Raw genomic sequence first — 144179 nt, 5'->3', positions numbered from 1 at the left:
GAGGATATGAAATGGAATGATCACATAGTTTCATTCGTGGGTAAATCAGGTGGTAGACTTCGGTTTGTTTCTGGAATACTAGGGACGTGCAACAAATGTACAAAGGAGGTTGCTTACAAATCACTCCTGCGACTGGTTTTAGAATATTGCTCAAGTGTGTGGGTCCTATACGAGACAGGACTAACAGGGGATATTGAACGTATACAGAGAAGGGCGGCACGAATGGTCACATGTTTGTATAATCCGTGGGAGAGTGTCACACAGATACTGAAGGAACTGAACTGGAGTACTCTTGAAGATAGACGTAAACTATCCCGAGAAAGTCTATTAACAAAGTTTCAAGAACCTGATTTAAATGATTGCTCTTGGAATTTACTGTAACCCACTACGTAACGCTCCCATAAGGATCGTGGAGATGAGATTAAAATAATTACTCCACGCACAGAGGCATTCAAACCATCATTCTTCCCGCGCTCACTGCATGAATGGAAATGGAAGAAACCCTAATAACTGGTACAATGGAACGTACACTCCGCCATTCAGTTCAGAGTGGTTTGCGGAGTATAAATATGAATGTAGCTGCATTGCGTAGTGTCCCCAGGATGCCCCTCAATCGCGTCATGTTACACTTTTCAGCTCTGAGAGCACAGTGAGCGTGTAAAGATGCCTGCAACAAAAGTCGCCCCACCAAGTGTGATACGCGTGCTGTCATTCAGTGTCTGCAGGCTGAGGGGTTCCGTCTGATTTCATGAACCCATCAAAAGTAATCGTCAGCTGCAATAAAGATGCTCCTGCAGTGTTTGATCACCCGTCATAAGGCCCAGAGTTGGTTATAAGGACAGCATTTTGGCACAGTCAGTGAGTAGCAAACCAGCATAGAGAATTGCCAGAAACCTCAGGCGGCTGCATTCTATGACGAGGATATTGGGAAATTGGTGCAACGCTATCACAAATCTCGTAAGTCGTAGCGGCAACTATGTACAGAAGGTGCTGGAAGATTTAAATGTTGGAAGTATGCATTTTTGATCTTCAATGAAGTTTCAATTTCGCGACCGATCAGAAGAAAGAACAATAGCCCTAGTACACCTAGAGAAATACTGTGCAAGCCACAGTACAGTGCATGGCCAAGGGCAACGCTTACCCATATTAGAGCCTCCCTGTTCCATTCCATTCACACATTGAGTGAAGGAAAAATGACTGTTTAGATGCCTCTGTAGGCGTTGAAAACCCTCTTATTTTTTTCTCGTGATTCGTACACAACATATTCGATGGTGACATCGGAATGATGGCACAGTCTTCTTCGAATACAGGTTCTCTAAATTTACCCAACAGGATTTTGTGATAATTATGTTGTCTTTCTTCCAACGATTCCCATTTCAGACCCTGACTGTGTCTGTTACTCATGAGCGCTATCCACCCCTGTTGAGATACAGCAGCTCATCTCTGAACTAGTTTGATAACTATTATCATGGATGCTCGAACAATACTCCAGAATAAATTGGCCACATTAGCGTCTCCCATCCAATTTCCTTTACAAATTCACTGTATTTTTCCAGCAGCCTTCCAACAAATCTGCTTTTCGTTCGCCTAGTGTAATACGTATACAGGTCAAACGGTGGCAGGAGGAAACACATACAGAAGTTAAGGAAATGTTTGTAGGGACTCGACCAAAGTAACTCCCCAGCACAATATCGCTGACTATCGAGTAGCGTTGAGTAGATACTCTCTGCCAGTTCAGTATGGACCCAACCTGTGGTATGTCAGGACGTTCGGTGTACATATGTTATGTAGTGTATGGATTCGTGATGTATCTCATCGCATCTATCTGTACCCTGATTGGTGACCCACGACAACCGCGTTATGTCGGAGACGGCTACCGAGCAACAAAAATTTCGCGCCAGCTGCCAGTGATTTCCTGCATTCTTGTTTTACGTGCCACGCTGCGACATAGAACATTTGAGTGCAACGCATAAAATTGTGTTCAAACCTGAAACCTGCACAGCAATCTTACTGCATTGAGGAAGATGTTCCATCAGGACACCACGGTTCCACTGACATCTAGTGGGAAGGATGTTACACAAGAGAAACCATCTCCACAACATCTTTTCCCACCTGAACGACTGCCCAAGCAGTGTGACCAGGTCACGACATACAATTTGCTGCTTTCAAACACCCTCCCTCAAAAAAAATGACAACTACACTGCAGGGCACGCGACCTGGCGCCCCTGTCACAGTTACGAATTCTCATCTCGACGAATCATACCCAACGATCTGAGCAAAAACGGACCGGTTATGCATCAGTGCTTAGGGCACGGATGGTCATGCACAACTGTGCCTCCAATCCACGAGAAATGGTCCATCCATCCCTTGTCTTGCAGCCAGACACGACATGGGTAGCCACACACACCTGCTCAAAGATGACCACGCTCACATTCCATCACCTTCTCTCCTCATCTCGTGCTCCGCGCTTAAAGGGGGAGGGTGGCTCTGAGGCGACTTGACCAGCGAGACTCCACATCTCTGACTATCGAGCGGCACTGAGTAGACACTCTCTGCCATTTCAGTCTGGACCCAAGCTGTGTCCACAACAGTGAACATATATAATGTAAATAATTTAGTGAACTCTTAATGTATGCATCTGTGTTATATCTTATCACACCCATCCGTACCAGAGTTCCGAAACGTTTAAGCTTTCACAGCCAGTGGAAGAAGGACTGAAGGGATAGAAAGAAGGATGAAGGAAATGGGCTGGCGAGATTTCGGAAATGGGAAAAGTGACAAAAAATCGCCCAGAACTCAAGATCAGGGGACACGTACAGGTCAGCAAAGACTGATTGTTGGGCTCTACATCGCATGAGAAGCTGAAAGCCTAAAGGTGAAGATAGCATGATAAACAAAGCAGAGGGTACTGAGAAAACATCGTACAAGAGTTAATAAAAGCGAAAAACTAAGTGTATTATATGTGATAGAAGTGGGGTTAGGGGAAAATAAACAGGACAGAAAATAAATGATATGCACACATCAAAAAAGGTTTTGCGTCATCTCGGTTCCAAGAGTTCCGGAACCTGTACAGAAAACTGGAATAGAGACCAACATAAACATCATATCCGCCCTTTTTATTGCTCATGAGAACGTCACATTGCATGTTGTACCACCATACAGCGAGACCCTCAGAGGTGGTGGTCCAGACTGCTGTACATACTGGTACCTCTAATACGCAGAAGCACGTCCTCTTGCATTGATGCATGCCCCTATTCGTCATGGAATACTATCCACAACTTCATCAAGGCACTGTTGGTCCAAATTTACCCACGCCTCAACTTAGATTCGGCCTAGTTTCCTTGGAGTTGTTGGTGGGTCACGTCGTTCATAAACAGCCCTTTTCAATCTACCCCAGGCATGTTAGGGTTCATGTCTGGAGAACATGCTGGCCACTCTAGACGAGCGATGTCGTTATCCTGAAGGGTCATTCACAAGATGTACACGATGGGGGCGGGAATTGCCTTCAATTAAGACGAATGCCTCGCCAATGCACTACCAATATGGTTGCACTATTGGTCGGAGAATGACATTCGTGTATCGTACAGCGTTTACGGCACCTTCCATGACGACCAGCGGTGTACGTCGGCTCCACATAATGCCACCCCGAAACAGCAGGGAACTTCCCCTCTACCTTGCTGCTCTCGCTGGACAGTGCGTCTAAGGCGTTCAGCCTGACTGGGTTGCCTCCAAACACGTCTCCGACGATTGTCTGGTTGAAGGCATATGCGACACTCACTGGTGAAGAGCAATCGTGATGCCAATCCTGAGCGGTCTATTCTGAATGTCGATCGGCCCATCTGTACTGCGCTGCGTGGTTGCAAAGATGGACCTCTCACCAAGGACGTTGGCAATGAAGTTGAACATTACGCAACCTATTGTGCACCGTTTAAGTCGTAACACGACGTCCTGCGGCTGTACGAAAAGCATTATTCAACAGGGTGGCGTTGTTGTCAGCGTTGCTCCGAGCCATAATCTATAGGTAGCGGTCATCCACTGCTACAGTAGCCCTTGGGCGACCTCAGCAAGACATTCCATCGACACTTCCTATCTTCTGGATCTCCACCATTTCCGAACAACATTGCTTTGGTTCACTCCGGGAAGCCTAGACACTCCCCTTGTTGAGAGCCCTTCCTGGCACAAATAAATAATGCCGACTCGATCGAACCACGGTATTGATCGTCTAGGCATGGTTGAACTACAGACAACACAAGCTGTGTACCTCCTTCCTGGTGGAATGACTGGAACTGAACGGCTGTCGGACCCACTCCGTCTAATATAGGCTGCTCATGCATGCCTGTTCTATGGACGGGTTTAGTGACAACTCTGAACAGTTAGAGGGACTGTGATGCAATATCCACAATCAACGTTTATCTCAGAAGTTCTGGGAACCGGGGTGATGCAAAACTTTTTTGGTGTGTGTAGAAAACTAAAGAAGAGTGAAGAAAGAACATGTTGTAACACATGTTTCCACCTGCAGAGTACTGAGAAACTGGTGTCAGGGAGAAGAATCCAGATGGTACGTGTGGTGAAACAAGCACTAGTGTCACGGCTGCCATTTTGAAGAGCATTCTCTACAACAGTGCATTCTGGGTTGGAATTATACACACCTGACAACTTAGTTATTACCTCTCAGGTTTTCAAATCTCATTCAATGCTGTCCCCAACAATCAGTCTTTCCTTCTCACCCCATCCGGCAAGTCTCCCCTGACCTTGGATTCTGGTCAATTTTTCCGTATCTCTCCCCTTTTCCTAAATCTCACCAGTCCTTTTCCCTCAGTCCTCTTCCCCCCCCCCCCCCCTTTAATCCTTCTTGCCGAAAGTAGGAACCACTGGCTTCAAAAGCTTGCACAATTTCTTACCATTTATATTTGTTTTTTTCTTACCACCGCTTGGCGAGTAGGTTTCTCATCTATCGAACAAAATTGTATTTTCAAAACGTGATTATTTTCGTTGGTATGTAATTATGTGCACGTCGCCAGTACAGCATAGAACTCTACAGTAACTTGCTGAAAATATATGTGGTAAATTCAGATATAATTTTTAAAATTGATTCTGTTTTCCATGCTCCATTCACAAATCGGTACTTATAATCATTTACCATTATTTTTCTGTCAGTGCTCCAGTCGATTTATATGCCTCGCAAATTTGCAGACTCTGAAGTACCATCAATTTTTCAGGATCCACTAAAGCGACTCTTGCTTAAACTCTAAAACAACATCAAAGTTTCCGCAATCGTTGCAAATATTTGGGAGAGACAAATTAAAGTATTTTGTTTGTTTTCGTTTAATAATAGACTATGGAACAATGTTCTGACGTGATCCATTGTTGGGAAAAGAGGTTTTCATTGCCCCAAAACATGCTCTCCCACGATCATCTTGTAGACATCTGTTAATTGAGCCTTTGGACTACTGCTTCAAGGTATACTTATACTTATTTCCACTCGAGGCTTGTTGTAAATAACCCACAACAGTTCAAAAGAAACTGTGATCTACACAATTACAGAAGCATAAGAAAAAATGACTTTCATTATCCCACATTAAAGTAGACTGTAGCCCAAAAAACGGTGTGCACTCCTGCCATCAAAATTTTTGACCATCTATCCAATGACATAACATGTATGGCAAACACCAACTTGAAATAAAAAAAAAGAAAAAAAGACGTGAGAAGTTTCTTCTATAGCACTCCTACCTCTCCAGCTCTGCAGATGACGAAGAAATTGAAGAAATGTATGATGAAATAAAAGAAATTATTCAGATAGTGAAGGGAGACGAAAATTTAATAGTCATGGGTGACTAGAATTCGAGTGTAGGAAAAGGGAGAGAAGAAAACGTAGTAAGTGGATATGGTTTACGGCTAAGAAATGAAAGAGGAATCCGCCTGGTGGAATTTTGCACAGAGCACAACTTAATCATAGTTAACACTTGGTTTAAGAATCATGAAAGAATGTTGTATACATGGAAGAATCCTGGAGATACTAAAAGGTATCAGATAGATTATATAATGGTAAGACAGAGATTTAGGAACCAGGTTTTAAGTTGTAAGACATTTCCAGGGCCAGACGTGGACTCTGACCACAATCTATTGGTTATGACCTGTAGATTAAAACTGAAGAAACTGCAAAAAAGGTGGAAATTTAAGGAAATGGGACCTGAATAAACTGAAAGAACCAGAGGTTGTACAGTGTTTCAGGGAGAGCATAAGGGAAAAATTGACAGGGATGGGGGAAAAAAATACAGTAGAAGAAGAATGGGTAGCTTTGAGGGATGAAAAAGTGAAGGCAGCAGAGGTTCAAATAGGTAAAAAGACGAGGGCTCGTAGAAATCGTTGGGTAACAGAAGAAATATTGAATTTAATTGATGAAAGGAGAAAATATAAAAATGCAGTAAATGAATCAGGCAAAAAGGAATACAAATGTCTCAAAAATGAGATCGACAGGAAATGCAAAATGGCCAAGCAGGTATGGCTAGAGGACAAATGTAAGGATGTAGAGGCTTATCTCACTAGGGGTAAGATAGATACTGCCTACAGGAAAATTAAAGAGACCTTTGGAGAAAAGAGAACCACTTGTATGAACATCAAGAGCTCAGATGGAAATCCAGTTCTAAGCAAAGAAGGGAAAGCAGAAAGGTGGAAGGAGTATATAGAGGGTCTATACAAGGGAGATGAACTTGAGGACAATATTATGGAAATGGAAGAGGGTGTAGATGAAGATGAAATGGGAGATACGATACTGCATGAAGAATTTGACAGAGCACTGAAAGACCTGAGTCGAAACAAGCCCACGGAGTAGACAACATTCCATTGGAACTACTGACGGCATTGGGAGAGCCAGTCCTGACAAAACTCTACCATCTGGTGAGCAAGATGTATGAGGCAGGCGAAATACCCTCAGACTTCAAGAAGAATATAATAATTCCAATCCCAAAGAAAGCAGGTGTTGACAGATGTGAAAATTACCGAACTATCAGTTTAATAAGTCACAGCTGCAAAATACTAACACGAATTCTTTACAGACGAATGGAAAAAGTAGTAGAAGCCGACCTCGGGAAAGATCAGTTTGGATTCCGTTGAAATACTGGAACACGTGAGGCAATACTGACCATACGACTTACCTTAGAAGAAAGATTAAGACAAGGCAAACCTACGTTTCTAGCATTTGTAGACTTAGAGAAAGCTTTTGATAATGTTGACCGGAATACTCTCTTTCAAATTCTAAAGGTGGCAGGGGTAAAATACAGGGAGCGAAAGGCTATTTACAATTTGTGCAGAAACCAGATGTCAGTCATAAGAGTCGAGGGGCATGAAAGGGAGGCACTGGTTGGGAAGGGAGTGAGACAGGGTTGTAGCCTCTCCCCGATGTTATTCAATCTGTATAGTGAGCAAGCAGTAAAGGAAACAAAAGAAAATTTCGGAGTAGGTATTAAAGTCCACGGAGAAGAAATAAAAACTTTGAGGTTCGCCGATGACATTGTAATTCTGTCAGAGACAGCAAAGGACTTGGAAGAGCAGATAAATGGAATGGACAGTGTCTTGAAAGGTGGATATAAGATGAACATCAACAAAAGCAAAACGAGGATAATAGAATGTAGTCGAATTAAGTCTGGTGATGATGAGGGAATTAGATTACGAAATGAGACACTTAAAGTAGTAGCAAAATAACTGATGATGGTCGAAGTAGAATATATAAAATGTAGACTGGCAATGGCAAGGAAAGCGTTTGTTAACATCGAGTATAGTTTTAAGTGTCAGGAAATCATTTATGAAAATATTTGTATGGAGTGTAGCCATGTATGGAAGTGAAACATGGACGATAAATAGTTTGTACAAGAAGAGAATAGAAGCTTTCGAAATGTGGTGCTACAGAAGAATGCTGAAGATTAGATGGGTAGATCACATAACTAATGAGGAGGTATTGAATAGGATTGGGGAGAAGAGAAGTTTGTGGCACAACTTGACCAGAAGAAGGGATCGGTTGGTAAGACATGTTCTGAGGCATCAAGGGATCACCAATTTAGTATTGGAGGGCAGCGTGGAGGGTAGAGAGAGACCAAGAGATGAATACACTAAGCAGATTCAGAAGGATGTAGTGTGCAGTAGGTACTGGGAGATGAAGAAGCTTGCACAGGATAGAGTAGCATGGAAAGCTGCATCAAACCAGTCTCAGGACTGAGGACCACAACAACTACAAGAACCACTCCAGAAAAGAAATTCTATTTGTGTGATGTGTAAAAGATGGTGTGTAGGAATCACTCACTTACTTCCGAAAAAAACTTGTAAATGATCAGTATGTCGTCATATTTTCACACTGTATTACACTCCTGGAAATTGAAATAAGAACACCGTGAATTCATTGTCCCAGGAAGGGGAAACTTTATTGACACATTCCTGGGGTCAGATACATCACATGATCACACTGACAGAACCGCAGGCACATAGACACAGGCAACAGAGCATGCACAATGTCGGCACTAGTACAGTGTATATCCACCTTTCGCAGCAATGCAGGCTGCTATTCTCCCATGGAGTCGATCGTAGAGATGCTGGATGTAGTCCTGTGGAACGGCTTGCCATGCCATTTCCACATGGCGCCTCAGTTGGACCAGCGTTCGTGCTGGACGTGCAGACCGCGTGAGACGACGCTTCATCCAGTCCTAAACATGCTCAATGGGGGACAGATCCGGAGACCTTGCTGGCCAGGGTAGTTGACTTACACCTTCTAGAGCACGTTGGGTGGCATAGGATACATGCGGACGTGCATTGTCCTGTTGGAACAGCAAGTTCCCTTGCCGGTCTAGGAATGGTAGAACGATGGGTTCGATGACGGTTTGGATGTACCGTGCACTATTCAGTGTCCCCTCGACGATTACCAGAGGTGTACGGCCAGTGTAGGAGATCGCTCCCCACACCATGATGCCGAGTGTTGGCCCTGTGTGCCTCGGTCGTATGCAGTCCTGATTGTGGCGCTCACCTGCACGGTGCCGAACACCCATACGACCATCATTGGCACCAAGGCAGAAGCGACCTCATCGCTGAAGACGACACGTCTCCATTCGTCCCTCCATTCACGCCTGTCGCGACACCACTGGAGGCGGGCTGCACGATGTTGGGGCGTGAGCGGAAGACGGCCTAACGGTGTGCGGGACCGTAGCCCAGCTTCATGGAGACGGTTGCGAATGGTCCTCGCCGATACCCCAGGAGCAACAGTGTCCCTAATTTGCTGGGAAGTGGCGGTGCGGTCCCCTACGGCACTGCGTAGGATCCTACGGTCTTGGCGTACATCCGTGCGTCGCTGCGGTCCGGTCCCAGGGCGACGGGCATGTGCACCTTCCGCCGACCACTGGCGACAACATCGATGTACTGTGGAGACCTCACGCCCCACGTGTTGAGCAATTCGGCGGTACGTCCACCCGGCCTCCCGCATACCCACTATACGCCCTCGCTCAAAGTTCGTCAACTGCACATACGGTTCACGTCCACGCTGTCGCGGCATGCTACCAGTGTTAAAGACTGCGATGGAGCTCCGTATGCCACGGCAAACTGACTGACACTGACGGCGGCGGTGCACAAATGCTGCACAGCTAGCGCCATTCGACGGCCAACACCGCGGTTCCTGGTGTGTCCGCTGTGCCGTGCGTGTGATCATTGCTTGTACAGCCCTCTCGCAGTGTCCGGAGCAAGTATGGTGGGTCTGACACACCGGTGTCAATGTGTTCTGTTTTCCATTTCCAGGAGTGTATTAGGGTGACCAGACGTCCAGATTAATCCGGACATGTCCTCATTTTTAGCTCTTTGTCCGGGGTCCGGGTGGATTTTTACAGTGTCCTGCTTTTTCGGAATGTTGAGCGTAATACAGTTAAATTTACAATTCGTCCCGTTTTACTGCTCTTTTCTTAAATACTTTAACTATTGGCACAGCCTTCGTGATAAACACGCACGAAGGCGATGTTAGTAGGTGGCACCAGGATCGTCGATGTAATCATTGATCGACCTATAAGCGAATGCAAATAGCGATTGTTTAAAATTTTCGTTTCGTATCTTCGCTTGGCTTCCTGTAGTGCACTTGTGATTTGTGAGTGTAATTTTTAACCGAGTGAGTTACGTAAAATATTTGGTTATGCCTGAACGAAAGTGTACATTTTCTGATGTCCTTTCCTGCAAATATCCGGCTTTCAAGAAAGGGAGAAATGAATTTGAAGCGGAATGTAAGACACGTGGAGCTGGAACGTACGTCTCAGTGGCCAATAAAGGTAAGAAGTAACTCGACATATTAACTTTCATGGTTTTATTTCGTTGTTTCCTAGTCATTCAATTTATTTGTATTCGGAAGGTTAAAGTGCAGTTTACATGTCGTCAGCTTCTGCTTGAATTGCAGATGTTGGTAGTGGTGTGTCGAATGAAGGGAGGTGAATGGTCTTACGGTTTTCGGTTTGTAAACGATTCCGTGTTGTTGACATAACAAAACAATTGGTGCCACACAGTCTCCAGATTCAATGTTTTTAATTTTTTTTATATTTCTCAGTTAACCACCATCTGACTATCAGCAACAATTAACTACTAGTTATACCGGTAATTCCCTGCAGTCACGTGACTTGTCCAAGGCTGACGAGTGGTATCCTCATCTGCAGTTGACCCCTTTGATGTGTCCTCTTTTTTCTTCCTTTGTCCTCCTTTTGAAGCTGTTTGTCCTCCTTTTTAAACAATTGCATCTGGTCACCCTATGAATGATGTAAAATTACTCATTCCACATGATCATTATTAAATGTGCCAATGATTCACAGAACATTAAAATATGTATATGAACTGTGTCGTTTCATGGCTTACTGATATTTGCAGTGGCGAATTTACCAGCTGGCCGAGTAGGATGGAACTTAGGGCAGCAAATTTGGGGCCACTTTTTTGTCATACAAAAGATTCATATTTATCCACATAAATTTTATTGGGTCCACACAAACAATTCAGCATGTAAAATGTTTCACCACTTAGATTTGCGTAGTTTGCGTTTGGTTGCGGCCCGGGAACGAGTGTCGTGACCGTTAACTAAATGTGTCTGTCTGAATTGGCCGCACGAGTGCTCGCGGCCGCAGCGGGGGCCGGAGGGGGGTCGTGCTGTTGTAGGCGTATGCCTCGTGGTGGCATTGATGTAGAGAGAGAAAGAGAGACAGAGACAGATATAGAGCGGCGAGGCAAACGGTTAAGTTCCGTCCCGTATTATATTCAAAAGAAAAGACGCCCAGTTGATTGCATATTACTACACCGAAGAGCCAAAGAAACTGATACAACTGCGTAATACCGTATAGGGCCCCCACGAAAATACAGAAGGGCTGAAACACGACATGGCGTGTACTCGACAAATGTCTGATGTAGTGCTAGAGGGATTTAACAACATGAATATGCAGGGCTGTCCATAAATCCGTAAGAGTATGAGGGGATGGAGGTCTCTTTGAACAGCACGTTGCAAGGCATCCCAGATATGCTCAATAATCTTCATATATAGCGAGTTTGGTGGCCAGCAGAAATGTTTAAACTCAGGTCAGTGCTCCTGGAGCCACCATGTAGCAATTATGGACGTGCAGAGTGTCGCATTGTCCTGCTGGAATTTTCGCAGTCCGTTGAAATGCACAATGGTCATGAATGGAAGCAGGTGATCAAACAAGATGCTTAAGTACTTGTAACCTGTCAGAGTCGTATCTAGACATATCAGGGGTCCCATATCACTCCAACTGCACACGTCCCATACCAATACAGACCTTCCACCAGCTTAGACAGTCTCTTGCTGATATGCAGGCTCCATGGATTCATGAGGCTGTCTCCATGAACATATATGTCCATCCGCTCGATACAATCTGAAATGAGTCTCTTCTAGCTAGGCAACGTGTTTCCAGTCATTAACAGTCCAATGTCGGTGTTGTCGGGCCCAGACGAGGCAGAAAGCTTTGTGTCGTGCAGTCTTCAAGTCTACACGAGTCGGCCTTTAACTCCAAAAGCCCATACCGATAATGTTTCACTGAATGATTCACACGCTAACCCTTGTTGATGGCCCAGCACTGAAATCGCAGCAATTTGCAGGGGGTTGCACTTTTGTCCCGTTGAACGATTATTTTCTGTCTTCGTTGGTCCCGTTCTAGCAGGATCTTTTTCCGGCCGCAGCGATGTTGGAGATTTTATGTTTTACAAGGTACCTGGTATTCACGGTACACTTGTGAAACGGTCACACGGGAAAATCTCCACTTCATCGCTATTTCGGAAATGCTGTGTCCCATCGCTCGCGCGCCGACTATAGGACCACGTTCAAACTCACTTAAATCTTGATAACCTGCCATTGTAACAGCAATAACCGATCTAACAACTGCGCCAGACAGTTGTCTTATATAGGCGTTGCCCACCACAGCGCCGTATTCTACCTGTTTACATATCTCTGGATTTGAATACGTATGCCTGTAGCAGTTCCTTTGGCGTTTCAGTGTATTTGGCCACAATAACTTGACGATTCTCACGGTGGCTGCTTCTAACGGCCTTGCCTCCACATTAAAGTTGTCGAGGGAGAGGAGTTTTAAGAGGAAGGCAGCGTCTGCTGCTTGCAACTGAGCTAGCACAATGACCCTTAACAATGAGTATAGTACTACTTCGCATCTATGGACAGCTTATCGTCGGCAGCCCTCGGAGATAAATGAATGTCTTTCAGCTAGAGTCGATTTTCTCCCTCAAGTTATCGTGGTCAAATAACAACATATGAATATTTCTCTGCTACACTTTTCTGGCTGTGTGCTGTAATTTTTCAGTGTTTCGTGAATTGTATGAATAATTTCAGTACATAACATCAACAGTGCGTACAAACTTATAGTAGGTAAGTAATCATAATATATTACAATAAATACAGGGAGCGAAAGACTATTTACAATTTGTACAGAAACCAGATGGCAGTTATAAGAATCGAGGGACATGAAAGGGAAGCAGTGGTTGGGAAGGGAGTGAGACAGGGCTGTAGTCTTTCCCTGATGTTATTCAGTCTGTATACTGAGCAAGCAGTAAAGGAAACAAAAGAAAAATTCGGAGTAGGTATTAAAATTCGTGGAGAAGAAATAAAAACTTTGAGGTTCGCCGATGACATCGTAATTCAGTCAGAGACAGCAAAGGAATTGGAAGAGCAGTTGAACGGAATGGATAGTGTCTTGAAAGGAGGATATTAGATGAACATCAACAAAAGCAAAACGAGGATAATGGAATGTAGTCGAATTAAGTCGGATGTTGCTGAGGGAATTAGATTAGTAAATGAGACACTTAAAGTAGTAAAGGAGTTTTGCTATTTGGGGAGCAAAATAACTGATGATAGTCGAAGTAAAGAGGATATGACATGTAGACTGGCAATGGCAAGGAAAGCGTTTCTGAAGAAGAGAAATTTGTTAAAATCGAGTATTGATTTAAGTGTCATGAAGTCATTTCTGAAAGTATTTGTATGGAGTGTAGCCATGTATGGAAGTGAAACATGGACGATAAATAGTTTGGACAAGAAGATAATAGAAGCTTTAGGAATGTGGTGCTGCAGAAGAATGTTGAAGATTAGGTGGGTAGATCACGTAAGTAATGAGGAGGTACTGAATAGGATTGGGGAGAAGAGAAGTTTGTGGCACAACTTGACCAGAAGAAGGGATCGGTTGGTAGGACATGTTCTGAGGCATCAAGGGATCACCAATTTAGTATTGGAGGGCAGCGTGGAGGGTAAAAATCGTAGAGGGAGACCAAGAGATGAATACACTAAGCAGATTCAGAAGGATGTAGGTTGCAGTAGGTACTGGGAGATGAAGAAGCTTGCACAGGATAGAGTAGCATGGAGAGCTGCATCAAACCAGTCTCAGGACTGAAGACCACAACAACAACAACAAATCGTCCGTGACGAATCAGTAAGACGTAATTTAAATTCATAAATAGCTGTTTCGGAAGCTACGCTAGGAAATTTTAATTTTTTGTTAAATCATACTGAAGGAATTTTTTTGTACTTTTGTTTCGTTATTATTCAGTGTGTGAACGAAGGATACTGATAATTATGTACTTGAAATAAAATTCCCAATGTAACTTTATTATTTTAGTTCTTGGACAAAAAATGTTAGAATGGGTGATGAGAGCAAGAGAAATAACGAAGCTGAGTATAAAAAGAATGCCAAAATGAAAAGAGGAAAACATGTAGAAAATTGAATGATCGTGTGGCCCTGTTGGCCCGGAGGCCCCGTCTGCGGAAGTTCCGTAGCCGGCTGCACGTCTTACATTAGGTGACGCCACATTGCGCGACTTGCGCGCCGGTGATGATGAGATGTTGATGAGGACAACACAGTTCCCAGTCCACGGGCGGACTAAATCTCCAACCCTGCCGGGAATCGAACCTAGGCCCATTGCATGATAGGCAGGCAAGTTACCATTCAGCGCCGAGCTGTCTAAGGCGCTACACTCATGGACCGTGCTGCTGGTCCTCGCGGAGGTTCGAGTCCTCCCTGGGGCATGGATGTGTGTGTTTGTCCTTAGGATCAGTGTAAGCTTAGGGACTGATGACCTTAGCAGTTAAGTCCCATAAGATTTCACACACATTTGAACATTTTTTACCATTCAGCTAAGCAGGCGAACAGAACAGAAGAGATTATCAGTAAAATGATAAAAATTGACAGTTTTTTTTTTTTTTTAATGGAAGTGGGAATAGTGTCGAAGACCAGGGACATCAATAACATGCACTGACACAATACATTCTGGAAACGATGAAACGGATTTGCACTCTGACAACAATAGTCATCTGTTGAACAACCTACTTCTGAAAAAAAACGTATATTTGTGTTTCTGACGAAGAGGCGGTACAGAAACCATCAATAAGTATAACAATTGAAGATGCGTCTCAGAATCAGACGTTAAGTAATGACCAAGTGCAAGCAACAGTAAATCTAAACAAAGATCCAGCTTCATGGGAGATCAACGATACCTTAAGGGAGATTATCCCAAGATACGGCTTCGATCAAAACAAGTGTTGTAGCTTCTCTAGAAGTGAAAAAAAAATATATGCCGATCAGAGAGGTTTCTTGCCAGTGAGTATCTTCCGAAGAAAAATGAAAAATAATGAACTGAGTGACCGAAATTAGCTAGTTTATTCTGGAAGTAAAAGATCTGTATATCGCGGGCCCAATTTGACATTCAGTTCATTCGAGAATAAGACTCAATTTGAGAACGAAAGAATTAATGACTGGAAAAATGCAGAACACTGAGTAGCTCAACACGAAAACTTTGCGCGTCATAAATGTAGCAGCCTTAGTTAGAAAGCTAGAAGTGAGATTGATGCCCTACTCGACACTTTACTGCATGTCGAGATCGATGAAGAAATTACTTATTGGAGAAACGTTCTGAAGAGGGCTGTTGCCACAGTGAAGCGACTGTGTTCAGGAGACATTCCCTTTCAGAGGAAAGAAAAGAAAAGTATTATTGTATGATTTTGGAACTGTAAGCTGAATACGATACTTTTTTAGCCAGTCATATTGAACGATTTGGAAATCAAGGTTCTGGAAGGACCAGTTACTTATCAAAGCCGTCTGCGACGAGTTTGTTCTATTGATGAACCATAAAGTCTTAACACAGACTAGAGACGGGATAATAAAGGCGAAATATTTCTCCTTAATATCCATTTAACTCCATATGCAGCATACGCAGGTCACCTTTCTCTCGTCATTAGACACGTTTTGGAAACAGGTGAACCCTGTGAAAGAGTTCTCAAGTTTTTGCGTTCAGCGGGACATAAAGGTGAAGAAATGTTTTCTGCCATTATTTCGGAACTCGAACCACTGGGCATAAAATTGAAGACTATCCTGGACGATCAAAAGACAATGCCGCAAACATATCTAGTGTGTACACTGCCTTACACGCAAAAATTCAAAGCAGTTAAGCACCTTTTGCTTTTTTCGTTTCTTGCTCTGCTTACACACTAAATTTAATGGCAACTATGGCTACTAAATCTTGCTCAAAAGCTTGTCGCTTCTTTATGTTGATTCCTTTTTGTTCTTTCTTTTTTAAGTTCTACACAACGCTGGCAAAAACTAACGACTGAAATCGTGAAAGGGAAAACGCTAAAGAGAATAAATCTGAGACGTTGGTCAGCTAGACACGACGCTTGTACAAGTTTGAACGATTCTTGGCACAAAGTCCTTAAAACTTTGGATCAATCAAGGATGATTGTACGAAAAGCCTGTAACGCGAAACGAAGCGAAGGGAATACTTTTGAATGTAGTAAAACTGGAAACGACTGTGATGATTAATGTGTAGACTGCTTTTTGGAAAGAATAAACAAAGGGAATGTTCAAATTCAGGCTTCTACCGTAGATTTGATCACAGTTGCCGATCATTATGAATATCACTGCAAGTTTTTTTGTAGCTGACCGAGAAAATATTAAACATTTAGAAGAAAAGGTGATGAAATCAAGCGTGTCGAGGCAGTATACAGAAGACTTGAGTAAAAGAAAACCGAAAAGGAAAGAAATTTATGATAAAAACACCCGACGAAGAAATGAGAATTACTGCGAGTGATACTTTCAGGGTTAACAAATTTCTCGTCCTCGTTTATAGATTCGTATCCGAATAAAAAAAAAAAAGAAAAACGGCACGATGCATACAACAAGTTCAACGTAAAGTTTTCATTTCCGATTAAAATGAATTGTCATCATCAGTCCATAGGGAAAAAGCCCTATTCTTGCAAGAAATGTATCCTAATGATTCAGAGACTGATTTAGTTGAAGAATGCGTACGTTTTCAATGCCACCTTTCTTCTGAAAGAATTTTGGTAAAACCAGATTCTGGATCATTGAAAAGTCCTTTTCATTCCTGTGAAAACAGATTTTGCAAAACGTTTATCCAGGCTTGGATATAGCAGTTCGCATGGCTGTATGTATACAAGCGACAGATTGTTTAGGCAAGAGAAGCTTTTCTTTCTTAAGACGGGCGAAAAATTATCTAAGAGCTACCTTCAGCCAAGAAAAGCTAAATGCTCATCTCTTTTGTGCATAGAGTTAGAGCTAACGAACAAGATTTCATACGACAATATAACTGATAATTTAGCTAATAGAAAATCGCGCAAAAATGTACTGTGAAACTTTCATAACTCAGTTAACTGAATTTCATCGTGTCAGCAGCCAGGTTGTCACCAGACAAGGACGCCGAGGGCTCGAGCACCCACAAAATTTTTAGTTTGATGAAAATAAAATACAGTAAATGTTTCTCACTTCTTTATCAAAAAGAAGTGAACTATAAAAACTCTGAGATGGAAGTAAAAAATTGTGACCAAGCAACACACTCTCTGGTCAAGTCAAAGGCACTTCCAGAATAACTGCTACACTATACTGTGAACGGAATCCCGTCTTTTCGGCTTGCTTTCATGTTTCCTCACAAGTGACACTTTACAATACGCCCACTCCACTCGTCAATAATTGTTTTAAAATATCTGCTTGCCAATATTAAGCAAAAATAAAAAATAATTCGAAATACAAGGAAGACGATTGTTACAGACTGCCTCAACATTTTTTTAACATAACAGCGGTGTGGTTTAAGAATTCAGTGAAACTGTTTTCACTTAATCTGGATTGTAATCGTTTTTATATTTTAGACTGAAGGAGTGTTACCGCATTAATAGCTAGCACAAAGAAGGGGATCTACTGACAGTATGTGTGGAATAAAAGCTCTTCGCCAGGCAAAAATTTTCGCAATTTCCAAACGTTGCGCTATTACTGGGCGCGCGTGGAAAGCTGAAACACAATATTGATTATTGCTTCTATACATACTATCGAAGTCGAACAGTTGCCTAGTAGCTACGGGTAAATTCGTTATATGTTTGGCATCATCATCGCAGGTGGATATTTCTAACACCGAACTAGTGAATAGCATGTTGAGCCAAAAAATAAGGAAACTGAGAATTTGTCTACTGTCAGTCAGCGAGAAGTGTCAAGAAATACCATGAAGGATGGAAAAACACATTTCTTTGGATTTATTACGACAAAGAATTGCACGAAACGTTCTTTAGTGTGTAAAAACGCATTTGATTCCAGTATAGTCCATCCGTGGATCATTGCTGCAGGTAGGGATTCGTGTACCGTAAAACGGGACAACTTTGCCAATCAGGGCAACTTCGCCACTTTTTTATTATCTTTGGCGTTCTAGCAAGTTCCTGGATGATCGAATAGAGGCGCCAATGCTTTCACTGCTCAAGGCAACAATTGACAATAGATTTGACGCGTATTTCACTTTTTTTTTTAATTTCAGTTCTTCGTGCCTTGTACTTTCCTTTTCTTCCAGTACGCTTTCATCCGTTCACTATGTTTCTTCTTTCTCTGTTGGTTATATCGTCTGCTTTATATTGTTTCTTTCAGAATCCTTTTTTACTTCGTTGATCCAGCTTGTTGTCGTCTTCTTATCCCACAAATATTTGAAAAACTTATTAGTTAATCCACTATCTTTTATTCGAAATAAATGTCCAAAAAACATGGGTCTTTGTCAGCGCTTTTTCTTTCGCGTTTTCTAGTAGTCTACAAAAGTGTCTCGCCCTGTCGACTCATTCTAAAGCGAAAACTATTTCTTTTGTTCATGTCGTAAATAATTAAGTATCAGAATCACTTTTGGAAATAAAATTTCATGGTGTATTTAATATAATAACATAACTTTGTAATGTTGCACTAGAAAGATAGGTAAAAATGGGACAACTATGACAACCTAGAATTTTGCCTTTTTCTTACTTCTTTCATTTTCTTAATCGAGTATTTTCGGGTCTCTGTAAAGGTCGTTAAAATGCCAAGACTCATTGGAAACAAACTGGGTGCATGCAGGAATCAAAGTTATGATGACACTAAACTACAGCTAGTTGACAATAAGTAAATGAGCAGTGGAAAAGCAGCAGAAGAGTTCAGAATTCCTCGAAAGTGTCTCCGTTTAAAGTGACCAGGGCGTCAGACAGCACTGAGTAGTGAAGAAGAGTCCTCGTGTGTGCCGTTTGGGGAATGCCTCTTGGTACGCTTGATCTACGGCTCATCGTGAAAAATTTCTTGGATTCGATGGGGAAGCAGATTTCACGATTCAAAAATAGCTTACCGTTCTTTTGTGAAAAAACGAAGACTTTCTTCGTGTACGTGACAAAATATTTCCCGTGCTAGAGCTAGCGCTGGAATAGATCAGCTTAAAGCTGGGTTCTCCAAAATACTGTATTAAAGATTTAATACCAATGAGTAAATTGTTAACAACGCTTTACATGTGATTCTTGAGTTTCTCCCGGCGTATTTGATAATCAAAATATCCACGGGTGTACTGCCGGTCTATAGTGTCCAACGGGCACAACATTTCGGCGATCAAACATGTCGCCATCATCAGGTGAACTGACGGACTGAGCTCCTGTGAACATGTTCTCCCTGAGCAGCCATAGCGTACGGATCTCCGTGCCGGCACGTTCACAGGAGCTCAGTCCGTCAGTTCACCTGATGATGGCGACATGTTTGATCGCCGAAATGTTGTGCCCGTTGGACACTATAGACCGGCAGTACACCCGTGGATATTTTGATTAACGCTTTACATGTCTTTTTCGCTAATTTTTTAACGCTTTCCCCTGATTTTCACACAGTTGGCGAAGTTGACCGGTTTGCCAGGTAACTTTGCCAAACGTGTTTTTCATTTTTTTAACATATAAATACATAAGTAAGTTGTCATCTGCCCACAGATTATGAAACTAGAGATAAAGATTCATGTTTTAGGATGATTTGAACAACTTTTTTTTATTTTTAGGCAACAAACCAAGCTGAAGGAAAAAAGTGGCAAAGTTGCTCAAGTTCACGATAGTGCATTTGTTCGAAATGGATTTTCCCAGTGGCAGAAGGCAGTTGAACGTTTCAGAGTTCATGAAAGCTGTAGACTTCACCTTTCGTCCGTGAATTCTCTGGTGTCTACGAAACAAGGATCAATGTGTCAACACGTATATAATTAGAAGATATGAAAAATACGCGCAAAGCGATTTTAAAGATAATACCGTCCCTTTTGTTTTTAAGTCAGTCAAGGAGTAGCAATTCGTGGTCACACCGATGAACCATCAACTAATCAGTTGCTGCTGCTTAGAGCAGAAAGAACTCCTGACCTGAAATTTTGGCTGCAGCGAACTTCATATACGTGGGTTTCTCATGATATATTGAATGAAATTGTCTCATTATTACACAGCGATGTATAGCAAAACATTGCCAAATCTATTAAGAATTACTCTCTTATTGTAGAAGAGACTTCCTATATGTTTCAGATGGGTCGATAAAAATCTTCAAGTTGAAGAAGTTTTTATAGGCTTCTATGAAGTATTTTTAACAAGTTCTAGGACATTGTTTGAAGTCGTCCGGGATGGCATAAGACGTTTATTTCTCGGCATGAAATACTGAGTGGTCAATGTTATGATGACGCGAGCAGTATCAGTCGACATTTAACAGAATTATAAGGTAGGGTCACTCAGTTGGAGCCGCAAGTTGTTCTTGTTTATTGTTCGGTGCATAATTTGAATTTGGTTCATACAAGATGCGATGCAAGACATTAGTTACGTGCTAGGCTATTTGATGGTTTCTTGTGAGTCAATATCATGGACCAAACGTGCTTGCTGTGTTTCAATCTCTACAAGAAGACGACTGATGGTGTAAAAACGTTCACAGAGTGACTTTGCGACAATTCTGTGCTACGGGGTGGTGTGTCATGGTACAATCACTAAACTCGTTGGAATTAATTGTGACGTTTTTTTGAAATTCTTGGAAGATCTGTCAGAAAAATAAGTTAAATCGGAGGGAAGGCTGGTGGACATTTTCCAAACCTGCGTCAGTTCAGATTTCTTATTTCCCCGAAAAGGTTAATTTCAGTTTTCGGCTGGATTACTTCTTTCTTCTTTTCAGAAGAAATAATTGCCGTACCGAGGAAATAAATCATTGGTGAAAACATTGTCTGCAAGTTCAGCTTCACATAAGGATATATTTTTTGAGTTGTGGAATGAACTACTAGGAAAGCAGAGGTTAAATGGTTAACCAGTTTTGCGCAGAAAAATTAAGATGTAGAAACGCTATGGCGAAGACAAATACTTTTTTAGATAATTGATGTGGCTATGGACTCACTAAATCGCAGATTTGACTCAAAGGTTCTGGAACTTATTTCACAATTTCAAGTTTTGCTACCGTATCGGTGAAACTGGTGGTTTCCTGCAATTCCTTGGAACAGACTGATAAAAACAAGCTGACATTGCAAAGAAACATATTTGTAGATGTGTGCAGATAGAAGAGAAAGTGACCAACTTGTCGGGCATTACAAATATTTTATGCAGAGAAAACAGCGGTTCCATGCGTGAAACGCTCACAGAAATTGTAAAGTTTGTTCGGGTGATTTTAACTACACCTGTTACTTCTTGTACCCCTGAGCAGTCTTTTCCACTTAGACGATTGAAAACGTTTTTGTGGTCAATAACGACACAGAAAAGTTGGAATGATTTGGCAATTTTGCATGTACAGTACATAAAGAAATAACTAAAATTATTTATATTACTAAAATTCCAAACAAATTCATATGTGCAATGACCTAAGAAGGAAAGTGTTTCATACTGAAAGTTAATATCTCATTATTATTTGTTACGTAAGGTGAGTTATTTTGTAGTTCTGTTCACAAATAAAACTTTTCATTGTTCTTTCTCAGTAAATTAAAACTACCTGATTTATGACGACTTTTTCGTTTTAATTTGTATGAATGTGTAATTTTTTCACAGTAACGTCACATAGACTGTGGTAACGTGTTGATAACATCGTCGCCTCTTGCAATCACTGTGCATGTGAGTTGCTTAAAGTATACAATACTTGATACAATTCTAACTGGCATTTTGTAGTAAATTTAAAGTTGAAAAACACAAATAATTTCATACAGAAATAATCGATTACTGTTACGATTACATATTTTGAGAATATTTGTTACAGTAACCTATCCTTATAATGCAAACCAACTAGCGCGACAACCCTTGCGGAACAGGGTCTGTCACACACTACGTTTACATGCAACACAACTTCCGGAACGCGAAACCCGAATTTCGGAAATCGTTTTTCGCCGTCGCGTTTACATGTTAAAATAAGTCCTGAAGCGGATTTGCTTCCACACTTAAATATGTTGTTGTTGTTGTGGTCTTCAGTCCTGAGACTGGTTTGATGCAGCTCTCCATGCTAATCTATTCTGTGCAAGGTCCTTCATCTCCCAGTACCTACTGCAACAAACATCCTTCTGAATCTGCTTAGTGTATTCATCTCTTGGTCTCCCTCGACGGTTTTTACCCTCCACACTGCCCTCCAATGCTAAATTGGTGATCCCTTGATGCCTCAGGACATGTCCTACCGACCGATCCCTTCTTCTAGTCAAGTTGTGCCACAAACTTCTCTTCTCCCCAATCCTATTCAGTACCTCCTCATTACTTACGTGATCTACCCACCTAATCTTCAACATTCTTCTGCAGCACCACATTCCTAAAGCTTCTATTATCTTCTTGTCCAAACTATTTATTGTCTATGTTTAACTTCCATACATGGCTACACTCCATACAAAACTTTCAGAAACGACTTCCTGACACTTAAATCTATACTCGATGTTAACAAATTTCTATTCTTCAGAAACGCTTTCCTTCCCATCGCCAGTCTACATGTTATATCCTCTTTACTTCGACTATCATCAGTTATTTTGCTCCCCAAATATCAAAACTCCTTTACTACTTTAAGTGTCTCATTTCCTAATCTAGTTCCCTCAGCATCACCCGATTTAATTCGACTACATTCCATTCTCCTCGTTTTGCTTTTGTTGACGTTCAACTTATATCCTCCTTTCAAGACCCTGTCCATTCCGTTCAACTGCTCTTCCAAGTCCTTTGCTGTCTCTGACAGAATTACAATGTCATCGGCGAACCTCAAAGTTTTTATTTCTTCTCCCTGGATTTTAATACATACTCCGAATTTTTCTTTTGTTTCCTTTACTGCTTGCTCAATATACAGATTGAATAACATCGGGGAGAGGCTACAACACTGTCTCACGTCCTTCCCAACCACTGCTTCCCTTTCATGCCCTTCGACTCTTATGACTGCTATCTGGTTTATGTTCAAATTGTAAATAGCCTTTCGCTCCCTGTATTTTACCCCTGCCACCTTCAGAATTTGAAAGAGAGTATTCCAGTCAACATTGTCAAAAGCTTTCTCTAAGTCAACAAATGCTAGAAACGTAGGTTTGCCTTGCCTTAATCTTCCTCCTAAGATAAGTTTTGTCAGCACTGGCTCTCCCAAGGTCGTCAGTAGTTCTAATGGAATGTTGTCTACTCCCGGGGACTTGTTTCGACTCAGGTCTTTCAGTGCTCTGTCAAACTCTTCACGCAGTATCGTATCTCCCATTTCATCTTCATCTACATCCTCTTCCATTTCCATAATATTGTCCTCAAGTACATCGCCCTTGTATAGACCCTCTGTATACTTCTTCCACCTTTCTGCTTTCCCCTCTTTGCTTAGAACTGGGTTTCCATCTGAGCTCTTGATATTCATACAAGTGGCTCTCTTTTCCCCAAAGGCCTCTTTAATTTTCCTGTAGGCAGTATCTATCTTACCCCTAGTGAGATAAGCCTCTACATCCTTACATTTGTCCTCTAGCCATGCCTGCTTAGCCATTTTGCACTACCTGTCGATCTCATTTTTGAGACGTTTGTATTCCTTTTTGCCTGCTTCATTTACTGCATTTTTATATTTTCTCCTTTCATCAATTAAATTCAACATTTCTTCTGTTACCCAAGGATTTCTACTAACCCTCGGTCTTTTTACCTACTTGATCCTCTGCTGCCTTCACTACTTCATCCCTCAAAGCTACCCATTCTTCTTCTACTGTATTTCTTTCCCCCATTCCTGTCAATTGCTCCCTTATGCTCTCCCTGAAACTCTGTACAACCTCTGGTTCTTTTAGTTTATCCATGTCCCATCTCCTTAAATTCCCACCTTTTTGCAGTTTCTTCAGTTTTGATCTACAGGTCATAACCAATAGATTGTGGTCAGATTCCACATCTGCCCCTGGAAATGTCTTACGATTTAAAACCTGGTTCCTAAATCTCTGTGTTACCATTATATAATCTATCTGATACCTTTTAGTATCTCCAGGCCACTTCCATGTATACAACAGCCTCCTTTTATGATTCTTGAACCAAGTGTTAGCTATGATTAAGTTATGCTCTGTGCAAAATTCTACCATTCATTTCTTAGCCCCAATCCATATTCACCAACTATGTTTCCTTCTCTCCCTTTTCCTACACTCGAATTCCAGTCACCCATGACTATTAAATTTTCGTCTCCCTTCACTCGTCATACATTTCTTCAATTTCTTCGTCATCTGCAGAGCTAGTTGGCATATAAACTTGTACTACTGTAGTAGGCATGGGCTTCGTGTCTATGGTGGCCACTATAATACGTTCACTATGCTGCTTGTAGTATCTTACCCGCACTCCTATTTTTTATTCATTATTAAACCTACTCCTGCATTACCCCTATTTGATTATGTATTTATAACCCTGTATTCACCTGACCAGAAGTCTTGTTCCTCCTGCCAGCGAACTTCACTAATTCCCACTATATCTAACTTAAACCTATCCATTTCCCTTTTTAAATTTTGTAACCTACCTGCCCGATTAAGGGATCTGACATTCCACGCTGGAAAACAGCTGTTAAATGCTTCAAATGGCTCTAAGCACTATGGGACTTAACATCTGAGGTCATCAGTCCACTAGAACTTATAACAAGTTAAACCTAACTAACCTAAGGACATCACACACATCCATGCCCGAGGCAGGGTTCGAACCTGCGACCGCAGCAGCAGCACAGCTGTTACAGTTTATGACTTAGCGAGCACAATAGCTATTTCTCTCCAATTAGACGAGGTGTAAACAGCTTTAGTCTAGTATTTATACTTAACCTGCAATGTACTAAAAGCTATTCCGTCCATATTAGCCCAAAATTTTGAAAAACAATACGAAAATGACTGCCCAAGCGCATTTCAAAACCGGTTGCGTTTACCTGAGAGCGAAAATTGAATGCGGAATTGGGAAACCGGCAACCAGAAGCGGGAGCGGTATTGGGATGCCGGTTAACGGGCTGACGGAGGCCTTTTTGTGGGCGGTCATGTCGTCTGCGAGTAGTTTTGGTTCCAGGTTTGCCCGCCGTACTAATTTCAGTCTGAGTGGACTTTGGAAACGTAGGGCCTGTGCAGGGGCGTAAGTTAGGACCGTGTACGGGTGTAGCGTTAGGGTCTGCAATGGGGGCCGGCCTGGTACTTTAGTGGCCTACAGAAAGTAGAAGATTGTTGTTATTTTATTAAGAATTAAAATAAGAAAAATTAAAATATAAACACAGAAATATAGATACCATAAACAGTAAAGTCAAACCCCAAGAAGTAGTCACATCAGCACTGTTTCGTTGAGTCAGCCAAAATTAAATTGAGTTCCTCACACAGTATGTAAACAATGTTTGTTCTTGCCGTATCTCAAATAAATTAGATTGCAGCGTGTTCTTTGGTGCCGGCCGCGGTGGTCTCGCGGTTCTAGGCGCTCAGTCCGGAACCGCGCGACTGCTACGGTCGCAGGTTCGAATCCTGCCTCGGGCATGGATGTGTGTGATGTCCTTAGGTTAGTTAGGTTTAATTAGTTCTAAGTTCTAGGCGACTGATGACCACAGATGTTAAGTCGCATAGTGCTCAGAGCCATTTGAACCATTTGTTCTTTGGTCCTCACAAAAGTGCGGTGCAGTTTACTTACTACAAAACAATGACAATGTACCCTAACATATCACATTTAGGTAGGAAATTATATGTTCTTGATGTTAATGTTCCGGAGACTGTAAATGCGCATTTTCCTAACACTTGTTTTCTAAACACGTGTCTTATCTTTATTCGGCAACAATGTTAGTTATCCGATAAGAAGTAATGGTTTAATAATGAGTAGTCTGTTCACTTCAGCATAACGGTTACAGAAATTGGCAGTGTCAAGAAATTGGTGCTATTATAAAGTGAAAAGTTATGATAGAAATTAAAAAGGCGAAAAGGAAGATGGTAGCAAAAGAACCATAAATGTAACGAGGCCTATTAATATCGTACACTATTCAAATCATCACGCAGATTATATGTTGGATGTAAATGTTGAAACTAAAAGTTTCATTCAGAATGAGATTTCCACTCTGCAGCGGAGTGTGTGCTGATATGAAACTTCTTGGCAGATTAAAACTGTGTGCTGGACCGAGACCCGAACTCGGGACATTTGCCTTTTGCGGACAAGTGCTCTACCAACTGAGCTACCCAAGCACGACTCATACCCCGTCCTCACAGCTTTACTTCTGCCAGTACCTCGCCTCCTACCTTCCAAACTTTACAGAAGTTCTCCTGCGAACCTTCCAGAATTAACACTCCTGAAAGAAAGGATATTGCGGAGGAATGGCTTAGCCACATCCTGGGGGATGTTTCCAGAATGAGATTTTCACTCTGCAACGGAGTGTGCGCTGATATGAAACTTCCTGGCATATTAAAACTGTGTGCCGGACCGAGATTCGAACGCGGGACCTTTTCCTTTCACGGGAAAGAGCTCTACCAACTTTGTTTCACAAAATCCTTCAGCTTGACGGGAAGTGGTTCGAAATTGGAGATGGCTAACCAAAAATATAGTGTGATACAAAAATATATGCATGTCTGTAGGCATGCATTGTATTCAGTTCGTGGTGTAAGAAAAACACGGTTGACGCCGGTGTGTTTCACAAGTAAGGAATAGTCAGAAAGTCTGAAAATAGCTCATTGAGCTTAGTGTGAATAAATAATAATTCTGGAATCCAGTAATATAGCTATTCGGGGACATAGCGAGACAGTAGGAATATCAAACAATGGAAGCTTCTTAACAATTGTCAAACTTCTCGCAACGTACAATCGGGTATCATGCAATCTAATAAATAAACCAACATAGGCCTACACGCAAAAATTTATTAGCCCTTCAGTTCAAAATGCCCTTTCCGGCGCAGTTGAAAAACAAATTGTTAATGACGTTAACGGTGCCCCTTTATTTTCTATTATTATACATGCAACATAGGACGTTACAAAAAGAGATCACTACATTCAGGCATTTATTATGTTACAGTGGGAAGCCTTGTGACATGAACATAAATGAAAGCGTTTCAAGTTTTCGTGAAAGACCAGAACGTATTACGGACAAGAAAGGAAATACTAAGTGCAATAGATGAAAAGGTACATTTTAACTAAATTCTGTGGTAAGGCATACATTTGACTATTGAAACGAGAATTAAACAAAGACAGAAGATTGCGAAATATGTGCATTGTGCAGTGCACCATTTTAAGTGTACCACTTAAAGGATGCCACCAGTGGAACTCGAGAAGTCAGGTCTTTTGACGACGCAGTAAAAACAGTGTATCTTTTTGTGATAAGAGCTAAAAGATGGGAACTTTTGGTATCTTCTTGTACCTTAAAAAAGCTTTGCCCAACACGTTGGTCTTCGGCATACCAGTATGTAAAAGCTCTTCGTTACGTTTATGTCTATTAGGCTGCTGAAGGCTCTGTAAAAAGTAATATTGACACCTACGTAAAGGGAAAAACAGAATAAGCTGTTGTTTTGAAAAACCAATTACAGAAATCTGAATTCATTTTGCAGATAGCGTTGCAATCAAAGCTTTGCAATTTAGCATGCCTAATTATGCAGTTGGAAACTGTACAGCTTGATAAAGTGGGTATGGATAATGTTAACCAGTTCTTCAAAATTATTTTCCCAAAATTTACAAATCCTTCTTCCGATGAAGAGATTCACAATGTAGTAGTAATTCTTCAGAATAAATAGGGGGAGGATTTATCCAGTAAATTCCCAGACTAAAAAAGCTCTAAAAAAAGAAATAGCCTCATTAACCTCGGTAGTTGATTAACAAAACTATTTCGGCTGAATGCTTGTATTTCAAGCTCATACTTAAAAAGAACTATATGTGGAATTCTATGACCAAAGGAAGAATTAGTGAACTCAGCCCAAACAGTATCCGAAGTGATCTACTGATGCCAGTGAAATAATTAATACCTTCCATCACAGAACGTATGCTGCATGGTCCAGTTTCACTAGAGGTCAAGGTGAGTACAGTGAGGTTTTATAAATACAATTCAATCAAATAAGAGCTAGAACTATACGCCTACGTGTATTGATATTGACGGCCAGTCTCTTGATATGTTTAATTATTAATAAGATTTATCGATAGGTGTATTAATAATTTTTGTTCAGTACTTCGTATATAGTAAACGAATCATCTCTTTGTTTATATTACATGAGATTTTGCAGCACATCCATTAAATTTTTATTTCTATCGGGTGTAATGAAAGTTATAGTTAGTTAATGATAGATTATACATTTTATGTTAGGGAACCAGGATTTTCGTTTTTGCAGACGGGCCCGTATCGCGTATGTTACGCCTCCGGGTTTGTGCGTTCGACCAAGTATATTTGATCCTGAGTTTGATCTCATTTCTTTCGCACTGAAGTCAGCTATGTTAACGATTGAGCTAGGGCAGTCTCAGCGTATGCTTATAGTACCGGTGTATTTTACTTTATCACAGCCCAGATATTTATGACACTGGTAGTGATCCTCAATGAGAGGTAATCATCTTAAAAAAAATTCCCAATAAAACATATACTACGTTCCGCCATTGATATCCACCCACAGAAATTTTGGAAAGTTACCAGATTATCGAATATACTGTTTTTAAACTGCAAGTACACGCAATAAAAATTATTTAATTATGTTTATCGAATGTACATTATTGTGTAAGAAGTATTTAGACATACCTCACCCCGCTTTTCTTTAGTAGTGCATGACTGAGCTTATGTTAGCTCAGAAACATATCCTAAAACTATTTTTTGTGCAATATTAACTAAATCGTCGGGTTGTAAAAATAATCTTGGACGATAGAGTAAAAACCGTAAGTTACAATTTCATTGACAAAAAATTTAATTAATATGATTGTAAGTAGGGTGTCGAGTTGTAGATGTCGACAGGGGCGGCAAAAATCTGCGTAGCCTGCTGGTGGCAAATATATAAATCCCCCACCGGATATTTGGCCTGTCATTAAACCCAGCATTTTTTTTATTTTAATGGTCAATAGATTGCAGTGCAATAAAGCACCTGGGGTGGATGAAATTAAGTCAGAACTCATCAAATACAGTAGATTGTCAGGTCTTAAAGGCTACACAGGATAATTGAAATGGCCTGGGAGTCGGGACAGATTCCATCAGACTGGACAAAGCAGTAATCACACCAATCTTTAAACACGGAAACAGAAAAGATTGTAACAACTACAGAGGTATCCCTTTAATCAGCGTTGTGGGTAAAATCTTCTCAGGTATTGTTGAAAGGAAAGCGCGAGTATTAGTTGAGGACCAATTGAATGAAAATTAGTGTGGGTTTAGACCGCTTAGAGGCTGTCAGGACCAGATCTTTAGCTTACGGCAAGTAATGGAGAAGTGTTATGAGTGGAACAGGAAATTGTATCTATGCTTTATAGATCTAGAAAAGGCATATGACGGGGTTCCTAGGAGGAAGTTATTGTCTGTTCTACGAGGTTATGGAATAGGAGGCAAATTTGTGCAAGCAATTAAAGGTCTTTACATGGATAGTCAGGCAGCACTTAGAGTTGACGGTAAATTGAGTTCATGGTTCAGAGTAGTTTCAGGGGTAAGACAAGGCTGCAACTTGTCTCCACTGTTGTTCATATTATTTATGTATCATATGTTGAAAACAATAGACTGGCTGGGTGAGATTAAGATATGTGAACACAAAATAAGCAGTCTTGCATATGCGGATGACTTAGTTGTGATGGCAGATTCGATTGAAAGTTTGCAAAGTAATATTTCAGTGCTAGATCAGAAATGTAAGGATTATGGTATGAAGATTAGCATCTCCAAAACTAAAATAATGTCAGTGGGAAAGAAATATAAACGGACTGAGTGCCAAATAGGAGGAACAAAGTTAGAACAGGTGGACGGTTTCAAGTACTTAGGATGCATATTCTCACAGGATGGCAACATAGTGAAAGAACTGGAAGCGAGGTGTAGCAAAGCTAATGCAGTGAGCGCTCAGCTAAGATCTACTCTCTTCTGCGAGAAGGAAGTCAGTACCAAGACTAAGTTATCTGTGCACCGTTCAATCTTTCGACCAACCTTGTTGTATGGGAGCGAAAGGTGGGTGGATTCAGGCTACCTTATCAACAAGGTTGAGGTTACGCATATGAAAGTAGCTAGGATGATTGCAGGTACTAGTAGATGGGAACAATGGCAGGAGGGTGTCCATAATGAGGAAATCAAAGAAAAACTGGGAATGAACTCTATAGATGTAGTAGTCAGGGCGAACAGGCTTAGATGGTGGGGTCATGTTACACGCATAGGAGAAGCAAGGTTACCCAAGAGGCTCATGGGTTCAGCAGTAGGGGGTAGGAGGTGTCGGGGCAGACCAAGGAGAAGGTACCTGGATTCGGTTAAGAATGATTTTGAAGTAATAGGTTTAACATCAGAAGAGGCACCAATGTTAGCACTGAATAGGGGATCGTGGAGGAATTTTATAAGGGGGCTATGCTCCAGACTGAACGCTGAAAGGCATAATCAGTCTTAAACGATGATGATGATGATGATGATGATGTGTGGTACAATAGACTCACATTATATATGGTTGAAATATCATTAATAGGCGCGCTTTCCGTGCAACGGTTTAGTAATGCGTACAACATTTGTTTGCAGCAAGGAAGATGACATTAAGAGGCTGCCACTTAAGGACAATGACGTATGCAGACGGCCTTCCTTCAAGTGCCCCCGCATCACCAACGTCTATCGGACGCACGATGGAACGTGCAACAACGTCCACCGGCCTGGCTGTGGACGTTCTAGCTCCGGATTCTTGCGTCTTCTTCCTGCCCACTACCATGACGGTTTGTACCTCTCTCCTGAAACAACGTTCCCTCAAGTAATTGTCTGTGCCTGATGATTATTTTTCTCTAGCAAAAAGAGACATGTAGCGAAATTCTGCTAACTTGTATTATTAATAATTTTATTTATTTTTAATTTCCTACTCACGAGAGTAGGGCGAGATGCTATCTCTTCATCTTCCTAGACAAATCCCAACACGCCGGGAAAGGGGGCACTGACTGACGAATTGGCAATGTGGTGTTAATATAATAAATTTGTACTAAGCAACCAGCTGTATTTAATTCCTGAAACAAAAAGAAAAGTGAAAAATTCAGACAATACGATGATTTCAAGAAAATTCGTGTTGGCCAATGCTGGGACCAGGGCCGACGCAAGGCACGTGCGAAACGTGCTGCGGCCGTACGGGGCGGCACTTTCCGAGGGCGGCAAATCTGCCACCCCGCCCCCCTTATTTTTGATAAACTCAACACTCATGCCCAAGAAGGGATTCGAAACCAAACCTCGGAGAGAGCGGCTTCCGGAACAGTGGCATGGCTCCTAGACTACCGGCCGGCCGTCCCTGTTGAACACGGGGAGGGAGGAGGACTTACTTCTTCCTCGCCACTGTGGCAGCACAGCCGTAGTTGCGCCGGACGAACAGAGAGGGGGAAGCAGTCTGTCGTATTCTTACGACTGGAGCGCTGCCAGCCTGTTACTGGCAGTGTTTACTCACAACTACTTTTGCAGAAGACGAAATCTAAAGCCGGCCGAAGTGGCCCAGCGGTTCTAGGCACTGCAGTCTGGAACCGCGTGACCGCTACGGTCGTAGGTTCGAATCCTACCTCGGGCATGGATGTGTGTAATGTCCTTAGGTTAGTTAGGTTTAAGTAGGTCTATGTTCTAGGGGACTGATGACCTCAGAAGTTAAGTACCATAGTGCTCAGAGCCATTTGAACCATTTTTTGAACGAAATCTAATTTGGATATTCGAATGTAATATTCGATACTGCGGTTACATGTTAAGCCTGAAGCAATTTTGCAAAGTCCTTCATTGGCAGTTTCCGAGTGTTTGATTCTTCCCGCATTATGGACAAAAATGGTTGAACATTACTACAGTCAAAACATATCCAACACCTACAATGGCTAGAAGTATTCCGAATGGGTAAATACGCTGCGAGTAATTACAAGGGACAAAAACATTGCTAATAAGCCTGGCATCAGTTGGGTTTCAACATATTTTTGAAAATTTTTGCTATCCGTTTCTGAGTGATAGTCGGACGTTTTGGTTGGGTTGGGTTGTTTGGGGAAGGTGACCAGACAGCGAGGTCATCGGTCATCGTATTAGGGAAGGATGGGGAAGGAAGTCGGCCGTGCCCTTTCAGAGGATCCATCCCAGCATTTGCCTGGAGTGATTTTAGGGAAATTACGGAAAACCTAAATCAGGATGGCCGGACGCGGGATTGAACCGTCGTCCTCCCGGACGTGTTGGTTTTTGAGCCATAAAACACCTGTCTCCGCCTACATGGACAACAATTAAACTCTGCTCGGCACTTTTGTTTGCAAAACTACTCGCACACTATCACTTTGCCAACATTTATTTACCATATGATGCGTGTGAATCAATGTTTCATCTTAGTGAACTACTGGTCACTTTGATTCTGATGAGAACCTGAGAAAATATGGTCTTTTAGCAACAATATCCTCTCGTCCGCACAAAACAAAACGTTAATTTTGACACCTTCTAAAACGAAAATCCGTAGACAGAACATTGCTTCTAAAGGTTTCTTTGTAAGCTTTGAAGCTCATTTCTGTCTGACAAAAGTTGTGCAGCTTTCGCAAAGTTCGTATTTTTTTCTATAGTTCGTAATGCCATAGAAATTGCTGCCTGATAATACATTTATCCATATCATCGGTCACATACTTATTGTGAGCTTCTTGCTTCTTCGTTTGGGGCCCTAGTTTAACCGTAGCCTCGCTGTACCTCGTCACGTGACCTAGTTCCTGGCGCTGCCGCGTTACCACTTCGCCTTTCCAGGCAATAGGTATTGTTGCGTTCTCTAAACCGAACACCACAGAATTCGTTCCGGTAGTTGGCCGAGGGAGTCAAGATTGGTCAGAAGCGCTGTCATTGCGTTTCGTAAGAAAAATTGCGATTGATTGCTGACATTTCCTACAGATTTGTTTAAATAAAATTCCACAAACATTTTGTAAAAAAAAAAAAAAAACGGCGGACGGGGGGGGGGGGGGGGGGGGGGGGGAGGCAGAGAGAGCGGCAATTTAGCAGCTCGTACGCGGCGAAACAGGGCTTGCGCCGGCCCTGGCTGGGACATAATGCCACCAATATGGTTGTGAATAAAGGCCTACGCCTACACATAGGGCATTCAGAAATGATTGGCACTACAATTTTTTGTGCTCGAATTCAGATTATATTACAAGAATTTCCTGCCAATGTCTCTGCATTCTTGGAATTATTCTGACAGCTGTAGTATTTTTGTAGCAAACCATTGTTGGAAGGTATCCTACCACCACCGTTGGTGCATGAAGTTTGTCATTCACGGTGAACTTCTTAGCTTGCAGGACCTCTTCAGTTGCTTTGAATAGGTAGTAGTTGCGAGGAGTCAGATTCATTGAATATGGAGGCTGTGATAGTGAAGTAAACTCTAGTTCATAGATGATAGCAATGGTCTGGCGACTGGCTTGTGGCCATGGATTGCCGTGTCAGAGCAGAACTCCACGGCACAAATTTCTGTGGTGGAGTTGGTGCAGTGAACTGCAGTGCCATTCACCGGTGAGGACTGTATTGGAAGAGAGCCAATACACCAGCAGTATCCCTTTCTGACCCAGAACACAGTCGTCATTTGTTTCTGCATTTGTTTCCAGCCATGACTTCTTGGGATGACGCCTCCCAGTATGCTAGCCTGGCTACAATCATGGTTCTATAGGACTGTAAATATTTTTCTATGAAGGCATTGACCATCTTGTCTCACCGTGACATAAATGTATTAACAGTTGTGGTGATTACTTTTTTCGATCTGTCTCATTTTTATTTGACTGTTCCTTATATGTATATTGACAATTTGAGAGATACTTCTTAATACAAAAAACGCCAAACTGTGTTCTACAATTAATTTATCAGTGTCCTGACTGTGTTTTAGGTCATTATCTAGTTAGACACCAATTAGTTTTACAGATAGTGTTTCATTCAGTGTGTGACCATTAGTTCATAATTTGTGATAACGGAAGCGTCCGATTCCACCCCTCTGCTTTGACCAATGACGGTCACCAATATGACGGAAACGACCATTCACAACAACTCCCTACAGCTCCTATGACGTCATCACGTAAACATGACAACAAACACGAAAATACATCGAAAAACCACCAAACAGATATTCCTCCAAAAATATAATGAAACTAACGGAACAAATGGGGGAAATTGGCGGTTTTTGGGTGGGGACAAACTAAATATAAACACGCCACTACATCAAACAACAAAAAACACTAAAATAACAAGACCCCAGAACCTCCCCAAATTCCACCACGCAAAAAAAAAAAAAAAAAAAACGAACACTTCCCTTGTCATATATAGGTTAACAGCTACTAATGATGCCAAACCAGCCATAGCCACAACCACACCTTGCAATCACACACTTCCCTTAAGTCATATAAGTCAACAGCAAAGCAAAATACCAAATCAACAATAAAAACAACCAAACAACTCACAAACACCCAACCAACCATTTAACAAACAAAACAAAAACAGAAAAAAACCTCAACTCACCACTAAAAATCTCTGGCACAGCCGTCTAGGACAGACATAACAATTCAATTACACCCAGCCCCCCCCCCCCCCCTCCCACACACCAATACACACATGTAAACTAACAAAAACATACAAACCAACAAAAAAAACTCCCACCCCACTCACAAACCCAAACCCCCCCCCCCCCCAAAAAAAATAAAAGACCCATAAACCATGAAAAGCCAAAAACAAAAAAATCACACTCTACAACTCAACAGCAACTGTAACAAAAATTTCTCTACACAAAATAACCCTCTCCCACACTTCCCCCCCGCCCCCAAACTTCACCAACAACTAACAACCTCCCCCCCCCCCCCCACCAAGCCACAGCCACTATCCCCCATCCAACACCTAACTGACCCACAACCTTCAGCCTATACATCCTACTAACTGCCCTTAAAAATACTCTAAAAATACAATAGCCCTCAGGGCCGCTCTTCTGCCAACAGTACACTTTTAGATGAGACTGAAGGTTAGAAGAGCACCTCTTCCCCCTCCCAACCACTAACTTAACTGCTGCCCAAAACCCCTCTATAGTATTCATACAGTCACCCGTCTCATAATTCTTAAACTCAACACTGTGGTTCACTACTAAATGATTGTACCCCTGCTGACCCAAGCCCCTATAACAAGAAAACACGTCTGAAACTATAGTGGGTACCTGTTCAATAAAATCCTCAATCAATCCCACTAATTCCCTTTTTGTCCAGCCCTCCAAAACCCTAAATACACATTCTGAAACCCCTCCCCTCCCCCTCCCCCCAATAACACAGCCCCCCACACCCATAAACCAATGAGAGACTTACCCCTTCCATATTTTCTCTTCCCAAGCTGCAGCTCATCAATCTCCACAGCAACACCAGGCCCACCCAACCTACCCCTGTACTTAATATATTCAGAACACATCTCACGACAATAAGAATACAAATCAAGCACCGTTCTCTCACTCACACCCACCTCATCTGCACAGAAACTGTGAGAGGATTTATAACAAAAATGATACGTCATTAACACAATTTCTCGCATGGCCAACCTAGACTTCTCGAACCAGGGACCTCACCTAATGGAGCACCATAAGTTATCCTTACGACATCTTAACATATAGCCGTCCCTGGTCTGAGATGCTGGAACATTAGTAAGCCTTATTTCTTCACGACACACTGAAGACTTCACGACTTCAGCCAATGGGCCGAAGAGCTGAAGAAATTTTATTAGAGACAATGCACTGTCCCCCATCATCACCGACAACCGAAAACTGTTGACCTTGTCAGTCATATCCATACCTACCAAAGACATAAACAAAGCAATTTACCAAAATTCACACACAACAAACAGAAAAAAACTACAATAACAAAGCCAAAATCGTTAAATCACTGAAAAATATTCTGCTTAGAGCACAGTCACCACCGATACCACACAAGTGCAATGCTACCATGCAAATGAAGCCCATATGCCATATAACACGCTACCCATAAATACACCACCAGAGAGAACCACCATCCGCAACAATATGCTACCTATAAACATGCCACACATGCAAACTAAACCAAAAACATCACCTAACACAAAACCCATAAACACACCATCAGAGAGCACCAGCAATCACATCAAAACGACACCTACAAACATGCCACTCTCACAAACTAAACTCCATGACGTCACACACCACAACAGCCTTATGTTATGGGTCAAAGCCAATGGGTGGAATCGGACGCTTCTGTTGACCCTGTAATATTAGGTACCAGCATGTTGTTTTCTATGTCATTCCATGATATGACTCTTCCAGGGATTAAGAATTAACTGTTTGCTCGCAATTAGTTGTAGGCATCTTTGACTGTTTCTGATATGGTCCAAATGGGTCCTTGGTTACTATGCTTATGTCATAAGCAATACTTGAAATTAATGTAAAGTGACTGAAATTTCTATTGTATAGCTCAGGAATAAAATAAAAACTTGTAAGGCTCCATATTTTACCAGAATGATAACATTTTGCAACACCGGCTGTCATTAGAGTAGTAAAACATTCATTTATTTTGTTTCTGTTACTGCACAGTTTTGACTGTGAAACCAGTTTCAAATATGTGTGTACATGCAGCCTATCAGAATGTTTACACTCGAGTAACAGTTGAAGAGCTAAGAAAACCAATACATATAAATGTATAAATATGGGTACTGGCCACAACAGACGGTATGGTAATAAGTGTGCCTATAACAGTAGTCATCAAATGTAAAACTTAGCTCTGGTTGGACATACACCCACTGGAAAATATAAAATGATATCTTATGGACAATTGATGAATTTTACTTATGAAAATATTTCAAAATTGCATCACAGCAAAAACTGTCCAGTAATCAAAACAGAGTAAATCTAATAATACCCCTTGTGATAAAATATTATCAAACATATAGTTTTTGGTGATTGCGCATCTTGTTGCAATCAAAACCATTCATATTGTATGTTTCCTCATTCTGAGTTTTGCGTTATTTCTGTAGTCCAGCTAGTTGATTTAGCTCACTGCTTTCTGCTGTGGATCTTTCTGTATGCAGTTAATTGATTTGGCACACTGATTTCTGCTGCGGAGATTCATGCAATTCATGCAAGAGGGATATCTAAAAAAGTTTGTTTCCCATGTACAACAATCAAAGTACCTGATGGGTTCATAGTGTAAACAATTAGGATAGTTTCAAACAATGGAAAAGCCAAGATGGATGAACAATGTTAGTAAAAGGATAGTTGCTACTCACCATATAAAGAAAATGCTGAATCACAGATAGGCACAACAAAAAGGCTTTCAGAAAGTGAGCTTTCAGCCAACAAGGCCTTTGTCGAAAATCGACAACATACACATGATCTGGCTTCAGCTGCCAGAGACTGTGGACATGGATGTGTGTGTGTGTGTTTTGTCTACTTTCAACAAAGTCCTTGTTTTCTGAAAGCTCTCTTTCCAACAGTCTTTTTGTTGTGACTATCTGTGACTCATTATCTCCACTATATGGTGATTAGCAGGATAGTTTTGTTATCTAGCTATGCCAGGAATTATTTTTTAATTCATTAATGGCTTTTCCTATAATGAAACTTTCACAGAAGGCAAATCAGAGGCAATTAATAATTTATGTTGTGAAAAATTAGTTAGAATTTGTATTGTAGGCTACTTCCTCAAAACATTTTAAAAATTATTGAAAGAGGGAAAGATGACTATTATTCGAGGTGATCTGCTTTTACCTTTTTTAATTGACAGGTGCCAGAGATACATACTGCTTGTTTAAGTCTGCCATGCAAAAATTCCTTACACCATTGTCTGATTACAGTGACAGTTCAAAAGCTGTCCCATCAAGCCCACACAAGATTTTAATGCTCTTCTACATTGTATTGGGTTTGCAAAAAGAATTTCAGCTTTTTATATTTATAATGATATTCATTATGTCTCTGCTGTACACTATTTTTTGTGACCTTAACCTATCTGCTCACATGTTTTATTTTCAACATTTTCAGTAAGCGTATACCATGCTGTTTTACGTGTAATTGGCTGAAGGTAGTCTGTTACAACAATAAAAAAGAGGTTGACAGTGGAAGTCTAACATTATTTGAATAGCACTATGAAGTATGAATCCCAATGGGAATTTTACTGTGGATGTAAAGATCTTTAGGTGTTTTCAGTCAAAACTATTAAATAGAAAATCATGTTTAAAGTGTTCACAAACAATCAGTCTTTAGTTATGTGTGCATAATCTCATTAACACTCTCTCCAACCACTTATGGAAACTAAATACACTGTACTTCTTGCTGTTAGACTGCAAACTGTCAGTAGTACATGTTTGTGTGTTTCCTGATCTACTGCTATGGTACAGCCTTTAAACATTTGTTCAACACAGTATTCACTAACTTATTTTTTTAAATTCATGTTTAGTTCTTCCCCTTTTCTTTTGCAAGATCTGCAGTAATACTGTATTATCTTGTATCCATACTGATGTAGTGTTCAGTTTTACTGATGTCACAGAGTTTGTCTGATCCAGGCATGTACCAATCCGCATCTTGCTTTGCTAGCAGCCGTTTGATCTAGTGATAAAGTCTGACATTATTTGAATTCTCTCTCAGTATTTAATATGACAATAATCCCAAAAAGGAAACACTTCCCTGATGTTCCACAATTGTTATTTACTTAATCACTAACCAGTTGTTCACTTTATATGCCATCACATAATTGCACAAATAATATGGTAGTTGAAGAAACTTGTGAAGTGTTTCCTTTTTTATTTCATTTCTCCTTAGCTGTTACATGCCCCAAAAAATTTGCAGTCTATTGATTCTGTTGTTCCAGTGTACACTATAGTTTCATGCCTTTTGTTCACATCATCTGTTTAATTTTCAATACTTAATTTAGTTTTTATAACTACATAGGATTAATTAAAGATGTATGCTATATATTGGGGATCTGCACTCATGACTACAATTTTTCCAAGGTTGATATGCTCTGTCCACTTTGTTTTTTCCCTCTCTCTTCAATCATGAGAGAATGTAAGTCTTCTTTGATTTATCTGTTACTCTTCTTGTAAAGCTAAAGTGAATTTGATTATATTACCAGCAAGTAACTGATATACTGTCTCAGATTATTTATGCAAGCAGTCACAAATAGTGTTCTAAACTCTTAATGGATGCCTATCTAAAACGAAGTAAATAAGGAAAATTTTTTGTATGATTTGTTGATCAGCAGCTGTATAAAATATCATTTCAAAGTATTCACTGAATGTGCATTTTGTGACATCAACTAATATGGGTATAGATATATTACCCATCTGCGACACATATATTACCCATATGCCTTGAACTTGAGTTTCCTGCTTATTGCGAGTGGTTGCTTTAACCATTTTTGCTATCTATGCACACTCCCCAGCCTGATCTAAACCTCCATATGTTAGTGTCCACTTCCTTATATTGTAGTCATATGTACATCTCCCTTTAAGTCTCAACATTACTTGATACCTGTTGAGGGAGGACAACACTACCACAAGGAATCGAGACCATTTTTGTAGTTGTATGTCCTGTCTCAGCTTAAGATATTATACATATGATTTGATGATGAGCACTTGTATGAAATATTATTCCAAATTATTCATGTGAGTTTCATGACATTGGCTACAATGTGTGTGTTTTTTGAGTGGGAATCAAGTAATGTTGTGAGTTTAAAGGGAGGCATATGTTAAGCTACAATATGAAGAAAGTGGACAGTGAAGTGAAGGTTGGGATCAGGCTGAGGAACTGGCATGGATAGCGGAAGTGGTTAAGATGACTGCTCACAATAAATGGGAAATCCAGATTTGAGTCATGGTCCAGGGCAAATTTTCATATGTCAGTTAATAAAACATCTTTATCCGTTGTAGCTGATAACACAAAATTCACATTTGAAATAATTACATAATTTTCTGGACAGCATATTTGATGTATAAGATTTTGGAATTAGTGACATACTGCCATTTAATAATCATCTCTTACATAACATTTGTAATCATTGGATGAGATTTTGACAAGGGAAGAAGAAAGTGTATTGGATAATGCTTATTTCAAATAAAATCAAAAGACATAATGACATCTTTGCCATAATTAATGCTCACTATGAATACATTTTCAGGAGTCTATGAAATTCGACAATCAGTGACTGGACATCCTCTGCCTAGTGCCAGGGAAGTTCAACTGAATGTTTTTGGAGAAAAACGAATTTCTTCTGATGATTTTAATCAATTCTTCATGCAGTGGGGACAGTTTGTCGCACATGATTTGGGTCTTTCCCCCACAAAACAAACAAGTAAGAAATATAGTCTGTAAGTCACACTAAGTCAGAAATTTATGAGTAATGAATGATGCAGTGCCGTTGATATGAAAAAGTAATGTTAAACTGAGATTAAATTATGGTACCTTTCTATCAATTAAAGGAAAACAGTCAACATGGACATAAAGAAAGACAGCAATGAACAGGTTAATATGTTGTGGACTAAACTAAAGAAATGCACTTTCTGAGTTCTAATGTACCATCACTTATCAATTAATTAACATATCAGGTATGTAACAAATAATTAACAGACAAAGATAATGCATAAACATTAACACACTATAATCAGTTGTATTTTTCTCGGCATATGCTGGATGGGATATGTTTTCTCACATTATCTGCTCCATGTAAGTCAGGAGAATATAAATAATTAGACAAGACACTTTTATTTATATAATACGGATCAATGTTTGGTGCTTCTGATTGGTTGTATTATATTCCAAACTATACATGAAGACCATTGCCAGTAAGTTTATTAGACACAGTTGTATATTTGCAAGTAAGATTGAGAAGTCAGAGTATATGAGCATCCCAGAATGTGTGTCATTCAGAATATTGTGTGATTTTAGGTTTTCCTGGTGTAGGAAAATTTGGAATACTCCTCAGTTACTCAATTGCGTGATGTTAAGAATGCATGATATTTTGACAAGCCGATTTCTTGCCATCTTCAGACAATCCTGATGATTGATTGTCTTCTCCAGTTTGCTGCCTTTATAGCCACCCGCCTTTCCCCCGCCACCTGCAGCCATCAGTTGGCTGGCCCTGAACAAAGATCTCGCACAGTGGCATGGAAAGTGTGATACCATTAACACAGGCACAGTGGACAAAGGAGAGAAACAGATTCACTATTGGCTATGTAAAAGGGATTACATAGATGAAATTTAATTTTAGAAATTTGGATTGCAAGAACTTATATTTGTGCCGAGAATAGAACTTTTAAAAAAGATTCAGTCAAATGAAAAAAATGAGTTCTAAAGTGTTGCAGTTGTGTGAGAAGTGTGTAATGTTTTTATTTTTGTCTCTAATGTAGTTAATTTAAGAAATGGAAAGTACCCTGTTTTTTCATTCTAAAATATGGAAAATATTCTCTTTTTTCATTCCAAAATATGGTTACCCTAAACAAGGCTCAGACGCTCTGTAGCTGGTTCTTGATGTGGATTTCTGCCAGTGTGGCGATGAATTGTCCTCCTCCTCTTCAATTTGATGGGAACAGTTTTCCACATAGATTCATGTTGTGCATTAAGCATGCTTAGGCTTTGCTTAATTGAAAGCTGCTGTCCTTATTTATTAGTTTGTGTTATAGTTGGACGTCTACAGTCTCTTTCAGAATATTTTCCCTAAAGGTGTTGGACTGCTGCAACAACTTGGTGCCATCATAATGTATGAGTTGTGTGTGGGAGATGCACTGCTCTGCCCCAGTTGACTTTGTAGGCAGTTCACTGTCTGCATGGTATTTTAAGTGCAATGCATTTCTCCTGTACAATCTGAATAGTCTTGCTTACATACATTCTCCTACACTGGCAAGGGATGTGTAGACTCCCAGTTTCCATAGTCATAGGTCATCCTGGAGTGATCCCAACAAGACTACTTCTTTGGTGGGCAGAAAATGTACTTGATGTTATGTTTGAAGAGTATTCTCTGATTTTTGCTGGTGTGCTCCTGATATATGGGATTAGGACCATCACATCAGGTTTCTCTTTGTCCACTGCAGGCTGTGATCTTGGCTTCTTTGGTCTTAAGGCACTGTTGGTTGCTGTAGCAATTCATATGGGAGCAACTTGGGTGCTAGACTATCGTGATCTGTGATTTTACATAGCCTGTGCTCCAGCAAATTTAGGTCACCTGCTCATTGTGAGGTGGCAGGACAGCTGGAGGCATGCAAATGAAACCAGTAAGTGTCAATTTACAGTGGATGTTATCTCCTTGTGTCCTAGTGTGCCATCTGGTCTTCACTTGAGGAGCATATTCAGAAATGGAAGGTGATTATTTTCTTTTGTATTCATCACCAATCTAATGTTGTAGTGCAGCAGGTTCAGCTGTTGCAGGAAGTCTTGTAGATATTGTCTTTGTGGTCAGATTAGAAATGTACCATCTAAATATAAAAAAACCATGAGAGCTTGTAGACTACCAGCTCCAAGGCTTCTTTCAAATGCCTCCATAAACACATTGGCAACAACTGGTGATAGCAGGCTGCCCATCACTACTCAATGACTATGTCCCTAGTAATGTCAGTTGAATAGAAAGTAGCTAGATATAAGCATGAATTAGTGCTGGCCCAAACTTTTCTCCTATGAGGCTTAGGGACTTTTTGTAGTTATGCTTGTAAATAGGGATACCACATTTCAACTCACCACAACATCTTCATGGTCCAGTCAGAAGCTCTAAAGCTGCTGGTGAAATACATTGAATTTCCTTGCTGACCTTCATCTGCAAAGGGAGTGAGCATCACTGTCAGGTGTTTTGCTAATTCAAATATAGGTGCACCAAATTGCTAATAATTGAGCAGATAACCATTTCTTCTTTGTGGACTTTAGGTAGTCTGTAAAGTGTAGGTGGTGCACCCACTCATGGATGTAATCTCTTCACCATCTGCTTTTCTCAGAAAATTTGTTGGACAAGCTCAGTAGTCTTCCTCTTCACTCTGTTGGTAGGATCATCTTCAGTTCTCCTGGAGGCATTGTCCTCTAATAGCTCATACATGGGACACTAGATCAAGCCACAATGACATCTTCCCACAACACTGTGCCAGGTCTCTGCCCAGAATTGGAACCCAAGGTGAAAGTCTTGTTGGCATTAGTCAAGAATAACCTAGGATTCTGGAAACTATGAGTCTATATCCCTTACCAGCAGGAAAATTTATGTAGGCAATACTGTCCAGACAGTGCAGGAGAGATGATCTGAGCATAAAAGTCACACAGACAACTAACAGCCAACCAAGTCTGCTGTGGCAGAGCACTGCATCTCCCACAGACATGTTGTGAATTACAGTGGCACCACATTGTCATAACAGTCCTTTACCTTCTGAGGTTGAATTCTAAAAGAGGCCGCAGAGTTTTGACTACACACTGAACCAATAAATAAAGACAGTGGCTTTCAGTTTATCAATCCTTGAGACTCAGCCTGAGAATGTTCAAAGCATAGCAGCAATCTGTGTGGAAATCTGATCCCTTCACTGAACAGGATAAGGAAGCTTTATCACCATCCCAACAGAGTCTCACATCTGATAGTGTCCTGCTTGACATAGTCGTGTCATTTAAATATCTGGGCATAATGTGCCTAGCGATATGAAATGGAATGAGCATGTGAGGAGTGTGGTAGAGAAAGTGAATGGTCGACTTTAGTTTACTGAGAGAATTTTGGGAAAGTGTGGTTCATCTGCAAAGGAGACCACATATAGAATGCTAATGTGACTTATTTTTGAGTACTGCTCAAGTGTTTGGGATCAGCACCAGTTTGAATTAAAGGAAGAGATCAAAGCAATTCAGAGGTGGGTTGCCAGATTTGTTACGAGTAGGTTCGAACATCACGCAAGTGTTATGGAAATGCTTTGGGAACTCAAATGCGAAGCTCTGGAGGGAAGAATATGTTCTTTTCAAAGAACACTACTGAGAAAAATTAGAGAACCAGCATTTGAAGATGACTGCTGAATGATCCTACTGCTGCCAACATACATTTTGTGTAAGGATCACAAAGATAAGATACAAGAAATTAGGGCTCATATGGAGGTATATAGGTAGTTGTTTTTCCCTCGCTCTATATGCAAGTGAAACAGGAAGGAAACAAAGCTTGTTTTTAAATGCGAGATATGATGAATTTTATTATTCCTTTGTATTTCATAAGTAATGTTTGCACTCCTTGCAAAAAAAACATCATCATCAACAATTTCTGTTGAAATTTAAGTATTATTTGTAAGTTTTATTTTTCTTATTATTTGTTTTTCCTCAAGACACAAATTCAATATTGTGGTTCTCTGATCCTAATGTATTTAAGATGGGAACATTGTGCCCAAATTGCTGATCATTTCATTTGTTATTCCAGCTTCTGGACCTTTCCAATGTTGTGAGAGTGATGGCTCAGCAGTTCTGCCAGCATCAAAACTTTCTGATGCATGTTATCCAATTCCTGTGTCTCCTCATGATCCTGTCTATAGCAAATATGGTGTGTGCTGTATGGAGTTTGTGCGTGCAATGACAGTTGTCCCTGATGACTGTGTGCTTCAGCCAGCAATCCCGGTAATTCTTACATCAGTATTTGCCCCAAAAATCTAGATGTTATTTAAAGTAACGTAAGTTAGAAAAGCAAATTAGTGGCAAAAATATTTTAATATTGAAACTTTCATATAGTAAGCCACTGACACTATGTCACAATGTGTGAAGTACAGGGCAAGATGGCACCACTTTTGAAGCATTAATAATTAGGTTCTGTAAATATAACTAGTCCTTCCCAGGAATCTCTCAAGATCTTTGAAAACTTCACCATTTATTGTAAGACAAGGTACATAATATTAAGTCCAAAGCAACCAAATGAGCCTACATGAATGTACTGTATTAACAAGTCAAATTTTTGGATGGCACCTTAGTTTTACAAACAGATATGCAAACTGAACATTTTCATCACTATAAATATCAGCCTTTAAATTATTGGTGCATATTTACAGCAAATTAAGTGCAGAAAGAACAGTACAAATAGTAACTTTTATCAAAACATCTGGTGAAATTTTGATTGTTCTAAGGAGTACATAAGCTTAAAATTTGATGCAAAGCCCATGGAAATGATTTGCCATAGTGGTAACAGAAGGCTAAACATAAATTACACAGGAAAAGATAACAACGAAAAACAATCAATTGTTGATGAAATTATATAATTGGATAGATAAAAAAATCTGCTCGCCAAGCTATAGCAGAACACACACATAAAAAAGACTGTTGTGATTGGCAAGCTTTTGGGGTCAGTGGCTCCTTCAGACTGAAGTGTTCAAGTGGAAAAAGAAGGGTGAAGGGAAAGGACTGGAGAGATCAATGAAAAGGGGTAGATTTTGGGAAAGACACCCAAAACTGCGGGTCAGTGGAGACTTACCATACAGGATGAGAAGGAAAGACTGGTGCAATCCCCAAAAATCAGTCTTTCCTTCTCATCCTGTGTGGTAATTCTGCCCTGACCCACATTTCTGGGTGACTTTCCCTTTTCCTAGACCCCTCCAGTCCTCTTCCTTCACCGTTCTTCCTTCCTCTTCAGCCCTTCTGCCTGAAGGAGGAGCCACTGCTTCCAAAAGCATGCAAATCACAATAGTCTTTTTTGTGTGCGTTCTGCTGCTGCCTGGTAAGTAGATTTTTTATCTATCCAATTAAACAGGAAAAGATAAGTAGCATATAAGACCAAATTCCTACTCTTAAATGAAATTGTGTTCAAACAGTGAATTTAAGAACACCAAAATATTGGAAAGTGATATTAGATCACTGTAGCACAAAGAAATAGTTTTAATATCAAGAAATGAACTTCTTCGGTAGACTTGGGAGAAACTATTATAGATAGATGATGCTTAGAAAGTGAAATGTGTAAGGCCTTATGGGCCCACTTTTCCATTATATCATTATGAGGGATAATAAGTAGGCTGAGAACTTAAAGTAGGATCTTGTGGTGACACAATCAGACGGTGCACCACAACACGTTCATAAAGTTCTCTTTTGAGTTAAAAGGATTATCTTTGGTACTGTTGGCATAATAACTCATGTTCACTCTCTTACATTTGTTCTTTGTAGTGTGTGTTTGTGAGGTAGAAATAAGTAGTTATTTGAAGTAACCCTTTGCATTCTTCTGCAACAAATACATATATGTTGAGTTCCCAAAGTTGTGACCCCAGAAGAAAGAAACAGAGAAACATATATTGTTGGAAGCAATGGATTTGCCAAAACAAATATCAGTGGGAGGGTTAAGATGACACAAAGTTTTTCAGTGAACCTGGGATCCTCAACAGTTAATTTGCTACCAACAGAAATGGTAGAGATAATATTCAGGAGAGGAATGTAAATACCTGAAGTGGGAACATTGAGCTTCTGTCTTCTGGATAAAGATCTCGCAACTTTGGTTGTTTTCAACAATGTGAAATGTTTGAAAATGGTGATAAATTCAGTACAGTGGTTGGAAACTTGAGTTTGGAAGTTATAGAATCGATAGAGGATGCCTTGGGACATCAGAACTACATTATGCTCAAGGAGGCACTCATTTAGCAGTATATCATATCTCTGGTGCTACATTTACAAAAAATATTTGCAGAAGATGGTATGGGGGAGAAGAGTCCATCACAAATACTTGAACCCTTTGTACTCTGATGGTGCCAGATTTTCTACTTAAACAATACTTATAGGTGCTATGATTGTGAAAATTTTCAGCCAACATCCATGGCACAGACAAATATACCTTTCTAGGACTTAGCTAAGATGACAGACATCGTTCCAAACAGTTCAGGGCATGCCTCTCTGTGCGCAGTCATCAATGTTAGGCAAAGGAAAGAGCCTGAAGCAAACATGGAAATAAATGAGAGTAGTATGAACTGTGTAACAAACATGAATGATTCATACTTACAAAGCATGTGGACAGAATGCAAGTAGCTACCCATCAGCAAGAGATATGTCTTGACAGTGGGAAGAAGTGCAACAATACTGAATCATAATTATTGATGGGACAATGGTGCTGGTATCACAAATGTTTTAGGAACCTTGATCGCCAATGCACTCAACTCTGCAGTTACCAAAATTGCAAAGACAGGCTCATCAACAACCACAAAAGTGTCCAGTGCAGCACAAAATATGTGTAAATACACTACTGGCCATTAAAATTGCTACACCATGCCGATGACATGCTACAGACACAAAATTTAACCGACAGGAAGAAGATGCTGTGATATGCAAATGATTAGTTTTTCAGAGCATTCACACAAGGTTGGCACTGGTGGCGACACCTACAACATGCTGACATGAGGAAAGTTGCCAACAGATTTCTCATACACAAATAGCAGTTGACCGGCATTCCCTGGTGAAACGTTGTTGTGATGCCTCATGTAAAGAGGAGAAATGCATACCATCACGTTTCCGACTTTCATAAACGTTGGATTTTAGCCTATCGCGATTGCGGTTTATCGTATCATGACATTACTGCTCGCGTTGGTTGAGATCCAATGACTGTTAGCAGAATATGGAATCGGTGGGTTCAGGAGGGTAATACGGAACACCGTGCTGGATCCCAACAGCCTCATATCTCTAGCAGTTGAAATGACAGGCATCTTATCCGCATGGCTGTAACAGATCATGCAGCCACGTCTTGATCCCTGAGTCAACAGATGGGGACGTTTACAAGACAACAACCATTTGCACGAACAGTTCGGCAACGTTTGGAGCACCATGGACTATCAGCTCGGAGGCCGTGGCTGTGGTTACCTTTGACGCTGCATCACAGACAGAAGTGCCTGTGATGGTGTGCTCAACGACGAACAAATGGCAAAACGTCATTTTTTCAGATGAATCCAGATTCTGTTTACAGCATCATGATGGTCGCATCCGTGTTTGGCGACATCGCGGTCAACGCACATTGGAAGCGTGTATTTGTCATTGCCATACTGGCGTATCAACCAGTGTGATGGTATGGGGTGCCATTGGTTACACATCTCCGTCACCTGTTGTTCACATTGACGGCACTTTGAACAGTGGACGTTACATTTCAGATGTCTTACAACCCGTGGCTCTACCCTTCATTCGATCCCTGCGAATCCCTACATTTCAGCAGGATAATGTATGACCGCATGTGGCAGGCCCTGGTCAGGCCTTTCTGGATACAGAAAATGTTCGACTGCTGCCCTGGCCAGCACATTCTCCAGATCTCTCACCAATTGAAAACTTCTGGTCAATGGTGGCCCAGCAACTGACTCGTCAAAACACATTAGTCACTACTCTTGATGAACTGTGGTATCGTGTTGAAGCTGCATGGGCAGCTGTACCTGTACACACATCCAAGCTCTGTTTGACTCAATGTCCAGGCGTATCAAAGCCATTATTACGGCCAGAGGTGGTTGTTCTGGGTACTGATTTCTGAGGATCTGTGCACCCAAATAGAGTGAAAATTTTATCTCATGCCAGTTCTAGTAGAATATATTCGTCCAATGAATACCTGTTTATCATATGCTTTTCTTCTTGGTGTAGCAATTTTAATGGCCAGTAGTGTATAAAATGCAACATTGGTTTCCAATGATTGTTTGCGCATAACTATGCTTGGGGGAAGAAATTTCTGGCGGAGAAAGGATCAGAAGTCAATGTCTATCCAATAAAGCTACAGGCACAATGAGAGCAACATCATAATATTTATTGACACAGTCAACAATTTGAGAATTTTGACATATAGTGAGCGACAACTGGAATTATAACTGAACCAAAATTATTGTGGAGTTTCATCGTTGCAGATGTGCCAGGTTCTATCACAGGTGCAGATTTTCTGTAGTATTATCACCTCATGGTAGATTTAGTCAACTGTCAATTGGTGCCAATTAGCACAGAAGAAACATTGCCTAAAATGCCTTCCAAGTCAGATTTCATACAGTGCAAGGTGCCCACATCTTGCTGTACAGAGGCTACCTCTTTCGCGTCCTCCATGTTGGGAGTCAGTGCTACGATTCTGTATCTGCAATGATCTGGGACACACAAGAAGAAATCTAGAAGTTACTACAATTCAGTTAGGTAGGCAATGTTGCACCACTATCCATGGGTAATCTGTTTCTCAGTTTACTGCACAACTTCTCAGCACTTCTGGAACTTGCAAGTGGCATTAGGAAGTGCAAGCATTGACACAGGATTATGTCTGTATGACTCGAGGGCAGCCTGTCTCCTGTCATCCATGATACGTGGCTCCAGAGAATCTGCTCACAGCACAGGCATAGTTCAACCAGCTGCTAAAAACAGGTATTTTAACTAGTTCTAACAGTACATGGATATCACCAATTCACATGTTTCCAAAGAAAGATAGATCCTGGAGGATATGTGATGATTACAGAGCACAATTCTGGCTTGGTACCCCATTCATAACATGACAGTGTTCAACAATGCCATTAGTGGTGCAACAGTATTTAGTGTGGTAGATTCTGTGAAAATATATTCTCAAATTCCCATGGCTTCAGGGGGGAAAAAAACAAAAAATACAATGAGCACACACTTCAAATTTTTTAATACCATTTCATGGCATTCAGTTTTGTTAGATGGTTACATTTTAATATTCTCTACTTTGGTAGATCAGCATTCAGACTGCCTGTGGCAGCTTTTCTGCCTGGTGCAGGATTATGGAATCATCATTCATGAACTGAAGTGTTTCATGGGAGAGAGTGGAGTTTGTTTTCTGAGATACTTAGTTTCAGCTGCACAATTGGCACCATTACCTGAATGGATCAAAGCAATGCAGCAAATGACTCTTCCCAGTACATTAAGAGGTCTCCACAGAGTTTTGAGCATGTTGAATTAACAGCTGCAACATTATGCATTATGGACAGGGTCTTCCCACCTGCTCAGGATTTAGATGATATAATGCACCAGTTGGACAGAATTTGGCATGATATGCCTCAGGAGGACAGTCAACAACTCTGTCAATCAGTGCAAAGATGAATGACTATCTGCATAATGGCCAGGGGTGGACCTACATATTACTGACTTGCTTAATTTGCAAAGCTCTTTCTCTTGTGAAAATCATCAATTTTTTTCTGAAATTATAGTTATTTGTTTGTCTGCAAATGAACATCACATCTACTGATTCCCACCCTATTTGTATAATTCCTTTGTAGTGCATCACTTTTTTATTTTAACCTGAATGTGATAGTTGCCATTTACTGATTCCTTGGATTATCTTTCAAAAACTCTCTTAACAGATGAATGGTGCCACATGACACTTAGATCTTTCTGTGCTCTATGGTAACAATGATTTGGCTAACAGTGGACTTCGTAAAAATGAGGATGGTCGCCTTGCAGTATCTGTTTTCCATGAAGGACAATTTATGCCCCTGACACCTGACACTCCTCTACCATGTGCTTCTCAACGTCCTTCAGACACTGTCTGCTTCAAGAGTGGTAAGTGAAGTGATTAGCAAATACTAGACTCATAACGATATGTGCAGTTTGAAATATAAATTACATGAATGTTCTTTGAGCTACTGATTTGCATCATATAATTCATTAATTAGTTTACAGAGGTAGCCATATGAATACACAAATCATTAAATACACATAATGTGTAAGTAGAACCATGACTGTGGTGTCAAATTTGCCTGTTGCCTTGGTATCGATCAGTACAGTAAGTGGGCATAAGAATTATGCAGAGAGTGGAGCAGATCGTGTGTCAGAACAGGAAAGTACTTGATAAACCAAAATTATATAGAGATATTGCAATAAAATTCACATGAACTATTACTGCTTGCAAACACATTAAGTAAGTAATAGACTTAAAACAAATGATTTTGTACATAGTTAAATTTACAAAAGTAGCAGTCACAAGTGCAACTTCCTATTAAACAGTTAAGTCAATTTTCAGTCTTTTAATGACAGATTTCTCTATAGTCCTCATCACATTCTTCACAAAGGTTCCTCATTACATATGCAAAACTTCATATAAATGTGTGTCCCACTGTTATCATCTTATTAGGCACTTGTTAGGTCATTTCATCACGATATACCTGAAATAGTACATACAGTCCTTGCTCAAAGGTGTACAACTGGAGCACATACATAGGAAAGGAAAAATTATATAATAGTAGATGCTCAGGTACTCGTCTGTCTGTAATTATAAATAAGAAAAAATGGTTATTCTAGTTAAGTAATCTAAGTCATATTTGTATGCAGTGTCATAAATCAGTATTCAAGGTCTATATTTTCCATAAGTATGGAGTTCTTTCTATGTGTGCATTGTGTATATGATGTTCACAGAATTCACCAAGTGTCAACTTTATTTGCATGTATAGTGATGAAGACAATGTAGAATACTGTAATAATACATTCTTAAAAGTGTAGATAATTAACAGCTGGTAAAGTAGCTGCTTATGTGCTTGCACAAAGAAAGTGTAGGCCAAAGTTTAACATAAAATATAAGATATATAAGCATTGAGGTAATGGTGACAAAATACTCTCACAGATACACACATCAAAGAAATATCCTGTTTTGGATGGCTGATCCTTTTACAGGATTTTCTGCTGACAAGTTTAATCCAGACACTGATGCACTCAAAAAGGAAACTGATCCTAAAACTAAACAAATTACTTACCATTTGCTTTTAAACCAGTGTTGAAATGTAATAAGTTACTCTTAGACGCGTAAATGTACACTTGGGGATGACATGATCAAGTGGGATACTTAAATCGTTTATTTCCTATTCATTCTTATGTCCAACCTTCTTACAGAATTAACAATTAGATCTACAACTTCATTTCCACTTTATTTTCTCAAAGTTTGAGGTTTTATTGTGAAAAAACTTACTAAAACTCTACAATTCCAAATATTGGCCATCATTGGCCACTTCTTTCTTCATCTTTCCAGCAGCATACAAATCCTGTGGTGGAAGAACTGGACATCTCTTAAGGAGATCCAAAAATCGATCTAATTTTGCACATGGCTGGAAGTTCTGATCAGTCAGGCCATGTGCCACTGATCAAAAAAGATGTTGATCAGAGGGACAATGACTGGAGAATATGGTGGATGGGCTAGGATTTCCCATTCCATTGCTTCCAAGTATGTTTTGATGAATTTTGTGACATCAGATCGAACATTGTCATGGTGCAAGAACACCTTTTCATGCCTATCGTTGTTGTATTGTGGCCATTTGATTTTCAGTGCTCAACTGAAAGGTATCAATTGCTTTTGCTAATGATCTCTTGTGATTGTTTCTGTTGACTTTAGTAACTTTGAAAACATTCTCTCTTCCACCACCATTCTGCCTCCAAAGCCAAAATAGGTCCATTTAAGATAACTGCTTGGGCTGTTCCATTTCCTCCAAGTTTATTCTCGAGGCTCATAATATGATTGTAGACAGGCATAAGCTTATTGTATGGCACTTACAACCTGCACCACTACTTGCCTCTTCTGCCATCTGTTGCAAGATGCCACAAACAAAGTTGTAGACCTAATGCATCAATCTACTTACAGTGATGGTTGAGTGTTTAATCATGTAAATCATAGTTAAAGTACTAAATTTGTATCTCAAAAGTGTTTCCTTTCTCATGCATTTCTTTACTGACTGTGAAATGTCTTATAGTCAAGTTTTTTTCTCCAAACTACATATTTAGCCTGGCTAACAAAATGAAGAAGTATATTAGGAGAGAGTGTTGTACCTTGGAATTTGTTTCAGATTATTGCCAATAGCTAGCTCTGTAACATAAATGTAATATGTGTTCTTATTCCAGTTTGAAGTGATAGCATTCAGTTTATGTGTGTTGCAAGCTTTCTTCTGAAATTATAAACATTCTCCTGAAAAGCAAGGTTTTCCCAAATGTGAAAAACTTCCAAGAAATGACATGGTCATCTACCGAGCAACAAATACTCTATTCAGATTTTAAAAATACTGCAAGCAAGGAAATTTTGTCAACACTGCTTTTAATAGTCCATGTGTTACATTGTTGCTCTACTACATACCAATAATCAGAAAGTGAAAGCAAATTAGAAAGGAGTGTTATCAGAAAACAATTACACGTTAAAAATATTGTAAAACAGAAGTTATTGCTAACTGACACAATTCCCATTTTCAAGTCGTGGAAAATTAAGACATTAAAGAAACTCAGTTCATTTGGAAGTACCACATGTTCCACAGTAAAGAGATCCTCAGTTCAAGGTACAAGATAATGCATGATTGACAAAATAGGGCTTAATCATCCACAATTTATGTAACTAGTTTCAAAAACCAGACTTCTACTCATCATAAAACTTGGTAACTGAATACTGAATGGTATACTCAACATTGCTGTAATACATTACATAGGATTTAAATTATGTAGACTTCATAATATTTGCAAATACAGTGGGAAAAAAAAATAACACAACCCTAAGTCTCACAACAACAAAAATGTTATCAAGTATTGGAAACTGGTTATGAGGTCTCTATTGTGCATTTCCTCATGTGATCCTAGATTTGGCCACAAGACTGAAACATCAACCACAAAACATAATGTGTTTTGAGGTACACTAAAGTCCAGATACAGTGCTGTCCCCTATGGTCATAAATATGAAAATATGATTAAATAAAATAGAAAGAAACTTCCACATGGGAAAAATATATTAAAAACAAAGATTCCAAGACTTACCAAGTGGGAAAGCGCCGGTAGATAGGCACAATGAATAAAACACACAAACACACACACACAGAATTTCGAGCTTTCGCAACCGGCGGCTGCTTCGTCAGGAAAGAGGGGAGGAAAATGAAAGATGAAAGGATGTGGGTTTTAAGGGAGAGGGTAAGGAGTCATTCCAATCCCAGGAGCGGAAAGACTTACCTTAGGGGGAAAAAAAGGATAGGTATTACTCGCGAACACACACACATATCCATCCATACATACACAGACACAAGCAGACATATTTAAAGGCAAAGAGTAAGAGCAGAGATGTAAGTCTAGGCGGAAGTGTGGAGGCAAAGATGTTGTTGAAAGACAGGTGAGGTATGAGTGGCGGCAACTTAAAATTAGCGGAGATTGAGGCCTGGTGGATAACAAGAAGAGAGGATATATTGAAGGGCAAGTTCCCATCTCCGAAGTTCGGATAGGTTGGTGTTGGTGGGAAGTATCCAGATAACTTGGACGGTGTAACACTGTGCCAAGATGTGCTGGCCGTGCACCAAGGCAGGGTGATCCTCATTACCAACAAACACTGTCTGCCTGTGTCCATTCATGCGAATGGACATTTTGTTGCTGGTCATTCCCACATAGAAAACATCACAGTGTAGGCAGGTCAGTTTGTAAATCACGTGGGTGCTTTCACACGTAGCTCTGCCTTTGATCGTGTACACCTTCCAGGTTACAGGACTGGAGTAGGTGGTGGTGGGAGGGTGCATAGGACAGGTTTTACACCGGGGGCGGTTGCAAGGGTAGGAGCCAGAGGATAGGGAAGGTGGTTTGGGGATTTCATAGGGATGAACCTAGAGGTTATGAAGGTTAGGTGGACGGCGGAAAGACACTCTTGGTGGAGTGGGGAGGATTTCATGAAGGATGTATCTCATTTCCGGGCAGGATTTTAGGAAGTCGTATCCCTTCTGGAGAGCCACATTCAGAGTCTGATCCAGTCCCGGGAAGTATCCTGTCACAAGTGGGGCACTTTTGGGGTTCTTCTGTGAGAGGTTCTGGTTTCGAGGGGATGAGAAAGTGGCTCTGGTTATCTGCTTCTGTACCAGGTCGGGAGGGTAGTTGCAGGATGCGAAAGCTGTTTTCAGGTTGTTGGTGTAATGGTCGAGGGATTCAGGACTGGAGCAGATTCGTTTGCCACGAAGGCCTAGGCTGTAGGGAAGGGACCGTTTGATATGGAATGGGTGGCAGCTGTCATAATGGAGGTACTGTTGCTTGTTGGTGGGTTTGATGTGGACGGATGTGTGAAGCTGGCCATTGGACAGATGGAGGTCAATGTCAAGGAAAGTGGCATGGGATTTGGAGTAGGACCAGGTGAATCTGATGGAACCAAAGGAGTTGAGGTTGGAGAGGAAATTCTGGAGTTGTTCTTCACTGTGAGTCCAGATCATGAAGATGTCATCAATAAATCTGTACCAAACTTTGGGTTGGCAGGCGTGGGTAACCAAGAAGGTTTCCTCTAAGCGACCCATAAATAGGTTGGCATACGAGGGGGCCATCCTGGTACCCATGGCTGTTCCCTTTAATTGTTGGTATCTCTGGCCTTCAAAAGTGAAGAAACTGTGCGTCAGGATGAAGCTGGCTAAGGTGATGAGGAAAGAGGTTTTAGGTAGGGTGGCTGGTGATCGGCGTGAAAGGAAGTGCTCCATTGCAGCGAGGCCCTGGACGTGCGGGATATTTGTGTATAGGGAAGTGGCATCAACGGTTACAAGGATGGTTTCCGGGGGTAACAGACTGGGTACGGATTCCAGGCATTCGAGAAAGTGGTTGGTGTCTTTGATGAAGGATGGGAGACTGCATGTAACGGGTTGAAGGTGTTGATCTACGTAGGCAGAGATACGTTCTGTGGGGGCTTGGTAACCAGCTACAATGGGGCGGCCAGGATGTTTGGGTTTGTGAATTTTAGGAAGTAGGTAGAAGGTAGGAGTGCGAGGTGTCGGTGGGGTCAGGAGTTTGATGGAGTCAGGTGAAAGGTTTTGTAGGGAGCCTAAGGTTCTGAGGATTCCTTGAAGCTCCGCCTGGACATCAGGAATGGGATTACCTTGGCAAACTTTGTATGTAGAGTCATCTGAAAGCTGCCGCAGTCCCTCAGCCACATACTCCCGATGATCAAGTACCACGGTCATGGAACCCTTGTCAGCCGGAAGAATGATGATGGATCGGTCAGCTTTCAGATCACGGATAGTCTGGGCTTTGGCTGTGGTGATGTTGGGAGTAGGATTAAGGTTTTTCAAGAAAGATTGAGAGGCAAGGCTGGAAGTGAGAAATTCCTGGAAGGTTTGGAGAGGGTGATTTTGAGGAAGAGGAGGTGGGTCCCACTGTGATGGAGGATGGAACTGTTCTAGGCAGGGTTCAATTTGGGTAGTGTCTTGGGGAGTTGGATCATTAGGAGTGGGATCAGGATTATTTTTCTTCGTGGCAAAGTGATGTTTCCAGCAGAGACTACAAGTGTAGGACAGTAAATCTTTGACAAGGGCAGTTTGGTTGAACCTGGGAGTGGGGCTGAAGGTGAGGCCTTTGGATAGGACAGAGGTTTCGGATTGGGAGAGGGGTTTGGAGGAAAGGTTAACTACTGAATTGGGGTGTTGTGGTTCCAGATTGTGTTGACTAGAATTTTGAGGTGTTGGGGGGAGTGGAGCTGGAAGTGGGAGATTGAGTAGATGGGAGAGACTGGGTCTGTCTGCAATGAGAGGAGGTTGAGGTTTGTTGGAAAGGTTGTGGAGGGTGAGTGAGTTGCCTTTCCGGAGGTGGGAAACCAGGAGATTGGATAGTTTTTTGAGGTGGAGGGTGGCATGCTGTTCTAATTTGCAGTTGGCCTGTAGGAGGATGCCATGAACAGCCGGTGTGGATGTGGGAGAGGAAAGATTGAGAACTTTGATTTGGGATAGGAGTTAACGGATGTGTTCATTGGCCGAGTCGATGTATAGGTGAAGGATTAGGCGGGTGAGGGCTATGGATTGTGCTGTTTGGAACTGGTATAAGGACTGATGGAAAGAAGGGTTGCAGCCAGAGATGGGAACTTTAAGTGTGAGGCCTTTGGGGGTAATGCCAAATGTCAGACAAGCCTGAGTAAATAAAATATGGGAGCGTAATCTGGCTAGGGTGAAGGCATGTTTGCAGAGGGAATGTAAATAAAATTTAATGGGGTCGTTGTAGGGATGTTGTGAGGCTGACATGGTATTAGAAGGTGGAAAGGGTAATATGAGGTTAAAGTAAAAATAAATGGAAATATATATAGGGAGAGATAAAGGTGTGAAAAAAGTCGAAAAAGTGTTGGTTTGAGATGAAAATATGATTATTTCTGTATAAATTACAGTGAGTTCTTACAGACGTATGGACAGTGTCCTCATCAGGTAACATTGCTTTCTCCCTCATAACTAGAAGCATGTTAATTGTTATCAGTCAATGTTTTACACTGAAGCACAAAAGAAACTGGTATAGGCATGCATATTCAAATACAGAGATATGTAAACACGCAGGACACGGCACTGCAGTCAGTAATGTGCCTGTATAAAACAACCTGTTTCTGGCACAATTGTTAGATAGCTTAATGCTGCCACAATGATAGGTTACCAAGATTTAAGTGAGTTTGAACGTGGTGTTACATTTGGCGCATGAACGATGGGACACAGCATCTCTAAGTTAGTAATGAAGTGGGGATTTTCCCATATGACCATTTCATCAGTGTACCATGAGTATTAGGAATCCAGTACAACTTCAAATCTTTGACATTGCTGCTGCTGGAAAAAGGTTCTACAAGAATGGCACCAATGATGACTAAGGAGAATTGTTCAGCGTGAAAGAAGTGCTCCAGATTCCAGTTCTGGGCCATCAGCAAGTGTCAGCATGTGAACCATTCAATGAAAAATCATCGATACGGGCTGTTGGAGCCAAAAGGCCTACTTGTGCACCCTTGACGACTGCATGGTACAAAGCTATTTCAAATTTTAATGAGCGGGTGGACATGTACGGGTATGGAGACAACCACATGAATCCATGGACCTGCATGTCAGCAGGGGACTGTTCAAGCTGATGGAAACTCTGTAACAGTGTGGGGCCTGTGCAGTTGGTGTGATATAGGATCCCTAATATGTCTAGATACAGCTATGACAGGTGACACCTACATAAGCATCCTGTCTGATCACCTGCATCCCTTCATGTTCACTGTGCATTCTGACAAACTTGGGCAATTCCAGCAGGACAATGCAATTCCCCATGTGTCCAGAATTTGTACAGGAACACTCTTCTGAGTTTAAACACTTCCGCTGGCCACCAAACTCCCCAGACATGAACATTATTGTGCATATCTGGGATGCCTTTCAACATACTGTTGATAAGAGCATCCCCTTGAACTCTTACAGATTTATGGACAGTCCTGTAAAATTCATGGGGTCAGTTCCCTCCAGCACTATTTCAGACATTAGTCGAGTCCATGCCACATCGTGTTGCAGCACTTCTGTGTGCTCGCAGGGGACCTACACAATATTAGGCAGGTGCACCAGTTTCTTTGGCTCTTCATTGTATTTTCATTCATTGTGTAGTTTATCAACTTTGAGTCACCACATCGTAGTATAGTTTAGAATTGTAACCAGGACATGGAATATTATGTGGTTTTCATTTTAACAGACTGTATCTAATTTTAAACATTATGTAGCAAAAATCATTACTATTTAGTCACTGTACCAATACATCACAATCTATGTAGAAATCCATCCACAGCAAGTACAGTAAATCAGTCACCATTGAAAATCCTGAAGGCTACATTATGTAACATCAGAATCCCTTCTCTTACCAGTCACCAAGCTCAATCCTAAGTCCATTGGCATACTATAATCACTCAACCACTTAATGCAGGACAGTCCTTAACATAAGATCTTACAGGCATTCAACAAAAATATGGAAATATTGTGACAAATGCATTCTTGAACACATATGCAGATGCTACCCATTCCTGCAGCTTGTGCTGTTGTATTTGACCATGAATGATACCTATGGAATGTCCACAATATGTTGCAAGTATCTATTATAGTCAGAGCAGTATTCTGTGTAGATATGAGTGCATTATGTTAGAGCTAAGTGAATTTGAACATGGGTAAATTATTGGAGTTTGTATGATGTGTGCTTACATTATGAAGGTAAATGAAGTGCTGGCAGTTCAAGAGGCATCTTATCAGTTATTTATGGCACATACAGGAGAAATGAAAAAACATCATTAACAAAGTTACAAAATAGATGAAAGTGTGTGTTGAGCAATCATGACAGATAGTCTCTGAAGAAGAGGATTATGTCAAAAATTATGTGAATGAGAGCTGCAAAAGTCACTACAAAACTGGAAAAAAAGGAGTTCCAGAGGCAGGTAATTCAGGGTCAGCTGGAAACCTATCAGTGATCTAAATGCCCACAACAGGAAACATGGTGCCAAAGCCACAAAACTTGGACTACAGAGCAATGGAATGAGGTCGTTTAGCAGGATGAGTCTTGTTTCACACTGTTTGCAGCTTCTGGCCATGTTTATGTCCCATAAGTGAAACATGGTGGAGGTTTGGTGATGATTTGGGCAGCCAGTTTGTCGTATTCCATGGGCCACATGGTTACTCTGCAAGGTCATATTACTGCCGAGGATTGTATGGCCATTTTAGCTATCAGGTTCATCCTATGGCACAATGTTTCTTCTCCAGTGGTGTCAACTGGAGTTGTTACGTACCCTACCAATGTCCCAAAACTACCACGATCTCTGACGATTCCTAGGAATGATAAATTTCTATCGTCGCCACCTCCATGGGACAGCAGCTATCCAGACACCATTGAACAGTGCCTTATCTGGACACAAGAAAATTGGCAAGCACTCACTCCCATGGACACCCGAAATGGACTCTGCTCTCAAGGCACTGCAAAACAGCCTGCATGAAGCAGTGGGGCTCCCACATCTCACACCAGGATCTCAGCTAGCCCTAGTAGAGGATGCAAGCCAAGTTGCAATAGGTGCAGCACTTCACCAGAGACTGAAGGGTCAGTGGCAGCAACTTATTTTCTTCTCACAAAAGCTACAGATGGGTCAAACTCGCTGGAGTGCATACAACAGGGAACTGCTCACAATGTATGAAAGTGTCAGGCATTTCCGCCCTTTCATTGAGGGAAGACCGTTCATCATATACACTGACCATAAACTTCTCATGGCAGCTTTCTATAAAATGAGCAATTCATGTTTCCCCTGTCAGGCCTAACATATCGAGTTTATATGCCAGTTATTGACAGACATGCGCCACTTCGATGGGGCTGACAACACTGTGGCAGGATATTTTCTGCGCATAAAGGGAGTAAGTCCAATGTTGGACCATTCTGAATTGGCAAGGGTTCAGGCTTCAGATGCGCAGCGGCAGTCCTTGATGGTGGACTCAATCACTGGCTTGTGTTTACAACTTGTGGATGCTCCCTGCAGCCATTTAAGGTATGGTGCGACACCTCTATGGTTAGACCATGCCCATACACAACCTGGCACACCCAGGAACCGATGCCTCAGTGAAGTTATTAATGGACCGTTTTGTGTGGCCTTCTGTCAAGAAAGATACACGGGAGTTGGCCTGCAGCTGCTATCAGTGTCAATGTATAAAAGTAGAATGCCAGGTTCACACTCCAGTAGGACAATTCCCAACTCCAACAGCATGTTTTGGGCATATACACATTGACTTGGTTGGACCTCTCCCTCCTTCAGAAAATTACAGGTACTTGTTTACAGCAGTGGATTGTTGCACACGGTGGGCAGAGGTTACACCAATCAGGGACATTTCTGCAGAGACTAATGTGCGTGTATTCTTTGAAACTTGGTTAGCTCGTTTTGGGTGTCAATTTTTCGTTACTACCAACTAAGGACACCAATTTGAGTTGACACTGTTCCAACAACTGTTGAAGCTCTGCGGCTTCCAACAAAACTGGACAACTAGCCAGTCAGCAATGGTTTGGTGGAAAGGTGGCACCAGACTTTAAAGGTTGCCCGGATGCGCCATGAGGACTTGTGGACTCAAGTGTTGCCATTGTTCTTGCTGGGATTATGGACCGCATTAAAAACATGCATCAGTTGTTCCTCGGCAGAGTTAGTATATGGAAACCACTACGTGTTCCAGTGGAATTCCTTGCACCAGTTCCTATCCCAGATGTCACGTAACTACCCCACCTCTTGCAACAAATGAGGAAGCAGGCTGAGATGCTACATGCAGCACCCAGTGTTCATACACAAGTTCCTTAATACTTGTTCTCACATCATGCTCCGCACAGACCTGGTATGTCATTCTTTACAGCCGCTATATACCGGACCATACCAAGTGCTAGAACGGGGCACACACACATTGGACATCCTCTTCCAGGGAAAGCTGACCAAGGTTTCAATTGAGCAGGTAAAACCCACTTGGACAATGACAGCACTAGCTGCAATCTCACAGACAACTTCAGACACACCTCGCAATGAACTCACAACCTACGCAGAGCCAGACAGCTGTGACCCACTGGAGCTCCACATCATGGGACCTGATGCATCAGCGTAATCATTGAGCACCATCCACACCCACACTATCCGCACTCAGGCAGGCCGAGAGGTGAAGTTTAAGTACCCCACCATACCTGGTGCTCCGCACTTCAGGAGGGTGGGAGGTTTGTCCGGGAATGACAAGTCGATAATCGACAGGACACTGAAACACTCTCTTTGCGAATGAGGTTCTTTGGGGAAAACAACAGTATTTTGTGTCCCGCATTAACGTATGTTTGTATTGTGTTTGTGCAGTATAATAAAAGTGATTATTCCCCATATAAAATGCATGCAAGCATTTTCTTTTATGTAGTGTAATTACCCATAAAAATTCATCCACTAACTAATGGCATTTCAGCACCAGTGCCATGTGTAACTTTCTCTTCAGTGGACCGAATTTCATCTGCATTGACTTGCTCCCTTTTAATTCATTATAAATTTTCAAACTCATCTATTGAAGAGCCCGTATATACACTTTTAGGTGGTGGATAGGAATCACAAATTTTTCTCTGATTCTTGTGTCATCAAATAGCGATAATGTAGGAGTAGGTTTAATAATGAATAAAAAAATAGGAGTATGGGTAAGCTACTACAAACAGCATAGTGAACACATTATTGTGGCCAAGATAGACATGAAGCCCACACCTACTACAGTAGTACAAGTTTATATAGCTCTGCAGATGGTGAAGAAATTGATGAAATGTATGATGAGATAAAAGAGATTATTCAGCTAGTGAAGGGAGACAAAAATTTAATAGTCATGGGTGACTGGAATGCGAGAGTAGGAAAAGGGAGAGAAGGAAACATAGTAGGTGAATATGGAGTGGGGCTAAGAAATGAAAGAGGAAGCCGCCTGGCAGAATTTTGCGCAAGAGCATAACTTAATCATAGCTAACACTTGGTTCAAGAATCATAAAAGAAGGTTGTATACATGGAGGAATCCTGGAGATACAAAAAGGTATCAGATAGATTATATAATGGTAAGACAGAGATTTAGGAACCAGGTTTTAAATTGTAAGACATTTCCAGGGGCAGATGTGTACCCTGACCACAATCTATTGGTTATGAACTGTAGATTAAAATTGGAGAAACTGCAAAAAGGTGGGAAATTAAGGAGATGGGACCTGAATAAACTGAAAGAACCAGAGGTTGTACAGAGTTTCAGGGAGAGCATAAGGGAACAATTGACAGTAATGGAGGAAAGAAATACAGTAGAAGAAGAACGGGTAGCTTTGAGGAATGAAATAGTGGAGTCAGCAGAGGATCAAATGGGTAAAAAGACGAGGGCTAATAGAAACCCTTGGGTAACAGAACAAATATTGAATTTAATTGATGAAAGGAGAAAATATAAAAATGCAGTAAATGAAGCAGGCAAAAAGGAATACAAACGTCTCAAAAATGAGAAGTGTAAAATGGCTAAACAAGAATGGCTAGAGGACAAATGTAAGGATGTAGAGGCTTATCTCATTAGGGGTAAGATAGATACTGCCTACAGGGAAATTAAAGAGACTTTGAAGAAAGGAGAACTACTTTCATGAATATCAAGAGCTTTGATGGAAACCCAGTTCTAAGCAAAGAAGGGAAATCAGAAAGGTGGAAGGAGTATATAGAGGGTCTATACAAGGGAGATGAACTTGAGGACAATATTATGGAAATGGAAGAGGATGTAGATGAAGATGAAATGGGAGATATGATACTGCGTGAAGAGTTTGACAGAGCACTGAAGGACCTGAGTCGAAACAAGGCCCCAGAGTAGACATCATTCCATTAGAACTACTGACGGCCTTGGGAGAGCCAGTCCTGACAAAACTCTACCATCTGGTGAGTAAGATGTATGAGACAGGCGAAATACCCTCATACTTCAAGAAGAATATAATAATTCCAATCCCAAAGAAATCAGGTGTTGACAGATCTGAAAATCACTATCAGTTTAATAAGTCACAGCTGCAAAATACTAACGCAAATTCTTTACAGACGAATGTAAAAACTGATAGAAGCTGACCTCGGGGGAAGATCAGTTTGGATTCCATAGAAATATTGGAACACGTGAGGCAATACTGACCTTATGACTTATCTTAGAAGGAAGATTAAGGAAAGGTAAACCTACATTTCTAGCATTTGTAGACTTAGAGAAAGCTTTTGACAATGTTGATTGGAATACTCTCTTTCAAATTCTGAAGGTGGCAGGGGTAAAATACAGGGAGCGAAAAGCTATTTACAATTTGTACAGAAAGCAGATGGCAGTTATCAGAGTCGAAGGTTATGAAAGGGAAGCAGTGGTTGGGAAGGGAGTGAGACAGGGTTGTAGCCTCTTCTCGATGTTATTCAATCTTTATATTGAGCAAGCAATAAAGGAAACAAAAGATAGGTTCAGAGTAGTTATTAAAGTCCATGGAGAAGAAATAAAAACTTTGAGGTTTGCTGATGACATTGTAATTCTGTCAGAGACAGCAAAGGACTTGGAAGAGCAGTTGAACGGAATGGACAGTGTCTTGAAAGGAGGGTATAAAATGAACATCAACAAAAGCAAAATGAGGATAATGGAATGTAGTCGATTTAAGTTGGGTGATGCTGAGGGAATTAGATTAGGAAATGAGACACTTAAAAAAAATGGTTCAAATGGCTCCGAGCACTATGGGACTCAACATCTTAGGTCATAAGTCCCCTAGAACTCAGAACTACTTAAACCTAACTAACCTAAGGACATCACACACATCCATGCCCGAGGCAGGATTCGAACCTGCAGCCATAGCAGTCCCGTGGTTCCGGACTGCAGCGCCAGAACCGCGCGGCCACCGCGGCCGGCGAGACACTTAAAGTAGTAAAGGAGTTTTGCTATTTGGGGAGCAAAATAACTGTTGATGGTCGAAGTAGAGAGGACATAAAATGTAGACTGACAATGGCAAGGAAAGCGTTTCTGACAAAGAGAAATTTGTTAACATCTAGTATAGATTTAAATGTCAGGAAGTATTTGTATGGAGTGTAGCCATGTATGGAAGTGAAACGTGGGTGATAAATAGCTTAGACAAAAAGAGAATAGAAGCTTTTGAAATGTGGTGCTACAGAAGAATGCTGAAGATTAGGTGGATAGATCACATAATTAATGAGAAGGTATTGAATAGAATTGGGAAGAAGAGGAGCTTGTGGTACAACTTGACTAGAAGAAGGGATCGTTTGGTAGGACATGTTCTGAGACATCGAGGGATCATCAATTTAGTATTGGAGGGCAGTGTGGAAGGTAAAAATCATAGAGGGAGATCGAGAGATGAATACACTAAGCAGATTCAGGAGGATGTAGGCTGCAGTAGGTACTAGGAGATGAAGAAGCTTGCTCAGGATAGAGTAGCATGGAGAGCTGCATCAAACCAGTCTCAGGACTGAAGACCACAACAACAACAACGTGTGTGATCAAAATAATTTTTCTCAAATGCTTCCTGTTTGGTACATAAAATGAAAATAATCTCATAAATCTATAGCAATGGGAGACAGAATATTTATAATTTTCTAAATAATGGGTAACGTGGTTCTCTATGATGTACCATATTCCATGAACCTATTTCCTACCTTTAGTATCAGTACTATTTTAGCTGAGTTTCACCAAAAAAACAATACCATACCTAATCACAGATTCAAAGCAACTTGTATATGCCACCTTTCATGCATCTACATATGTTACAGTTTGTAATATTTGCATTGCAAGTGTAGTACTGCCTAGTGTTTTAGTTAGACACTCAATGCATTCCAGCCAAATAAAATCTTTATCTTAGTTTAATCCTAAAAATTTAACTGATTTGATTTCTTTGTAACTTTGCTTTTGTGAATATTTTTAATATTCTCACATTTTGACTGTCTGATTTTGAATCACATCATGTGAGTCTTAGATATGTTTTGAGTCAACCCAATTAGCTGAAACCAAAGCTTCTAACGTAGTGAGGATACTGATCATTGATTCAGGAATCGTTTCTGCATCTGCATTTTAAGCTAGCACAAGTATCATCTGTAAACAGAAGTGATGGAGAGCTGATCTTTAATGGTAAATCATTCATGTAGAACAGAAACATGAGTGGAAGTTGCATAAAGCCTTGCAGGACATCCTGAAATGTTATTTTCCAGTCAGAATAATCCTTTGCCCATTTAAAGTAATGATAACTCTTTGCTTCCTGTTCCACAAGTAGGATTTTAGCCATTTCAGCGCACTGCCTCTAATGCCATGTGCTTATCAAGTTTCTAAATAAGGGAGACATGGTTCACAGGATCAAAAGCTTTTGTAAGATCACAGAAGATTCCTGCCTCATTATTGCTCTTATCTAATGATGATGTGTTTTTCTCGAGAAAACTGTTTAGTCTACCACATTTATAGTGTTTTTTCCTTGTTGAAAACCAAATTGATTGTTTAGGATAATGGATTTTTTTAAATGAAGTTTTGGATTTGAGTAATAGCAACTTTCTCGGATATTGTAGATATGAATCAGAGAATTGAGATAAGACAATGATTTTCCATTACCTCCCTTGACCCCCTTTTACAAAGTAGTTTTACACTGGGATATTTAGCACATCTGGGAAGCAGCCTTCTGCAAAAAGTTGATTAATAACTGATCTAGTTGTGTACTGCTTTAATAATTTTGTTGATAATCCCATCCCAACCTGCAAGATTTCCATTATTAAATGCTAAGATTGCTTATTGTATGGTATTCAGAATCTTCATCGAGGCTAAAGGGATTTTCTTTGTTGTGATAATATGGTACATTGACATCTGACAATGCTATATTTATAAAGAATCCATTGAGCTACTCTGGTATTTGAGTTGAACTTGCAATAGTGTTTCCTTCAAGGTTAATTTTTGAAATTGTTATGGTACACATTTTGACACCTCATTGAGATTTAATAACTGGTCACATGACCTTTATCTTATTTTTATTGTTTGAAATTATCATGTTATTTGGCAATAGTTTTCCTGCTTTGACAACCATTTTAAATATAATCTATGCACTCTAACATATTAAATGATACAGGTATTTCTATTATATTTTAATTCTATGTCTCTGTTCCTTACACAGGAAATTTTTATGCCCTGCATGATCCATGATCCACTTTAATTTATTTCTTACTTTATTGTTCTAGGGTCTAGTAGAAAATGTTTCATTAGACACCGAGAAAACAATTTGGGAATTTTCTAAAATCTGCAGATGTCAGCACAGTGATCAAAAGGCCATTTTCTCTCATTCGCTATATTACTAAACCTGAGCAAATTTTCTTGTCAAAGCAGCTTCTAAAATGGGTTTTCATAGCTAAAATGTATCTGCCCTACTGTTGCAGCTCAACAAAGAATGCACAGTGATCTGAGACACCTGAACACATGCAGAATTTACATATATCTTCATATACATAATTTTTGTTTAAATGTTGCTTATACAGTTTGCTGATGATATTTTTGTCTGTTAGATTTTTTAAAAAGAAACTTCAGTCTGAAATGATGTCTCTTCACTAAATCAATGAACTTGAAGCATTGCTACTTTCGCTTGTGATATCAATGTTAAAATCAGTAGCTACTAACAATGTTTTCCTATTTTTCTCTATAAAGATCTTCTAGCTCATTTAAAAGCTTAGATATGAAGAGTTCTGTTGTTGATCTCTCTGGATTATGTAACTCAAAATTGACGCAAACATCTAAATTCTATACTACTTCTCCATATGCTTAAATTAGCTAGTAGTGTCATGGACAAGAATCACATCTGATAGTATAGTATTGGACATTCCAATGTGTATTCTTGGTTTTGTTTTGTCAGTCACTATCAGAACACATCTGAAACAATCAGTGTGTCTCAGATAACACTCCACTAAACATACTAATTTTGTAACACTACCGTGTGAATGTATACTTTCTTTGAGGTTGGGAGGGCTTGTTATTACCAAAATCTTTTTATACAGCATTGACAATCATATTGCTTTTTCATCTTCTGTAGTTCTAACTATTGCTGAAATTGCAAATATCCTGTCAGCAACAATTCATATTATTATTAGTTATGCATATCATATAAAACTGCACTAAAATTATCTGATTCCTGATGACAGTTCTAAATTTTATAGTCTGATAATTTTATTCTTATATTTTTGATTTATCACAAAATCACAATAGAATTTCAATGTGTGTATTAAATTTAATGATGCCTAAAGGATATTAAATTTAAAACTTCATCAGTGAAACTATCAATTTGATTATGTTATTATACAGGAGAATGGATCAGAAAAGGAGGGAGAGTGATGGATGCCTGTGGTGCAGAATATTTATATCATTTCTCACACTTTGTAATTTTGCTGTGGAGCATTAATTTAGATTTAGAATGTAAAATATATTTTCAGCTAATGTATGTGGGGCATTATATTGAGATCTAACTCTGCTGCTAGGTAATAAAAAGTAACAAAATGTTTTTGCAACAAGTCACATAAGCTTTGATTAATGATTACTCTGAATGTACTATTGACATAAACAGAAATACAGAATTCACTGGGAGGTACTGAAAAAAGGAATAGCTCTGTGGAAACTTTATATAGCATATAATTTTTGCATTTTATTGTTTTATACTTGCAATGGCTTAAATTTGAAAACTAGATCCCAGTTAATAAATAAATAATTCCTTATTGTTGCATCTCACTGCAAACTCTCAATTTATACAATTACAGCTGATCCTCGTACTAATCAGCAGCCTTTGAGAAGTGCTATACATGTGCTATTCTTACGAGAACATAACCGAATAGCAAAAATTCTTGCTAAGTTAAATCCTCACTGGAAAGATGAACAACTGTATCAACAAGCAAGGCGGATTCTGATTGCTATTTTCCAACACATAACGTATGAAGAAATGTTGCCAGTTTTGATAGGTAAGTAGAAAAAAAGAATTTCTACAATTTCTAATGATTGTCCTATGCAAGAAAGCAGCAGAACAGTAGCTACACAACTTCATATACAATTTTTTTTAAATTTTGATAAGGCTGTTTCAGTGGCAGTTATAACAAAAAGTATGCTTCATAGAGTCACTAACCTGTTTTTGTGGTGATGCATTTTGAAAGCAGAGGTAATAGGATGATGCAAAAATGACAAAATGTAGAACATCTCCAGGCATTGTACTTATTTGACTTATGTTCATAAATGAATATCAGGTTAAGATTCCAAAATGTGTTGTTGACTATAAACACAAAACTTTTAACGACTGGTTATGGAGCATTGCTCATGCTTATTTTTCATATCTGCAGTATCATTTCATGCTCTATGCAGTTTTGTCATATGATGACATGGTTGGAGACTGTAGTTGTTATTTGAAGACAAATGTTGATGGTGTTGAGACAGCATTGAGCAACAAATTTACTTTATGTTCCGTCATTCAAAAGGTACTGTTACCGGTTTCAAATCATTACAATTCATCATCAGACAGCTTTCATGCTTTCATTAGAACATGTGGTGCACCTTTTATTGATTAGTTGTCCTAAAATATAATTAATACTTAATTATAAGCATGCCATACAGATGGTTGCGTTACAGATTTGCATTGGGATGCAACTTAAGTGAAATGTTGGTCTGGAGTTTTTGCTTTCATAGTTTTCATCCAACAGATGATATTCATAGTTTTCATCACATTCTCAATAATACAAATTTATGTGTGCAACAATATGAATGTTGCAAAAACTACGAACATCATCTGTTGGATTACAACTATGAAAACAAAAACTCCAGACCAACATTTCATGTAAGTCGCATCCTAATGCAAATGTGTAACACAACCATCTGTGTGCATGCTTATAATTATGTATTATTTATATTTTAGGACAACTAATCAATAAAAAAACACCACATGTTCTAATGAAAGCATGAATGCTGCCTGATGATGAAATGTAATGATTCAAAACTGGTAATAGTACCTTTTGAATAACAGAGCTTTAAATAAATTTGTGGCTGTTTGCTGTCTCAAAACCATCAACATTTGAATTCGTGCTTTTACTAAGAGAAGCCTGAGATGTATGTAATAAATTTTTGACCTATTAATACTGCAATAAACACAAATACTTTTATTTTTGTTTTTGAGTTTGTAAGAGGAAATGAAGAAAACTCCATTTTTGTGGTTTTATTCATGCCTTTGGGCAAAGAGCTGATTTTAATCTGTACTGAAAAAAACATCATGGATGGAAGTGATACATCAGATTTGTGGGGGTATGTCTCCTGTAAAGAAACCATGGCTTTGTGTTAATGTTCTAATACTGAATGCCATGTATTGTGTTCATTTGGGTTAGTACCAAATGCCTGTTTGTTCCTTTTAAAAGAGCTTGGCCAGTTCCTACACTATTCTTTATCCCCATGTATTGTGTTCATTTGGGTTAATACCAAATGCCTGTTTTTCCTTTTAAAAGAACTTGGCCAGTTCCTACACTATTCTTTATCAATCTCAGCTTTGCTCCACCTATAATTACTTCTTTGTCAGTAGGACATTAAATGCCTCTGATCCTTGCCTATTATCTCCTTGGGTTAATGAGAATTGATTTTTATCACAAAAGTCAAGCATTTGTGATATTAACAATGTAGGAAAAGATAGATAGCTACTTAATGTAAAGATTCATGTTAAGTTGCAGACAGGGGCCATTAAAAGACACTTACACATAAGCTTTCAGCCACACCCTTCATCAGGACAAACACATGCCATTCATAAGTACAAGCAAGCGCACCACATGCACACATGACCGCCAGCTCCATCAGCTCGTACCAGAGCTACTGAGCTGCTGAAACTGGCAGTCATGTGTGCGTGAAAAGTGCTTACTTCTTTTATAATTTAAATAATTTTTCAGAACACAACTAAAGTAGATTGGAGAGGAATTCTGCCTTATGCAAGACATCTTTGCATCTTGCATAAGGCAGATTCCTCTTGAATTTTCTTCGCATGCACAGAAATAAGAAGAATTGCAACACTCAAAAGATGATTACGAATGAAGTAGATTTTCAAGTATATGAAAATTTATTTAGATTTCATGTTTCATACTTTTAATGCAATGTATCAGTAAACATACAAGAATTATGATTTGTCTAAATTATGTATTCAAATTGCAACAATTGCGGATAATGTCAGGCATATTACTGACAGTGCTCTGCACATAAATGTGAGCGTATGTCATTCTTTGAGTGGCACGGTAAGACCTAGATGAAACATTCTGTGGAACATGTTAACACATATCTTGGAAAATCACTCAGGGAAAAGGGAATCCCATACATGAGTGTGACTGTTGCACAGTTCCTCACTTGATTACATCATTTATGGCATGGCTTACATCTGAATGCCTCCAGTAGGAGGCTAATGGTACAGCTTATTGCCAGAAGTGTCCAGACTCTGACCAAAGCAGTATCTGCCCTAGACCAGTGTTTTCCAATGTATTCTGTAGACGTTTCTCAGTGTACATTCATCTGAAAGATAGACCTGCAGAATAAATACAGGTTTCATTTGATACTGCTACTAGAAAAACAGATTACTGCAGCTTAAACAAAGCCACAGATGTTAAAGAAAATGCATTTAGTGTCTTCCATAAAAACCTCAGAAGCTTCACACATAAAAACTATGAATTTAAGAAGGTGAAAGGATATATGGAATTTCAGCATATTTGCAGTGCACATGAGATCATCATATGGAAATCATTGAAACTGAACAGATCCAGCTTGATGGATAAAAGCTAATGTAATACTACTGTAGAAATAATAAGAAGGAAAGGGGGGTGATTAAATGCAAAAAAATTGAATCAAATCCCAGTCACTTCAGGTTAATGAATGTTGCATAGAACCGCTTTTTTAGTGCAGTACCACAATATTGGGTCGGGCAAGAAGTATCTCAAGTTTCATAAAGTAGTTATAACAGTTTCAATAAGGTTGTTCAGACTTAAATGGAGAATCAGTGCTTGTGGAGACTTTAATATTGATTTTCTGTTAGACATTACTGACCAAGCACATCTATAGTTGTCAACACACAGCTTTGGATCATTTCCCACAGCAAAATGCCCTATGAGGATTGAAGGACATAGTGCAACAGCTATTGATAATTTCTTTCAAGATGCAACAACCTGCCACGATTTAGCCACAAAACCAATACTCAGTCATTTCTCTGGCCATGACAGTCGAATGTTTAAAATAAAACTTACTGACCAGTTAGGTGCAGATAATAGAAGGAAAGTGTTGTATTACAGAATCATAAACAATGGCCCAGTCTCAGCATTTAGAGAGAAATTATGGAAAGACTGCTGGGGAGAAACTTATAAAGCAAACAGTGTTGATGGAAAATTTAACTCTTTCTTAAAAGTATTCTTCTGAGACTTGTTTTCCCTCAAAATATACAAGCACAAAATTGAACACAAGTTAGGATAAGGGATGATTAACTCCTGAAATGAAATTATCTTGTGTTAAGAAGACAGAGCTCTCTGTAGTTCACAGAACAAGCAGTAGTCAAGATTTGAAACTCCATCAATACCACTTTTGTAAACTCCTACAGTTTGTGATTAAAAAAGCAAAACTCATGTACAATGCTCAAAATGAATAAGGAAAAGCTGTTTGGAACAATTTTAAATAAGAAACAAACTAAAATAGTGACTGAAATGAAATAGAGTTCTGAGAAAATAGTTGTGCCAGAAATTGTGGCATTTACAAATTATTGTCCACCAGATTCTACGATTACTTCTGCACAGTGGAAGAAACATCACACACAGTAATAAATAAACAGATAGAGATGCATTTTATTTACTTGTGCAGACACTGCAGGCACCATCAAGAGACATTAATATTGATACAGAATTCATCAGAGCACTAAAAATAGTAAAACTGCTGGCTGTGAAGGTGTTTCTAGCAGAGTATTAAAATTTGGTGATGGCTTGAGAAAAGTACCCTTAAGCTAGCTTAGTAATCAATAAATTACTCAGGGCATATTTTCTGACTGACTTGAATAAACTGTAGTAACATTCACCTACAAAACTGGAAATAAGCAAACACTTCCAGTACTTTCAAAATTGGCTGAGAATGTGGCCTATGTTAGAATACTGACTCATTTAACCAACCACAACTTACCTACTGCTTCTCATTTCATAAAACATTCTCCACAGAGAATATGATGCAACACTTCACAAATGTACTCTTTTCAAAGTTAAACAAGAAAAATTATTCTGTTTGTATATTCTGTGACCTTGCTGAAGCCTTTGGTTGTGAAGATCACAAAATTCTACTTGGCAAACCAAAGAGTTATGAAATTAATGCATCCCTCTTGCATGAATGCAATCTTACCCTCAAACAGAAGACAGAGGATCTCATTAATTAACTGTATGAAGCTAATCTCAGAATGAGATAACATGTGAAGTGCTGTATCTTCAGCACTGGGCCCACTGCAGTTTCTAACTTACATAAATGTATTCCAATAAGTTTAAAGGGAGGTTCAAAACCTATTGTGTTTGCTGATAACACAAGCACACTAATCATGATTCCAAATGCAATCGTAACAGTCACAGCTCAGACGATAGTTGAAGTTGGCTACACATGGGTCACAGCTAACAGTTTGTCTCCACTAATTTCACAAACACTCATATTATCCAATTTCAAACCAACAATAAAGATCAGCCATTACCAGAAGTAGACATGAATGGTCACACACTGAAAGAAACAACTACATAAAATTCCTTGAGGTCCAGTTTGATAACAAGTTGAAATGGAGTGAACACACAGATAAATAAACAAAAAAGCTTAGTTCAGCATAATATGTCCTTAGAAGCATCTCTCTGTGCTGATGAAGAAAAAAATGTTGGCCCCTTTCTCATATTTTCAGTATCTTTTACCATACGCAATTATATTCTGAGGCAATGCCCCCAATGTAAACAAACTGTTTATTCTGCAGAAGTGGGCATAAGCATATTATGAAATGTAAATAACAATACATCTAGCAAAAGCCTAAGGATCCTGGAATTCTTACAATCACTTCCCAATACATTTAGTCCTTAATGGAGTTCTAAAAGTCAGTTTCAGCTGAAATGTGATTCACACAGTCACAGAACAAGATACAAAAATAATTTTCATGCAGCCAAAACCTCCTTTCCTAGTGTTCAAAAGGGAGTTAAGTAATCATGGGAAGATGTTGAAAATGCTCCTGTTTAACATTAAGGGAATGCTATATTGTTCACAGTAAATGCCATTCAGTATTTCGCAATTAACTTTATTCCAACAAGTGTAGTAAAATGCAAAGTACGGAAAACTAACAACTGTACATAGCAACAGTAACTATGCTGACAGCAGCAATGATGCTTATTATCATCCATGATGATTTCATCCAGTTGTCAAGGCAAAGTGTACTATGGTGTTGTCGCACCAGCCCCCCCCCCCCCCCCCCCCCTTTTTTTTTAAGCTGGGTGCTCCCAGTATGTGAGGGAACTAGCACTTAATCTGCCTCTCAGTTCTTTATAAAAAGGCTGGTGAAAATTGTTCCTGACCCAAGGTAGGTGTTTTGGTGTCTTCTACCAGTGCGAAAGGCTCCACCTCCTTCTTGAAGTGCAATATTGTGGTATTCTAATGGTATATGTAGGCTTGAGTTATTTTATTGACACCTTCTCCTGTTTACCATCTTTTTTGATCTTGAAAGTGTGCCCCCAGGTGTGATTACTCTGTATTGTTCTGACTATGGTGAAACAGGGGGAGGATGCAGGGTATAATTCCTGTGCCACACATGGTTTTTTTTTTTTAAGTCTTTGTGCACAAATGCCAGTCAATCCATGTCTGATAGGTGTGATATGCTGCATAGACCTCATTCTGATACCAAGTTACTATGCAAACTGGGTGCTAAGCTCTGGAACAGTCAAGTTGTGCAGGTGCTGGGAAGGTCAATTATCCTGGAACCCTCAACTGTTTGCCGTGTACCATTTCTGTTGGTGAACACTGGAAGTCCATTTTCCCTGCCATTCTCAAACTGAGTCGCAATGCTTCTGACCACGTTGATGAACTGCACATAAGGGGCATTTTGAGTGTATGGTGGACTCCCTCTACCATTCCTTTGCTCACTGGATGGTAGCTTGTAGTGCACAGGTGTTAGCAGCCACACAGAAGTGAAGCTCATTGAAGAGTTAGCTTTTAAATTGTTTCCCTGCTATCATTTGCTTCTTTTCTTTTTCTGGGGTCACCACTATGGGAATGCTATCTTGTTTTACTGTTCACAATAAATGTCATTCAGTATTCAGTAATGGACATTATTGCAACAAGCATTATAATGGTAAAGCAGAGAAAACTAAACAACAACTGTACATAACAACAGAAACTATGCTGACACAGCAAAGATGCATATTATCATTCACAGTGATTTCTTCCACTTTTCACAGCTAAGTGCACTGTGGTGTCACCACAACATAAGGCACAAAATTAGGAGTTCCTACCAGTAAAAAGAAAATTAAAAACATACCTCATTAGCCAGTATTTCAGCAAATCATCTGAATAGCTAACATTAGGGACTGAAAATTTTTGTTAACAACATGGGAAGGGGCAGTGTTTGTTATAAAACTGTAAGATACTGTAAATAATACTCTATATTTACAGATTTTGGAATGTATTTACTTTGAAGAATATCATTGAGCTCAAGTAAATATTAAGTTATTTACAACATATATGTGGCAGATCAGAGGAGGCAGCAGCTAGATCCCAGGTTTGAGTCCCAGTCCAGCTTGCAGTTTTAGTTTGGCCAGCTTGCAGTTTTAGTTTGCCACGAAGTTTCAGTTAAATTGATCTACACAGTCTGGTCTATAAATTTCTCCCCAGTTCTCTTCCTGTAACTTGTCTCTAAACACTATGATCTAATCACTGTTTACTATTCTTAACGTCTTACTTTCTCCACATACATCACTATCTTTCTTCTGCAAGATTCCTATAGCAGATTTGTGTGTAACTGATGTCACTGAGAACAAGAAAATAGGAAAAAGAAATCATGAAAACGTTATTAGGTCAAAGAACAAGTAAATAATGTATATACTCATTTTTAATAAGTGTTTTCTTACTTGTTTTTATTCTTTGTATACAATATGGACTAACCTAATATATTTTTTATTTATAATTGTTGTTTTTTATCATGCAGATTGTCCCCCCTATTAGGGGCTCAGTTACAGATGATTTAAGGCATATAACATAAAGATAAAAAGTCCTACAGGCTCTCCTTCTCATATTGTAAAAATGAATATCACCCAGTGAACCAAACGAGATATGAGATATTCTGCTATGAGTAAAAACAAATATCAAAAACGAGCACACTACATTTTAGTTTTTTCTTCTTCTTTTTTTTTAATTGCTTTAAAGCATGTGTGCTTATAACCTGTTGCTCCTTTCTCAAAGGAAAAGGTGTTGTTCAGTTTTTATTAATTATTGATGTAAATATAGGAAATGTTGTGTTATTAGTTTAGAAACAAATGGATGGTTTTTTTAGTAAAGTGTAAAGTGGAAGACCATAGGAGATGTGCTGCCAGCTTGTTCGCTCATCATACTCCCAGCACACTGCATTTAACTTGACATACTGACTGGCTCTTAGAGACATTCCAAGTTCATCCATCGTATGCTACTTGCATGCAGACTTGGAATATATATATAAAGCCAGATTAAGGTGTGTATAGGATTGCAGGATGCAAATGCAGACATCAAAGTATAATTAGAGTTGGTTTTGCTTATCTTCATTTTTATGGGTGGCTGTTACAACAGCGTATTAAAATTTGTCAGGGTGTATGCCCTGAGTCATGTACTGATTGGGAATATAGGCTAAGGGTACTCTTATCAAGTCAGTCCGGGATTTTCATACTCTGCTAGAAACGTAGTCATAGCTTAAATTTATGTAGGAATTACTATAGTGGCAAAAATAAGTATAGACAGTACACACAATTTCTCACTGCTTTACAGCAGGCTCCACACTTGTCCATTGTTACAATGTTTATTTTACATGGACAGATCATTAAATCATCAATGAAAACTTACGATCATATGAGTCAAATGGATTGTGATGTACTTATGGAGAAAGAAATATAAGTAAAAATCATTTACGTGTTGAATAACCATTCCTCTCTAGAGTTCAGAACAGAGTTTTATATTCTGTTGTAAAATCCTATAACAAGCTGCCAGTAGAAGTCAGGCAGGAAATAACAAATCTCCAGATGATCAAGGACAAGCCGAAAGAGTACATTATTAGCCACTGGTGTAATTTATCAGAATACTGAGACTTCGGGATTCAAATTCTGCTTAACTTCAGTCTTTTGTGTTTTGCCTTTCTGAGCAGCAGCTGGATGATATAAAAGGAGGATCAGTGTGAGAGGATAAGCATTGTGTCAACTTTTTGTTAGCATACTTTTCACATGAGTAGCCTGCAGTGGTGGCTTGTGCTACTTTAAAGTTAATGTGACACATTCCAAAAAGCTCTCCTTCATTAAGAGTTTTATGGATCATGATGTTGAAAAAACTAGGCACCCTACAAGCTAGACAATAATGATTCACATGTGATTTTATTTGGAAGAATGACATCTGGCTTTTCCAAGAAATTCTGTGAAACACTACATTCAATTTGCTTCTATGGAAATACAATGAGACACAAATTAAATTCTGAAGAAAAGAAATTTGTTAACATCGAATATAGATTTAAGTGTCAGGAGGTCATTTCTGAAAGAATTTGTATGGACTGTAACCATGTATGCAAGTGAAACATGGATGATAAATAGTTCATACAAGAAGGGAATAGAAGGTTTTGAAATGTGGTACTACAGAAGAATGCTGAAGATTAGATGGGTAGATCACATAACTAATGAGGTGGTATTGAATAAAACTGGGGAGAAGAGAGGGATCGGTTGGTAGAACAAGATCTGAGGCATCAAGGGATCACCAATTTAATATTGGAGGGCAGCGTGTAGGGTAAAAATCACAGACGGAGATCAAGAGATGAATACACTAAGCGGATTCAGAAGGGTGTAGGTTGCAGTAGGTACTGGGAGATGAAGCAGCTTGCACAGGATAGAGTAGCATGGAGAGCTGAATCAAACCAGTCTCAGGACTGAAGACAACAACAACAACAAGAAAAGATATTGAATTCATCTGGAGAGATATTAATACCCTTTCTACAATTTCTATATGTACCTTTTCCCCCATGAACCATGGACCTTGCCGCTGGTGGGAAGGCTTGCGTGGCTCAGCGATACAGATAGCCGTACCGTAGGTGCAACCACAACGGAGGGGTATCTGTTGAGAGACCAGACAAACATGTGGTTCCTGAAGAGGGGCAGCAGCCTTTTCAGTAGTTGCAGGATTGACTGATCTGGCCTTGTAACAATAACCAAAACAGCCTTGCTGTGCTGGTACTGCGAATGGCTGAAAGCAAGGGGAAACTACGGCCGTAATTTTCCCCGAAGGCATGCAGCTTTACTGTATGATTAAATGATGATGGCGTCCTCTTGGGTAAAATATTCCGGAGGTAAAATAGTTCCCCATTCAGATCTCTGGGCAGGGGCTACTCAAGAGGATGTCGTTATCAGGAGAAAGAAAACTGGCGTTCTATGAATCGGAGCATGGAATGTCAGATCCCTTAATCGGGCAGGTAGGTTAGAAAATTTAAAAAGGGAAATGGATAGGTTAAAGTTAGATATAGTGGGAATTAGTGTAGTTCAGTGGCAGGAGGAACAAGACTTTTGGTCAGGTGACTACAGGGTTATAAACACAAAATCAAATAGGGGTAATGCAGGAGTAGGTTTAATAATGAATAGGAAAATAGGAATGCGGGTAAGCTACTACAAACAGCATAGTGAACGCATTATTGTGGCCAAGATAGATACGAAGCCTTCACCTACTACAGTAGTACAAGTTTATATGCCAACTAGCTCTGCAGATGACGAAGAAATTGAAGAAATATATGATCAAATAAAAGAAATTATTCAGATAGTGAAGGGTGACGAAAATTTAATAGTCATGGGTGACTGGAATTCGGTAGTAGGAAAAGGGAGAGAAGGAAATGTAGTAGGTGAATATGGACTGGGGCTAACAAATGAAAGAGGAATCCGCCTGGTAGAATTTTGCACAGAGCACAACTTCATCATAGCTAACACTTGGTTCAAGAATCATAAAAGAAGGCTGTATACATTGAAGGAGCCTGGAGATACTGACAGGTTTCAGACAGATTATATAATGGTAAGACAGAGATTTAGGAACCAGGTTTTAAATTGTAAGACATTTCCAGGGGCAGATGTGTACTCTGACCACAATCTATTGGTTATGATCTGTAGATTAAAACTAAAGAAACTGCAAAAAGGTGGGAATTTAAGGAGATGGGACCTGGATAAACTAAAAGAACCAGAGGTTGTACAGAGTTTCAGGGAGAGCATAAGTGAACAATTGACAGGAATGGGGGAAAGAAATACAGTAGAAGAAGAATGGGTAGCTTTGAGGGATGAAGTAGTGAAGGCAGCAGAGGATCAAGTAGGTAAAAAGATGACGGCTAGTAGAAATCCTTGGGTAACAGAAGAAATATTGAATTTAATTGATGAAAGGAGAAAATATAAAAATGCAGTAAATGAAGCAGGTAAAAAGGAATACAGACGTCTCAAAAATGAGATCGACAGGAAGTGCAAAATGGCTAAGCAGGCATGGCTAGAGGACAAATGTAAGGATGTAGAGGCTTATCTCACTAGGGGTAAGATAGATACAGCCAACAGGAAAATTAAAGAAGCCTTTGGGGAAAAGGGAGCCACTTGTAAGAACATCAAGGGCTCAGATGGAAACCCAGTTCTAAGCAAAGAAGGGAAAGCAGAAAGGTGGAAGGAGTATATAGAGGGTCTATACAAGGCCGAGGTACTTGAGGACAATATTATGGAAATGGAAGAGGATGTAGAGGAAGATGAAATGTGAGATACGATACTGCGTGAAGAGTTTGACAGAGCACTGAAAGACCTGTGTCGAAACAAGGCCCCCGGAGTAGACAACATTCCATTGGAACTACTGACGGCCTTGGGAGAGCCAGTCCTGACAAAACTCTACCATCTGGTGAGCAAGATGTATGAGACAGGCGAAATACCCTCAGACTTCAAGAAGAATATAATAATTCCAATCCCAAAGAAAGCAGGTGCTAACAGATGTGAAAATTACCGAACTATCAGTTTAATAAGTCACAGCTGCAAAATACTAACGCGAATTCTTTACAGACGAATGGAAAAAGTAGTAGAAGCCGACCTCGGGGAAGATCAATTTGGATTCCGTAGAAATGTTGGAAAACGTGAGGCAATACTGACCCTATGACTTATCTTAGAAGCTAGATTAAGGAACAGCAAACCTACATTTCTAGCATTTGTAGATTTAGAGAAAGCTTTTGACAATGTTGATTGGAATACTTTCTTTCAAATTCTGAAGGTAGCAGGGGTAAAATACAGGGAGCCAAAGGCTATTTACAATTTGTACAGAAACCAGATAGCAGTCATAAGAGTCAAGGGACATGAAAGGGAAGCAGTGGTTGGGAAGGGAGTGAGACAGGATTGTAGTCTCTCCCCGATGTTATTCAATCTGTATATTGCGCAAGCAGTGAAGGAAACAAAAGAAAAATTCGGAGTAGGTATTAAAATCCATGTAGAAGAAATCAAAATGTTGAGGTTTGCCGATGACATCGTAATTCTGTCAGAGACAGCAAAGGATTTGGAAGAGCAGTTGAACGGAATGAATAGTGTCTTGAAAGGTGGATATAAGATGAACATCAACAAAAGCAAAACGAGGATAATAGAATGTAGTCGAATGAAGTCGGGTGATGCTGAGGGAATTAGATTAGGAAATGAGACACTTAAAGTAGTAAAGGAGTTTTGCTATTTGGGGAGCAAAATAACTGATGATGGTCGAAGTAGAGAGGATATAAAATGTAGACTGACAATGGCAAGGAGAGTGTTTCTGAAGAAGAGAAATTTGCTAACATCGAGTATAGATTTAAGTGTCAGGAAGTAATTTCTGAAAGTATTTGTATGGAGTGCAGCCATGTATGGAAGTGAAACATGGACGATAAATAGTTTGGACAAGAAGAGAATAGAAGCTTTCAAAATGTGGTGCTACAGAAGAATGCTGAAGATTAGATGGGTAGATCACATAACTAATGAGGAATTATTGAACAGGATTGGGGAGAAGAGAAGTTTGTGGCACAACTTGACCAGAAGAAGGGATCGGTTGGTAGGACATGTTCTGAGGCATAAAGGGATCACCAATTTAGTATTGGAGGGCAGCGTGGAGGGTAAAAATCGTAGAGGGAGACCAGGAGATGACTACACTAAGCAGATTCAGAAGGATGTAGGTTGCAGTAGGTACTGGGAGATGAAGAAGCTTGTACGAGATAGAGTAGCATGGAGAGCTGCATGAAACCAGTCTCAGGATTGAAGACCACAACAACAAACAATATGTACCTTAATGACACTCCAAACATTTTTTTCAGTGCAATTATCATTTTCTTTACATGCGGACAATCTGATATCTGATTTATATTGGCTTTTGAAGCTAATGTAGGAAGCTTTATCTGCAAAGCATATTTTTATGTGATGTTGACTGATCATAAGTATTAATTTTTTTTTCTGAAATTTCCACTGACATAAAGTTGTGTAGCTGCTTTGCTTAGTTAGGTCACATTTTATAAACATTATAAAGTAGTACTGAATTGTTCAGAGATAGTAATGACAACCTACCAAAGGCCTTGCCAGCATTTCTGAAAGCATTTAGAACAGTATTCCATTTTAGCAAACTCTGTTTCTCCCTAAAGGTATTTATAATCTTATCACTTACAAGTCTATTACACTGAATTATACAGAATATTCTCTTGGGTCCTGTATACTTTCCTGATCTAACAGATGACCAACATAGACTACCCCCAACCCAAGATGTACTATAATTTTTAAGGAAAGTGAGTCACATAGTAAGACCTGCAATGATTGGGTTATTTTGCCTGCCATATTGACTAGTATTTGATTTCAATAAATTCTTCTTGGTATATAGCCACATCACTTCAAACAAAACACTTGAGCTAGCGGAATGTCTCCACCATCATCATCAGGAAGTAAAGTTAGTTTTACTGAGGCCAGTGCAGTCTTCTGCTTATATAAATGCAATAGCAGCATTTGAAGCCTCCCAGGGAGGGTTGAAGTTATGCAAGCTGGGAAGGGAAGCAGAGCAGCTCATAGCAGTTACATCCTGTTGTGGAATTGAGTGATGCCACATGGTGCAAGGGGATGGCACCATATTTGAAACTACCACTCCTGCTTCTCAACAAGCATCAAGCATCTATCTTTACTGTCACTCGATGTTCAAAACCCACCCCCCATGGTCTACTAAGTGTGTACCCCTACGCCTGGTCTCTGTTAAAATTGTTGGTGTTCATTTCAATTTTGGTGTCTCCTTTTGAAACAAAATCTCAGAATGATGTTGTTGAAACCAAATCTTTCACCTTTTGAAACTGTATTTTATGACTATTTTCTAGCTCAATTATATTTATGGTTATGCTAGCTACATTTTACATAGTACATTAGAAAATAATTACCTACATCTGTAACAATGGAGGTCTCTTCACAATATTCTATTACTTAGATGCACCTTTTGAATGATCTTTGATACCTGACATATAGCTAGAACAATTCATAAATCCTTGAGTCAACTTAGCCATATAATTTATAGGAGGAGTGGCTAATGGGGCATAGATTTATTTCTCTTGTGAACAGGAAGGGACTCTCAACTTCTTGTTTTGCAATAGATGATAGATTGTTGAATTACTTCACACCAGAGTACATAATTCCATTCCGACTGTCAAAGGCCAAGTCTATATGAAAATTATTTGTAGTGTCTGTTGATGTTGTGAAAAATCACAATTCAGTTGGAACCGATTTTTATTATCAGTAAAAAGTATTATTAAATATTATTTGTGCTGGGAAATGACTGAAAGAATTTGGAGATCCTTAAAATTTTGTTTAGTTATCTTATTTACACAATTTTCTTACTGCGAGCTTATTCAGTAGGTATTTTATTTGCTTTGTTCATGTAGAAGACAATGGACAGTGAAAATATGGTAAAAAGCTAACATCCTTGTCTTCAGTGCAGAACCATGAGAGATATTGCTAAGAACAAAACAAGCTGAACTAAACTTATTGATTAGTTGCTATATGTGTTGATACAATTTTAATTCGTTGTGCAACTGACACACAAGGAATTTTACACGCAGTTTTTCAATTTGTGTGTGACCATAAATGTTTACTTTTGGTACTAGTAAGTCATTTTTGCTTGTCTGAAATTTCATAATATGAGTTTGTATGAGATTAAGACATTGCCACATAATGGTCACCAGAGCATTGCAATCAATATCTTATTAGTGCTGTCATACAGCAATGAAGAACTTGAAACTTTCAGTTCAGGACAGAAGCCTGTAGAGGAACTACAGCTCAAGTTTAAAAGAATAGTTAACCATGCACTGGACAGATATGTACCCAGCAGGACAATTCACAATGAGAGTGATCTTCCATTGTATACAATCACTGTGAAGAAATCCTAAAGACACATAACCTACTCAATAATGTAATGTATATGTACATATTGAATCAATGAATGAAAATTTGTACCAAGGCCAGAATTTTGAAACCTGGTATCCTGATCACTAGGCAGATATACTAACCACTACACCACCCTAGCAAAATTTGGAGTTGTGCAAGTCTACTGAGCAAGAGACCTGGGTTTGAGTCCTGACATTGGAACAAATTTTCATTTGTTGCTTCAGTTGCATATATACATCATAGGTGTTTCTGGAACCATACGGTTTCATTTGATTCTTTCAACATAAATCTCATGACTGAAAGTAGGCTAAAAAACCAATTCCTAAATTTATTATGTATTTTCAATCTGTTTCCACACATACATGGACCCACAAGAATAACATATAATACAAACTGTCTTCTAGATAATATATTTTCAAATGTATGATCCACAGAAGTAGAAGTAACAAATACTGATTTGGGATTATCAGAACATAATGCTCTTGTCCTCAAAATTCCTTCAATGCCACTGCAAGGAAAAAAAGCATACTTCATGTATAAAAGAAAATTTTCCACTGAAAACTGTGTAGAATTTACAAATATCCTAACTAGTGAGCCCTGGGCACAAGTACTGTCCCCAACAAATATGAATGATGTGTATAACACTTTTTCTTCAATTTTCATAGGATATTTCGAAATGTGCTTTCCAAAGAAGCCATCAAGAATCACATCAGTTTACAATACAAAGCCAGCTGGCATCAAAACTTCTTGTGGAACTCTAAAGAGACTAAATGCAAAATTGAAGACATTGTGGCTGTGATAAGTGCTCACCAAGACAGTTCCGTTATATTGAGTTCATAAGTCAGTTCACGACAGATATACGCCATTTAAGAGGTGCAGAAAATTTAGTGGCTGACTATTTTTCATGTATTTGTCAGATTTCAGAAATTATAGACTACGATAAACTTGCAGTGGAACAGACCAAGGATGCAGAGCTCAACAGCTGTTAAACGACCCATCTACAGGTCTGAAGTGCGAGCAAATTCTGGTGCCTAACTCCAAGCGGAAGCTGTGGTGCGACTTTTCTCAAGGCAGACCAAGACCATTCATTTCAGAAATATTGTGCATGACAGCATTCGACAGTGTCCACACACTATCACACCCAGGAGCCAACGCTACAATCAAGCTGCTGACAGACTGCTACGTGTGGTCTTCTATGAAAAGAGACGCGCACCTTTGGATATGTTCCTGCACTCATTGTCAACAAAGTAAAGTAGGACAACATGTGTGTGCTGATATTGGAGATTTTCAAGGTACCTCTGCTAGATTCGCACACATTTACGTGGACCTGGTTGGACCTCTCCCACAGTCAGAGGGTTACAGATATTTGTTTACGGCCATAGATAGGTGCATAAGATGGGCAGAAGCAACTCCAATAGTCGATATTTCAGACGAAACTACTGCTAAGACGTTTCTGTGTACGTGGGTTGCCCATTTTGGATGCCCCCTTCATGTCACAACTGACCAAAGACGTCAGTTCAAATCTACGTTGTTCCTTGAGCTATCCAAAATGTGCAGTTTCCAACGCCACCACACGAATACCTATCACCGTGCCAGTAATGGTATGGTTGAATGATGGACGGAAGCATTACCATTAGTGTTGTTAGGCCTGTGGACAGCTCACAAACCCGATATTAGTGCATCAGTTACCGAGATGGTTTATGGCAAGCCGCTACGGATTCCTGCAGATTATTTAGTACCCACCACACTACCTGGATCAGAGGGCCTCACACACTGGGTGCAGCAGCTAAAACGTCACTGCACAAATATACATTGCCTGCCACCTTCTCGCCATGGTAACCGTAAAGTGTTTGTACACAAAGACTTATACAATTGCTCTCACGTAATGTTGCGAACAGACTCAGTCAAATCGCCTATACAACCACCATATACAGGCCTATTTCAGGTGCTGAGTAGTAATAAGCATACCGTGGACATAATGTGCAATGGTGTTCCGACGAAGGTATCGACTGAACGTGTCAAGCCAGGATGGGTTTTACCCTCTCCGACCTCTGACACCACACCTTGGCACCAACACATGATGGATGTAGAGCATACCAAACACCGCTCAGTACATCATCCGAGACAGGTGAATCACCACCACAAACAACAATGTCACCTCCCCTGAGACACCCAACGCACACCAGAGCTGGACGTCAAATAAAATTCAAGTATCAAGATATCCCTGGGGCTCCGCACTTTAAGGGGGGGGGCTGAGTGGCAGTGATATTTTTCATGTCTGGTGCAAAGTGATATCAAGAGTGCGTGAGAGCTTTTTTTTTCTTTTTTTTCTCCCCCCCCCCCCCCCCCCCCCCATAAGACTATAGAGTCTCCTAGTTTTTGTTACTTCTCTGTTGTTTTTTTAGTTCCTTCTCATTGTGAGTTTTTACGAATAAATATTTTTTCGTTAACTAATTATACTGGATGGGTATGCAATTATTTGTTGTAGGCAAGTCGCCTATAACATCTACAGATCCAAAGTTCATAGAATATGTTTAGAATTACAAGAGGGTGTATCAAAAAGTAATTGCCAAGGCAAAATTTATGAGAAATGACATCTTGATAAGACAGTCTCATAAACAAATCAAAAGCCACATGGGCTATTGTGAAGACTGAAACAGGAAAGAGATGCAAAGACCAGGATATCATTCTCAAAAACTCAGAAAATTTCAATATTAAAAACAAAATTTGCCAAATTACATCAACAATATTATTTCATAAATATGACAACTTCATTAAGCTTGAAATTTACTAACCAAGAAAAACCTAAATTTCCAAAAGCTGCTTGTAGCATGAGAATAGATCCAACAGATGAACATGAATTGTTCAAAGTAATAAAGAGCTTGAAACCTAAAATGTCAGCAGAAGTAGATGAGGTGCCTGTTTATATCATAACAATGACAGCTGCACAAATCTCAAGGCCCTTGGCAAACACAGCCAACTTATCATTTAATGGAGTGTTTCCAGAAAGGATGAAAATGTAAAAAGTGAAGCCATTATTCAAAAACGGCGACAAGCATAAGGTAGAAAACTTATTGGCCAATATCCCTCCTTCCAGCATTTTCCAAAATAATAGAAAAATTAATGAAGCACGGAGTCAACAAATACCTAAATAACTATAAGTTATTAAATAGAAATCAGCATGGCTTCCAGGCAGGTAAAAGACAGAAACAACACTAATGTGCTACACTGAACAAATAATCAAAAATCTAGAAAAAGACAACAGTGCAGTAGGAATAAATTTAGATACCTCCAAAGCATTTGACACTGTCAGTCATGGCATTCTTTTAGAAAAACTGGAAGCATTAGGTATTCATGTGACAGGGAAAAAGTTGTTTGAATCATACCTACAATACAGAAAACAGATTGTAGGACTGATGTCAGATTACTTCAACCAGAAAATAAATTTAGCATTAGACGCAAAAAAAAAGTGGAAATAGGAGTGCCACAAGACAGTATTCTAGGTCCCTTATTGTTCCTTGTCTACATAAATGACTTTCACACCTCAGATGGAGCAGCAAAGACCATACTATTCATAGATGACATTTTTGTGTTAATATGTGCACCAAAGCAAATGGTGCAAACAGCTACTGATCAAGTAATAAAGAATGTCCACACTTGGTTCAATGCAAATCTGTTAACATTAAATGCAAATAAAATGAATTACATGCAGTTTGGGAAAATATGTCAAAATGTAAATCTTGATCTGTTGGTGGGTGACAAGGCCATAGACAGAGTGGCATCAACAAAATTGCTGTGGATTCATATAGATGAAAATCTTAATTTTAATGACCATGTAATGAAACTTGTGCAGAAACTTAACTCAGCCTGTTTTGCTCTTAGAAGTATTGCAAATGTCTGTACTGCAGAGGGTGCTAGGATGGCATATTTTGGCTATTTTCAGTCTCTTGCAACATACAGAATAATATTTTGGGGTTCCACCACTTGCTGTCTAAAACAAATCTTTCTGTTACAGAAGAGGACTCTCTGAATAATAACACACAGTCATCCACAGGCACAATGCAAACTCTTATTCAACAATCTTAAGGTTCTAACAATACCTTCCTATTTATATACAAATGTGTTCTATATGTTAGGGCCCACCTTGCAGATTTTCAGACAAATGCCGACTTGCATAACTACAATACTCGAAATAGCACAACACTCCATACTTATCAAATAAAAAGAACACACACAGAAAGGCATGTCAGCCATATTGGCACAAAACTCTACAGCATACTGCCAGCCAACATCCAAAAGTCAGAAGATGAAAACAGATTTAAAGTAGAATTTAAAGAATTTCTACTTGAACAATGATTTTACTCGGTAAATGACTATTTAGGCCAATAAATAATTCTGATAATGTTTATATTAAGCAAAACTGAAAACACTCTCTTTCATCCCCTAAAGTTTCTGTTAATTTTGTACATCTGATGGACAGCTGCTGAGTGTGGTAAAATCTTCACTGAATTATTGTAGTGAATATAAGGGCTTCCTGTTGAGGGAAGACAAAAATAAAGCCTTAGGGCAAACATACTATGCAGTTATAATATTGTTAGTATACATGTATAAAAAGTTGTATTACTGAGCCTTGTGTGACCAAGTATAATTCTTTGTACATTTTTTGTACAGTTTTGTATGTATTATTCTTTGTACTACTTAATGTAAAATTTTATATGTTCGTTTTGCTCAAATAGTTTTCCATAAATTTATGTGTACTTTTGGACAACATCCATACAATATTTATTGTCTATGGATGGATAAATAAATGAAATAAAATAAAATTACTGCACAATAGGTGTAAAACAAAGCATAGTGCTATAGATAGAGAGATGCAGAATGAAACACATTTGGCAATCAAGAGAGTGGTGCGTGAAGACTTCAGTGACTACTGGAGCAAAAAATTGTCAAGTGTCTTTCACAAAACCCAGCGAAACTCTGGTCACATGTAATTGCTGTCAGTGGCACCATAAGTTAGTGTCCAGTCACTCATGGATGAGACTGGAACTGAAACTGAGAGTAGCAAAGCAAAAACAGACATGCTTAAATCTGTTTTCAAACAAAGCACTAGAGCCCAATGTAATTCCTATCAGATTTTATATCTAATTTGCAGTTGAGTTACCCCTTGCATTAGCTATAATGTATCATAGATTCCTTGAACAAAAAACTGGAAGAAATCGCAAGTCACACCTGTATAAAAGAACAGTAACAGAAGTACCCTGTAAAACTACTGTTCAATATCCTTGACAGCCATCTGTTGTAGAATCATATTATGAGCTCACACATACTAAGGTATCTTGAACAGAACAACCTTATCCATGCCTACTAGCAAGGATTTCAAAAACACAGGTAATGTGAAGCCTGACTTGTAATTTTCTCACATGACGTCCTAAAAGCCGTGGATCAAGGCAGTCAGGTAGATGCAATATTGCTCGATTTTTGAAAATCTTTTGTCTCAGCACCACACCTATGCTTATTATCCAAAGAACGAGCATATGAATTACCAGAAGAAATATGTGAATGGACTTAGGATTTCTTGGTAGGAAGGCTGTAACATATTATCTTGGGTGGAGAACCATCAGCAGATGTAGAAGTAACTTCGGGCCTACCCCAGGGAAGTGTGTTGGGTCCCTTGCTGTTCATGTTGTATATTAATGGTTGTCCAGACAATATCAATAGTAACTTCAGACTTTTCACAGGTGATACAGCTATCTACAATGAAGTACAGCCTGAACAAAAGTCTTCAAATATTCAGTCTGACCTCAATAAGATATCAAAGTAGTGCAATGATTGGCAGTTTGCTTTAAATATTCAAAAATGTAATATTATGTATGTCACTAAATGAAAAAAAAAACATCATACACTACGAATATAATATTAGTAAGCCACAGTTGGATTCTGTAAATTCAAACAAATACTTGGATGTAACACTTAATAGGGACATGAAGTTTAATGATCAAATAGGCTGAGTCAGAGGTAGAGCATGTAGCAGACTTCAGTTTATTGGTAGAATGCTAATGATTTGCAATAAGTCTACAAAAGAGATTGCTTACAAATCACTCATGCAACCCAGCCTAGTATACTGCTGTAGTGTATGGCACCCATGCCAGATAGGACTAGCAGGTGGTATTGGACATATACAGAGAAGGGCAGCATAAACAGTCAGTTCATTTGGCCCATGGGAGAGTGTCACTGAGATGTTGAAAAAACTGAACTGGCAGACACTTGAAATAGGTGGAAACTATTGCGAGAAAGTCTAGTAATTAGATTTCAAGAACTGGCCTATAATGATGATGATAGAAATATACAACAACTCCCATAAGGATTGTGAGGATAAGAATTGCAAAGGCATTCAAACAATCATTTTTCCCTACTCCATTCATAAGTGGAATGAGAAAAAGCCCTAATAATTGGTACAGTGGGAAGTACCCAGTTCCCCCTGCCATGGACTTCACAGTGGTTTGTGGAGTGTATATGTACATGTAATGCAGATTTGTACTATTAGAAGTTAGTGTCAGGAATGAATGATTCATGTTTGATATTGCATATTATAACATGTCATTGTTAGTTCTCCCAGTTGTTACATTTTAATATATGAATTAAAAAATAATTTGCATTAAATATAACCAAAGTAATTATTTCTCCCAATAGGAAAACATGCATTTAAAGAACACTTCCATGCATACAAATATAATAAAAAATTGTGTCCTGGCACATTTGTTGAATTTACCACTGTGGCATTCAGGTACCTTCACACAATTGCACATGGAATTCTACGGTACGTACTGTATATAAACTTTTCTAGACATTTTTAACATTTGCATTTGAGAGCATCAATAACATACTAGTTTTCAATAACATTCAACAGTTGTTTTCCCCTTAATAATGCTGCATTAGTTGTTTTTGTGGTTGGAATGTATTGGAACTATTTGAATAGCACCACTGATAATGCAGACTGTTGCACTGATGCCATTTATGCTACATTTTTAAGAGATGAGCAATGTTTTCAATATCCCATTTTTATAATTAACACTTACACAAAAAATGGTTCTTAACTTTCATTGCAATTCTGAGTACATAATAATGTCCTTAACAATAATACGCTTCTGTAACAAATTTTCTATATGGAAAAAATACCCATAATGCCTAGTTTAATCTTCATATTGTGGCTTACATTGAGGTGTATAAATTTTCTGTGGTTCCATAACCATGTTGCTACTGCATTCATGTTACAATATTCAGTTATGTGATGCCAAATGCAATTCTGGAGGTAAAAGAGACATTTTTAGCTGTAATTTGATCAGCAAGGGGGGAGACATGCCTGCAGTTCTTGATGGACAGATAATTTGCCAGTCTTGAGTTAACTTTACTTGCAATGTCTATCACTGAAGAAAAATGTTCTTAGTAGAATAGTTAATGATGAGAGGGATAGTCCATGGTATACAGTCACTATTAGGAAACAAGAGACCACTACAAAATAAGTATGAAACAAAACATAAGGCTATAGGTAAAGAGATGCTGAATGAAACACATTTGGCTGTCAAGAGATCAGTGCATGAAGTCCATAATATATTATTACTGATGGATCTCCCTAAAAGCCAAAGAACATCAGGTCCTATTTAAAGGCTGTTAGTGTTACTAAAGTATGGATGAGACAGGGACTGTAACTGAGAGTAGCAAAGTGGAAGAAGAAACATCAAACTCTGTTTTCTAATGTTCTTTTACACATGTAAATCTGTGGGCATTCCCTTAATGTGTTTCTCACACCAGTGCAAAGATGAATGACAGAGGTGTAAGTGTCAGTGGTATTTAAAAACAAGTGAAATAGGTAAAACTCAACAAAGCTCTGTGGCTCAGTAGAATCCATATCAAATTCTATATTGAATTTGTGGTTGAATGAACCCCTCTTTAAAACATAAATCTACTGTAGATCCCTTGGACAAATAACTTTGCCCAGTAGTTGGAAGAAAACACTGATCACACTGATCTACAAGAATTGTAGCAGAAGTGCTCCACAAAATTCCAGCCCAATACTCTTGTCATCCATTTGTTGTAGAATCTTAGAACAATACTGAGATCAATCGCAATGGGGTTTCTCAAACAGAGTGACCTTCTCTGTGCCAATCAGCACAGATTCCAGGAAGAGAGACCATGGGAAATTTACCTAACACTTATTTCACAACATGTCTTGAAAGACACAGATTAAGGCAGTAAGATAGATGCAGTGTTTCTTGATTTCTGAAATGTATTTGACTCAGTACCATACATATGCTTACCAACAAAAAATAAGATCATAAGGATTATCAAACAAGATTTGTGACTGGACTGAGGATTTCTTGCTGGGGAGGACACAGTATTTTACCTTGGATGGAAACTGACTGACAGATGTAGAAATAACTTCAGATATGCCTTATGGAAGAGAACTGGGAAATTTACTGTTCATGTTATACAGGGTGTACGTAAAGTCCAGGAACACTAACAATTATTTATTGCACAAGAACCAAACATTGTACAGATATCATACATTTGTCATTTTGAAGAGTAACCCTGAAAGTTCCCGCCGCCCATACCACTACAGCGTGGTTTGGTAATTTGTCGATAGTCAGCACTAGTCGCAAACATGCCGAGTTCAGGTGTGGAGCAAGCTTTCTGTGTGTTGGAGTTCGTCAAAAACAAGTGTGCTACAGCTGTTCAACAGATGTTTAGAACCAAGTACAGTAAGAAGCGACAAACAAGGAAGGCCACTTACCACTACCACAACAAATTCATTGTGATGGGTTGCTTGTGCCCAGTAAAGAGAAGCAGATGCCCCAGTGTGAGTGAAGTGAATGTGGAGCATACCTCTGGCACAACAAATACATTGCGATGGGTTGCTTGTGCCCAGCAAAGAGAAGCGGGTGCCCCAGTTTGAGTGAAGTGAATGTGGAGCATGAACGATAGGCATTCATAAGGAATCCTAAGAAATCAGTGTATCATGGATCATGTGAACTTGAAATGGCTCCAATGACAGTGTGGAATGTCCTGTGACAGAAGCTGTCTATGAAACCATTCAAATTTCAGTTGCAACAATTGAATGAGGATGGGGATGGCATTGTTGATTGGTTAATTTTAAGTGACAAAGCTACTTTTCACACTAATGGGGAAGTGACCAGGAAAGTGAACAGGCATAATTGTCAAATCTGGGGTACAAAGCATCCACATTGAATTTTAGGGTGATTCCCCTAAGGTAAATGTTTTATTTGCCTTGTCACATCGAGAACTGTACGGGCCATTCTTCTTTGCCGAGAACACTTTCACTGGATATTCCTACTTGGACATGTTGCAGCTATGGCTGATGCCTCAGATGCAATCAGACACTCCGTTCGTCTTTCAACAGAATGGGGCTCCACCCCATTGTTATTGAAGTTTGTGGGTATCTGAACACAGAGCTGCAGCATCAGTGAATCAGCCGTGCTACAAAAGGAGACAGCTGTTTCATGAAATGGCCTCCCCGATCACCAGATCTCACTCCGTGTGACTTTATTCTATGGGTACACATTAAATATCTGGTGTATGTACTGCCTCTACCACATGATGTAGCAGAGCTCAGGGAGAGAACACGGGAAGTGACTGCCACAGTCGACAATGCCATGCTGTGACGGGTATGGCAAGAATTCAATTACTGTATTGACATTTGTCAGGTCACTCATGGCTCACATATCAAATGTTTGTAAAAAAACTTTCAGAGTTTCTCTTCAGAATGCAATATGTATGACAACTGTACAATGTTTAGTTCTTGTGCAATAAATAATTGAAAGTGTTCCTGGACTTTGCAATAAATAATTGAAAGTGTTGCTGGAGTTTGTGTACACCCTGTATATTAAAGAGCTTGCAGGCATTATTAGTACAGACCTCAGACTTTTAGAAAATGATGCATTTATCAATAATGAAGTACTGTCTGAAGAAAGCTGCAAAAATATTCAGTTAATAAGATTTCAAAGTGGTACAAAGACTGGCAACTTACTTTAAATATTCAGAAATGTGAAATATTGCACTTCACAAAATGGAAAACTGTAGTATCATATGACAGCAATATCAATGAGTCACAACTGGAATCGATGTACAGATACTAAAGCCCACATCACCTAGAATGGCGCTTCCATGCATAAGGCAGAGTGGAAAGAAAGCGTGAGGGGGTGAGAACTGTGCATGCGTGGCAGCAGAGAATGGGCGAAGTCCACATTGCCGAAGTGCATTGCTGCAGACCTACTAAATTTACCACAAACTCATAAGATACTACTCCCACCACCCTACAGAACCCAGAACTTAAACAGATGTGCAACACTCGTGAATCTGTCCTCCAAAAGCTTCTTTCCCACAGAAGAATCAGTCTTTTGCTAAGGTCTTACCTTTTGCTGCACTCCCTTAAGGATCTATCCTTCTCCCAGTCCCTACGTGTAAACATTTCTTACCTTTAGCCATACCTATCACACTCAATCCAAAACCAATATTGAGCCCTGCCTCGCTCAGTTTACTCTTCTACCCATCCAATTGTGATCCACCCTCAACTGACCCCCAACCACCGCTGCGCAGAAAGAACAACCTGAAACTGACACAACCTTATAATCCTTCTTACTGAAAAAGGCTTCTCATCTGTGGTTGTGAAACCTAGGGAATATCTAGCAGAGGGACTCTATCAGCTCTCCCATACATCCACTTACAAGCTCTGCCACAGTGAACCTTTCAAAGAAATTCAGCAGGGTCTCCAGTTGCTCCTCAAAGCCTTAAAGCCTTCTGTCCATCCCAGAACATCTCTGCTGAGTCTCTCTCTCTCTCTCTCTCTCTCTCTCTCTCTCTCTCTCTCTCTCTCTCTCTCTCTCTCTCTCTCTCTCTCTCTTCCCCCTTTCACCACCAAAACTTCCTCCCCTCCGACATTCTACATGCTTCCTAAAGTTCACAAGCCTGACCCCCAAAAAGACCGGGCTCCAGATGGATACATGGCACTACAATGTTCAGTGTATAGCTCTGACACATCGTACTGGATTTTCAGCAGCAATTTGTGTAGCAGTTAGCGCCACAGTGACACAGCTAACTGCTACAAATTGGGTACTTCAAGGATAGCTTTGAGCCAGACGCCTTGTAGCATGCATTTCAATGGCCCCAAACCATTGCCATTTTCGACATTGGTGGTGTCAAGCGAGAGCTCATTAGAGGGCAGGGTGGAGGTCTGTAGTGTTTTCTGATGAAAGCTGGTTCTGCTTCAGTACCAGTGGAGGCGATGCATTAGAAGCAGTTCGGTAGAGGGCCTGCAACAAATCTGTCTGACTGTGAGTGCAAGACACAATGAATCTACATCTGAAGTTATGGTGTGGGGTGTGGTGATTCAACCAGTTGTGCAGCATTTCATGAACAGCATTCCAGGGGGTGATTTCCAACAGGATAACACTTGCCCACATACAGCTTTTGTAAGGACTTCCCATTGTCAACCAGTTTTCATGAAACAGAATGTGAGCCCTTAGTGTAAGTAATGGAAAAGAATGTTTTCAAAAGGACTGAATATAACGTGATAGGAGTCATCATGGCATAAGAGGAGGTTTTTTTTATTATTTCATCATAGAATTGAAAATTTATAATCTTATCATACATTTTATATGTTTTCTTTTATATTTGCCTTAAGTGCATCAAGTATTCCTCTAAAAGATTCATACGTGGAACGCCAATGTTACATGGCTTGAGATTTCTTAGAAATAACATATGGTTTATTGAGTATGAAGGTTTTGTCAGATTTGTAAAGATGACTGTAGTTTGCATCTCCTGGTCTGGCAGGAAGTATAGGGTACTTCATAAAAGAACTGTGTAGCTGCTGTAGAAATGCTTAGAAGTTTCCCAAAACCAGGCTGAGACCAGAGAAAATATTCAAATATCTTTTTAAAACTGAGGGTCAACAATATTATTTTATAATTTGAGACTTCTTCTTTACTTACCATTCCACACACTGGCTTGAGCACACCCATTTTTGGTACAGTTAATAAGGTAAGTGACAGGCTTTGAGATTTCTTTTATCAGATCTTAGTACCAGCACTAAATATGCCATCCCACTCTGATGAATTTTATTCATTACTGTGTGCAGTACCTTTTATTTTTCTTGTCCATTTATTTCCACAAATTCAAAATCAGCACATTGTATGTGGTAGACTATTACCTCAACAAGTGTATTTATAAAATGAGTTTTAGGAAGCTCTTGACGTGAATCATCTTCATGAGAGTTTGCGCCATGTTTGGATTCACTTAAAAATTTCTTAACTGTTAAAAATAAAGGTGCAAATTCTTTTACAAACCTTCATGAACTTTGCTTGAAGTCCCATGCAAAACAAAGCTTTTATTGTAGGAGTATATTCCAGTTTATTCATTTACATGAAACATATGCAATATGGTTTCTTTAAGTGGTATGAACAAAAATATTCCATTGAACAAGTTAACATCATTGTACAACATGTACGAATAGAACAAAAATAAAATTTCATTGCTATCCTTGAAATCTTATGTCAGCGTGAAACCTTCCCTTTTATCTATTATTGCAGGCTCTGCTTCCATTTGGGGAATTTTCCTGTCTGTTCACACACACAGCGTGAAACCTTCCCTTGTATCCATCATTGCAGGCTCTGCTTCCATTTGTGGAATTTTCCTGTCTCTGTTCAGACACACACACACACACACACACACACACACACACACACACACACACACACACACACCTAATATTCATCCATTTATTGAAATATTAATTTACATTGTTTTTTCGTAAACAAAATGAAAACAGTACTGTAGATCTAATAACAGTATAAATATATAGCATAAGAAGACCAGTAACACTATATTACACCTCATATGAAAGCAATGTTTTGCAGGTTAATGACAGCAGGTCGTGAAATCAATAAAGAGCTCGTGCTGAGTGACTTCTATAACAGACCAACAATAGTAACTAAGGAATTTGATGAAATTCTAATTGGAGCAGTCTCTCAAGAATGTCGCAAAGATGATGAAAATTTTGACAAAGAGGTGAGACATTAATATTTTTTGTTCTTTTACTTTCCATTTACCTTCATACACATAAAAACTATCAGTGCAGTTGTTATATGAATTTTGACAAGAATAATTCCACTAATGTTTGATAAAGCTATTTTTAATTGAGAACTGAAATAGTTAATTTGATTTTCACCTATGAGCTGCAATCAAATATGACTCTACAGTTTCAGATATATATATATTTTTTAAAAAAAATAACATTACTGCTCTCCAGGTAAATAAGAATGTTTTTACTAAATTTTAAGTAGAAATACAACATCTTTTGAAGCACCTGGAAGTCTCTTTAGCAGTCTGGAACCATATTTAATAATAATACAATTTTTTACACATTTGGCTAAGTTCACTTCTGTTTGACATACTCATTCTGTATATAATACAACAGCGGTTGGTTTCCTACTTTCATGGTGCTTATGGCTTCTAAAACAAACAGTTATATACATCATTATTTGCAGGTGTTCTTGATATACCTCGATGCGGACAGCTGAAAATGTGTGCCCCTACCAGGACTCGAACCTCGGAGCTCCTGCTCACATGGCAGACTCTCTATCCATCTGAGCCACTGGGGCACACATTTTCACTGTCCGCATCGAGGTATATCAACAACACCTGTGGTCAGCTGAGGGTTTCAGTTAATTATCATTTATTCTAGAGAAGCTGGATGGTCATCAATGGTTTCTGTTCTTTCGAGAACAGTTACTATCTTCATATACACAGTTAAAAGGCTACCTAGTCATACCTTCATCTGTGCGAATGTGCACAAGTTGCTCGAATTCTTACGGGAATCATCACCTTAGTGTGCGCGAGTAATGAGAGGATGCCTAATATCTGTTAGGGACATTACGTATGTAGATTGTGGACAGTTGGGAATGTGGGTCTCACGGGAAGCATGTACTTGGTGGCTCAGATGGATAGAGCGTAATTTTAGTCACTCATACAAGATGTATTACTCCTTCATTCTGAGACACTCTTCAATCAGTTAATTATGGTATGCTGATACCGTTTTCCTTCATCAGCCAATAACACTGTAATAAAATTAATGCCCATCTAATCTGGGCTGTAAATTAATGCAGGCAGGACCACTATCCGTTCCACCCTTCCCACAGTGCTATTCCACCATTCACTGAGCCTATACGTGTTCATCCCTAGACAGCCCCTGCTCCCAACTACTTACCTCATGGTTCATATCCCTGTGATAGACCTAAATGCGATATGTATCCCATACATCCTCCCACCACCGCCTACGCCAGTCCGGTTACAAACATCACCTATCCCACCAAGTACAGGGCTACCTGTGAAACCAGTCATGTAATCTATATGCTAAGCTGCAACCATAGTGGTGCATTCTATGTGGGGGTGACTATAACCTGCCCAATGTGCTTCCCAACCCTCCCATGCTAGTATCCTGCTGTCCACCTAGACCTAGATGCAAGACCTATCCCATACATCCTACCACCACCAACCACTCCAGTCTGGTTACAAACATCACCTATGCCATCAAAGGCAGGGCTATCTGTGAAATCAGTCATGTAATCTACAGGCTACACTGCAACCGCTTTGCTGCATTCTATCTAGTCATGCCTACCAAAAATCTGTCTGCGCACATGAATGGCGACCAACAAACTGTGGTCAAGAAACAAGTTGACCACCCTGTTGCTGAGCACGCTGCCCAAAATGACATCTTTCCTTTCAGTGACTGCTTCACAGCCTGTGACAAATGGATCCTTCCCACCAAAACCAGTTTTTTCTGAATTGCACAGGTAGGACCTCTTCTTGCAATATATCTTACATTCCCATAACCCTCCTGGCCTCATCCTTTGATAGTTATTTTTCTCATCCATCCAGCACCCAGTCTTTTTTACTTCACTGCTCTTCAGCTACTCTCCCCCCCCCCCCCCCCCCCCCCCTTGCCCCCGTTTAACCTCCTGTCTGCAACTTGCTGCCCTACCCTCTCTCCACCTCCTCATCCTTATGTGCTCCCTAGCAACACTTCACTGTCCCCCACCCCTACCCTACTACCCTCCCCCTCCCCCTCCTTGCCCCAGCCTCCTCCTTTCTTCCTTAACTGCCCCCCCCCCTCCCCCAGTTGCCACTCCCACCATGCACTGCTGCTATTGCTCACAGTGTGGCCTGACCTGCCAGAGGCTGTAGTCATGTGTGTGTGTGTGTGTGTGTGTGTGTGTGTGTGTGTGTGTGTGTGTGTGTGTGTGTGTGTTGTATATTGCTGACAAAGGCCTTATTCGCCAAAAGCTTATATTATGACAGTCTTTATTGTTGTGCCTATCTGTGACTCAGCATCTCCGCTATGTGGTGAGTAGCAGCTTGTATGATATTATGATTATCATTATTATTTCATCATAGTTTATACATATTTGAATTAAATTCATAAATTTATATAAGATTGAAAGATTGAGAAGCTACATATTGTAATGTTTGATACATGCAGTTTTTGATAGAAAATGAAAAGAGGGTTAGGTCAAATAAACAAAAAACAGTCCTGAAAATATTTGTCAAGAAAGAAATTAAAATTTTGAAAAGCAAAGAAATGCTAATCAGTTTTTTGACAGAATTTTGAAAGTGGCTAAGAATGAATTAAGTTGGAAGCATTTTAGCATTTTCTCTGGTGCTTAGAGGTTTTTTTTTTCCCATCAGTCTACTGACTGGTTTGATGTGGCTTGCCACGAATTCCTTTCCTGTGCTAACTTCTTCATCTCAGAGTAGCACTTGCAACCTACATCCTCAATTATTTGCTTACGTATTCCAATCTCTGTCTTCCTCTACAGCTCCCTCTAGTACCATGGAAGACATTCGCTCATGCCTTAGCAGATGTCATATCATCCTGTCCCTTCTCCTTATCAGTGTTTTCCACATATTTCTTTCCTCTCTGATTCTGCGTAGAACCTCCTCATTCCTTACCTTTTTGATATATTATTGTAAATAAAATAATATTTGCTCACTGATTGCTTTAAGCCATTTCTGCATCATTTATGTAGCCACCAAAATGTGTACTGTAATACTTCTGTATTAAATATGTGCTCATAACTTACCATGAATATTCTTCTAGTATGCATTTTTCAATATTGTTTCAAGTTTTCTCTCTTCTACTATATATTTTAATATACATTTTATTTCATTTTACTCATGAACTTTGTATTTTATGCTGGTTATTAATGAGAACTCATATATAATGTAAACATGTTAAATTCCATCACAGTTTTCATCATTCCCTGTCATCTTCAAAAATAATAAAATGTGTGCTAATTGCTCATTACAGATAGCTCATGAACTGTTCAGGGCAAATAGAACTACATTTGGCTTAAGTCTTCCTGCTATTGATATACAGAGAGCCAGGGATCATGGTGTGCCTTCCTACAATGAGCTTCGTAAATTATGTGGACTTCCAAAAGCACATGATTTTGATGACCTTTCTGACACTATGTCTCATACAGTAAGTGAAACATAAATTACGTATTTTTTTTTTTAAATTTCATGTACATTTTACTACATTATGCTTAGAAACATTCAACTACTGCTCTTAGTTAACAAAATTAAAATATAAGTTAACTGCGGACCTAAAAACAAGTGCCAGCAATAAATATGAAATTAACAAACTCAATATGGTGCAATAAAAAAAAAAAAAAAAAAAAAAAAACATTAGCGTATGGCAATAAATCTATATGTAACCCCAAAAGTAGATAGAAATTATCAGTTTTCTCAGTTTAGGTTCAATGTAGAAACAGAAACTATGACACGAGAAAGAATACTTGTTAAGTTTCACAATGTTAACTTGTTATTAAATCATAACATACCAATACGTCTATATTTCTAGTTCCGTAAGAGTTAATGACATAGTTCTATGAGACCAAAAGCTTTTGCTTAATTGAAGAGTTACTGGGATTACTCAACACTGTATTGACACTAAGAAAATAGAAACAGATCCCAAAATTATGAGTTCTGCTATTAGTTAACAAAATTAAAATATAAGTTAACTGTGGACCTAAAAACAAGTGCCAGCAATAAATATGAAATTAACAAACTCAATGTGGTGCAATAATAATAATAATAATAATAAAAAAAAAATAGCGTATTGCAATAAATCTGTATGTAACCTCAAAAGTAGATAGAAATTATCAGTTTTCTCAGTTTAGGTTCAATGTAGAAACAGAAACTATGACATGAGAAAGAATACTTGTTAAGTTTCACAATGTTAACTTGTTATTAAATCATAACATACCAATACGTCTATATTTCTAGTTCCGTAAGAGTTAATGACATAGTTCTATGAGACCAAAATCTATTGCTTAATTGAAGAGTTGCTGGGATTACTCAACACTGTATTGACACTAAGAAAATAGAAACAGATCCCAAAATTATGTGTAATCTTAAACAAAAGTAAGTCAGTATATAAAATTGACTTTTGTGAACTGTGTACAGAGATTTACTTTCATTTAACATCACTCAAAAATTACATTATAGCAGGCAATGCAAAAAGAATTTTCTTATACCTAAGTATTTTAAACTATATCTAAAAACAAAGATGATGTAACTTGGCAAAAGAAGGCATTGGTATATTGATAGACAAACAAACAAACACAAACACACACACAAAATTCAAACTTCCGCAACCCAAGGTCGCTTCATCAGGAAAGAGGGAAGGAGAGGAAAAGACGAAAGGATGTGCATTTGTAGGGAGAGGGTAAGAAGTCATTCCAATCCCGGGAGTGGAAAGACTTACATTGGGGGGAAAAAGGGACAGGTATACACTCGCACACACACACATATCCATCCGCACATATACAGACACAACCAGACATATGTAAAGGCAAAGAGTTTCAGAGAGGAACTCTTTGCCTTTACACACGCCTGCCTGCGTCCGCACATATGCGGATGGATATGGGTGTGTGCGCGAGTGCACACCTGAGAGGGAAAGACGAAAGGGTTTGGGTTTTAAGGGAGAGGGTAAGGAGTCATTCCAGTCCTAGGAGCGGAAAGACTTACCTTGGGGGGAAAAAGGGACAGGTATACACTCTCGCACACACACATATCCATCCGCATATGAGCGGACGCAGGCAGATGTATGTAAAGGCAAAGAGTTTCTCTCTGAAGCTCTTTGCCTTTACATATGTCTGCTTGTGTCTGAATATATGCGGATGGATATGTGTGTGTGTGCGAGTGTATACCAGTCCCTTTTTCCCCCCCAAGGTAAGTCTTTCCACTGGAATGACTCCTTACCCTCTCCCTTAAAACACACATCCTTTCGTCTTTCCCTCTCCTTCCCTCTTTCCTGATGAAGCGACCTTGGGTTGCGAAAGCTCAAATTTTGTGTGTGTGTTTGTGTTTGTTTTTGTGTCTATAAACATACCAATGCCTTCGTTTGGTAAGTTACATCATCTTTGTTTTTAGATATATTTTTCCCAAGTGGAATGTTTCCCTCTATTATAAGTATTTTAAAAGTTTGACACCTGCTGAATTATGACACAAATTGGTGTTTGTTAAGGAACTATGTGGCATTTGCAAGAGTGTTTGAAATGGGCATCAGTGACATAACAACAACTAATGGGAGAAATACATTTAACATTTTAGCAACTATATTATGAAAAGGGTAGGTTGCTACTCACCATAAAGATGACACATTAAGGGCATGATGAAAAGACTGTTACTTTTGATCAAAGCCTCCTTGTGAAAGGAGGAACACAAACATTCCACAAGCAAGCACATCTCACACACACATGACTGCTACCTCTAACCACTTTGACCAAACTGCAACAGAAATGTGTTGAATGAGAGCAACAATATGGAGGGGTTGGGGAAGGGGCAGATATAGTAGGGCACAGGTGAGAGAAGAGGAATTGGCAATGCCTGACAAAGCATGTAGGGACTAGAGAAGGCAGGACGAATCTGACAGATGCAGTGTCAGCAGGTTGTGGGGAAGGCTGAGAAGAGAGGAAAAATGGTGAGCAGAAAAGAAAGCAGCAGACAAGGGTAAAGAATCAGTGGGTGTGTTGGAAGAAAGCAGTACACAGTGATTGTGAGGGAGGCAAACTGCAAGGAGGTGACAGGACAGAATGGGCAGTAACATTTGGTTGGAGGGTGTAGGGACAGTAGATTACAGTAGGTTGACGCCAGGATGATTTTGGGAGTGCACTGTAAGAATAACTCCCTTGTGCACAGTTCAGAAAATCTAGTGGTGGAGGGAGGATCTAAATGGCTCAAGTTGCGAAACAGCCATTGAAATCAAGTATGTTATGTACAGCTGTGTGTTATGCCACAATGTGGCCCACTTTGCTCTTGGCCGTGGTCTGGCAGTGTCTATACATCCTGGACAGCCGTTTGGTAGTCATACTAAAATAAAAGCTGAACAATGGTTGCAGCAGAGCTGGTATATAACACAGCTGCTTTCACAGTGGCCCCAGACTCTGATGGTGTAGAATAAGCCAGTGACAGGACTGGAATAGGAAGTGCTGGGTAAGTGGGTTGGGTAGGCCTTGCACCTAGGTCTTCAATAGGGATATGATCCCTATGGCAAGGGATTGGGATTGGGAGTGCAGGCATTGACTGGGATGTTGTGAATGTTGGATATGTGACAGAACACCTTTTTAGGAGGATTGGGAAGGATCTTGAGTAAGATGTCCCTAATTTTAGGGCATGATGATAGATAATCAAAGACCTGGAGAAGGATGTGGTTCATTTGTTCCAGTCCAGGGTGGTGCTGGTTCTTGGGTGGTGGTGGGAAGGATTGTTGGGGTGTTGGGATAAGGCACAGGAAATCTGTATGCAGACTAGACCTGGGGGACAGCATCTGTCTGAGAAAGCGTTTGTGAGTCCTTCAGTATATTGCGCAAGGGAGCTCCCATGACTGCAGATATATTGTCCCCAGGTGTCCAGACTGTATGAGAGGGATTTTTGGTGTGGAAGGGATGACACCTATCAAAATGTCCATGAGGAAAAATGGCCACAACCAAACTGTGGCCAGGAGCAAAGCAGACCACCCTGTGGCACAACACACAGCTGTATATAATACACATTGTTTCATTGGGTGCTTTATGACCCAGGCCATCTGGATCCTTTGCTTTGCTACCATATTTTCTGAACTGCACAGATGGGAGTTATCCTGATAACACATTCTCTGCTCCCAAAATCATACTGACCTCAACCTTCAGTAATCTACCGCCCCCATACCCTTCCTAACATTAGTTCATAGACCCAAAAACTTGGAGTTGATTGACACAATCTAAATAGACTGCAGCTGACTGGCAGTGGATAGTCCTTTTTAACTGCATCATGTATTCTGCTTAGTTTTATGGATGGACTTCAGTATGTTTGATTGTAGAACAAACACTGTACCATCACTGATAGAGCACAAAAAACATGTGTTGATAATACTATGGCCTTTCTAACATTTTTGTCCTATTTTTTAGGAAAGTTAATACATGTCAATAGTGCTCTTGACTGAATTGGGTTTGAATCCATCCTCAGATATTTAAATCACTTATTCATGTTCACCCGTTCATGGTGACTGACTTTCATGTAGACAACATGATTTTTCCATAGGACATTGGACAGTGTCACATGATCAGAGGTACCAACAAATTGCTGGAAGAAATCTAAGCTAAACTGAGCATGGTTAATAGTGTGACTACAAAGGTTTTTGTGGTGATCAGTGTAACAGAATCTTCATGTGTTCCATCCTGCATAAGATAGCAATGTGAGTGCAACATTTCAGAAAATCTACTCTCTATTTTTCCTCTTCTAGTGTAGTACAGGTGTGTCACAGTCTGTCTTCTTATATAGGCATCACCGAGGGGCATTTAAATCTCACAATGACTTCTCCACAACAGGTTAACAACTGCCTTGGCAATTATTGACATAGCATGCAACTTATATATACCACCCACTGCTGCCCTACATGATGCCAGCTGCTGCCTCTACCATACTATGGCTTCTGTGGCCTCTGGAGATGGGAGAACAGGAGTTTTCATCATGTATGGCAGTGGTGGGCAGACAACATGAATTGTCTGCTACAGGTACCACGTCACTCATGTGATAAATAATTAAAACATTACTTTTTAATGTAGTCATGAGGATATTAAAATATTATTTATTGCAGTTGCTATTTTGACACATGGTCATTGTCAAGCATTGTGGAACATTGTAATACACTCAGTAACATTGAGCTATCGCATGCTGGAACATAGTCTCAGCAGTGTAAAAGCAAACATATGTGGTCAAGTAAATTTATCCATTGAACCATATACCATGTGATCACACATTAGAAAGCTGACAAAATAGCAATAGATATGGTAAACACTTAAATCAAAATCTCATGTAGCAGGCATGGTAGATTATGCTCCACTTACCACACCTGCTACATTAGATTTTTACGTAAGTGTTTAGCATACCTACTGTTATTTCACCAGCTGTCTAACATGTGCTTGCATGGTGTATGGAAGAGTGGATTAATTTACACCACCACATGCATTTGCTTTTACACCAATGGCGACTATGTTTCAGTGTGTCACAGTTTTATGCAACTGAATGAGTTACAACATCCCACAATGCTTGACAATGACCATGTGAGGAATTTACAATTACAATAACAGCTTAAAGTGGAACAACTTCATTAAAAAAAATTGTGGAGGATTTTGACCCAGTTCTGAACCTGCATTCATCCATTCATTAATTAGTGAACATACCACCTTTAACATCACTATCAGTGCTCAACCACCTGGTGTTGCTGGTATGCAGTCTGATTCTTGCAATTGCGTATTCTGTAGACATCAGCCCTGTAAATGATTGACTGTTGATAAAGCCACACTCATTTGTACCTTGTTCATTCATGTGCACCCACTTGTATGTATTGTCATGTCTGTTAATTAATATTTATGTTTGTTAAACTAGTGCCTTGAAGAAGAATATATAATCAAAAATTGTAAAGGTGTTTTCAGTTTGCTTTAAAGTCATTGCCAGTGAAAAGAAACGTTTATTTTACTTTAACACATAAATCAATATAATACTCTCCTGAATGAATATTAGACGTAAAATAGTAAACTACATTTTTCTTTTTGAATATGCTTGAAGGTCCTTGTTTCTACAGATTTGATACTCTTCACAGTTTATTACTAAAGTCCCTATGTCTTTCAAAAAATATAATATTTTTCATTGCTCACAAAAGTCTCTTGCTCTCAGGCATAAAACACACACTCCTACATATCATCATTTTTTTCTCTTTTTGTTTTTTATATGCCCTCTTAGCACTGTTCTTTCTCTCATGCATCTCTGGCTATTGTGCTGCACTTTGCTGATCCATGTTGCAGCTATTTTGTACACTCTGTTTTGTTGTTGCATTCACAGCTTGTGTATTCTTCATCTAGTCAGCCACACTCTGTGATGAAATATCATAAACAGAAAAATAACAAACTTTACAATGTCAAACAATAGAAAATCCAGGATGGAACAATACCAGAGAAGGAAAGTTGCTACTCTCCATATAGTGGAGATGCTGAGTCGCAATAGGCACAACAAAAAGATACACACAATTATAGTTTTCAGCCATTAAGCCCTTTGTTAGCAGTAGACACACACACACACACACACACACACACACACACACACACACACACACACACACACACACACACACACACACACACATGCAAAAGCAACTTGCACACATGTCTGCAGTCTCAGTGTGGTTCAGGCTCTCTGAGACTGCAGACGTGTGTGTAAGTTGCGTTTGCGTGAGTGTGTGTGTGTGTGCATGTGTGTATGTGTGTCTACTGCGCTGACAAAGGCCTTAAAGGCCAAAAACTTAGCAATGTAATATTTGTCTTCATGCATACATTCATCACGTACTCCCAGATAAAAGCATGAAGGATGATAAATTTTAAATAATGATTACTGACTTCAGGGCAAAGTATTACCACTCTCACACTTTGGAAGCAGTACCAATGGGGTATATTCAACTATTTACAGAGGTATATCAATAGTATGGCCTCCAGCTCACAGTTCAGTGGGTACTGCTAGTCATCACTGCGGTAGCCGAAATCCAGTTTGACAGTGGAGCTGCAGTTCCTGAAATCTAAGATGACAGTGGCAGGAAATTAAAAATATTGAAGGTAGCAGTGGTTGGAAATTCAAAAATACCCAAAATAGTTGTGGTGGGAAATTCGGCAATATCCAGTATGGTGGTGATGGGAAATTCAAAAATAGTGGGATGTTTTTATTTAAATTTAAATCTGAGATTTTGGAACTAGCTCGCTTATGCTTTCAAACCTTCTGACATATCTATCCATGAAGATACCTGGTCAAAAATTATCTAAATGGTCTGAATTTGTCACCAAGTTCAAAAGTATGTGAATAACCTGAATTATTTATCAAAAATGTATGAAAATATTGACAATACTCCAATATTTCCATGTAACAAATGGCTGTATTATTTATGGAAAACACTACCATAAGCTTCATTTGAATTGGTATTACATTCAAAAGCATTCAATTATTTATCAAAAATACATAATGATATTGACAATACTAGTATAACTTGGCTCTTGTGATGTAACTGTTGGTTAAACAGTGCTTGTAATGAGCTTAATTCAGTCTTTGTATCACACGTGGTGTGAGGTGTGTTGGAGCCCACAAATTAAATATTTTTACATTCAAATTATCAGCATTATTTATCAAAACTATGTAAGTGCATTCTCTCTCTCTCTCTCTCTTTCCCTCTCTCTCTCTCTCTCTCTCTCTCTCTCTCTCTCTCTCTCTCTCTCTCTTTCACACACACACACACACACACACACACACACACACACACAACATTGATGTCATCTTAAAACAACATGTTGATCAAGCTGTTCACAGTTCCTCCTAGGCCTAAATTAGACTATGATACTGGTAGTACAAAAATGATGGATTTATTATCAAAAATACGTAAGGAAAAACACAATGTGTAGTTCTATGCTGTTATATATCTAAATTGTTCTATGAAACTCATGTTTAGCTGAAATAATGTGTCGGCTGCTGGAAGAACGCAGTTATTGTATAACTTACACTATACACCTAAAATATGGCAGTGGACTCTCAAATTAAGTGTCACAATACTATTTCCATGTCTAAATTATCTTTGTTATTATTATACAAGAGTATGAATACAAGTGAGTAAAGTAACATGCTGAGCAGGCAGTTGAAACTTCATCCTAAACCTAAATGAGGCTATGCACAAAAACAAGCTGGCCGAGCACCAATTTAGGGGGTATCAAAGTGATGCACCAAGAATATAATAATTACAAGTAATGTTAGTGACTGTATAATATAGTTGTATTTTTATTACTTTTGAGGGTGGACACACCTGTGGTAGCATGTTTACCCACTATAACTACATTTTGCTACAGTTTAACACAACAAACCATACTAAAAATGATGGCTGTTGATCAGATCTATAATACATTGCATCACTTAATTGCATATTGTTATAATAAACAAATGTAAATTAATAACACATGAAATACAAAATGTATACACAACATGGCAAAGAAAATGATGGATGAAGTTGCAAATAGAGAGGGATGTCTGATACCTCAAAAATACTGTCTTTCCACCAAAATAAAATTGTTTACCAACATTTGTAAAGACTTTGAGTACAAAACATGCAGGTTGTGTATCATAACAAGCAAATATAATTTTGCTTATCACGATACTTAAAATTTTTAGTACAAAACGCACATGACTTATGTTTCTGCAGTACTGATGTAACCTACAGATTAAAAATGCACTTTTAGAGGCCTGATTATGCTGTTATAAACATTATTAGCATTTTGTGACCTCGCACTCAAGGGGTTCCTTGTGAGTGAGATAATGATGGTTGGTTGTTGCGGTGACTATCATTACCCTGATTATGGTGACTATCATTACCCCAAATGCATGGTATAGTACATACACCATAACATGACAAAGGGTGTTAGATACTGGATCTCAAATAGTGCTGTGACGCAAGAAACTGGCAGTGTATGTGGCATAAATTGACAGTGGGTGCCAGCTACAGTATCTCAAACAGTATTATAATAACAGAAACTGACAGTGCATGTTTGTACCATTACTTGGCAGTGGGTGTCAGCCAAAGTCTTCCTTGTTTTATATTCAGTTAAAGATAAGCATCAAACAAAATTGCAACAAATTGCCCTATACATCATCATGTTACAGCAAAATTGGAACAAAGTGCCCTGTATATTGCTATAGTACAGCAAAACTGTAACAAATCACCCCATGTACAGCGACTGTTACACAAAATTGTAAGAAATTGTCTCTGTTATTGCAAAATTGTATAAATTGCTCCATAAATCAATATCGGACAGCAAAATTCTAATGAATTGCTCCATACATGAATATGATAAAGCAAACAAAGTAACAAATTACTCCATACATTGGTATCTTATAGCAAATTGTAACAAACTGCCCCTGTTATACCAAAATTGTAAGAAATTGTCACATACATCTATATGTTAAAACAAAATTGTAGCAAATTGCTCTATACATCTCCAGTGGGAGTCAGCTACTGGTTCCTAAAACTGTATTCTACCATCACAAGTTGACAGTGTATGTAACAGGCATGTCAGCTACTGGTTCTCATATAGTATCCCAAGCATCAAACAAATGGCTCCCATACATCACCACTTTTCCATAAAATTGTAACAAATAGTCAAAAATATAACAAGTTCCCCATTCATCACCTTTGTTACACAAAATTGTAACAGCTTAACCTTTATATCTCTAACTAAGCAAGGTGACACTTGTTCCAGCAGGTTGCATTTTGTTCCAACAATAAAATGCAACTAGTCAGCAAGCTGAAACTTGTTGATGCTAGCAAGCCAAGAGTTGTTCCAACAAGTGAAACACTTACTCAGATTCATGACAAGACAGTGCATGTCAGTACCCTATCCATGATATCACAAACTATTTCCCTTTACTATGACATCATCATGACATCATGCGTGAACCCTGACCTTGACAGAATGATGTCACAATTCAAGATGGTAGAATACATGGCATCACTGTGGCAGAGAAAACAGCCAATCACAGCACAATATTTTACTGGCCATTAAAATGAAACAGGCACTCAATATGTAGCTGTCATCTGGGATTGCGACGTCATGTGGTCAATGTCAACCCCTTTAATTCAAACTATTATGATCTACTAGTTGTCCCTGAGATGAAATCCTGTTAGTCATGCAACAAGTCATCATGACTATGAGGGATGTGTTAAAACTTTATACCTGACCAAGACTCAGACCCAGTCTCCTACCTCTTTCATATAGTACTCATAGAGTGTGGATCCTGTGCAGACTTTTGAATTCATGAATAGCTTCATACATCTTACAGAGGTGAGAACACAGATTATCAGGCTTTTGATCTTTAGTTTGATGACATGAGGCTTTCTTTAGAGATAATTTCTTATTTCTTTTCTTAATAGTGTTGGATAGAAGTATTTTCCTAACTTCATTGTTCACATATGTAATAATATTATGGGGGGACTTCAAAAATTTTGATTCAAATTATTATCACAGGCCCAATAACTTTTATTGGATGCTGCACAACACTTCAAAGTGACACAGATACATGACACTGTTTTTCAATATAGTCACCAAGTCTCTGTAAACAGTGCTCAGAACTATTTACCAATCATTAGATTTCTCGACAAGAGAAATCCACTTTTTGGCCGCAGAGCCATTTGAGAACTGCTGTGTGAACATATTCTTTATTGGAAAATCTCTTTCCCTCAGAAGTTATTTCAGTTCGCAAAAAGGAGGAAATCATATGGTGCAACATCTGGACTTCTCTCGATGATCATCACCCATATCTATGCGAACTTGGTCAAATCGTTGGCACTATTTCACTAGGTCTGAATGCGACTTTGAATTTGATCCATATACCACCAGAATTTAACCATGAATCTGTGTCTTCAGGGAACCTGAAACATCTACTGTCTTCTGACAATGTGCCACACTTGTTGCACAGTGGTTTTTATTTATTTATTTATTCATCCGTGGAACAATAAATATTGTATGGATGTCATCAGTTTACAACACATGAGCACACATTTACATTTACAGTGAAACAGGTTTCTCATATTTTGTGTAGTTTTTATAACTAGTCATACACACATTTATAATTACATAATATTTTGGTGATAATGTCATATGTTGCTAATAATCTACATCTATGTTAAATATTATTTTACAGTATAACAACTTTTACTTACTAAGAAGGTTTTAAGCTTCTGTCTGAAAGTGAGGGGCTCATTTATTTCTTTAATTTCCTATTGTACTTTGTTATACAGTTTTATCCCATTATAAAACATACTTTTTTGCGTCTTTGCCTTGTTCTTTCTATCTAGATGGAGGTGGTGACAAGCTCCTGTTTTATGGCCATGTATTAGGCTGTTTGTGTTGTACATGTTGAGATTTTTCTTAATGAACATTATGTTCTGAAAGATATACTCACAAGAAACAGTTAGAATGCCTAGCATTCTAAATAATTCTAGACAGTGGGCCCTGTTGTTGCTGTTTGTTATTATCCTTATGGCTCTTTTTTGTACTTTGAACACAGTTTGTATGTTAATGGCACTTGTTCCCCAAAACATGATCCCATAGCTGAGGATTGAGTGTAGATATCCGTAATATGTTATTTTAAGACAGGTATTATTGCATACTGGTGCAAGGATTCTAAGAGCATAGCATGCTGTGGATAATTTCTTTGCCAAAATGTTGACATGGTTTGTCCATTTCAATTGGCTGTCTACATTCATCCCTAGGAATTTGGTACTTGTTACACATTCTAATTCATTATTATTAACTTTTATTCTAGTGGCATTGTGTTTTTTGTTCAATTGGAAGTTAATACAGTTAGGTTTCTTTACATTTAGGGTTACTTTATTTTTAATGACCAGTGGTCTTAAATAAATGTGGAATTACATGTGTAACTTGATTTCTTCAGGGAACCTGGAACATTTATTTTCTTCTGACAATGTGACACACTTGTATCACAATGGTCTTAATGTGGGATGACATGCATAACTTGATTTCTAAAATCCTTGTATATGATAAATGCTCTGCTGTGCTCAAATTACTTCTAAGGTTAAATTTTGCATCAATTTTGCTATTGTATATAACACTTCTTACTGGTTTCACATCAACAGAAAAAATTTCTCTAAAGGTTCTAATAAAAGTGTGTGTCAATTATTTATGTCTTTGCTGAAGATCCAGTTCAATTGCATAATTTTTACTACAGCTAAGTTACATTTTTTTACAGTCAATTAAGAAATTGAGGAGTGCTTATAAACATGTAAATGATATAGATCCACTAGTTGGAGGAACAATGGAAGAAGGAATGCCTGGTGCAATTATGGGGCCCACATTTGTGTGCCTTGTAACCAAACAGTTCCTTTTAACACAGAGGTCAGACAGATTTTTCTACCTCAACAGAGATCAAGAACAGCCATTCAGCCCAGGTAAGTGTTGCTTTCTTTGTTGTGAACTGAACTTTATAAAATACAAGAAATACTGTTTCTCATCTTTTGTTATTTAGTATAGCTATGCAACCCTAAAAATGATGAAAGCAGTGCAGCCCTAATAATGGTGTTAGCAGGATAGCTTTATGCAATGTAGTAATTGTGTGACATAGTTCTGATTAAGAATCAAATTTCAATACTGGACAACTGTATCTCCATCAAAACTTTGCACTCTCTATCAAAACTTTGCCCATCATGTGACACTCACATTTATGTAGCTGTTTAAATTGTAAGTTTGGTAATTTTATTTTTAATCAAATTAAATATATCACTGTTATGACTGCAGTATTAATAGAACCAGATATCTGAACTTTTTTTGTATCCAACAGTACTCAAGTTATGAAATCCAGATGTAATAATGTGCAAAGTTAGTGGGAACTGCATCCTATTGGACTAAATAAATACCAGTTCAATAGAATTCTGTAGGCTTGTTTGGAATAACTATGGATTCAATTTTAGTGCTTTTATATGCTTGTGTTAGCAAACATATTGAAGAGTCCTCTTGATGGAACTCTGTTGCCACATATCCACACACCAGTTTGTATTTTCCATTGATTACAATAAGTGCTTAGTTTTGCAGGTGCCTAGTTATGAAGTAAAACATGGAAATCATCCTCAATGAAAGTAAAAAATACTAATAATACTATAAACAGAGAAAGAGAAATTACTTGCAGTATGCACAACAGAAACGGTATGATCATATCCACACAGGATATGTTTACAACAGTGACTACAGCAGAAAATTCAATAGTAAATAAAATAATTTACCTATTATGTTATTGTACACATATGCTTATTATTTTTGAAAAATACTATTACAGATGAATATCAACAATGCAGGAAAAGACAGATTGCTACTTATCATAAAGAGGACATGTCAAGTTGCAGACAGGCACAATTAAAAGATACTTACATATAGCTTTCTGCCACAGCCTTCGTCACTGAAAGAGACACACACATACCATTTACATACACACAAGGAAGCACATCTCATGCACACATGACCGCCAACTCCAGCACCTCGGTCTGGAATGCAACATCATGTGGGAGGCAAGCAGCAGTCTGTAGGGGGTGGGGGCGGGGAAGGGATAGTAGTGTACAGGTGGGGTGAGAAATAAACACTGTCTGGTGGAGTGTGCAGAGACTAGACTGCCGGCAGGCGCTGTGCCAGGAGGCTGTGGGGCAGGGAGGTGTGGATAAAAGGAGCAAAACAGGGGAGGAATGGGGAATATAGGCCGATGCATTGGCAGATGGCTGCAACTAAATAGAATGGGAGATGAGAATGGGGAGGAGATGATAGGACAGAGGTCATGGAAACTGTTGGGTGCAGGGTGTGGGGACAGTATGTTACCATAGGTTGAGGCTGGGATAATTACGGAAGCAGAGAATGTGTTGTAAGGATAACTTCCATCTGCACCATTCAGAAAAGCTGGTGGTAGAGGGAAGGATCCAGAGGCCTTGTATAGTGAAGCGGACATTGAAATCAAGTGTGTTACGTTCAGCTGTATGCTATGCCGTGGGGTAGACTACTTTGGTCTTGTCCACAATTTGATGGTGACCATTCATCCTGGTGGACAGCTGGTTGTTATTCATACCAATATAAAAAGATGCCCAATGACTGCAGCAGAGCTGTAAATGACATGGCTGCATTCACTGGTGGCCTGGCCCCTGATGGGGTAAGATAAACCTTTGACAGGTCTGGAACTGGAAGTGTAGGGTGAGAGGGTTGGGCAAGGGTTTGGGATTGGGATTGGCATAAGGATGGACTAGGATATTGTGGTGGTTGGGTGGGCAATGGGACACCACTTTAGAAGGGGTGGGAAGTATCTTGGGTAGTATGTCCCTCATTTCAGGACCTGTTGATAGGTAAACAAAGCCTTGTTGAAATACACTCCTGGAAATGGAAAAAAGAACACATTGACACCGGTGTGTCAGACGCACCATACTTGCTCCGGACACTGCGAGAGGGCTGTACAAGCAATGATCACACGCACGGCACAGCGGATTCACCAGCAAAAGTGGTGTTGGCTGTCGAATGGCGCTAGCTGCGCAGCATTTGTGCACCGCCGCCGTCAGTGTCAGCCAGTTTGCCGTGGCATACGGAGCTCCATCGCAGTCTTTAACACTGGTAGCATGCCGCGACAGTGTGGACGTGAACCGTATGTGCAGTTGACGGACTTTGAGCGAGGGCGTATAGTGGGCATGCGGGAGGCCGGGTGGACGTACCGCCGAATTGCTCAACACGTGGGGCGTGAGGTCTCCACAGTACATCGATGTTGTCGCCAGTGGTCAGCGGAAGGTGCACGTGCCCGTCGACCTGGGACCGGATCGCAGCGACGCACGGATGCACGCCAAGACCATAGGATCCTACGCAGTGCCGTAGGGGACTGCACCGCCACTTCCCAGCAAATTAGGGACACTGTTGCTCCTGGGGTATCGGCGAGGACCATTCACAACCGTCTCCATGAAGCTGGCCTATGATCCCGCACACCGTTAGGCCGTCTTCCGCTCACGCCCCAACATCGTGCAGCCCACTTCCAGTGGTGTCGCGACAGGCGTGAATGGAGGGACGAATGGAGACGTGTCGCCTTCAGCGATGAGAGTCGCTTCTGCCTTGGTGCCAATGATGGTCGTATGCGTGTTTGGCGCCGTGCAGGTGAGCGCCACAATCAGAACTGCATACGACCAAGGCACACAGGGCCAACACCCGGCACCATGGTGTGGGGAGTGATCTCCTACACTGGCCGTACACCTCTGGTGATTGTCGAAGGGACACTGAATAGTGCACAGTACATCCAAACCGTCATCGTTCTACCATTCCTAGACCGGCAAGGGAACTTGCTGTTCCAACAGGACAATGCACGTCCGCATGTATCCCGTGCCACCCAACGTGCTTTAGAAGGTGTAAGTCAACTACCCTGACCAGCAAGATCTCCGGATCTGTCCCCCATTGAGCATGTTTGGGACTGGATGAAGCGTCGTCTCACGTGGTCTGCACATCCAGCATGAACGCTGGTCCAGCTGAGGCGCCAGGTGGAAATGGCATGGACTACATCCGGCATCTCTACAATCGTCTCCATGGGAGAATAGCAGCCTGCATTGCTGCGAAAGGTGGATATACACTGTACTAGTGCCGACATTGTGCATGATCTGTTGCCTGTGTCTATGTGCCTGTGGTTCTGTCAGTGTGATCATGTGATGTATCTGACCCCAGGAATGTGGCAATAAAGTTTCCCCTTCCTGGGACAATGAATTCACGGTGTTCTTATTTCAATTTCCAGGAGTGTATGTGTTCAGCTGTTCCAGTCCGGGATGGTACTGGTTGATGAAGGGGACACTCTTTTGTGGCTGATTCTTGGTTTGGTGGGAGGACTGGGGTTGTGAGAGGAAATGGAATGGGAGGTCTGTTTGCGGACTAGGTCTGGGGGACAGTGCCTGTCTGTGAAGGCCTTTGTGAGACCCTCAGCATACTGAGCAGGGGAGCTTTTGTCACTGCAGATATGCCATCCCTGGATAGTCAGCCTATATTGGGGGGGATTTTTTTTTACATGAAAGGGGTGACAGTTGTCAAAATGCAGGTACTGTTGGTGGTTGGTGGGTTTAATGTGGACAGAGACTACAGCAGCCACTACACCATTAGAGCCATCAGAGAGAAGGTCAACATCTAGGAAGATAGCTCACTGGGTTGGAGAGGACACGTGAAGCAGATGGGAGATAATGTGTTGAAGTTGTGAAGGAATGAAGATAGGATGTCTTGGCCCCGAGACCGGATCATGAAGATATCACCAATGAATCTGAACCAGACTAGGGTTTTGGTGTTTTGTGAGGCTAGGAAGGTCTCCTCTAGATGGTGTAGAAGGGTGCCATGTGCCACGGATTTGTTTATATTACTTCTCTTCAAATGAGAAGTAGTTAGGATAAAGTTAGTTAGGTGTATGAGTTATGAGGTAGTGGGTTTGGAGTCTGAAGGATGTTGGGAAAGGTAGTGTAGACCATACACATGAGGGATACTGCAAAAGATTAGTATTTAAATATTTTAACTTCTTTTTGAACTTCAACATCTACTTTTGGTTAGCTATCTGCTATCAGAATACTTTATATTATGGTCAAAATGAACAGTGTGTGCTAAAAAATGAGTAGTCTTGCTACATTAAAGCAGCATAAGACTTGATTAAAATACTGATATTTGTGTTTCATGAGTAATGATCTACCATATCTCTCTTCCTTATGCAAAACTTTAGTCTGCAAACATATCCATCCTGCTTACACACTCTTCTCAGAGACTCTTCTGTATTTTCTGTTGAACTAGCAGCTCCGGGAGAAAATAAGTTAAAGGGGAACATGTTGACTACAGACGGAAACTGCAAAAAGATTTAATGAAAACTCTGACTGTCACATACCCTATTTAGTGATGCAAAAGTTAATGCATCAAAAGTGTAACAAAGCTCTATATAATTATCTCATTCTAAACTACATAAGCCACATTGTTTTCCCTTTTGGTTTCATACCTTTGTTTTACTGTTCTGAAACTCTGTCAGTCACTTTGTAGAAAATGAGCAGAAGGAACATACAGTGGGACTATCACTTGCAGTATTGTTTTCTAATAACATGTTTTATGTGTGTTTTTCATTTTGTACACAGTGTCTCAGCATTAACATAATGTTTCAATAATTTTACAGCACAACTTGAGGAGATCAAAAAAGCTTCTGTTGCCAGCCTCCTATGCACCCACACAGGCATAAAAAAGATACAAAGGAATGCATTCACAATTATCTCTGTTCGGTATGTGAAGAAAAATTTTATTGCATGTCCAGCATTTCAGTAATTGTTTATGTTTCCATCTTACTTCCTTTCATCTTCTGTTGTCTAATATGGTAATTGGAAAACAACTTCTTAAATACAGAGGCATATTTTATTAATGAAATTAAAAACAATGTTTTAGTATTAGTTGTGGGTAAAGTTACTCCCTGTATCCAGTAATTTTAAGTATGCAGGAGTGACATTTGATAGCAATCATTTAAGATCTGGAAGCAATACAAAAAAGGGCAGCAAGATTTGTCCAGTGCAGTTTTGAGCAATACAGAAGTATGCAACCCATGGCAAAGGAACTGAACTGGAAAACTTTGGAAAGCAAAAGTGAAGTTCACATATTAGGTAGCTTGTTTAGAGGTGACACAGGTTGTAGTGCATGGACTGGTATTAAAAATAAGTTGAATGTGGAGGAATGGAAAAGAATACAGAGTTTAAATCTCTCCCATAAAACCTTTTGAGTACCACTACAAGAAGTCTGTGGGCAGATTTTCTTTTCCAGGTAAATGGGAAAAGGAGTGGAATAGTTCACCTAGATAGGTCTTCAGTTTCAGGCCTTAGACACTGCAGTTCTTCAATAAAAGACTTAAATTGGGTCCATAGCTCAAGTAAAATAACTTGGCCCCTACGCAGAACTGCATTCTTGTTCTCAGCACTGGATGAGTCCATCTCTTCATTCCAAAGGGGGCAGCCACTTAAGTTGTCTGACACCTGCTGAGCTGTGTGCTTTTTTTGTTACGAGTAGTGACTTCTCTGCAGATATGAGCCATGGCACTCTATGTGTATTCTACTGAGGTAATAAATGATACTCAGTTATCGTATTTGTATGTGTAACCTGTCTCACAAAAATGTATGTTGTCACAGAAGCATGGAGGCTTCATTGCAATTTAATGTATGAGGCAGTGCTGAAAAGTGATGCCTCCTAATTTCTATATGAAAACTCTTAAATCTTTTTAAATAAAAGAAATATTACTAACAAACTACACCTTAATTCTTCATTTACTCATATTTGCAGCCCTGTGCTGCTAGAGGGCTCTGAATTGTAGTGTGACATGGCAGTGTGTAATCTAACTGTCAAATTCAAAACGTTTGTCCACACATGGAGAACCCTCTCCTTCAGCTTTACAATGCCAGAACATCCATGAGCACTGTGACATCTGCAGCAATTTGATGCCTTTGGTTCATTATCATCAGTTGTCCTCCTTACAGTCCCTCCTTGGCCCCACTGATTTCATCTGTTTGTAAAACTTACTGTGCTGGTGTAGTTTGTAGTTGTCGTCACCTGCAAGCTGGGTAAAATCAGTGTTTTTCTGTAATTTCTTACTTCTGTACAGCTCACTGTTACTGGAATTCCAAAACATTTTTATGTTTATTGGAATTTTACATTAAGTACTCAAATTTTGGGGTCAATATTTTAAAATTTGAAGGCACCAATGAAATTTCAAGACAGTGATATATATTGCATAAAAAAAATTGAAAAAGTGTTACAGTACTGTTATATACAATTAAACATGTTATTATCCTCTAAAAATATTTACAAAACACTTGAAATAAAGAAAAATAACAATAAGCATAAGTTCAGTACACAATTTAGCATTCATAGTGGACAATGGTCTAATAAACTTTGAAGCAGGGGGAAATACACAACCCAACATTACATTCGGTGCATTCATTTGAGATCTCCTTCCCTCCAGTCTTTCCTGTTGAACATTTCTACTTTTCACTACACACCACACACCTCCTTTGTCCTTTTCTCTTCCCTTCTGGAGTGTTGGCATGATTAGGGAAGTTTTCAGATGACATATAATCCAAATCATCATCAGACAGTCCTATTTCATCATCTGAAAACTTGTCAAGGACTTCATAAACCATTTGCTCCAAACGTTTGGATATTCACTGCACATATCAAAAAGAAAATCAACAGGTAAACACTCAAAATGAATGAAACTGAGAGGATGCCAATGCCAGGTAATGTCTATGAAGTAAGCTACAATAAAAAAGTCTTTCATAAACACACAGTATTCCAATGAGTTCGCTGCTGCCATCTAGAACTTGCGGTTGAAACTACGAAGCCTGCAGACCATTCAGTTGTAAATATATGTGTGACGTCATGTAGAAACATTGTAACTGCTGAGACATAATATTATGTCAGCCACACAATTCTGTTTCCTTCTGAAGATGTAATAATATGTTGGCCGCAAGCTAAGTGTTAAAGAACATTATTGAGGACTTCACTTTGATGGTGATAGAATGGTACAAGCGGAGGTGAGGTTGTGGCTCTGTCAAACAGTATACAGTGGCAGTATTAACCAACTGGTCTCTCATTGGGAGAAATGTGTTCATCAATTGGGTGTCTATGTTCAGAAATATATAAGTTTACATGAAAAATATATGTAGAATGTTAATAACATACATTTTATTAAAAAATCTTTAAGAGTTTTCACATAAAAATTTTGAAGGCACTACTTTTCAGCATGCTCTCATATTGTTGTTGTTGTGGTCTTCAGTCCTGAGAGTGCTTCGATGCAGCTCTCCATGCTATTCTATCCTGTGCAAGCTTCTTCATCTCCCAGCACCTACGGAAACCTACATCCTTCTGAATCTGCTTAGTGTATTCATCTCTTGGTCTCCCTCTATGATTTTTACCCTCCACGCTGACGTTCAATACTAACTTGGTGATCCTCTGATGCCTCAGAACATGTCCTACCAACCGATCCCTTCTTCTAGTCAAGTTGTGCCACGAACTCCTCTTCTCCCCAATTCTATTCAGTACCTCCTCATTAGTCACGTGATCTACCCATCTAATCTTCAGCATTCTTCTGTAGTACCACATTTTGAAAGCTTCTATTCTCTTCTTGTCTAAACTATTTATTGTCCATGTTTCACTTCCATACATGGCTACACTCCAAACAAATACTTTCAGAAAGTACTTCCTGACACTTAAATCTATACTCAATGTCAACAAATTTCTCTTCTTCAGAAACGCTTTCCTTGCCATTGCCAGTCTACATTTTTATCCTCTCTACTTCAACTATCATCAATTATTTTGCTCTGCAAATAGCAAAACTCCTTTACTACTTTAAGTGTCTCATTTCCTAATCAAATTACCTCAGCATCACCCAACTTAATTAGACTACATTCCATTATCCTAGTTTTTCTTTTGTTGATGTTCGTCTTATATCCTCCTTTCAAGACATGGTCCATTCCATTCAATTGCTCTTCCAAGTCATTTGCTGTCTCTGACAGAATTACGATGTCATCGGCGAACCTCAACATTTTGATTTCTTCTCCATGGATTTTAATACCTACTCTGAACTTTTCTTTTGTTTCCTTCACTGCTTGCTCAATATACAGATTGAATGACATCGGGGAGAGACTACAACCCTGTCTAACTACCTTCCCAACCACTGCTTCCCTTTCATGTCCCTCGACTCTTATGACTGCTATCTAGTCAGCTTCTACCAGTTTTTTCCATTCATCTGTAAAGAATTCACATTATTATTTTGCATCTGTGACTTATTAAACTGATAGTTCGGCAATTTTCACATCTGCCAACACCTGCTTTCTTTGGGATTGGAATTATTATATTCTTCTCAAAGTCTGATAATATTTCACCTGTCTCATACATCTTGCTCACCAGATGGTAGAGTTCTGTCAGGACTGTCTCTCCCAAGGCTGTCAGTAGTTCTAATGGAATGTTGTCTACTCCCGGGGCCTTGTTTCGATTCAGGTCTTCCAGTGCTCTGTCAAACTCTTGATGCAGTATCATATCTCCCATTTCATCTTCATCTACATCCTCTTCCATTTTCATAACATTGTCCTCAACTACATCACGGTTGTATAGACCCTTTATATACTCCTTTCACTTTTCTGCTTTCCCTTCTTTCCTTAGAACTGGGTTTTCATCTGAGCTCTTGATATTCATACAAGTGGTTCTCTTTTCTCCAAAGGTCTCTTTAATTTTCCTGTAGGCAGTATCTATCTTACCCCTAGTGAGATAAGCCTCTACATCCTTACATTTGTCCACTAGCCATCCCTGCTTTGCCATTGTGCACTTCCTGTCTATCTCATTTTTGATACGTTTTTATTCCTTTTTGCCTGCGTCATTTACTGCATTTTTATATTTTCTCCTCTCATCAATTAAATTCAATATTTCTTCAGTTACCCAAGGATTTCTAATAGCCCTCATCTTTTTACCTACTTGATCCTCTGCTGCCTTCACTACTTCATCCCTCAAAGCTACCCATTCTTCTTCTACTGTATTTCTTTCCCTCATTCCTGTTAATTGTTCCCTTATGCTCTCCCTAAAACGCTGTACAACCTCTGGTTTAGTCAGTTTATCCAGGTCCCATCTCCTTAAATTCCCACCCTTCTGCAGTTTCTTCAGTTTTAATCTACAGGTCATAACCAATAGATTGTGGTCAGAGTTCACATCTGCCCCTGGAAATGTTTTACAATTTAAAACCTGGTTCCTAAATCTCTGCCTTACCATTCTATAATCAATTTGATACCTTCTAGTATCTCAGGGTTTTCTATCTATACAACCTTCTTTCATGATTTTTGAACCAGATGTTAGCTATGATTAAGTTATGCTCTGTGCAAAATTCTACCAGGTGGCTTCCTCTTTTATTCCTTCCCCCCCAATTCATATTCACCTACTACGTTTCCTTCTCTCCCTTTTCCTACTATTGAATTCCAGTCTGGCACACTTTGAAATTTCTCAGATTACCTTTTCTTTAGTTAAAATTGTTGGCTAAATACAAATATAACAAATTGAAGAAGAATCAAAACAAAATGTCAACACAGTGTGGTGTGTTGAATGATAGTGAAAATGTGTACTGAAATATGTGTTAAAAATAATTTTGGAATACAGCAGTAGTAAGAAACCCCAAGGATCTGTCTCCTTCATGCCTCACCTATAATTTGTCCAGGGGTAGCAACTATTCAGAAAGGAACAAATACATAAAATACATTGTAGAGATAATAAACTTGGAATTTCATTTGAGAACATTCTGAAAAAGTGTTGTATCTCTTACCAGAAACAATATTTTTATGGAATCAGTTCTTGGTAATTACTTGAGCATTTGAAATATTTGCTGAAACAGCTGGTAGAATGAAGGGGATTCAAGAATCAAGAATTTTATTGACTATAGATCATTTTACAATAATACTGGCTTCGTCATACAGGATGTAGTAGTACACATGTAATAATAAAATAAACTAGTGTCAATACATTATAGTATGCATTTTAAGCATAGCAGTGTACCAAATTACACCATGATAGTTTCTAAAAGTTAATGCAATAAACTATACTACTATCTAATATAATATAGGATTGTATAGTATAGTATTCACTGTAGATAGTGTATTTTATACACTATGCAGTTACACACAATTACCCACAGCACACAACAATATGTTTAACTGCAAACAAGTTTTAAATGCTAATATCCTCCTCAGGCATCTCAAAGAATTCTTTAATGTCATAGAATGGATGATATGACAAACGGCTGTACCACTTAACTTTAAAAAAAAAAATTATATCCATAGACTGGACATGAATTGGCAGTTTATTGAACATTTTGAGTGGGATTTCTTTGTGGGAATTTCCTGTTCCTGTTAATCTGTGGCATGGTATGTCTAAATTACTCTTAGCTCTAGTGGTGTGTTCATTTATTTCCCCTCTGGCAATAAATTAAGAAATATTATTTTTAATATAGAGTACAAACACATAAATGTATATATTTATTGTTTGTGAGTATTCTGAGTCTGGAAAAAAGAGGACAACAGAGCTCCCTATGACCTCTTTTTGAGACCATATGAAGTATGTGACTGGAATAGCGCAAAGTATGTCACCGTGCGATATTCCAAGCTCACTACCTCCCTTAGTTTCCACATAAGGTATGCCACTCGAGATATGTTTTCAAATATGTGATTGACATGTTCGTCCCAATAGTGTTTTGAGTCAGTGTGAATACCTAAGAGTTTTACTGATTTATTGCCTACTTCATTTGATGTTCCCATTAAAAGTTGTTGGGTTTTATCTGGAGTGCACTGGAGCTTATTGGCTGCAGACCAGTTCAGGGCCTTATCAAATGCTTCTTTTGTTACACTATTCAGTACACTATTCAGATCTGAAATTTTCTGATGTATGGTAAGTAGTTTTGTATCATTAGCATAACATATGACAGGGTGGGCTATCTTTTTAGGTAAACCATTGATAGCTACAATGAAGAAGAAAGGTCCAAGGATAGACCCTAGTGGTACACCTGTGCTGATTTCCATCATGGAATAATTTACATTTCTGACTGAAACAAATTGTTTTTGGTTACTAAAATAAGAACTTATCACAGTCCAAGTGCTCCATCTCACCCCATAAAACTCTAGTTTCATCAGTAGTATGTCAACAGGAATGCAGTTGAAAGCTTCGCTTAGGTCACATAATACCAGTGATCCCATGTTATTGTTTTCAAAAGCTGTTAAGGTTCGCTCAATGATTTCCAAGATGGCACCTGTTGTGTTTTTCCCCTTCTGAAAGCCAAACTGATTGCTACATAGGACATTGTGCTTTTCAAAGAATCTACTTATTTGTGTGTGTGTATCAGTGCCTAAAATATCTTTGATAATACTGGAACAATGGAGTCTGGTCTGTAGCTTTGGTGAAGACGTTTGTCCCCTTTTTTTAAAAACTGGGACAACTTTTGATACCTTGAGTGCATCCAGAAAAACTCCAAATTCCACACATTTATTAAAAATAAAAGCTAATGGTTTGGCAATTGAGTGTATTGTCTTTTTAATTAGGTTATTCGATAACCAATAACAGCCCATACTTTTAGAACCTGAAAATTTGGATACAGCTTTTATAACATCAGCAGGTTAACAGGCAGTGGTGTTCCAACAGGGTCCATTGTAGATGAATTGGTTGCTTTAATACTGTTACATATTTCTTTAACTGAGTTTAAAAAGTACTGATTTAATTCCTTAGATTCAAGCAGAGCTTTTTCTGTGCATTTTGGTGTATTCTCTTGTTTTATTATTTGCCATGCTGCCTTGCATTTATTGTGATCCCTTTCTATATACACTCCTGGAAATTGAAATAAGAACACCATGAATTCATTGTCCCAGGAAGGGGAAACTTTATTCACACATTCCTGGGGTCAGATACATCACATGATCACACTGACAGAACCACAGGCACATAGACACAGGCAACAGAGCATGCACAATGTTGGCACTAGTACAGTGTATATCCACCTTTCGCAGCAATGCACGCTGCTATTCTCCCATGGAGACGATCGTAGAGATGCTGGATGTAGTCCTGTGGAACGGCTTGCCATGCCATTTCCACCTGGCGCCTCAGTTGGACCAGCGTTCGTGCTGGACGTGCAGACCGCGTGAGACGACGCTTCATCCAGTCCCAAACATTCTCAATGGGGGACAGATCCGGAGATCTTGCTGGCCAGGGTAGTTGACTTACACCTTCTAGAGCACGTTGGGTGGCACGGGATACATGCAGACGTGCATTGTCCTGTTGGAACAGCAAGTTCCCTTGCCGGTCTAGGAATGGTAGAACGATGGGTTCGATGACGGTTTGGATGTACCGTGCACTATTCAGTGTCCCCTCGACGATCACCATACCATGATGCCGAGTGTTGGCCCTGTGTGCCTTGGTCGTATGCAGTCCTTATTGTGGTGCTCACCTGCACGGCGCCAAACACGCATACGACCATCATTGGCACCAAGGCAGAAGTGACTCTCATCGCTGAAGACGACACGTCTCCATTCGTCCCTCCATTCACGCCTGTCGCGACACCAATGTAGGCGGGCTGCACGATGTTGGGGCGTGAGCGGAAGACGGCCTAACGGTGTGCGGGACCGTAGCCCAGCTTCATGGAGACGGTTGCGAATGGTCCTCGCCGATACCCCAGGAGCAACAGTGTCCCTAATTTGCTGGGAAGTGGCGGTGCGGTCCCCTACGGCACTGCGTAGGATCCTACGGTCTTGGCGTGCATCCGTGCGTCACTGCGGTCCGGTCCCAGGTCGACGGGCACGTGCACCTTCCGCTGACCACTGGCGACAACATCGTTGTACTGTGGAGACCTCACGCCCCACGTGTTGAGCAATTCGGCGGTACGTCCACCTGGCCTCCCGCATGCCCACTATATGCCCTCGCTCAAAGTCCGTCAACCGCACATACGGTTAACGTCCACGCTGTCGCGGCATGCTACCAGTGTTAAAGACTACGATGGAGCTCCGTATACCACGGCAAACTGGCTGACACTGACGGCGACGGTGCACAAACGCTGCGCAGCTAGCGCCATTCGACGTGTAACATCACGGTTCCTGGTGTGTCCGCTGTGCCGTGCGTGTGATCATTGCTTGTACAGCCCTGTCACAGTGTCCGGAGCAAGTATGGTGGGTCTGACACACCGGTGTCAATGTGTTCTTTTTTCCATTTCCAGGAGTGTAGTTTTCCACTGCTGCTCGCTTTTTTGCCAGAAGAAGTTTACCTTTGCAGAATTTTTTGCATTTCAGATATGACCTATTAATGTTCACACTCTGTTCTGCCCCTTGGTTAGCAGCTTGCTCATGCATCTGGTATCAGTTCAGACTTTTCTTCTTCATTTCACTTGGAAACCTCTTTTTTTCTTTTCTTTTTACTGGTGAGCAAGAATACCATAAGTCTGTGTACTTTTTAAGAAGTTATCAAAGGTAAATCTATCAACAAACATACTTATGTACTCTACCTTTTGCCCTTGTACCATTACAACTTCAGGTTCTTCCTTTATTATTATTATTATTATTATTACCTTTATTACCAATTCTACGTCATTCACCAGCCACAGCTGGACAGACAGCATCAAGATACAACATTATCAAAATACATGAATACAACTCTACTATGATAGTAATTTAATACCACAAGACATATTTAAGTTATAAATTAGATTAAAATAATATCACAACTATAAAACAGGTACAAGTACGAGGGTCAGTCAAAAAGTAATGTCTCCTATTTTTTTTTTCTACGTTTAATTGTCAGGAAATTTAAATGCAATTAAATAGGTTGAAAACCACAACATTGAGGATCATTTTGTCATTTTTCAATGTAATCTCCGCCCATCTCTACAGTTTTGGTCCATCTTTGAACAAGGGCATGTATCCCAGCACGGTAAAAATCACAGCTCTGCTTCCTAAGCCATTGACGCACGGATGTTTTGACGGCCTCCTCATCTTCAAAATGAATCCCACGATGAGCTTCTTTTAGTGGCCCGAACAGATGGAAGTCTGATGGTGCCAGGTCAGGGCTGTATGGGGGATGAGGCAAAACTTCCCATCCAATTTTGACAATCTCGTCAGAGGTGTGACGACTGGTGTGTGGTTTTGCATTGTCATGCAAAAGAAGAACATCTGCCATTGATTTTGTTGGGCAAACTCGCTGAAGACGTGCTTTAAGTTTTTTGAGGGTTGTGACGTATTGAACAGAATTTATTGTGCATCCCTGCTCCAAAAAATCAACCAGAATCACACCCTCTATATCCCAGAAAACTGTTGCCATAACTTTCCCTGCCGATCGCACAGTTTTGAATTTTTTCTTCCTCGGCGAGCTTGTGTGACGCCACTCCATTGACTGCCTCTTTGATTCGGGTTCAAAAAAATGCACCCATGTTTCGTCCCCGGTCACAATTTTTTTCAGAAACTCATCTCCCTCCAAACGGAAGCGCTGCAAGTGTTGGGAGGCTATTGTTTTCCTTGCCTCTTTATTCTGATCGGTTAACATTCTTGGAACCCACCGTGCACAAACTTTTGAGTACCCCAATTGTTTAATAATCGTGATCACACTGCCTTTACTAAGAGAAATAATGCGACACACTTCATCTGCAGTCACCCGACGGTCACCACAAATGATGTCATCAACTTGCTGAATGTTGTGTGGAGTCACTGCACTCACCGGCCTGCCACTCCGCTTTTCGTCAGTCAACGGTGTTTGCCCTTCAGCTTCCTTACAACGACGAACCCATCGTCTAACAGTGCTGACACCCACTGTTACAACACCATACACCTTCTTCAGTCTTTCATGAATGCATATGGGCGTTTCACCTTCTGCATTCAAGAATTCAATCACACAACGCTGTCTCAAACGAACATCGATGTCGGCCATCTTACAAACTTCTGCTGTGCTGCCACCTGTTGACACAGAAAGTTACTACTGCAGTGGATTGCAGAAGAAGGTTTGAGGAATGGCGCCAAATTCAAATTTTTCACTTAACTTAATTTTTTAAGTAGAAAAAAATGGGAGGCATTACTTTTTGACCGACCCTCGTATATAATGAAATTAAATATAACTGTTGTTATTGTAGTCATGGAACTGAGCTGGAGCTCAAGTAAACACTATGCTATTACTACACAAAATAGTAGTTTTAAATTGCTCCCATGGTAAAGACTGAATGTGAACAGGTAGAGCATTAAACAATTTTAGTGTCACCATTGGAAAGCTGTTTTGTGTCTTTGCTAATCGACACCTTGGCAGGTCGATACTGTCTTTGTTGCAGGTGCTGTATTTGTGGACTTCATTTCTCTTTCTGTAAATATCATTGTTTCTCTTTATGTGGAAGAAGCAGTTCAATATGTACCGGCTGTAAACAGTCAGAATTTCTTCAGTTTTAACTGGTTGCCTTTTACAGAGTGTGAGGAGTAGTGGCTCATGATCTGCAAGTCCACTTCCTGCAAGTCTGACTGTAAAATCTTTCCTATGGAAATTCACAACAATATTGTCTATCCACGCATTCTTATGTGTGGCACAGTTATTTGTACAATAGAGGTCTGATGATTTTAGCATATTGAAGAATGTCCTAGTGACTAGCCTGCGAGTGTTTGGTGATGAGAATGGTATTATAATGAAACTAGAATGCAGATACTTGTGGTATGTAGATGAGAATCTACGAAGGATCGTAATACAGTAATTTTCTTGTGAAACATTGTTGATGGAATTGGAGAAATGATATTTCCACGTTTTATATTAATCATCTTTAATGATCCCACACTGCATTTCATGAAAACATGGTTCATCCTTTGATTTCTTCTGTGTTTTCCAAATTTTGATTGTTTCGGTTCCTTGTAATACTTTATTCCAGACATATATTTAAAAGAAACGTCTTCATTCTTCATAGATCAGTGTGTGTCACCAGATAATTTTTTGAGCTGAAGAAAGCCCTCCTCTCATTTCAAGCCACAAACTTCTAATATTCTCCTTTCTTCAGCCATGTTGGTTAATATTGCTTTCTGGCCAGCTGAATTAATTTGCTGTTTCTTATGCATCACACCCAATGCTGACATTTAACAAACTGTTTTTCTCTCTTCTGCACCTGATCAACACTTGTGATTGTATTTTGATTTTCATTACGCAACAATCTTTACTATACAGTCCATTACATACTTCGTTTTTCTTATGTGAAAGTGTTATTAAATGCAGAAAAATCTAACTAGCTCATTTTTGTGTTTTAGTATCTAAAGCTTCAGTAGAATCCTTAAAAGACCGGACTGATAGGCAATATATACCAGGTTGGCAAACCTTTGTACATCAGTGTGCCATTTTTTCCAGAGAAATTATAGAACTAACTTTTGATAGAGCATATTACTCTTTTCTTCTTGCATATTTTGTGCCTGTTTAGACATGTGATATTGCCTGAATATTTGCATAATTTAAGATTTGATAGTACATAGAAATTTGGGTGGTGCTGTTTAATAGAATAAAAAACTAAGTACTTCCAAGTCAGTACTGTTTATTTGCAGGCAGAAATAGATCCTTCATAAAGCAATCACAAAAAAACGCTTACAGTTCATCTAAATGAATGAAAAATTAGTTTGATTTCTGCTACTGCAAATTCAACATCAAGTAATTTATATTTGTTGCATACTTTGTAACTTTAAATAGAATGCAAGCTGAACTCAATTCATCTGACAAATGGTTTCTTAGCAATTCTTTAATGTTATTCATTTAGGAAAATAGTGACTCATAGGCATAGGCAATGAAAATATTGCCAAGATAGCAAATGCCAGGTTCTTTAGACAGTTATAAGTATCTGGAATTTAATTCAACATTTCCATAATTTTATTGTTGGCATTTCTACTCATTTTCCCTGATAGTCTTTCTGATTCATTTACTTCCAATTACTTTCTTGCTTGGATAAATTTTTGAGTTGATATTGAACTAGGCTGGGAATCAGTCAGCTGCATTTCAATTTCTTCAATTTCAAAGCAATCAAATTAGAAAATTTCAGTTTATCCAGTGAAGTCGCATCTGAATACATTATAAATTTTAGTGTCTCTCAATGAAAATTCTTTGATTGAAGAATGTATTACTGAGGAAAATTCCACAGTGACCTTATCCTGGTCTGACTTTTTGTGCAAATCCAAATCATTTGAAAATTTTTCAAATTTGGGATATACTGTAGCTTTTGGAAACAATATTGTTATGTTGTGAGGAAGACACACCAAAGACTGCATTTTATTGACAGAACACTTAGAAGATGCAATGGGTCTACTGAAGATATTGCTTACACAATGCTTGTTTAGTCTCTTCTGGAGTCTTGTTGCACATTGTGGAATTTGCATCATAAATGATTGCCAGAGGACATAAATAAAGTGCAAAGAAGCGCAGCTCATTTTGTATTGTTGCAGAATGGGGGAGGGAGTACCACAGATACTGTACAGGAATTGGGGTGTAAATCATTAAACCAAAGACATATTTGTTGTGATTGGATGTTCTTATAAAATTTCAGTCACCAACTTACTCCTCCGAATGTGAACATATTTTCTCGGTGCCCACTTACATATTGGGAAATGATCATTGCAGTAAAAGAAGAGAAATCAGAGTTTGCATGGAAAGATATAAGTGTTTGTTTTCCCTTTGCACTGTTTGAGAGTAGAATGGTAGAGAAATAACTTGAAAGTGGTTCAGTGAATCCTCTGCCAGCCACTTGAATTGCACAGTAGTACGTAGATGTAGATTAAAATATAAGAGTTTAGCCTCAAAATCAGATGTGAGATTTGTTGTAACATTAACTGTTTTGTTTGTGCCTTGATGCTTTACGTTATTGAAATGCTGGTGCAAGTCTGTGAAAAATGTCAATTTTTTAGCCATGTAACATCCATTAACTGTGAATGTTGCACAATTTTTCCCTCATTTTCTTAAAACAGCTCAATTTCTTCCAAGCAGACCACACATTGCCACCATTCAACCAGCAAACACTGGTATACAAGGGGTGTTGAATAAGAAATGCAACACATTTTTTGCCCTGAAAGCAGTTCCAATACACCATAGTATTCCCCAGTCTCCTGGCTACAAAACACTATTTTTCAACATAATCTCTGTTCAATGTGACAGTCATACATCACCTTACTGGGAGAGCTTGTATGCCCACACTGTGCCACTCTACTGGTCAATGTCGGAGCCAACATCTTGCTGCATCAATAACCTCCTCGTCATCTGCATACTGCTTCCCACAGAGTTCATGAAGTCATTTCTTGAATTTCCGTAGGTAGTACTGTACAGTTCAGAGTTGATTGTTGTGTCATGAGGGAGGACATCAAACAGAACAACCCATTCAAAGTCCCAGAAGACTTTACTGAATGTGCAGCTTTGAACTTCTTCAGAGGAGGAGATTGTGTTGTTTAAAGTTTAAAGTGTCAAATCCATGTTTCATGGCCTGTGGCAATTTTCAACAAAAACCTGTCACGATCAGCCTCATAACAGCATATGAAATTAATTTCTTTTGGTCTAGTTTGACAAAGAGAGTTGTGATTTGTTTCATAGTGCCATTTTACAGATGATGTGCTAGAACATAACACAAACACTGCTTTATTGCAGTTATTATTTAATTATGATCAGTCTCACAATGAAAAATCACATTGCTGTTGTTTTTTTATAACAGCATCAGCTTCATTGATTTAAATGTATTTGACCACCTAGGAAACCAGAAAACTAACAGGAACAAAACCATCACCAAACTGTTTCCTATTACCGTACTTACAATGAATCAGTTCATTTTGAGATACGGTTCCATGTTGCACTGAAATATTTTTCACTAGTCACATCTGAGGCAGACACACAAGACATTCTTCTTGCTAAATTATATAGATTGGGAAAGAGACTGTCATTACGCTTTCACCCCTCAAGCAGATCACAGTTTTATACTACCAATTCAGGTTAAATACATGTCAATCTCATTGGTAGATTGAAAATGAAATGGCACATGGTCTAGTCACTCCCAAAGCAAATTCGTTTTTTTGGTTGCTAAGAACAACCAACATTCTCTCAATGGTCATAAATACATATTCACACGTATCACAAAAACTGAGTAAGATATTATTACCACATTATAATTTTGTTATAGCTTATCAGGAACTGAGATTTCATTACAAATTTGATGCACAGTACTAAATGTCTCATTTCTGTCAGATACAGACATCATTTCCAATAATCAGAAGGGCGATGACAAAAATGTTACTATTCTGAACAATGTCTAAAAATTTTGACTTTGTGTAATGTTGGGTTGCTTTGGGGAAAGAGACCAAACAGCGAGGTCATTAGTCTTATCAGATGAGGGAAGGATGGGGAAGGAAGTCAGCCATGCCCTTTCAAAGGAACCATCCTGGAATTTACCTGGAGCGATTTAGGGAAATCAGGGAAAACCTAAATCAGGATGGCTGGACACAGGATTGAACTGTCATCCTCCCGAATGCGAGTCCAGTGTGCTAACCACCGTGTCACCTTGCTCGGTGATTTTGACTTTCTCATCTGTAACACAGAGACAGTGATCTTTCAGCACTTGTAGCATCTGCAGTAAACAGACAATAATACAATAGTTGTTATGTACTGGCTGGATAATGCTGAACATCATACCCATCTCTGTTTCATCAGCTTGTCTTTCATTATTTCATGGTACTGTAGTAGGATGAGGCAAAGCGTAGAAGATATCTACATGTCCCAATTCTGAACTGATGTTTACAATTTCCTGGCATAACACACAAAATCCTACATATAATATTAATGTAAATGGACAAAAATCTATGGCACACATCTCCAAGCACCTTTCTAATTACTGTAGTTTTCACTGAAACTGATAATGCTTCAAAAATTATGCGTTGTGTTCTGCAGACATGTGCTTCAGATGTGTGGTGAGAGATCTGTAAGACAGGAGAGCAGAGCACTTGCCACAGCACATGTAGCTGACATCCTTATTAGTCACTAATGAAAGTATCTCCTAAACGTTTTACAACCACCATCCATTGCACTGAGAATGTAGTCGTCTGAATCAAGTTTCACTTCTAAACTCTGCTTCCTCTCATGTTCTCGCACAATGATCCTAAAGCAGGTGGCTGAGTGTCACTCAGGTAACTATAGTAGAGTGTTGGGCAATTTGAGCATTGGATACTCAAACTAGCATCAAGAAAATAGAATGCAGTTACTGCCTGTAGCCAAAGTGGCTGTATTGACATCTGCTGGACTTCAGCAAAACTAGCAGCACCGAGCAATTCAAGTGAAAATAATTGCTACATGCAGACATCTAATTTGTTGGTTCCTTCCAAATCAAGAGAACAGCAAAGCACACTTTATATGACTTATAATAAGCCTTTCAGGGTTGTAACACATATCATACATACATCATATGTGTGGGGGCAGAATTTCTTGTCATGATCATTAGCCTTACTCCCAAACTATAAGCAGCAGACTCTCTTTACAACAGGACTACAGATGTAACAAAGTGAATGTGTGCTATTTACCCATGAATCAGACACTTCTTGAGAATTGACACAAAATACAAACCTTCATAAACATAGAAAAGAAGGAGTCATTTCCAGCAATTGTTGTCAGGCATCTGAATTCAGATATGCATATGGGGTCTCCAGAATGCATTGTGGTTCTATTGGAATTATTTCTACACAATTCTATTGCTGTTCAACAATTACATCTGCAGAATAATAAAATTCATAGCATAATAACCTATATGCAGTGATTTCAGGGGTTTTGATCAATAGAGAGAAGTGTGTCAAAGAAAACAGAATAAATAGGAAAAAAAATTATTTTATTTTCAAATTTATTTGTAAAATAAATGTTGTTGACCAGTGTTACCTTTTCATTAGGGCACTGGTGGAATGATTATATTCAGCTCGGTTCAGAAATTAACAGTTTTTACTGTTAGAGTACTAACACAATTTCTCTTAGAGATTAACTAAATTCTTATCATTAATACTGATACCTTAAATAGAAACTGCTCAATGATGGATGTAATTTTATTTATTTATTTTTGCCTGCTTGTTTCAGGAACCCTCTGGTACATTGCCATGAAATACCTAAAGTTGATTTATCTGCATGGAAGGACAACGCATCTGGATATGTGAAAGAAGCATGGTAGTTAGGTTACAGAATATCTGTATTTTAATTAATAAAATTCCGAACATATTAAATTTATGTATAAAATATTTGTGTGTCAGATATTACAGATAACAAGAAAACTGTCTCTTGAATCAACTGTACACACATATTTCCATCAAAGAACATCAGAAAAGGAATCTTCATAGTGTGCAATACACATAGCTGCTTAACTGACTCAAAAGCCACCACTTTGACACTATACATCAGTTACCACTTTAATGAATACATTCTACTTGCTGTATAGGGCTACTCAGCAGGCATCTTGAACACAACGTCATGTGATTAATCCTGGCATCAGTGTGGTGCATGCAATGTCTGTGTTGTTTTATTATTGGAAAATTAATTAGTTACAAGATGCACATGAACTGAGATGGTAGTCTGTAGAATTATGCCATTTTGAAATGATTACTACTTATGTAACTTGTATTGTAAAAGCATAAAACAAGACTAAACATTTATTGAAGGTATTTAAGTTATTTTGCATTCATTCCACCATACAAATAATATTGGACTTGTCATAAGCAGAAATAGGTTAACAATGCAGTACGGAACTGAATTGTGTAGAAAAATAAAACAGTGAATTTACATTTTGTCAAATGATAAATCATGGTAAATTAATTACTACTACAATTAGAATTCATACAAAATAAACTATAGATAGTAGGCTACAGTGATATAAACTACAACTTAATAAATGGAAAATATGAAACTTCTCACAGCAGTTCACACACAACTGTACTTCCTCTTTTGTGGTGATTAATTTCTTGGTCTATTACAGGAATGAGATTACATAAAATTAATGGTAAATTTACATTCTATTTGAAGATGCTGTATGTTTTAATCATCTTTAATAATAATATAGAGATTAAAGTTCTGGAGTTTTGAAGGAATAGGCTACATAATACATAAACAAAATAAAGGCATCTCAAAACTTTTAACAAAGAAGTCCATTACATTTATTGTGACGATTAGTTTTCCATTTCTTTACCTTGATCTTCATAAAATTCATTTACTGAATAGTAACTTTTTCAAGTAAATATTTTTTAAGTCCAAATCTAAATTTTATCATATCTTTTAAATCTTTAATGTTCTGTGGCAGAGCATTATAAACTTTAATCCCAATACTTCTGAGTTCGTGTTCTTTTTGTATGTTCTACATTCAGATCATCTTGTTCCTTGTGTTGTAATTGGACAGTCTGCATTTGTGTGAGGATTGCTTTGGTTTGCTTTGGTTACAAGTACACATTTGAATATGTGAAGTGATGGCAAAGTGAGAATTCCTAATTTCTGGAACAGTGGTCTGCAGGTCTTGTGTATGGCTGTTTGTAATTATTAGAACAGTCCATTTTTGTAGGGTAAAAATTTATTTTAAATTATATTTTGAGCTGGCCCAGAAAGTTATCCCATATGAAGCAACAGAATGAAAATATCCAAAGTGTGCCATTCTCATCCAATTCTAGAATAATGTCCACTCTGAATTATTTTTTCAAACTGTATTTAATTTTTTTGTTTGCACAGAACCAAGCCTCAGTACATTTCAATATGTTATTTGAAGTAATATGTAATGAGCTCTTAATGTCACTCACTATTAGGTTTGCATCAGCAGACAATAATACAAGATTGGCTTTATCCTGTGGTAAATGCAAACCATTCACATAAATAAGAAAGAGTAGTGGGACTAAGATGCTTCCCTGTGGGGCACCTATGGATACACCGCCCTCCTTTTTTTGTGTGGTCATTAGTGTAATCTTCTGTTTTATTTTTCTCTGTGTTATAGTTTTCTGTTTTTGAATGTTATTTCTTCATCTTCACAAATACTACTAGTTTGTCTTACATATTCTTCAAACTGTGGACAGTGCAGGTTTTCATTTCTTGGTTCAATTTTTTTCATCGTTACACAGGAAATCCTAATACGCTTTGTTATCAGTGATATATTGTTCTTACAATACCAGAGAAGGGAAGTTACTACTCATAATATAGCGGAGATGCTGAGTCGTGATAGGCATAACAAAAAGATTCACACAATTATAGCTTTCGGCCATTAAGGCCTTTATCAGCAATAGACACACATACACACAACGGACATACACACACTCACGCAAATGCAACTTGCACACATGTCTACAGTCTCAGAGAGCTGAAACCATAGTGCGAGCAGCAGCACCAGTTCATGATGGCAGTGGCGACTGGGTGGGGGAAAGGAGGAGGCTGGGGCGGGGTGGGGGAGGGATAGTATGGTGGGAGTGGCAGACAGTGAAGTGTTGCAGTTTAGACGGAGGGCAGTAGAGAAGGTGTGGAAAGGGGGAGGGGCTAAGTAGCGGAAAGGAGAGAAATTAAAAGACTGGGTGCGGCAGTGAAATGACAGCTGTGTAGTGCTGGAATGGGAACAGGGAGGGGGCTAAATGGGTGAGGACAGTGATTAAGGATGTTGAGGCCAGGACGGTTATGGGAACATAGGATATATTGCAGGGAAAGTTCCCACCTGTGCAATTCAGAAAACCTGGTGTTGCTGGGAAGGATCCATATGGCACAGGCTGTGAAGCAGTCATTGAGATGAGGGATATCATGTTTGGCAGCATGTTCAGAAACAGGGTAATCCACTTGTTTTTTGGCCACAGTTTGTTAGGGGCCATTCATGCGGACAGACAGCTTGTTGGTTGTCATGCCTACATAGAATGCAGCACAGTGGTTGCAGCTTAGCTTGTAAATCACATGACTGGTTTCACAGGTAGCCCTGCCTTTGATGGGATAGATGATGTTAGTGACCGGACGGGAGTAGGTGGTGATAGGAGGATGTATGTGACAGGTCTTGCATCTAGGTCTATTACAGGGGTATGAGCCATGAGGTAAGGGATTGGGAGCAGGGGTTGTTTAAGGATGGACCAGTATATTGTGTAGGTTTGGTGGACAGTGGAGTACCACAGTAGGAGGGGTGGGAAGGATAGTGGGCAGGACATTTCTCATTTTAGAGCACAACGAGAGGTAATTGAAACCCTAGTGGAAAATGTAATTCAGTTGCTCCAGTCCTGGATGGTACTGAGTTTTTTATGTAAAAAGTCTGAGCCTTTTATATAAAAGATACCAACCACTTCCTCAACTGACTCTCGATAGTTCCTGTCCCTTTACCACATGGTGCCCTGCTCGTCACTATTGATAACAACAACCAACAACCTTCTTCCTAGTCTTCATGACCAACTATATCCTCACCCACAATTACTTCTCCTTTGAAGGCATTACCTACAAACAAATCGACATTACGGATATGGGCACCTGTGTGGCACCATCCTATGCTATCCTATTCATGGACCATCTAGAGGAATCCTTCCTAAAAACACAGAATCCTAAACTCCTCACCCGGTTCAGATTCATTGATGACATCTTTGCTATCTGGATTGAAGGTGAGGACATCTTATTCACATTCCTCCAGAACCTCAACAACTTCTCCCCCATTTGCTTCACCTGGTTCTACTCAAGCCAACAAACCAACTTCCTAGATGTTGACCTTCAACTCAGAGATGGCTACATCAGTACCTCCACCCATATCAAACCTACTAACCACCAGCAATACCTCCACTTCAACAGTTGCCACCCATTCCATACCGAGAAGTCCCTTCTGTACAGCCTAGCCACCCATGGTCGTCACATCTGCAGTGACAAGCAATCGCTCTCAAGCCTTCACTGACCGCAATTATCTTCCCATCTTTGTACAAAAACAAATCTCCCGTGCCTTATCTTTCCAGTCCCCCACAATCTTCCAAAGTCCCACAGTCTGGCCCCTCTTTGGTAAGGCGGGTGCCAGGTTGAGAGACTTTGGGAGAGTCCTTAGAAAATGCAGTCCATCAACAAAGGAGGTGGCTTACAAAACACTTGTTTGACCTATATTTGAGTATTGCTCATCAGTGTGGGATCCGTACCAGATCGGGTTGATGCAGGAGATAGAGAAGCTCCAAAGAAGAGCGGCGTGTTTCGTTTCAGGGTTATTTTGTAAGCATGATAGCGTTATGGAGATGTTAAGCAAACTCAAGTGGCAGACTCTGCAAGAGAGGTGCTCTGCATCGCAGTGTAGCTTGCTGTCCAGGTTTCGAGAGGGTGCGTTACTGGATGAGGTATTGAATATATTGCTTCCCCCTACTTATACCCCCCAAGGAGATCACGAATGTAAAATTAAAGAGATTCGAGAGCGCACAGAGGTTTTCCGGCAGTCGTTCTTCCCGCGAACCATACGGGACTGGAACAGGAAAGGGAGGTAGTGACAGTGGCATGTAAAGTGCCCTCCGCCACACACCGTTGAGTGGCTAGTGGAGTATAAACGTAGATGTAGATGTAACTCAGTACCATCCCAGACTGGAGCAACTGAATTAGATTCTCGGCCAGGGTATCGATTACCTCTCGTCATGCTCTAAAATGAGAAATGTCCTGCCCACTATCCTTCCCACCCCTCCTACCTTCATATTCTGCCGTCCACTGAACCTACACAATATACTGGTCCATCCTTACGCCTGCTCCAAATCCCTTACCTCATGGCTCATACCCCTGTAATAGACCTAGATGCAAAACCTGTCACATACATCCTCCTACCACCACCTACTCCAGTCCGGTCACTAACATCACCTATCCCATCAAAGGCAGAGCTACCTGTGAAACCAGTCATGTGATTTACAAGCTAAGCTGCAACCACTGTGCTGCATTCTATGTAGGCATAACAACCAACAAGCTGTCTGTCCACATGAATGGCCACCGACAAGCTGTGGCCAAAAAACAAGTGGATCACCCTGTTTCTGAACATGCTGCCAAACATGATATCCCTCATCTCAATGACTGCTTCACAGCCTGTGCCATATGGATCCTTCCCAGCAACACCAGGTTTTCTGAATTGCACAGGTGGAAACTTTCCCTGCAATACATCCCACGTTCCCATAACCCTCCTGGCCTCAACATTCGTTAGTCACTGTCCTCACCCACCAAGACCCCTCCCCATTCCCATTCCAGCACTATACAGCTGTCATTTCACCGCCACACCCAGTCTTTTAATTTCTCTCCTTTCCACTACTTAACCCCTCCCCACTCCGCACCTTCCCTCTTGCCCTCCGTCTAAACTGCAACACTTCACTGTCTGCCACTCCCACAAAAGTATCCCTCCCCCTCCCCACCCCAGTCTCCTCCCTACCCCCACCCAGTTGCCACTGCCATCATGCATTGGTGCTGCTGCTCCCACTATGGTTTCAGCTCTCTGAGACTGCATATGTGTGTGCAAGTTGTGTTTGTGTGAGTGTGTCTGTGTGTGTGTGTGTGTGTGTGTGCGTGTGTGTATGCGTGTCTACTGTTGATAAAGGCCTTAATGGCTGAAAGCTGTAACTGTTTGTATCTTTTTGTTGTTCTTATGTCGACTCAGCATCTCCGCTATATGGTAAGTAGCAACTTTCCTTCTATGGTATTTGTTACATTCCATCCTGGATTTTCCATTGTTTGGTTTATAGTTCTTATATTGATGACTTTGACCTCACTAATTTTTTAGGGAAACACATTTCAAACTGTGAGATGAAGACAGAAGAAAAGTTATCATATTATGTGTTATTTGCACATCCGTTCAACATTCATTTGCTAAACAGTTTACAAAATGTGCACAGTTTTTGTCCGAAAAAAAAAATCTTTTATATGTGTGATGGGTGGTTGTGTTTCTCACAGGTATAGATGGAACCGTAAGCACAAGGGCATTGTGATCTGATAAACCAAGATTAGTGCAAATTAAATCAACTTCATTTAATTCTAATATATTAAAAACAAAGATTCCAAGACTTACTAAGCGGGAAAGCGCCGATAGATAGGCACAATAAATAAAACACACAAACACACACACGTCTGTGTATGTGCAGATGGATATGTGTGTGTGTGTGTGTGTGCGAGTGTACACCTGTCCTTTTTTTCCCCTAAGTGAAGTCCTTCCACTCCCGGGATTGGAATGACTCCTTACCCTCTCCCTTAAAACCCACATCCTTTCGTCTTTCCCTCTCCTTCCATCTTTCCTGAAGAAGCAACAGTCGGTTGCAAAAGCTAGAAATTCTGTGTGTGTGTTTTATTTATTGTGCCTATCTACCGGCGCTGTCCCGCTTGGTAAGTCTTGGAATCTTTGTTTTTAATATATTTTTCCCATGTGGAAGTTTCTTTCCATTTTATTTACATCATCATTTAATTCTAAGTTAGAGAAAATATTATCTATAAGAGTCTGTGATGTTTGTGTTAGTCTAGTAGGCTCTATAACACAAGGTAGCATACTAAAACTGTCTAAAATATTGAGAAAATAGTCTTTAACTGCATTACTGCACAGAAAATATATTAAAATCACAAAGTAGGACAGAGTTTTTTATAATGTACACTATGCTCAGCGTAATTTCTAGTTTTGAAATAAATGTCTCTGCATCCTCACAAGATGACCTGAATGCTGCAATTACTGATATTATCTATAAGAGTCTGTGATGTTTGTGTTAGTCTAGTAGGCTCTATAACACAAGGTAGCATACTAAAACTGTCTAAAATATTGAGAAAATAGTCTTTAACTGCATTACTGCACAGAAAATATATTAAAATCACAAAGTAGGACAGAGTTTTTTATAATGTACACTATGCTCAGCATAATTTCTAGTTTTGAAATAAATGTCTCTGCATCCTCACAAGATGACCTGAACGCTGCAATTACTGATGTTTTCCTCTGTTTGTCATACAACTCAATAGCAGCTGCTCAAAGTGCTTTTCTACACTTTGTTTTTCAATACCACGTCTCCTTTTGAATGTTACCCCTGCTTTTGCCTAAGTACAGACACCACCATCCTTGTAATTTTTCCTACAGTAAAAGCTACCTAGTCTAAAAGGATGTAAAGGGATGTTATTTAATTTATGTTCCCTGCAGCTTTACTGTATGGTTAAATGATGATGGTGTACTCTTGGGTAAAATAGTCCCCCATTTGGCGGGGACTACTCAAGAGGATGTCGTTATCAGGACAAAGAAAACTGGCTTTCTACGGATCGGAGTGTGGAATGTCAGATCCCTTAATTGGGCAGGTTGGTTACAAAATTTTAAAAGGGGAAATGGATAGGTTAAAATTAGATATAGTGGGAATTAGTGAAGTTCGGTGGCAGGAGGAACAAGACTTTTTGTCAGGTGAATACAAGGTTATAAATACAAAATCAAATAGGGGTAATGCAGGAGTACATTTAATAATGAATAGGAAAATAGGAATGCAGGTAAGCTACTACAAACAGCATAGTGAATGCATTATTGTGGCCAAGATAGATACAAAGCCCACACCTACCACAGTAGTACAATTTTATATGCCAACTAACTCCGCAGATGACGAAGAGATTGATGAAATGTATGAGGCATGATTCATACGCTCGTAATGCAACACCTCAGACAGGAAATGCAACACCTGGAAAGTGTTCTGAGGAGCAATGGGTACTCCACAAATTAAAACTGTATTAGAAGTGTAACCCAGCCAAACACTCGGCGAAGTAAGAAATCAGGAAAAGAAATGTCAGGTACACCCATTCTGCCATACATTCCCAGAACGATGGACAGAATCGGCCGTATATTGCACAAACATGGTGTAAAACAATTTTCAAACTGACAAGGAAGATTACCATGCACATCCGGAAACGTTTACGTCGGAATGACTGGACGATCTATCAACACCAATATCAAAGAACATAAGCAACATTGTAGGTTGGGGCAGCTGGGGAAATGGGCCATGGCAGAGCACGCTCTGAGTGAGACCAACCATCTAATAAAATTCCCCGACCTGGAATTTCTGGCTGTAGAGAAGCACTATAACACCCGCTTGTTTAGAGAAGCTGTAGAAATTCACAAGCATGGGAACAGCTTCAACAAGAAAGAGGAAAGCCTTGAGGTAAACGGATCCTGGCTTCCCATACCGCAGTGAAAGATTGTTGCAGGTAGCAAGAGGAGAACCGCACCGGAAATAACCGCAGAGAAGCCCTTGGACGTTGGCGCTCCATACACATATAGTCTGCGGCAGTGAGCTCGGCTCCAGTTCACCACCGGCAATGGAGGGTGAAGCTTTGACAATGCCAGCCACTCATGTTGTCGAAACGTTAGTAAAATCATCAGACGAATGACAGCCGAAGAACCCGAGACAGAAGCAAATAGGCAGTTTGTCAACAACTGGCCACGAAAGCCTTAACAATTTTGTCCTACCACTTATCTTAGAAAATAGATTAAGGAAAGGCAAACCTACGTTTCTGGCATTTGTAGACTTAGAGAAAGCTTTTGATATTGTTGACTGGAATACTCTCTTTCAAATTCTGAAGGTGACAGGAATAAAATACAGGGAAGGAAAGGCTATTTACAACTTGTATAGAAACCAGATGGCAGTTATAAAAGTCGAGGGACATGAAAGGGAAGCAGTGGTTGGGAAAGGAGTGAGACAGGGTTGTAGCCTATCCTCGATGTTATTCAATCTGCATATTGAGCAAGCAGTAAAGGAAACAAAAGAAAAATTCAGAGTTGGAATTAAAATCCATGGAGAAGAAATAAAAACTTTGAGGTTTGCCGATGACATTGTAATTCTGTCAGAGACAGCAAAGGACCTGGAAGAGCAGCTGAACGGAATGGACAGTGTCTTGAAAGGAGGATATAATATGAACATCAACAAAAGCAAAACGAGCATAATGGAATGTAGTTGAATTAAAACGGATGATGCTGCAGGAATTAGATTAGGAAATGAGAAGCTTAAAGTAGTAAATGAGTTTTGCTATTTGGGGAGCAAAATCACTGATGATGGTCGAAGTAGAGAGGATATAAAATGTAGACTGGCAATGACAAGGAAAGCGTTTCTGAAGAAGAGAAATTTGTTAATACTGAGTATAGATTTAAGTGTCAGAAAGTCGTTTCTGAAAGTATTTGTATGGAGTGTAGCCATGTATGGAATTGAAACATGGACAATAAATAGTTTAGACAAGAAGAGAGTAGAAGCTATCAAAATGTGGTGCTACAGAAGAATGCTAAAGATTAGATGGGTAGATCACATAACTAATGAGGTACTGAATAGAAATGGACGGAAGATAAATTTGTGGTGCATCTTGACTAGAAGAGGGGATCGGTTGGTAGGGCATATTCTGAGGCATCAAGGGACCACCAATTTAGTATTGCAGGGCAGTGTGGAGAGTAAAAATCGTAGAGGGAGACCAAGAGATGAATACACTAAACAGACTCAGAAGGGTGTAGGTTGCAGTAAGTACTAGGAGATGAAGAACCTTGCACAGGATAGAGTAGGATGGAGAGCTGCATCAGACCAGTCTCTGGTCTAAAGATCACAACAACAACAATTCCCTGCACCACTGCTCTGAGAGACACAAGCACTCAATTTTAAACTGATCTAACCTAACTTCTAGTGGGGGGTAGAAAAAATCCTGGTTCCTTCTTGTAGGTCGTTTTGGTCTTAAGCACATCTTTCAATTTTTTGGTGAGTCAGTTATCACTAAAGATTACACTGATCAGGTTTCTTGGCTATTTTCTGTATTGTTTCCACTTGTTGGGGTATCAGGTATCAGTAGTGTTTGCACTGATCTTGCTACTTCACTAATTTTGTGTTTTTCTACATTATTGGAAATGAGTCCTTTTGAGTTTTTGTTCTTGTTTTCAGACTTCTGTGTTTTTTGCTCCATCAGACATGTCCTGTATTGCATTTGCTTCACTAATTCTTGAGGCTGTTGGAGAAAACATTTTGGTTTGCTCAGGTAAACAGGCTGATGTGGATGTTATCTCCATTTCTGTAAACATTATAGGCTGTTTTGGTAGCCCTTCTGTTTCCATATTTAATGCAATAGGATCATTATTCTTCTCATTAACCTTCAACATTAGTTTTCATTTTTGTTTACACACATATTCCTTTTCCATCTATTTAAATGCAGGCCATGTCTGGTAAAATACAGTCTTTCTAAACTTTCAAGTTTAAAAAAATCATTTATTTGGGAAAGGTTTAGTAATTTTTTCCGGTTTTCGGTTTGTAACTTAGGTTTCCTTGTTTACTCATGAACTGGGAATTAGACCTTTCCTGGAAGGAATACTTGATAACAAGACATTTAATTTTTTAGAATATTTGGGGTTCTTCTAGTACATCTGACAGCTTCTTTGGCATCGTTTTGGTAGACATCATTTGCTCCACCTATTAATACTAGTACCTCTTTCTTGGTTAGTGACCCTGCTAACAGCTGTTCAGTATTTTATAAAATTATAATAGTAATTGGAAATTACCCTTATTTGCAGTCGTACAGTGCAATGACAATTGCAACACACTTCCAACTTTGTTCACATTAAACACTTCCAATTTGAGAAATAACCAGTTTATCTCACACTTCTGTTTATATTTCACAAACAACAGCACAGCACATACTCTTTGTAATCATTATTAGTGATAAGAAATTGCATTAACAGTCCCATAACATACTTTACATTCTTGTCCACATATCATTAAATTTCCACACATTACAATTCATGGTGCATTAAACAATTACGTACGATTTTTATAGTGAATCACAAACACATTGAACTTGGGATAGATTGCTACATAGACTTCAACATAGAAATGTTAAATGAGTAGATTCTGAGTGAAAACTCTCATATGGATCTTAATCGTGTGTTTGATCTCATCATGGGCTTTCATGCATATGTTAACAAAATGACTACAACCAGTGGTCATGTAATTGATGTCTGTGGGCTCACACACAAAGGAATTAACAAAATACAACATGAGTTTCTACATGACGTTACCATGATGACTGACAAATGTGGAATGAAGATTTTTGTGATGGTTCTAGTATATGAATGCTGGTGTTTGGATATTTTGTGATTTTGGCAATTACATATTAATTTATAAAACTGCAAGCTGAATATTCACTACTGTTGCTCATTTACTAATTCCAAGAATAATATCATTCAAATAAATTACAGGTGGTTAGTAAAGTATTGAAACTCAAGTTACTGCTTACAGATTCCTCACATTCATGTTAAGTTATGATGTTCAAACTTTTGCTAAGCTATTTCGATTCTTAATTAGTCATTTAATTAGATAACCAAAGTCAATATATGATTAAAAATATTACTATAGCAAAATTATGTCAAACCTGGAAATTAAACAAACTGAAGAATGCAAATGATGGAGGTACTTTAGGCTCTGGTGAACCTTTAAT

General features: G+C 39.4%; 2 protein-coding genes across 2 annotated transcripts; both read left to right on the top strand.

The window, feature by feature from the left end:
- The first annotated feature begins 30839 nt into the window (after positions 1 to 30839).
- On the top strand, positions 30840 to 50664 carry LOC126275275 (peroxidase-like). The gene is made up of 4 exons (XM_049977186.1): positions 30840 to 31050; positions 40456 to 40629; positions 44692 to 44885; positions 50552 to 50664. The coding sequence occupies exons 1-4, from the start codon at positions 30840 to 30842 to the stop codon at positions 50567 to 50569; spliced, it is 597 nt and encodes a 198-aa protein (XP_049833143.1). The 3' UTR covers positions 50570 to 50664.
- LOC126271190 (peroxidase-like) lies at positions 50575 to 133918 on the top strand. Its single transcript, XM_049974131.1, has 8 exons — positions 50575 to 50750; positions 68197 to 68394; positions 89761 to 89887; positions 95997 to 96147; positions 99446 to 99619; positions 111472 to 111670; positions 116410 to 116512; positions 132867 to 133918. The coding sequence occupies exons 1-8, from the start codon at positions 50678 to 50680 to the stop codon at positions 132955 to 132957; spliced, it is 1116 nt and encodes a 371-aa protein (XP_049830088.1). The 5' UTR covers positions 50575 to 50677; the 3' UTR covers positions 132958 to 133918.
- The last annotated feature ends 10261 nt before the right edge of the window (positions 133919 to 144179 follow it).

Source organism: Schistocerca gregaria, chromosome 1 (genome assembly GCF_023897955.1).
Source record: "Schistocerca gregaria isolate iqSchGreg1 chromosome 1, iqSchGreg1.2, whole genome shotgun sequence".
Taxonomy (NCBI): Eukaryota; Metazoa; Arthropoda; class Insecta; order Orthoptera; family Acrididae; genus Schistocerca; species Schistocerca gregaria.
This window is presented reverse-complemented; position numbering and strand designations above follow the sequence as displayed.

What these genes read in the sequence shown, in the direction of transcription:
- LOC126271190 (XM_049974131.1), top strand. Translation starts at nt 50,678, where the DNA reads ATGCCCCTGACACCTGACACTCCTCTACCATGTGCTTCTCAACGTCCT. An exon ending in CTGACACTATGTCTCATACA is followed by an intron (nt 99,620 to 111,471) that starts GTAAGTGAAACA and finishes ATTTTTTTACAG; the next exon opens with TCAATTAAGAAATTGAGGAG. An exon ending in AGAACAGCCATTCAGCCCAG is followed by an intron (nt 111,671 to 116,409) that starts GTAAGTGTTGCT and finishes ATAATTTTACAG; the next exon opens with CACAACTTGAGGAGATCAAA.
- LOC126275275 (XM_049977186.1), top strand. Translation starts at nt 30,840, where the DNA reads ATGCGTACAACATTTGTTTGCAGCAAGGAAGATGACATTAAGAGGCTG. An exon ending in TCCTGCCCACTACCATGACG is followed by an intron (nt 31,051 to 40,455) that starts GTTTGTACCTCT and finishes ATACATTTTCAG; the next exon opens with GAGTCTATGAAATTCGACAA. An exon ending in TTCCCCCACAAAACAAACAA is followed by an intron (nt 40,630 to 44,691) that starts GTAAGAAATATA and finishes TTGTTATTCCAG; the next exon opens with CTTCTGGACCTTTCCAATGT.